The sequence below is a fragment of the Choloepus didactylus genome, chromosome 7, assembly GCF_015220235.1.
Source record: "Choloepus didactylus isolate mChoDid1 chromosome 7, mChoDid1.pri, whole genome shotgun sequence".
In the NCBI taxonomy this organism is placed as follows: Eukaryota; Metazoa; Chordata; class Mammalia; order Pilosa; family Megalonychidae; genus Choloepus; species Choloepus didactylus.
The window spans coordinates 10,334,052-10,478,230 of NC_051313.1; the positions used below are offsets into that span (position 1 = coordinate 10,334,052).

The 144,179-nt window shown below is 41.5% G+C and overlaps 1 protein-coding gene and 1 long non-coding RNA gene across 8 annotated transcripts; one reads left to right on the top strand and one right to left on the bottom strand.

Annotated features, from left to right (window-relative positions):
• Positions 1-35,048: 35,048 nt before the first annotated feature.
• On the top strand, positions 35,049-102,325 carry IL20RA (interleukin 20 receptor subunit alpha). Of its 7 annotated transcripts, none has more exons than XM_037843808.1 (7): positions 35,049-35,388; positions 85,528-85,663; positions 92,683-92,864; positions 94,608-94,783; positions 95,349-95,493; positions 98,743-98,882; positions 100,785-102,325. In XM_037843808.1, the coding sequence occupies exons 2-7, from the start codon at positions 85,587-85,589 to the stop codon at positions 101,562-101,564; spliced, it is 1,500 nt and encodes a 499-aa protein (XP_037699736.1). In that variant the 5' UTR covers positions 35,049-35,388; positions 85,528-85,586; the 3' UTR covers positions 101,565-102,325. The 7 variants fall into 7 exon arrangements, with proteins under 7 accessions (XP_037699736.1, XP_037699732.1, XP_037699734.1 ...); XM_037843804.1 differs by lacking the exon at positions 35,049-35,388 and adding an exon at positions 59,571-60,421; XM_037843806.1 differs by lacking the exon at positions 35,049-35,388 and adding an exon at positions 59,571-60,388.
• Positions 102,326-127,380: 25,055 nt separating this feature from the next.
• LOC119540148 lies at positions 127,381-142,736 on the bottom strand. The gene is made up of 3 exons (XR_005218043.1): positions 142,601-142,736; positions 129,737-129,816; positions 127,381-128,118 (listed from the first exon to the last, which is right to left on the bottom strand). It is a non-coding gene; the product is annotated as an uncharacterized LOC119540148 (long non-coding RNA).
• Between the last annotated feature and the right edge of the window lie 1,443 nt (positions 142,737-144,179).

The window sequence follows — 144,179 nt, forward strand, 5'->3', positions numbered from 1 at the left end:
CCTTCTTTTTGGATGGGGCTGCCCTGCTTGAGAATACATTTTTCTGAACTCCCTTGAAACTCGGTGGAGTCACGTGACAGAGCTCTCACCGATTGGGCACAGATGGAATTGATGCGCACAATCGCCAGTTCATCTTCTTGGAGATATTTACCTTCAAATCCGTCTTCTTTTCCCATTTCTGCAACAGCCTTGGAAGCCACATGCTGAAGGTGGTTCAGAGGGTTCCTGAATGATTTCATGAAACAGAACCCACTTACCAGCCTGGGTCTGTAAAGTTAGAGAGAAATAAACATCTATCATATTTAAGCCAGGGCATTTGGGGTCCCTGTACAGTGGTTTAGCGCTTGTCCCAACTCATATGGAAATTGGCAGTGTTACCTTCATAACTAAAATATTAAATCAGTGGCATTGGGATAAAGGAACGGGCAGGTGATGGGGATGCAGGTATTCCAGGCTAAAAGGTTGATGACCCTTGTTACATTGTCACAAAACCTCTGGTAAGACTGTTGTGTTGTCACAAAACCTCTGGTAGGACTGCCACCTCTGATAGAGTGGGAAGCAGATCCTTCTCTCTATTGCTCCAGGGAAGCTGGTGGAAATTCGGAATGTTCATCCACGTTGACTGTTCTTTTCTTTGCTGTTTGTAAAAAGATTTTTTTTTTTCCACAAACTAAGGCAAGGATTGGCAAGTTTGGAAGCAGATATGGAAGAAAATAGAGTATCCCGAAAGGGGAGGCCTTGAGAGCTGATGGATTCTACATCCTGAGCTGCAGGAGTTAAAACTACCCTCAGGGCTTCTCTCAAAGGCCTGTCAGGACTCCTCAGCAAGAGGAGGCTCAGGAAAGAGCAGATTAAGGGTGTTGCCTTCCTACCAAGCCTAGTTTTTTTTTTCAGGTAGCCTCAAGGTACCTGCCATTCAAATGAGGAAAACAGAGCTGTGTTAAACCCAGAAGACCAGAAATAGGTCAGTCTGAAGAGCAATGTCCTGAAAAGAACTTGGAGAGGGCTCCCCACCTCAAGAAACTGACAGAAAGCAGATAGACCCCAAACAGACCGTCAAACCCCGAACTGAGACTGAGTTCCCCTGCCAGAAGCTGTGTGGTGTGGTGAAGCATAGACGCTGGGCCTGACAGAAGCATGATGGGCTGGGAGAGCAAACCCAAATCCAGATGTGTCTGTCCCACTGGGGACAAGTCGCTGCCCCTCCAGGATACTCTGACCCACAGGGTTTCACGGCTCACTTGCTGCTGTTGGGTGATGGCGCATCAGAGTGGCGTGGCTGGGTCAGCCTCGGGGAGAGGAGGCCCTGCTGCTGAGCCACACGTCACCTCCATCCCCACTGCCATGGACACCGGTCATGACCCACCGAGGACACACTGGGTGTCCGAGAGGAGGCTGAGGCGGTCGCCCCTTCACAGATGGGTCATCATGTCCTTTTCTTCTCGAGGCCGTGCTGCAGCGTATTGTGCTGTAAGAACCCGGCTGGGTCCAGTCTGGGTTAGTCCACTCCTGCTCCAGGCTTGATGGTTCAGAACTCTGGGCATGATGGGAAATTCCAGCTGCAGGTAAATTCTTTGACTGTTGTCGATCTTGAGGGTTCAGCAGAGACAGAGATAGAAGGCCCTTGCTTAAGCCTTTGAATTTGCATATTGGGTGTCTGCCTCATAAGGGAGCTTGGGGAGTTCTTGTCCATCACTGGTGCTCAAAATTCACCATTAGAGATTCATTTTTCAGACAAAGCTGTTTGCTGTGCAAACACGCTTAAGGGCAGTAGAGCTTTGATCTTTCCCGGTCATAAACACTTCAAGGTAAACTCATTTATAGGATTCATTCCAATATGAAAGCAACCAAAGACCACAGTTCACTGTTGTCTATATGAGTTTTATAATATCTTTGACATTGGCTTTTATGTTCAGAAGAAATTATCTAGGGAATATTATGAATTTTCCAAATTAATACTTGATTTATGAAAATTACAAATTCAATTCCTTGGTAGTCCTTGAGCTTTTGAGTTCAACTCATTAACCTTATTACTCTGTTTATAAATCTGGCAACTTTTAACAATCACTTTTAAGAGGGCAATTACAACTTAATTGAATTATTTTGAATATTTTATGAATTTAATATATTCCATATGCTTTTGAATAGTTCATTTGTACCATAGACAAGTTGTTGAGAACTGAGAGCTCTGATATTTCACCATGCTTGGAAGCCAGCAAGTTGGCCTGTCAAGGTTTCTTGGATGCTGGCAGAAGACACGAGATACCCGGGTCAGAGACAGAGAACATTAATAATCTTGGCAGGAGAAGGGCCAGAGTGTCATCATTTTGCATCAGTTTGCTGTTCAATAGGTCTACAGCATGCCCAAATAAAAGGTGAAGACTAAAACGACATTGGGTAAAAACTGAGGAAATCTGAATCAGGTATGGGCTTTAGTTAATAATCATATATCAATATTGGGATAAATGTACCAAGCTAAGGTAGGATGTCAATGATGAGGAGAACTGGATGTAGGATGCATGGTAATTTCTGAACTGTCATCACAATTTTTTGGTAAATTTAAAACTATTTTAAAAGAAAAGGCTTATTTAAAAAAAAAAAAAAGTTGAGTAAATGAAAAATACCAAGTAAATAATGGTACATATTATACTCAAATCTTAAAAAAATTGTGAAACTTGAAGTCAGGTGACAAAACCCTGGTTTTGAGCACAAGCAGGAAGGCTGGCCATCTGCTGAGCCCTCGTTTTTTCCCACCAGATGTGAGACTGAGCCGCAGCAGTTTCTGCACCCGGGTCAGATCCTCAGACCGTCCTGCTGCAGCCCTAATTGGAAGACTTCCAGAAGTCACCCTGAGAGTGTGCAGGGACAAACCACCAAAAGCAGAGCTGAAACCTCTCCAAGAGCGAAACATGCCTTTCTCTTGAGGGAACTGGGGCTTCTTGGTGGCCAGGTTCTCAGGGGATTTTTTAGATGGGGGGCTGCTGGGAACACGCGGGCTCCAGTGTACCACAGGGTTTCACCCTTCAGAAGCCCAGTGACTTGAGCACAGGCCCGTTGGCAAGCAAGCAACCTTGTCTGCACAGACAGGACCCACGCTGGGAGTCGGAGGTGGGAGTAGGCCTCCGTACCTGCTGCTGCCCCATCTCCACAGCCCCTACCCTGTCTTCCCATCCACTTCTCAATCTCTCAGGCTTGAGAGCACACGTCCTTCCTGACCAGGATGGTCTTCACTTCCCGTTGGCTCAACTAAGCCTAAGAAAGCTTATCCCTGACTCCTGACCTCCTTCTCACCCCGGACCTTTTACTATCCACGTAGCACCTGAGAGGTGCCTTTCCTTATCCCCCTCTTACTCCCTCCTGGCCCCCACAGACTCCAGGTGACCTAATTACTGCAAAGGAAAACATTTCCAGCTTAGTTGTCCTAATTGCAACCTCAGTAAATCCCCTGCCCATCCCAGCGATCAACCACCCCCCCTTCTCTCTCCAACACTCCTCCACTAACCCACACCCAGCCCTTAAAAAGCTTGCTGCTTTTTGTTCCAATGGCATTGAGTTCTACTCTTTCTTCCCTACTGTGGTAGCTTTGAATAAAGTCATCCTTGTCTGTTTCACGCTGTCCTGTGCAGTTTTCCCTTTGACACCCTCTAATTTCAACACCCAAGGTCCCAAAGTGAGAGAAGAGAGTGATAACCTTCCTCCTCCACAAAACAGAGCCAACTGGGAGGGGCTGGTCTAAATCCGAGGTGCTGGAGCTGGAGCAAGCTCGAGGATCACCTGGGGGGCTTGTTAAAACACAGGTCGCTGGGCCCCGCCTTTGGAGTGCCTGTTCAGTGGGGCTGGGGTGGGGCCTCAATAATTTGCATTTCTAACAAGTCCCAGGTGATGCTAAGGTGCTTGGTTGGGAGCCACACTTAGACCCACTGGTTTAAGTGACCTTGGGGCAGTCTTTCTACTTTCATATTGATTAACCCCATGTCTCTCCAACTCAAATGATCATAAAAATTGCTTGGGAAATTGGTTAACTCTACAGATCTGCAGGCACCACCCCAAAGCTACTGGCTCAGAATTGCCAGGAGAGCAGCCCAGGTGATTCTCGCCATCAGAGGATTTGGGAGACCTTCATTAGATCAAAACTCAGGCACTGTGGTGGGAAAATCACCAGCCTGCACAGACAGCACCAGGCCCCCGGAGAGATGGTAAAGCTGGGGGAGAGGGAGAGAAGGGATCACGGAGCAGCAGCAGCTCATGGTTCTACCACCGCCTTGCCCCCATGTCAGCCACTTAGCATGCTTCTTGCTGCTCTCCCCTGCCCTTGGATAGAGAGGGTTGGAGGCTCCTGGGGCTACAAACAGGGGTCAAAGGGCAATACTGGGAGGCCAGCAGGTTTAACTTCCATTGAATGCTTTGCATGTGCTTGGTTTCCCCAAACACATATCAAGGTCCCAAGGAAAAGGCCTTTTATTTATTTATTTATTTTGGTGTTCTCTCTCACATGTTTGATGTCCAGAGAAAATTACTTGTAAGAGTAATTAGAGCTTGTGGCCTCTGAGCCTCTTAGGGCTGGAAAGCCCCTACATCCAGGTTTGCCCAGAACAATCAGTCCTTACCTCTTTCTCTCTCAAAAGTTTCCCAGTTTGGATGATAATTTATATGATCACCATTGTAATAGTTCCAATATCCCTCATGTCCATGGCTCTAATCATCATCACCCATGCATGTCTGATGTCTGCATTTTAAAGGGGATTTTTGTAAGATGAGTTGGAGTCATTATTATTCTGTTGTGAAGTTCTGGAAACACAGGCTCAAAAATACTGAGTGAGATGACCGACATCACAAGTCTATTCATGGCCGGACTAAAACGTCTTCTAAGTCTCTTCCCAAATTGTATGATTTGACAGTAGAGCAGTCCTTACATTTAAACTATTTTATCTGTGTCCCAGAAAAGGAAATTTTACAATTAAGATATTCATCCATTTGAGTCTTTTAATATCAGTGTTAGAAGTCCCTTTTAAAATAAAAATATTCTCACCTCCATCAACTAATACATCAGTGGGGTTAAACAGAGAAATAGGTAGAAAGCCAGGTCTTGTCTAGCAGTAAGAAAGGGTAGGCCTCTACCATCACCCCACCCTGCTCTGGCAGAAAGGAGGAAGAAAGTGGTAAGAGAAGGAAAGAAAGCTGAGGAGCGACACGGGCCCTCTCAAAGGGTTGGAGGTAGGACCGTGGGGCAAGAAGGTCACCAGAGCTCCTGCCTCGCCATTTTGCCTGTGCAGTTCCCACTAAATACTAGTTGATCGCAATGAAAAGAAACCAATTCTACCTCCAATTGAAACCATTGAGAGGCTTTAAGATGTCCTAAAGTCTCCTCTTGTAGACAAAGGGGCAGAGAGAAATTTGTCCTTATAAAGAGCTGTCTCAGCAACGGCTGCCCAAGATGCTCCACCTAAAAGGACACTTTTCAAGATGCCACCACCCAACCAGGAAGCCTCAGCCAGGAGTCAGAGAATGTTCCTGGAGGTGTTTATCCCTTTCTCTTCTGGAAGGCAGGGTCCTGGGACATGCCATTTGTTACTGGTGGGGCCCCTCCCTTCTTTCCTGCAGCATTGCGGGGCTTCTCCATTAAACGAGAGACTCAAGGATAAGGCTGTTAGAAAATTAGAAAGAGTGGCAGCCAGTGAGCAGATGCTCCTGCCTTATAAATTAGCGGAAGATTATGCACAGCCAGCTGCACCATATAAAAGCCCGGTTTTTATACCACAGCATGATCCTCTGTGTTTATCATATGGTCCAGCATCTGGTCAATTCTGTCCCCAGCTCCCATATATCAATTCAAATCAAGCATTGGCTGGGGATTTACTTGTGTGTATGCTTCAGTCTCAATCAGGGGCCCCTCCTGAGGCCTTAACTTGCAGTGAGGCAGGGAATTAACCAAGCAAATCCGTTCAAGTCCTTTGTGTTCCAGGGATAAGTTTCTCATTTGCCTAGAGGACTGGCTTATTCTCACAAGGTTTATGGTGTGAGTGGGTGGCCAACAGAGCAATATATATATATATATACCTGAAAGTCTTGCTATAACAAGGGAGCCAGGTATGGACACTCTGGAATAAGGTAAAAGTAGTTCTGTATGCCCTGAATAACTAAGAAAAAAAGAAAAGCGATTTCCCTGGGTTTTGTAACCCTGAGGTTACAAAAAATTTTCCTAAATTTCTTTCTTTGTTAAAGGCAGTGTTTCCTAGAGGAAAATCCATTAATTGATTCCTTGGTGCTAGGTGTTTTCCTTTAGGCTTCTTTATTTCTTTGTTTCTTTTCAGGGGACAAGGTATGTTTGTCTGTTGTTGTGGTACAGTCAAAAGAAAATCTTGTCCTCCTCTCATGCTACACATTGAAACACATTCTGGGTTGACCAAAGAATTAAATTGACAAAAAAAATCAAAACAAAAGTAAACTTAGAAGAAGGCACTTTATTTTTTTTCTGATCTTTGGCTGGCAAAGGGTTTGGAGGGTTTAAAAATAATGGAAGAAGTCATAATACAAAAAGATGTATAGATTTTACCACACAAAAATTTAAAGTTTCTGTCTCTTAAAATTTAGTATAAACAGAGTTAAAAGGCAAACAACAAGGTGGGAATTTTTCTTGCAGATAATGAACAAAGAGTTAAATTTCTTAATATATAAAGAGTTCTTATGAATCAACAAGAAAAATACCAAAACAATGGATGAATAGGAAAAAGATAAACACAGGACATTTCTCAAAAGAGGAAATGTAAATCTTCAGTACATTTTTAATTGCTCAATTTATTAGTAATTAAAGAATCTTCAAACAAAATACAATTGTACACCTATCAACTAGTAAAAGATTAAATTATAAAACTCATTTTGGCAAGAATAGTATGAGAGCAATAAGTTAAGACAACCAATTTGGAAAGCAAATTGACTTTAAAATGTTCATATCCCTTGACTCAGTAATTGTATTTCTGGATGTCTATACTAAGGGTGAGATTTTTCATAACTTGGACGGAAATTCATGCACAATGATATTCACTGCAGTTTAAGTTTTAGTAGCAAAACAACTCAAGAGTGGAAACAATCTCAATGTTCTTCAACTACTGGGAAATAGTAAAGTACATTAGGGTATATCCATTAGGCCGTGATGACCTCATTAAAAGTCATTCACACAAGAATTTGTAATAACATAGGAAGGGGGAATAAATTCGCATTTGTCTGGTCTAATTCATGTGCACGTTCTTCCATTTACACTTGATCTACATTAAGGGTCAAGTCTAGGTAAAGCTCTGAGCACAATATTATCATTTAACCCTTTAAATGATTCTGTGAAGCTGGAATTGTTTTACCAATTTTGTAAAAGCAAGGCTGGTGAGGTCAAACCCAAGTTTGGCTGCCGCTGGAACCCAGATCCATCAGGATTCACAGTCCAAGCTATTCCCAACACATTATGCTACCAATGGCTGGACAGTTCACCAGGAACCAGCATAAAATTCAACAATATTCCACATTAATAAGTTGTTTTCGATCTTTTTTTAGGGGGAGGGGGCTTATATTGTAGGATAGATTGGAAAGAGACTGCTGCTACGTGTGACCCTGATTGGTAAGAAGGAGGGTGGTTTAAGATCTTAAGATGATTCAAAATTAAAGCAATATGAGAAAGAACTTTCATACTAACAGTAACACTTTACCCACAAAAAGAGAGTTAAAGAGGACCAAAAAATATGCCTTAGAGTGATATGCCTCCTTCTCCATGATTTTATCCTATTTAAATGTCTCCAGATATCTGGAGGCAAGTATGCATATAAAATTGCAAATACGAAACTCTAAACCTTGACTCTGAAGCATGTTATTGAGTGGAATGCTATAAATGTGACCCAGCTGTTGACTTTGCATGCTACAAACAGAGGTGTCTCCAAATAGCTCATCAAGTGACTTATAAATATCAATGATGCAAGGAAAAGTAATGTGTTTTTTTCTACTACACCACAATGTTAAATGCATTCTCTTTATTAGATTTTGTTACCTAAATTTTCCTTGGTTTATTTTTGAAAGATAACAACCTTTTGCCATGTTCCAGACATATGTTAGTTCAGAGGTTTATACTTAAGAGACGGTAAGAGAAAGAGTTGCAAAGTATATCTCTGCTTGGTAGAGAGAAGGATCATTTACGACCTTAAAGTGACATTGAAAATATTCCAGAATTAGGGGAGGAAATTATTATGCAAAAAGTTATTATGTGAGGTGCAAAGAGAGGGTTTTAAAAAACAAAGCAGGCTGAGGGAAATGAGCGGCATTCTTTTGCCATGATTTTATCTCATTTTCATTTTTCTCAGGTAATCTGAGTGCAAACATGCTACAGACATTACAAATTTGAAGTTACACATCTTGAAGTTGAAGCATGCTATTTAGTGGAATACTACAAATGTGAACGCAGCTGTTTTCTCACAAGCTTCAAAACATAGGAGTCCCAACATAACCCACCGAGTGACTTTTAAATATTGATAATGCAAGAAAACTTAACTGTTTTAGATAATTGGGCACCATTGAGATTTTGCAAGGCTTCAGATTTTACTGGTAGTAAAAGCTATAGATTAAATCTTCCTTTAGTACCAATTTCTTGATCTTAGACCTCCCCTTGAACCTCCCTTTTCAACATAATAAAGAGCAGAACTCCAGCATAATTAACCAATTTTATGAGATATTTTTCTCACCAGCCTGAAATACAGACATTACAAATATATTCGCATAGCACAGGTGGCAAGCCCATTTTCATCAGACATTTATGTGGAGATCATTCTTCTTGACCACTTTATTCCCAAGGAGAGAGAGAGAGAGAGAGAGAGAGGAGAAAAAGAGAGAAATTCGCTTTTCCAAGTGCTCAGAAAACAAGCTTTTGCAAATTTTACAAAGAATGAAAAATGAAGAGAGCCTTAGTCCTAGGATCACTGGCAGGGTGCTTTTAAACCAAACATTATATATTCACCATGTAAAAAGAGAGAGAGAGAGAGAGGAAAATGGAGGCAACATTTCTCCCACTAAGAAAGCTGCCCAGGTGATAAGAACAGTTTGGAGAGGCAAACAGCAGTAATTTGTTCCATTTTGTTGATTTGATTTTAATTATGGGCTTTAAATCACAATGAAACATTTCAAAAATGGACAACACCACTTTATAAACTGAACAAATGACCCTTCTAAGATCACCTGAAGGGAGCACGTTTACCTCCTTGCACAGTGTTTAGTGGGCATACAATATAGTTCTATGATGTTTGCACAGGAATCTGCATTTTAATCCTGAAGCACGTCCATACACACACGCGTACACAGTGCTTCTGCAGCTCTCTTACCAGTGGATTTCAGAGGTATCTCCATTTACTCTCATGTGAGGTCCAGAGGCAGAAAGCATCACTACTTCTTCTATTTCAGGTGTTCCTGAACCCCCACGACGGTTATTCTGTAAAAATGAAAGAACCACAAAACAATGTCATCAGCCCAGTCTCCTTGATATCCAGAAGTAAGGAATCAAAGACGTAACTGAAATGATGTTGGAAGAGGTTCTAATTTGAGGAGAAGAATGACTAAAGCTAATCCCCAGAGCAGTGTCAGATGAAGAGGAAAGGATAGTGTATTTGCAGTTCACATAGTGGCTAGCCACAACATTTTTCCATGCCTATTTAACACTTAAAACCAGTTTATATAAATAATAACTTACACATGCATGCACACACTCACACACATACACTCACAGGTCAAAATTTAGCACCAAGGACACTGTTGAAAATTCAAGCACATTCAGAAATGTAACAAATTGGAGTGAGATGCAAAAGGAAAGGTGGTCAAAGAAACTGGGAGACATAAGGTAAACCTATGTGAATATCAATTGCATATAAAAAATGGAATTCTAAAAATGAAAATGAGGTGGAAAGGGGAAGCTCAGAGTCATATATGTCACCAGAAGGAAAGTTGGAGGTCAAAAGATGGGAATGTATAAAGCTGAATCCTATGGTGGGCAGTGTCCATGATCAACTGTACAAATACTAGAAATCGCTTCCATGAACCAGAACAAATGTATGACAATACAATTAGAAGTTAATAATAGAGGGGCATACAGGGAAGAACTATATACCTGTTGCAAACTATATACTACAGTTAGTAGTATTTCAACATTCTTTCATAAACAGTAACAAATGTACTATACCAACACTACGCGTCAACAATTGAGGGGGGTTGGTTAGGGATATGGGAGGATTCGAGTTCCCTTTTCTTTTTTTTTTTTTTTTTTTTCTTTTTTCATCTTTCACTTTATTTCTTGTCTGGAGTAATGAAAATGTTCTAAAAATTGAAAAAAAATTAAGTGTGGTGATGGATGCACAGCTGTATGAGGGTACCAGGGGCAACTGATTGTACACTTTAGAACTTTGGATAATTGTATGTTATCTGAACAATCCCAATAAAAATTAAAAAGAAAAAATAAATAAATGAAATAAAAATACTGGACAAAAAGAATATCTAAGATAACATACAAATATAGTGTTAAATAAATTTTGCAGGGTATCAATCATCTTCATGGAAAAAGACAAAACTCACACTCCTTCCAAAACATACAGAAAAATTAAATCAAGGTAGATTAAATACATAAATGTGGGGGATAACATCTTTAAAATTTTAGAAGAATATAGAGGAAAATACCTTAATGATTTCAGGGTAGGAAGGAACTTCTTACATAAGACTCATTAGATGTAAACTATAAAATAAAGTACTGATAAATTGACTGCATTGAAATTTAAAACTTCTATATGGCAGAGACAACATCAAAACATGAAAAAATAAGATAGACTAAAAGAAAATACTTTCAATGCATATAGACAATAAAGGAAGAATATCCAGAAAATACAAAATAAATTTTAAAAATCAATAGGAAAAATAACAGCCCAATTGAGAAGCAGATAAACAATAAGAACAGGAAATTTGTTGAAGAGAAAAAGAAATGAATAAACATATGAAAGAATCCTCAACCTAAACTACTAATAATGAAAATTAAACAAAAACAATGTTGAGAGAGCAAGTCACATCCATCAGATGGGGATTAATTTTAAGTTCAGCAATACAAAATGTTTGTGAGGCAATTGTCAAAAGATGGAAGCAACCTAAGTGCCCATCAACTGATGAATGCATAAACAAAATGTGGTATATATATGCAATGAAACAGTATTCAACCATAAAAAGGAACGATATCTTGATACATGTAACAACATGGGTGAACCTAGAAGACATGTTGAGTGAAATAAGCCAGACACAAAAGCAAAAATATTGCATGATTTCACTGTGTTTTGGTTTGCTAATGCTGACGAAATGCAGCATACCAAAAATGGGTTGGCTTTTACAATGGATTTATTAACTTACAAGCTTATAATTCTCAGACCATGAAAACATCCAACTCAAGACATCAACAGGTGATGCTTTCTCCATAAAGACTGGCTACCAGCGATCTTGGGCTCCTCTGCCTGATAGCAAGGCACATAGCAACGTCTGCTGGTCTTTCTCTCCCAGGTTTCATTTCTTTCAGCTTCTGGTGTCAGTGGCTTCCTCTCTCAGCTTTTCTGGGGCTTTTTTGTGTGTCTTCTCATTATCTTTTATCCTCCCATAAAGGACTCCAGTAAGAGGATTGAGATCCACCTTGAATGAGGTGAATCACATCTCAATTGAAATAATGTAATCAAAAGGTCCTGCCTACAATAGGTCTACACCCACAGGAATGGATTAAAAGAACATGATCTTTTCTGTGGTACATATAGCTTCAAACCATCACACACTGTTTTAAAACAATTAGAATAAGCAAACTCATAGCGTCAGAATCTGGAATATAGGTTACCCGGAGACAGGGTAGGGATAGGGGAATGGGAACTTAAGGCTTAAAATGTACTGAGTCCCTATTTGAAATGACGGAAATGTTTTGGTAACAGATGGTGGTGATGGTAGCACAACATTGTGAATGCAATTAACAGCAATGAAATTTATATTTGAATATGATTAAAAAGCGAAATCTTAGATTCTATGTATGGTGACAGAATAAAAATTAAAGAATGACACCACACAAACAGGAAACCCTAAGTTACATTCTGGACTTCAGTTAACAGTGTATATAAATATGAAAGCATAGAAGTAAATATAAAAATGTGCTATCATCAGTTGTAACAAATGTACCAAAACAATGGAAGGTTTTGGTGGTGGGGTGATACATGGGAATCCCGTATTTTATACATGATTGTTCTGTAAACCCACAACTTCTCTAATAAAAAAAAAAAAATTAATGTTTGTGAAGTTGTTGAATAACTAGAATTTTCTTTTGAACACAGATGATAGGTTCAGGGGAAAAATAAATATGAATTCAGGATAACAGCTACTTTTGGTAAGAGAGAAAAGGAACGGATGTGATTAAAATGGTACACAGATGTTGCCATTAGTGTATCATTATTTTTTAATATGATTAAATTTCTGAAATCTTAATAATCTGAAAAAAATATGATTAAATATTAATCTTCAAGCTGCATAGCAAGTGCACAATTGTTTTATTTTGTATGTTTATATATTTGAATAAATCATATAGAAGACAAGGACACAAATGCTGGTGGTTAAATCCAGGTGTTTTTGCTTAATAAGATGTGCTGGTTTGTATATATTATATCCCCCAGAAAAAGCCATATTCTTTAATGCATTCTTGTGGGGGCAGACATATTACTGTGGATTAGGTTGGAACCTATTGGTTCAGTGTTTCCATGGAGATGTGACCCACCCAACTGTAGGTGATAGCTCTGATTAGATCATTTCCATGGAGGCATGGCCCTGCCCATTCAGCATGGGCCTTGGTTAGTTTACTAGAGCACTGTATAAGCTCAGACATAAGGAGCTCACAGCTGGAGCTGAGACAGACATTGTGAAGATGGCCATTGGAAGCTGATGCAGACATTTCAGAGAACGCCATTTTGAAACGCAACCTGGGAGCAAGCAGAAGCCAGCCACGTGCCTTCCCGGCTAACAGTGGTTTTCTGGATGCCAGTGGCCTTTCTCCAGTGAAGATACCCTATTGTTGATGGGCATTTTATGGCCTTAAGACTGTAACTGTGTAACCAAATAAACCCCCTTTATAAAAGCCAGTGCATTTCTGGTGTTTTGCATTCCAGCAGCATTAGCAAACCAGAACATAGGATTTACCACCACTCGAGCACTTGGAAGGCCATGAAGCCTCACCAGGAATATTTGCTACTCTCATCTCTCATGTAGAAGGTGAAAGATATGCAAAATATTCAGAATTTGGGAAGGTGTAAAGGGCTCTTTCTTATTTCATTTGTGAGCTATTGACTCACAAATGAGTGTTGCTAAGCAGGCTTTTAACTTAATAAACCCTCTTAATGTTACTGGGTCACAAGTCTATTCTATTCAGGAATGCTTCTTGATTCAGACTGATAATGCAAATAATGGACCTTCATGGGATGTTCAAACGGAGTGAGATCTTCATTTTTGCAATATAATCAGGGCCTTCCAAGCGAAGGAGAACCAACAGGGAAAGCTCTGTAACATATCAACATCTGGGGAAGTGACTCCCCTAGGAGCTACCTCTTTGTTCAAGGAGTCAGGATGGACTCCACAGCATCACTCAGCAGGGATTAGGGAACAGACTTTAAGGGGAAAAGCCAAGGTCAGCAACAGAGAAAGACAAGTTGTCCCCCAGTCTCCCATCAACCCACGGAGAGGCACGAGAGGGCCAGGGTCACCTGGACACATGAGCTCTGATCCAGTGAAGGAATCTCTCCCCCATGGTTCTCTTTCTTTTATGCCAAGCGTGAGACTTTGGCCTCATCACTAGGGAAAACACAGGCTGCTTGGGACAGGGCAGTCTGGGTTTTGGGTACCAACTGCTTACAGGTGTTACTGGCAGCACCTGCCGTCCTGCATTTGGGGATCTGGGAACAGCCTGGAGATGTGACAGCCCCACGTGGGGGTGGGAGGTCAGCAAGAAGTCCCTCGTCCCACGGGAAACGGGTGGGGTACAGCTCCTCATGGTGGAAGGAGGGGGAGCCACCCAGGACCCAGCAGGCTCATCCAGCCACCCCATGGTGCTGAGCACCTACGGCCATTCCTGGACCCCTTTGGTCCAAATCCCACTCTCTGAGCCTACGAAGTATTATTTATTTACAATGCCGAAAAGGCAGCCTTGTTTTTAATTATCCAGATTTCCTTCCACCATCACTGGTTGTGTTGAAAAATAAAACCCAGGAGAAACTCTATTGTCCACCAGCCAGGATCCTGCTTTAGCTGTTAACTTTGAGCATTTACTATAAAATGAAAATTGATGTATTCTTCAAGGGCTTTGGTTGCAAACAACAGAAAAATTGTCTGGATAACTTAAAGAAAACATGAATTGGGTAGAAGGGTATAAATTAGCTCCCAAAATTGGGAGAACTGTGCTTTAGCCAGAAACTAAGGTTTCTGATGTTTCTGCAGGTCTCTGCTGGCCCCGGGTACTTGCTGCTCTGCCACTAGCCCCACAGCTGCCATCACAGATGACATCCAAGTGGTCCAAGCCCTTGAGAGTCCCAGACCCCGTGGGAACGACTGGCTGGATATGCTTTGGTTACTTGCCCGTCCCTGGCAGCCAGAGTCAGAAACTAGAGAAAATACTGCCTCCCTCTTTCCACTGAGGTTGGTTGGCAAGCCCTGTCTCCCACCACCTTTGGATTCTCCCCAAATAGGATCCTGAACATCCAAAACCACAGATGTCTTGGGAATCATGATATTGTCTCATATAATTATGACAATAGCCATATTAGCCCTTTAATGATGAGAACGTATTGCTTGAAAAAGAGAATTGTCCCTAATGACAAAATCCAAGATACTGAAGGGCCACACCAAATATCAAAGAAATCTCAAGTCATGCTTAATAGAATTGTTAATGTATTTTAGTGATTTTCCTCAAAATTTTGTGATCTAAATGCGATATATACAGTAACAGCTTTAACTAAAACACAGGTTTAATAAAAATCCCCATTTCTTCAAACATACCAGTATCATAGTACGTGAATATTCAGGAAGGGGCTAGTGCCTATTCCATTTTATAAGCTGCAAACGTACTTTCTTCAAGATAACCTATCAGTTTATCTGAAGGTAAAGAAAAGGATAGCATACTTCCAATTTAGAGTGAGGGATTTATGGATAAAGTTCCTTGGAGGGGCAGGAACGGTCACCCCTTTGTAGAACCGTGACACACTCCTGACCCCCTGTGGCCACACTTCCAGGTGCCACTTTAAACTTGAAACCAACTTCTTGGGAGAGCACAACAGCAAAACGGCAGGGAGGGAGGGGCCCTGGTGATCTGACTCCTCTGCCCCAGTCACCAGCTGGGAAACCAGTTGTCAGTGTACTCCATGTGGAATTACTGCTTGCGCTTTTGAGCCCAGCTTTGCTCTGCACAAAAGCCATAGCCTGCGTCCTAACAATTTGTCTGACTCTCTGCCTGCAGCACAACTTCTGTATTTCTCTTCTTAACACTCTTCGGGCCCCTGTTAAGTTTGAGGCTTCTGACAGACCCTTTACCTACACTGCCTTATCACATTGTGGCAATAGCTGTATTATCCCCATTTTTTTAAAATGAAAACTTGCAGCTTGAAGAAGATCAGAAATTTCCCCCAAAATCAGATGCATAAAAAGGAATGTTTTAAAAAGCATTCAAATTCCTATCCCCATCTCCAAGGACAACTGACAGCTCCTAAGAAGGCCTGACTACCTGGCACGCAGGAATCTCAGTTCTCAGGATTTGGGCACTTAGCATATACGGTTTAGTGTAAAGACCTTGAGTAGAGGTGGGAGTTCTGGGCGTATGAGCTTGGAATCCAGAACAGAGCATCTTTCCAGGATCTGAATCTGCAGCTGCAGAAGGAGACGACAGTGCCACTGGCAGATACTTCCCAAGCACTTGCTGTGTGCAGGGATTGCCCATGGGCATTTCATGTGCCCAATCACTGAATCTTTATATCAACCCCACGGTGTAGGTCTTATTGATATCCCTGGTTTACAGGTGAGGAAACTGAGGCACTGAGAAGATGAATGTGTCGTCTAAGGCCACACTGCTGCTGAGTGATGAGGCTGGAAGGTAAAGCCCAGGCTCTTGGGCCCCACACCTCCCCATGCTGGAGAGAAATGGGGAGGAGCAAGGCACTAAATGGAGGCAGAAAAAGTACCTCAAGGCCCTTTGGAAGCTGGCCAGTGCCGAGAACCAGGGGAAGAGGGACTTGAGAAGAACCCTCCACTGCAGATGCAAAACTCCATCCAGAACCTCTCATTTTGCACTTCCCAAGGCCCAGGGTTCTCAGGTGGTCAGGGAACTTTGCTTCAGCCCCTCAGCAATCAACAGTTATCATGTGTGTGTGTGTTTTTTTAGTTTAATAGCTTTATTGTTATATAATTGTGATACAATAAACTACATCTATTTAAAGTGTGCAATTTGATAAGTTATGGCATATGTTTACATCCATGAAACCATCACCAACATCAAAATAATGAACTTATTCATCATCCACAAAAGACTCATTGTGCCCTTTGTAATCTCCCTCCACCTTCCTCTCCTTCCTCTCCTACCTGTCCCCAGGAAATCAATAATTTGCTCTTTCACCATAGATTAGTTTTCATTTTATAGAATTTTGTACAAACAGAACCACACAGTCTAACTCTTTTTGTCTGGCTTCTTCCACTCAGCATAATTATTTTGAGATCCACCCATGGCATTGTGTGAATCAGAAGTTCACTCCTCTTGGTTACTGAGTAGAATTCCACTGCAAGAGCATACCACAATTTGGTTACCTATTTGCCCGTTGACAGATGTTGGGATTGTTAAGGCTATTAGAAATAAATCTGCCATGGACATCTGCATACAAGTCTTTGAGTGGACATCTGCTTTCATTTCTTTTTGGTAAATACCTAGAAGTACAATGGTGGGTCATAGCGTAGGGGTAAGTTGAACTCAGGAACTGCTGAGCTGCTTTCCACAGTGATTACACTCTTTCACATTCCTACCAACACAGTGGGGTTGGGGGGAGTCCCAGTTGCCCCACATCCTCTTCTCCAACACTTGGTTTTGTCAGTTTTCTTGAGTTGGCACATTCTAATAGGCAGGTAGTGCTAGCTCATTCAGGTTTTAATTTGCTTCCCCCAATGGTTAATGATGTTGAGTATCTTTCCACCTGCTCATTTACCATCTGTAAATCTCCCCTAGTATACCTAACTCTGCTTCTCTTCCATCTCATCCATTCAATTCTGGCAATTCTCTGAATATCCCTTCTGGAACATTTTTTGTAATTCTTCTCTTTTTCAGTGTGGATTTCAACTCTGCTTATTACCACGATGTATTCCATCCCTTGCCTACATGGTATCAAGAAGGAGGGCAGTGAGAGTAGAGAAAATCATTTCAAATTCTTCCCTTGCTCTCCCCACATTGTCCTAGGAGAACCCACCTGCTGACCTGTCACCGAGTAACTGCAACAGACTCAGCGTTGGAGTCCAAGGGGTTCTACCCAGGCAGCACAAAAGCACAGCTCAGGGGAAATGCTGATAAAACAGGGGCAGACTGCTTCCCGTGTGCAAACCTTCAAGGCTGATGGTGCTTCCTGAGGCTTGTGCCTCCTCCCAAGGTGGCTTCTCCCAGGGGGTTAAACTGGAGTCTGCTGCTGGCCTGTAACCACCTGTGAGCAGGTACTCTGTTTTGTCTGGGGCACCAGATCTTGGGTTTCATCCACTCCCCGGGGGTGCATGCACTGCACCTGGCTCTTAGCCCTTCCCCAGTTCACAACACCAACTGGAGTAGCTGAGCAATCTTCAGAAATGTGAACTTGTTTCTGGATTATTTCAGGATATTTGTTTTTCTTATTCCTTTTGCTATGCTTTCTTATTCCTTTGCTTTGTTTTATTTGGAAATGCTTTTTTTTTTTAATAAATAAAGTTAATTAAAAAAAAAAGAAATGTGAGCTCACAGGCCAAGGTGTCTAAACCCAAGAAGTTCAACTACCGTAAAAGAACCACAACAAACTGAAGAATATACACCATATGAAACAGTTATTCAAACAAATATATCAAGAATTTTAAAAAGCATGATAAATATAATTAAGAAGATAGAAAAAATATTTTAGCAATATGAAACAAGAATAAGAAATTATATTTAAAAAACCAAGTGGAAACATTAGGTATAAAAAGATTAAATAGTGGAAGTAAAGAGCACAATAGATGAGCTAAATAGTAGGATGGATTCTGCTAAAGAGTGAATTGGTAAGGTGGAAAGCCAACTAAGGAAAGCAACAGGAAAAGATAATAAGATGGAAAATGTAACAGTTAAGCTAAGATATTTGGAGAATAGAAGCAGAATTACCAATGGAAGTCCCAAAAAGAAGAAACGTTTTAAAGGATAGAGAAAAAATGTGAATAAATAGAGATACACTTCTCAGAATTAAGGAACTGTAAAATAATTCAGATTAAATAGGCTTATCCACTGAAAATCAGAAGAGATAAGGAAAAATCCACACCCAGACATAGCAAAATTTAGAAATATCACCTAAAAAAAAGAGAAAATTCCAAGAGTTTACAAAGAATAGATCACCTATAAAGGAATGAAAATTAGATTGATTTAACAAGTTACAACAGCAACACTGAATGCAAGAATCCAATCGAGTAATGTTTCTGAGGAATGAAGGAAATGATTTTGAACCTGAAATATTATTTCCATCTAGATTGTGTGAAAACATAATAAAAATATTACTGGGGCAGCCTCAGAATGTTAGCCACAAATAATCAAATTGAAAGCACTTTTGTATGAAGGTAAACAAATCCAGGAGGTAAGAATTTAAAATGATGAAAAATCCCAGTAATGTTTATTGTTTTCTAGGATAAAAAGAAGGGAGAGGAGGAAAAGAAAGACTAGCACAACAATTCAGAACCAACATTCTAGACAAGATCTGCAAGTGTTGGGGTAAGGAGACAGACCAAAGTTGCAGGAGAGAGGGTTAAAATACAAATCAGAAACAAAACAAAGAATAACCTTTGCTTCGTTAGGGGGCAAATATGGAGAGGGGTAACTTTCAGAATCAAGCAGTATAAATAAACATGGGTATGCTTTTTAAGATCATTCACCATGAGAAAAACAAAGACTGTGCACCATTTTCACTGAATCTGGGATGTATTGATTGTAGGAGGCCCTAGTATTCTTTTACTACTAAGAAAGAAAAAAAAAAAATACTGCTTGTTTATTATATCAATTGTGAGCACATCCCTATTACAGAGAAGTTGAAATTGGGGAAATATACTTCTTAGATTGAATAAAAATGGTAAACTTTAAGTCAGTCAAAGAAACTTGCAAAGGAGAGGATAAAAAAAGAAACAAAACAAAACAAAAAAATCCACAGTGTGTGGAAAATATGAAACACAGAAAACTGTCTCTATAACAAGAATTATAATAAACATAAATGGGTCAAATTTACTGACAAAAAAACAGATATTCAGGCATCATTAAAAATTAAAGATCCAAAAATATGTTACCTATAAAAAATACACTTAAATGGAAAGTGAAATATTGAAAATGAAAGGATGGAAAAAGGTTTAGGCAAACAGGAACAAAGGGAAGATGTAGATGATGTAAAAGAATTAAAGGCAAAAAGAAAATCATTAAAAGAATGTGATAATCAAGTAAAAGGAACAATAAAACAAGACACTTTAACTATCATAAACATGTATCCTAATAATGCAGCCATAAAAAATGGAAAACAACACCTTACAAAATTAGCAAGGAAAAGAGATAAATAACAAATTGATACTGGATATTTTACTACACATCTTTCAGAAACTAATTGGTCAAACAAACACCCTGCCCCCCAAATAAACAGAGCAATCAAAGCCTGAACAATGTAATTCATAAATTCAAGCTATCTGAGTGGATAGATAGTTAAGATAGATGATTAGATACATTTAGAGAGAGAGATGACACAGAGATGGACAGATAAGATAGAGAGACAATAGATAAATGCAGTTACCTCTACCCCAACTAATAGAGACTCTGCATCATTGCTGAATATACATGAAGCAGTTACAAAAATAGAACATTCATTAGGACATAGAGGAAGATTTGTGAAATTCCATGTGATCAATATCAATCATTATCTACCATAATGCACTAAGATTAGAAAACAACAAAATGGTAACTTTAAAATTTGATGTGTTTGGAAGCTGCATAATATATTATGAAATAAACATCTGAATAAAAGGGAAATTATAAAGGAAATTAAGAAAATTTAGAATAGTATGATATTGAAATCACTATATGTTAAAATTTGTGGGACACAGTTAAAGAAGTATTCAGAAGGAAATTTAAATACATGAATGAAGAAATAAAAAAGTTCTCTTTTTTTACTGAGCTTAATATCCAATTCCAGAAGTTGAAATTAAAAAGAGTAAACAAAGAAAGAAACAAGAAGGAAAATATAATAAATGTCAGGTCATGTGTCAATGAAATGGAGAACTAAAAATACAATTGAGACAAATAAACCAAACCCTGGCTCCTTGAAAAGATAAATAAAAGAGAACTCAGGTAAGAATGATCAAGAAAAAAAGAAGGAAGGTGAAAATAAATAACATACAAAGGAAAAAGAGAAATAACCACATGCTCCAGAAAGACTAAAAATAATGGCATTATGAATAGTTGGGTGCTAATTTTAAAACTTTACATAAAATAAATAATCTGAAAACTGTAAAATCCTGAAATTATCGCAAGATATAGTAGAGAAACTGAAAGAGCAATCACAGACTTCCCATACCCAAAATACCCCAGGTCTGATGGTTTTCCAAGAGAGTTCTAACAAACTCCCAAGGAATCAGATGTCCATGTAGCAGCTCGGACGGGTCTTAAAAGCAAAGATCTGAGAGGTTAAAGAAAGAAACAGAAGACACGGAACAAGATGCCACTTACAGATACTAAAATACAGAGCCCCAATCACATTTTGAAGGAAAAGGTACAAGTAAAAAGACATACACATCAAGTTGCCTAGAGGACGAAGAGAATGGTGATACGGTGAAATAAATTAAACAAATAAATAAACACACAAAAACGTGTAATAAAAGGGGGACGCCACATGCTGACCAGTGATAATGTGCTCCGGATGGAGGCATAGAATTAACTCAAACCTCAGTACCTGAGTTAAAAAAAAATAGACTAAATAAATAGTTCTAGACCCGGTCAAAGCCCAGCACAGACCAGGTTCTGGAGGTTGACTGGTGGGAGCTACATCAGGGATTTGGTATTTTGGCGTCAGTGTTTGTATCACTCTTCGGGCTGGCAGCTGGAGAAGCACATGTTATAGGTGTATATGAACTGTCCTCTCAAACTGAAAATGAATGACTACTGTAACACATCTGCTAATTGATTAATTAGACTCCTGGTCACAAAGATAACAGAAAAGGATTGTGCAGAAACGAATGCAAACCCATCATGACTACAGCAGAAAAACAAAGTGTATGTCCCACTGGTGGAGGTTTTGGACCACCTGTTATGTATACAAAAACAGCATTGTTTATGTCTGCAGGCTGCCCCAGGCCATCCAAAAGTATTTGTTTTTATGAGGGTATGCAGAAACACACTACCACATCATGATTTGTGGGAAACTGAAAATAATAAATGAGTGAGAGACTGAGTATACAAGTGTGCAATGACCAGGAAACTCGGACGCACTGTCAGCAGCAACCAGCCCGAGCCCGCCACTATCCTCAGCAACCGGTCCAGGACGCTAATCCACAACCTCTGTACCAACAATCGGCCCAAAATAATGAAGACGAGATCAGTAACTGACCACTTCCCTCATGTTTGCACCTGCTTCCCATGCAGCACCATCCAGAGAAAGCCAAATATGCTCCCCCCCCCCCAGCCCACCACTTAGCACGGCCACTTCCGTGAGCCCGGCCCCGGGTCCTCGGGCCGCAGCCTCGCTCCGCACACCGGAAGGCCCCCCTTTGGTCCACTAGAAAGTTTGTAGCTCCTCGGCCTGTCTTTGTGTCTCTGCAAGCACAAGTGGTGGTAGCTGACTCCCTTGCTGTATCACGCTCTGAATAAACAGACCTTGTTCTCATTTGGGTGTTCTTCATTCATTTCCTCACAGGTAATTTTTCTTTTTTCAAGAGAGAGGATTCAGTCACGGATGTTAATGGAAACTCACCCCTCTGGATATCCAGGCCGCTCTCCATCCCACTGTCTGCCGGTAACTGAGGAGTAACTGTGTTCTCATTTCCGCTCGGCCCTGGGAGTGAGCTGGGCTGGTCCACCATGGCAGGAGTCCCCCCTGCTCCTCCTGTGGGGGGCTCCCCCAGTCCAGCAGGCGTGCATGGCATGGACAAGTCGGGGTGGCTGTGGGGTGCACGAGCGGCCTCACCTGGCTCCCATGCTAAGCTACTTCTCCTCCCTACATTCCTGTTGGCAATAAGGTGCTACTTTTGCTTCAGTATTGACCTTTTTGCTTAACTTTTCAACTAGTTTAGAAGTGATGCTAAAAAGAGGGGCAGTGTTTCTCGAGTGCTTTCTCAGAGACCCCACAACTGGCAGCCAGAAGAGATTTTTATAATCAGCCCACAGCGGATCACGCTCTTTTCCACCCCAAAATGTGGCATAGCTTCCATTTGCTCCTCCGAGTGTGGTTTTTGGGGGTGCAGCCTGGGGATTCCGGGGTGCTGGGGGAAAGACTGACAGCGAGGGGATCTGCATTTAACAAGAGCCGAAGTCGTTCATAGGCAGGTCAAAGCTTGAACAGTGAGGCCCTAGAGAACCAGGAGCAAATGTTAGGAAGAAAAAGTATTGCTCTCCTGCAACTCTAACAATCTATGTTAAGCTTAATCTGTAACTATTTTTATTCATTTTTATTATTTTTGAATTTATTAATCATTTTTAGGATAATACATCCCAAAAATTGCTCCATAAACTTTTGTAATCATAATAAAATTGTGTCAATATAAAACCTATTTTGCAAGTATATGGCATGACTTATAATTCAAAAAGAGGATAAGATAAAAATATTTTTGATAAAAACTATATTTTACATACTAGAAAAATAAATGTCATTGAACAGATTACTGTTAATTTTCCCTAGTAGTAAAGGCTCTCGATGTCCAGTCAATAATTTCATTTTGCCCTGACAACAGGGCTATCAGAGCTCCCCGAATGTAAAACAAAAGCTTTCGTATGCGTTTTTATGACAGCCACACATGCATTTTTGGCCGGTGACTCACCACTTTTGACAGCAGAGGGTGAGAGGCAGAGGAAATGTGACTCATTTACTGCGTCTTTTCAACAGAATGTCAGCCTGTGTCGCACTGCACACATTTCAAGATCATATTGTTGTAAGATAATAATACCTCATGCTTGGGTGGCATGCAACCATTAGCAAAACGCCTTCCCATGCATTATCTTGTCTCATCCTCCCACTGAGTGCCAAGGTGGGTGACACCCAGCTTTCCCCACAGATGAGGACTGGCAGGCGTACTGAGATCAATTTCCTGAGATTACATGGTAGGAAAGGGCAGAAACAGAAGGGAGAGTCCATTTTTCTGACCCCAAGCCCAGAGTTATGTCCAGATGGGGTTGGTCTAAATGTGTCCTGATCCACAAAGCTGCAGTCCAGATGTGAAAATCATAAATGTTGTATCAGTCAGGTACTCCAAAGAAACAGAACCAACAAGATATATGTATGTACATTAAAGAGATTTATTATAAGGAATTGGCTCATACGATTGTGAAGCTGGCGAGTCTGAATTCTATAGGGCAGGCTGCAGGCTGGAAATTCTGGTAAAGGTGATGTTGAAGTCTTGAGGCAGAAATTCTTCTGACCTCTGGAACCCTCAATTCTCGCTCTTAAGACCACCAGTGGATTGGATGAGACCATCCACCTTATGGAGGGCGATTTCCTTTACTTAACGTCAACTGATTTAGGAGCCTAATCCCTTCTATGAGCTATCTCCACAGTAACAACGAGGGCAGTGTTTGACCAAACAACTGGACCCTATAGCCTGGCCAAATTGACACAAGAAGTTACCCATCACAAACAATAATGGAAAAAATTAGCATATGTCAGACACTGCTTTAAATGTTTGACCTTTGTATATTTACATGTATTAACATTTAATTTTCAGAACAACCCTATAATGTAGGCATTTCTGTTTTTCCCCTTATATAGAATATGGATTATATATATATATATATATAGGCACCCTTGGATTCCGTTCTAAGAAAATGAACCAATAACATCGAAAATTGGCTTCTATAAAATTACAAAACTCAAATCTCCTTATTACTAGAATAAATACATAGTTTGGATTATAACTGACATTGGACAATAAATGACATACATTCAGTGGTGACCTGGTAGATGTCACAAAACCAGCTCTCTGGGGGAAAAGGCCCTGATTTATAGATTTTGCCAGTCTTCCATCAGGGCTGATTTCAAGCTACCACCTAGAGTGGGGAAGAGATTCAAGCCTGGACCGATGCATTAAAGTTCCATGGCCATGCACAACCCATATTTAGGCTAGTATTCTTCACACACCTGAGTTGGCTCAATCTGCTTTGTTTTTACGAATATTTTACAAGAATTTTGGCAAGTCTTTGGAGTTACTGTTAATTTTTCCAAGTAACTTTCTGGAGTGAATTTTGCTAATATTCTCTATACAGCATGAAGACCTGTATTTAAGCCTCTAAGTCAAGAATTGGCAAACTTTTCTTGTAGAGGGCCAGATAGTAAACATTTTAGACTTTGCAGGCCATGCACTGTCTCCAACACATATTCTTCTTTGTTCTTACAACTCTTTAAAAACATAAAAATTATTCTTAATCAGATTTGGCTCCCAGGCTGTATTGGACCAATGGGCTATAGTTTGCTGGCACAGCCCTAGGCCTTGGGAAGGGGCTGGGGAGAGACGGAGTTATGGTCACAGCCCCAGGCTCTCCTGATGGTCACTGTCTGCTCGGGCCCAGACCAAGTTCATGCTGCCACGAGACCGAAAAACACACCAAGCACAGAAGTAGACGTTGACTTATTGGGACTTACGAACAGGAGAGATTCTCCGGTGGCAGCAGTGCAGAGAGATAGCGCTCCACAAAGGGATGGCGAGCACAAGGGGCAACATGTATATGATTTTAGAACAAAGACATTCCATATACAAGGACATCAGATCTCTTGTATAATCTTTAAAGAGGCCTAAGACCTAATGTTCTAAAATTAATGTTTAAGGCTAAGATATCATCAGCTCCATTTTACATCTGCAATTACTTTTCCCCTCTCTGGGGGGATTTTTACTTTCTTGACTTTTGTCCTCAGCTAAAGCAGGCCTGCTACATGCCGTTTAGGAGTGGGCCCAGGCCCTGGGCAACCACACTGTCTATGTGGCATTGGCAAGTCAGAGCCTCCTAATTTAACGGCTAAATAAATTCATTCCCATGAAAGCTCTTTCTAAAGTGTAATATTGCAACTATCATGAGGTATCATTATTAGCATTATACTGAATCACCCGTGAACTACTGCAACCACAGTCTCACTTTAATTAAAACCTCTCACCTGACTCCCAGGGCTGTAAATCTCCCTGGCAATGTGAGATATGACTTCCGGGAATGAATCTGAACCCAACATCATGGGATTGAGAATATCTTGACCAAAAGGGGGATGCAAATTGAAACAAAGTAAAGCTTCAGTGGCTAAGAGATTTCAAATGGAGTTGAGAGGTCACTCTGGTGGACATTCTTATGCACTATATAGATAACTCTTCTTGGGTTTTAATGTATTGGAATAGCATGAAGTAAAAACCTGAAACTATCAAACTCCAATCCAGTAGCCTTGACTCTTGAAGACAATTGTATAACAATGTAGATTACAAGGGGTGTATCCTAGTTTGCTGCGGAATGCAAAACACCAGAGATGGATTGGCTTTTATAAAAAGGGGGTTTATTTGGCTACACAGTTACAGTCTTAAGGCCATAAAGTGTCCAAGGCAACACATCAGTAATCGGGTACCTTCACTGGAGGATGGCCAATGGCGTCCAGAAAACCTCTGTTAGCTGGGAAGGCACGTGGCTGGCGTCTGCTCCAAAGTTCGTCCAGAAAACCTCTGTTAGCTGGGAAGGCACGTGGCTGGCATCTGCTCCAAAGTTCTGGTTTCAAAATAGCTTTCTCCCAGGACATTCCTCTCTAGCAAGCTTGCTTCTCTTCAAAACGTCACTCACAGCTGCACTCTCTTTCTTCCCCCCGAGTCAGCTCATTTATATAGCTCCACCGATAAGGGCCCACCCTGAATGGGCGGGACCACACCTCCATGAGAACATCTCATCAGAATCATTGCCCACAGCTGGGTGGGGCACATTCCAAGCAAATCCAACCATCACCAAAACGCCTGCCCCACACAAGACCACAAAGATAATGGCATTTGGGGGACACAATACACTCAAACCAGCACAGGGTGACAGTGTGATTGTGAAAACCTTGTGGATCGCACTCCCTTTGTCCAGTGGACGGATGGGTAGAAAATGTGGACAAAAACTAAATGACAAATGGGGTGGGATGGGGAGAATGATTTGGATTTTCTTTTTTACTTTTATTTTTTATTCTTATTCTTATTCTTTTTGGTGTAAGGAAAATGTTCAAAAAATAGATTGGGGTGATGAATGTACAACTATACGAATGTACTGTGAATAGCTGATTATACACCATGGATGATTGTATGGTATGTGAATATATCCCAATAAAACTGAATTTAATAATAATTGAAAAAAAAAAAACCTCTCTCCAGAACAGAAAGGGCCATTCCTTTAAATGCCAGGCAGTCCTGACAGCAGAGAGGATTTACACAGGTTCAGAACATTCTTATACAAACTTCCATAGGCTTGAGGCCAGTTCTCAGGCAACAACCAGGCCCTTTGGCCTTGGATAGCAATTTCAACATCAGAGCTACTGAGAGTTGGTCAAGCCTCTGACCTTGCCAATACATGGCCTGGCATGCAGTGGGCGCTCATTCCATAGTGAAGGAATGATCGCATCCAGTGACCTTCTGTGACCACAGCTCTCCCAAGCCACAGTCCTAAACCATGTACTTTGATCAGCCACCTGCCATCCCAGCTCCAAGAGGGTACCTCTCTACATAAAGAGATGTCCCCTGGCTCAGTGGATAGGAGAGAGGTAAAGAGAGCACTACCTATATAAGATATCCAAACATTCATAATTGTTAAACAAACATCTGATTTTATTTACATCTTAAAAGCCAACATATTTTAATCAGAATTATGTTCTAATGATAGATAATTATTAAAGGAAGGAAAGACATTGGAAGGAGGGAAGGAAGGAAGGAGGGAAGGAAGGAAGGAAGGAAACAGAAAAGGAGGGAGGGAGAGAAAAATGTACTGAAGAAGAACGAGAAAGAAAGAAAGCCTACCTTCTATCTGACTGAGAAATCCAATCTGACAATTAAAGTAGGCGTGCTCCATGAGCTGGGCACCCCAGAATGGAGGGGACCATAAGCTCCACTTCTCTTCCTTTATTATTTAATGCTTAGATAAGATCTTATTGTTTGCAGATGCTTTATAATAATTTATTAATCTGGTTCACTTTATTACCAAGGATTTTGGAGCACTTTAAAAACAAAGATTAATTATACTAAGGCTTAGCAAAAAGGTGGAGGCATGATAAACAGCTTATTAAACCCTATGGTGTTGAGGAGACTTGTATCCATTTTGCAGGTGGAGAACACAGCACAGTGTTCTCTAGGGACTCAGGAAAGGTCATGGAAGAATTCAGTGGCAGAACTAGATGGATTTTCATTTCTTTACAAAAATATCATAACTATGAAAAGTTCCTTATATCATAGCTTTTCTTAAAAATTGATTTCCATTTGAACACATTTTGATGTCTAATTCAAAACCCTTACCTCTCCTAAGTAACATTTCTTGCTAAGCAACCAATGATTTAAAGGCTAATAAAGGAAAATAGAGTTAAGAATCTAGTTTCACAAAAGAAGGCAAACTTTTTTTTCCCAGATGCCGTAGAGGAAAAAAATTCAACTGCACTTTTTACCTCTATCAGTGAATTAGGAAAAAGATGTTGGCATTGAATTATAGCATTTGTTAGACTCCAAAGAGACCTCATAAAGTCCCTCTGAGCTCGAGGCATTAGGAAAGCTGGTATTGAGATAAACAGAAAGAGATCTACATAGACCAATTCAAATCGGTCGATATGTTTTTACAGAGTTATGAAATCACACAGCATTCTGTTATAATTCACTTTTATTCCTCTCTAGTGAAACTATAGCCTAACTAGGACATTCATCTCCAATTATAAAAAAAAAAGGATGGAAACACTATACACCAGTGATATTTAAATCAAATGAGGGAGTAAAGATTTTTAAAAATCTACTCTGGTGGATTGAAAGAAATGAAAGCAAAATGATTCTAACTTTATATAATTGATCCAAACTAACTAGGGATGGATTGCTATTGCCAAGTCTCACAATACATATAAAGACTGCACAAGTAACAATGATATTAGCCCATCTTCTCATGACTTAGGATCATTCATTGTGAAATTAAGTAATAGAAACTGTCAACTCTCAATGAACTTGTCCATGTGAATGGGCCACTTTGTAGATTATCCATAGCAACACTTCAATCCTAAACTTACTTTCTTCTCTGCTACTCCATATATTTTGAAGCATCTTCCCTGCAGCCTGCTGGTATCCATAAGAAAATAAACTAATTTAGAACATCATCTAAGCCTGCATGTCCCAAATCTCACTCCAAGTAACACTAGTACTCTAAGGCATTCTATACAAAGAGGTTCACCATAAATAAATATGAGTATACCCTGTCCCTGCCCCTCCTCTTGGTGACTGTGCCTGTTTCTATATATTATGTCCCCCAGAAAAAGCCATATTCTTTGATGCAATCTTGTGGGGGCAAATTGATTAATCTTTTTGACTAGGGTGTGGTCTCTTGATTGGATGTTTCCATGGAGATGTGACCCACCCAACTGTGGGTAATACCTTTGATTAGATTATTTCCATGGAGATATGGACCCCATGCATTCAGGGTGAGTCTTAATTTAATCACTGGAGTCCTATAAAAGAGCTTGCAAACAGAAGGACCACAGAGCAGCTGAGAGTGACATTTTGGAAACGGCCATTGAAAGCAGACTTTTGCTAGTCTAGGGTTTGCCTGGAAGAAACTAAGAGAACACTCCCAGACACCTAGAGAGAAACATCCTGGGAGAAAACTTTTGAAAACAGAACTCCAGAGCAGATGCCAGCCATGTGCCTTCCCAGCTAACAAAGATTTTCCAGACACCATCAGCCATCCTTCAGTGAAGATACCCTATTGTTGATGCCTTACATTGGACACTTTATGGCCTTAAGACCGTAAATGTGTAACCAAATAAACCCCCATTATAAAAGCGAATCCTTTTCGGGTGTTTTGCAAAACGGCAGCATTAGCAAACCAGAACAGTGACCTATAATGCACTTTGGATCTCAAAACTTCTGAGAAGTCTTGCAGTAAAGAAACTTACTTGACCGTGGATAATTTTAGTTTTATTTTCTTGTGGTGTTCTGAGTTTTTGTTTGTTTGTTTGCTTTTTAATGTAACCAGTAAATATCCCATGGAATTAGTGTTCACAGACACACTTCGGACACTAAGTGTAAGTTTCTATAAGTAATCTAAGAGGGAGATAAACCAACTAATAAGAAACCCCATAGCTACATTTTATTTCAGAGCCCCGGAATCACACTCACGGGGCCAGCCTCCCCAGCCACTTGCCCAGGCACCACCGCAGCTCTCTGCTTCCCCAGTTCTCTCCTGCAGCCTGCTCTGCGTACCTGCTGAGCTCCGCATTGTGTTTAGAATGGAACTGTTTGAGGTTCTCTGAATCTAGGTGAAAATTAGATCCTGGTCTTTAATCAGCAGTTAGCAGTGCTTGAAAAAATATATGCATGCAGGCAGGACAATATTAGGAGTGTGTCTAACAAAATTAGAATAACAACATAAAAAGTGATAATTAAAAATATCATTTTGGGGGGGGTATACTGGTTTTTTAATTAAGTAAAGACATTATAACTATGATTATTTCCAAATAAAATTGCACTAGTTCAAAATCCCAACAGGCAACTATTGAGACTGGTCAAGAAACGGGAAGGAGAATAGAAGAGAAAGTGACAAGAGGTGACTGTTGAATTCCAGGATGTTTCTTCTTGACAGCAAAATAACAGTGATCATAATCTCATAAATACTAACAACAAGTTGTTCTTCCCCGTTTCCCCTCTCTGGTTCTCACAACACCCAGGAATTTTCTGACATAGCACTTGGCACGTTTGTAAGCCCAAGTTTCTTGGTGAAATTGTCTATTTAATGCCCATCTCAACCACTAGATTAGAAGCTGCTTCATAACAGGAAGAGCTGCATCTGCTTTTCATCTCTGTGTCCTCATCACTGAGTGCCAGCACAGAGCAGGTGTCAGTAAAATATTTGTGGAGGGAGGGAAGGGAGGAAGGAAGGAAGGAAGGAAGGAAGGAAGGAAAGAAGGAAGGAAGGAAGGAAGGAAGGGGGGAAGGGGGAAAGGGAAGGAGGGAGGGAGGAAGAGAGGAAGGGAGAGGGGCAGTAAAGAAGGAGGGACGAGAGAAAGGAATGAGAGAGGAAAGAGGGACTAAAGAGAGAGGAGCGAGGAAGAAGGAGGAAGAGAGGGAGGATCAAAGAGATGGAGGGGTGGAGGGAGAGAGGGAGGGATGAAGGAGAGGATTTTTGGAGGTTTGGTTGTTTTTCTAGAGTGATGTTGGATTTGCGCTCTCTTGCCTGATCTTCCAGTGGCCCCGTGGATGAAAGTTGTAATCTGAGGGCATCAAATAAGAGACAATTGACCCACATAGATATTAAATCATGGCCATTACCTCATGTGCACTGTTTTCTAATCAGTCTTTGCAATAGAATGCCAATATTTTCAGAGAGAAAAATGCAGTTGTTATGCAAAAATAGAGCTGTGGTCTTATAAGGAAAGGAATGGGATGAAAGGGTTGGAATTTTATATTTTTATTTTGTTTGCATGCAGCTAAGAAATGAGCATTTGATTAGTTGGGGAGGAGTAAAATAAAAAGAATCTGGTCATTCTGCCACACACTTTCCCTTTCTTCTCCATTAAAACCATGGCAGGTGGCCTAATAGGCCTGCTCTGTATTTTTCCATGTGATTTAGCTAAATCTGCAAACTGAAATTAAGTAGAAGCCATGGCAGGACACAAGGCAGCAAGCGTTTCACTATCATTAACTTACTGGCAAGCAGCATGAGATCACTGATGTATTCTCACAGAACAACAGGGGAAAAAAGAGACGACTTTAAATATTTTCCTCCTCTGATCAAGTTGAAGAAAGAAAAGTCACAAATTAACACTCTTTTCATGATTATGCTGAGCAGGGTGTAAAAAAATAGTGCTGCTTCAACCAAGCAGAAAAGGACTCAGGGATTCTCGTATTTCTTTCCTAAGCCTAGAATTGAGCGGGGCCATTCCCTCTGATTGTAATTCCTGTAGGTAAGCAGATGGTCAGGCAACACACCAAGAATTATAATAATCTATGTGGGATGTTTGTAAGACATGAGTTAATGCTTTCAAACCCATAAAGCTTGGGATTTTATGGAGATGAACCACATTAGAGACCCACGTGCAAGCACGTGCTCATCAAAATTACCCCAACTAAATCAAAAGCTCAGCTAATTTCCACCTCCTGACCTTCTGGAACTGACCTGTGAGATGCGTCCTCAAACCAGCTTCTTCCTGCAAAGGACTGAAATTAGATTTAGAAAAATACATGGAACAAGCAATGATAATGTGCATTTTACAGTTTGTATTCCTTTATCGAAAGCAAACACGGGAAATGAGGCAAATTGTGCTGCTTCGTGCAAGAGATTTTGCATTATAATCCATTTCAAGAGACATGGCTGGAGATGATTGTGAAAGAGATGGGAGGGGGACAAAACGGAAACACACAGTCAAGAGTTGATTCCCATCGATCATACCCAGTTGGTTGAGAGTCTCCTTGGGTGAAGGGTCAGGTGGGAATCTTGACTCAGACATTTCCTGACAGTGGCTTCAGGAGGTTACTTAACCTCTTTCGTTCCTTTTTCTCAATCTTCAATAAGCTGGGCAAATTACTTGGGACACAGTACACAACCAATGAACACCTTTGTCTTTTTGCTCATTTTTCCCTTTTTCAGTATTTTAGTTTCCTTGCCTGCTTAAGCAAATACCATGCAATGGGTTGGCTTAAATAATTGGGAATTATTGGCTTACGGTTTTGAGGCTGGGAAAATGTCTGAATCAAGGCATCTTCTAGGAGATGCTTGCTCCCCGATACTGTGGCTTTCTGGGGCTGGCTTCTGGCATCCCTTAGTCCTTAGCTTATCACATGGCAAACATCTCCTGGTCTCCTCCGGTTCTGTTTCAGCTTCTTGCTTCCTGTACCTTCTCTCTCTCTTTCTGTCTGAACTTCATTCGGTCCTGATTCAGGAAGGCCACACCCTAACTGAAGTAGCCCCATCAAAAGGTCCTACTGACAATAGGTTCACACCCACAGGAATGAATTACATTTAAGAACATGTTTTCTGGGGTACAAACAGCTTCAAACCACCACATTCAGTAATAATACTTTAATTTTTAAAACATTTTACTGATTTCAAAGCTCTTCTACATAGATTTTCTTAACTGATCTCATAGCAACAACTGACACAAACATTAATCCTGTTTTACATGGGGGAAAACTGAGGGTCAGTCTAGAAACCAAGCTATTACTTCTAGTCCTGCCTCTGCTAATCCCATCAGACTGAATATAGGAAGAGCTGAAATTATATGAGGAAATAGCTCAAAAGAGTGAGCAGATTCTAAGACCAAAAAATAATAATCTAAGGTCCTTAAAGAGTATAGTAGGTCAAAAAGACAAAAAAATATTGCGGCAATGCAGATGAAATCTATCTCATTTTTTACTATATAGTTAGGGCTATGGGAGACCAAAAATAAGTATCTTATTTAGAATTACAGAGTGCACGATGGAGAGCCAAGAAATGATTCATTTAAACTTCCATTCTTATTTGCTGAAATTTACAGACAATATACCTATATACAAATGGATATATATGTATATAAGACATTTATTATGCATTTAATGTGTATATAAGACATTGGCTAGCTGTTCTTGCCACTTTAAAGTTAAGCCTTCCTTAAATAGAAAGGATGCATCACATTTTATAGTTAAATACTACAGGAGATATGTCTTTTTTATGTGTGTTTTCATCTATTTTTCCATTTTATTGATGGAATTAGCATGAACACTATCACTAGGAGTCTTCACTTAAAAGTGAAATTTTAGAACGATTTTAATGAAAATCTTTTCATGAAATTTTGGGAGTAAAGGTTAGTATCTGAAAAGAGGGTGTCTTAGTTTGCCAGGGCTGCTATGACAAATACCACACAGTGGGTTGGCTTAAACAATAAGCATTTATTGTCCCATGGCTGAGGAGGCTGGAGCCCAAGATCAAGCATCAGCTGGGCTGGCTTTCTCCCAAAGTCTGTAGTTTCTGGCCATCCTGCATCACATGGCCAGCTCTCTATCCTCATGTCTGCTCCTCTGATTTTCCACCGACTTCTGGTTTCTACTGACTGACAAGAGTCCACACTTCCTTTGCTTAAAAGGACTTCAGCCATATGGAGTAAGACCCACCTGATTCAATCTGGCCTCATCTAAAAAGGCTCTTCAAAGATCCTAGTCACAAGTGACTAACTAATAATTAGTTACCTTAACTAACAATACCTTAACTAACAATATCTTCAAAGGTTGCGTTTACAAATGGGCTCACACCCACGAGATAGGGGTTAGGATTTGAGCATGCCATCCCCCAGCAGAAAGCATACACAAAGTGCCCAGCACTGTCTGGGAAACAGCCTTCCACTTGGTTCTCCTTTTCTGCGAGGAGAACATGTACTTTAGGTTCAGAAAACAAAAGGCAGAGATAATGAGTCAATAAAAATGTAAATCTGAGATCAGAGAGAGAAGCAAAGAAGGGTCAGGGTAACAGGTTCAGGTTTTATAGAGCTAAGAGCCCCCATCAAGAGTTTCTTGAAAATCCATCGTGTGGGAAACCTGCCTGGGCTGCTGCGGTGGATGCTACGTGGTCCCTCCCAGGTGGTCATCAGGATCAGGTGTTCCTTTCTGGGCTGCCAGAAGTGTGGACTGCTCACAGGTCTGTCCCTCTCAGGGAGCTGCCCTTGACCAGAAAGAGCTGCCTCACCCAGGGCTACACCCTTCCCCAAGGGCAGAATGCACCCAGTGGCTGACAGAAGGATGCAGGCTGGCGGGGTCCAGCCCCATGTCTGAATTGGGGCAACCCTGGTGGGCAGCCCCACCCCGGAGCGCCTTGTGGGACTGGCCAAGGCTTCTGCTGCAACTATTACAAAGTTCAGCCTCTCTCTATCAATCTGTTTCCTTTCCTCCCTTACCACTGTTGATCCTGCAGACACTTAGCAACCAACGACTGCCCATAAGTGTCCATTTCAGAGCTGCTGGGCACAGTTGGTTACAGAAGTGGTTTTTGGAAGCAAACTCTAAATTGGGATTGTGCCAATAGATTCCTTGTTGGCAGCTGGCAATGGGTCCCCCAAACTGTGGCAGGTGAAGAAGTGATATAGTGGTCAGCTGTTAAAATTCCAGTGATGGTGGACGGGGACAGAATGCAGATGGGCAGGAATGCGCTGCTCAGGCATTGGAGGGGTTCGGAGGAAGTCCCCATCTCAGGCTGCGGGATGGGGGACCCCATTAACCGGGGACGGCTTCAGGGCCAAGGCGACCGGCGCTCGAGCTGACTCTGGGAGGCGAGTGTGTGTCTGAAAAGGAGGAAGGGTGGTTACCAAAGAGCCTTCCGGTCAAAGGAAACAGCTTGTTTGCGCTGATGCTGAAAAGTGCCTGGTGGTGAGAGGAACTGAGAAGCAGCGGCTGAATCCCTAGAGAGTGGAAATCAAACCAGAGGAGGCGGGCAACAGGCAGCGGCCCCATCACAGAACAACCAAGATTTTAGTTGTGATCCTACATGCAACGATAAACCACTGAAGGGTTTGAAGCAGGGAAGCTGCAAGATCAGAGTCGCTTCTCCAAAACTCTCTTTGACTCTCAGTGAACTGACGGGAGAGACAAAAGTGGACTTGAGGAAAGCAGAGAAGAGGCCTTTGCCATGCTCCGAGCTGGGACATGCAGGCCCTGCTGACTGACGACACCGTCAAAGGCCGTCGTGGCCCTGGGAACTCGCTGAAGCAGGTGGGTAATTTTCCCTTAGCTTGAGATCTGACTTCCTATTTCAACACCAGGATGTGGGCTCGACAGCAGCAGGGGTGTCCTCGCTGGATCCCCAGCTTCAAAATAGTGGGTGGTCCTTTGAAGGTCCTCAGTAAATAGTTGTTCAATTAATTCCCTAAATGAACTGTAAAGCAAATACTCCTAATGGGAGCACAGCAAGTTCCCCACCTTGATACATATGAACTTGGTGAGCACAGCCCCTCCCTCCTTAATGGTGGAATCACATAACAGTTGGTGAGTGTGGGAGACAAACATGAAACAGCTGGGGGATGGAAACCACCTTAAAAGGACTAGCTGGAAACATACCGCTAGGTCAAACCCGATCCTTGTGCTCTAAGTCCCTCAAAGCGGGAGCCATGGCAGGTTTCGGCGTCAGCTGACAGTCAGCCGTGGTTCTCACTTTCTGGGTGCTTACGAAAGGATCTTGGGGTTATCTTTGAATGTGACCAGCTGTGAAGCTCGCATGGTTTCCAGTCCTCACTCCCAGACCCCAGCCCTGGAAAAGTCAGTCCCCTGACCAAAAGTTAAACGTGCTGGCAGCTAGTGCCTTTTCCTGCACCCCACCTTGGGGCCCAGGCCAAAGCTGAGAGCCGTACCTGAGATCACTCAGTCTCTCCTGAATCTTTCTGTGCTGCTGGGAACCAGAAATCTATTTTATGTCGAAGCCATAAGCGGTCCCCTGTTGAGGAGGCCTGACAGGTGTCCTGGCTAATCCAGGACGTTGCATAGTCATGCCCCAAGGCGGTTGGTGGGACACTGGGGGGACAGTGACCTCCAGTGGCTGATGCGCGGTGCGGGGAACTGAGCTCGGAGCTCACATTTCACTCTGGACGCTGCCTCGGCTTTCAAAGTCTGGGAACCCTGTGTAAGCCCAGGAGGGCTCTGATTTCAGACCAGTTCTGCCAATAACACTTATCCTTCCATATTCTCTCCTGGGGGTTTTAGCTTTGGAAGAAACTCTCCTCTCTCCCTACAGTTGTAATGTTTGAAATTGCATCATAACATTTAATACATTTTGAAGCTGAACATTGGAGAAAATATGAAATTCCAAAATTACCCTTTTTTCCTTGTTTTGAAAATAAGGTTTGATATTGAGTCAACACATTTTATTGTTTTATTGTTGCTACTACCAGGTGCCAAGCAGTGAGTAACAGAGAGGTCCTTAACCTCGTGGAGGTTACTTTCCAGTGGAGAAGAAGACAGTGGTATATACCCACATGTACACACACACACACACACACACACACACACGCAAAGATACCCCATAATGGCAGGTCATGGTAAATGCTAAGAAGAAAATGAATCAATGTTAAGGCATAAAATCTAACAAGGGCTTTGGGTGCTATTTTGGAGAGGCAATCACATAAGGTCAGTCTGAGGATATTTAAGCAGAAACCTAAATTTAGGGAGGGTTCATGTCACGTACATATCAGGAGAAGAGCTTTCCAAACAGACTGAAGGCAAAATGATGAAAGTAACATGCATGCAGAATCAAGATTCTAGAAAAATTAAAAATGAGATGGTCAGTTGAAATAAATGATTGTACCCAAAAGCAATTTTAACTCTTCTTTTAGTTGAAGAAGAAAAGAAGCTATGAGCCTAAGCTGAGCTTTCACATTTTAGGTAGGATACTGTAAGAGCTCATTACAGTCAATATTTGAATTAGGAAGTCAGACTCAAAGTAAAATAATGGCATATAATCACAAAGTGCCACCATTTACAAACAATCTACTTCAAGGATACAGCAATGAAAAGTCAGGAGTGTGGATAGTCAGAAGTTTCATTCAGTTCCCCACCCCAAACGCATGCAGCAGGGCACAAGACAACTGCAGGCATTCAAGAGAATGATTACACACACATGTGGACACACGTGGCACACATGCACACACACAGCATAGAAAGAGTTTTACATTCATCATGGTATTTGGTAATAGAAAAGGGAAAGCTGTAACCTTTTTCTCTTTATTTGTTTATTTCCTCTTTACTGAGGTGTAATTTGCAGGCAATTAAGCTCCAGTCTTAAGTGTACAACTTGTTTAATTTTTGCATATGTATGAGCTGGTTTAGCCACAACCCAGACCAAGATACAGAACATTCCCAGCTCTTCAGAAGACTGTGTTGTACCCTGTGGTAGGCTGAGTCATGTGTGCCAACAAAGACATGTCCTTCATCATAATCTTAATCTGACTTCCTGTGCATGCGAACCCATACGTAAGTAAGACTTTAGAGGATGGTACTTTTAGCTAGGATGGGGCCGACTGAATCAGGGTCGGCCTTGATCCATATTACTGGAGGCTTAGAAAGAGAAGAAAATGGAGGCCAGAGTCAGAGAAGGCCACACAGGAAGAAGCCAAAGTCAGCAGAAGCCGTAAGAGCAGATGCAAGGAGAGAGCTGGCCATGTGACAGGAAGCAGAGACACGAGCCAAGGAACCCTGAGGTCGGGCAGCCAGCTCCAGAACGCCATAGATTCTGGAGGGAATGTTGCCTTGCCAATGCCTCGACTTTGGATTCCTAGTCTCTGAAGTTGGGAGACAATAAATCCCTATTTTTAAGCCAATCAGTGTGTGGTATTTGTCATAGCAGTCCTGACAAGCTGAGATGTGCTCCCTCAGCTTTTCCCCCAAAGATAACCACTATTCTGGTTTCTATCACCACACATTTATTTCACCTGATAATAATAATAATTTAGACTTCTTATAAATGACACTACATAATATATACTCTTTTCTGTGCCTGGGTTCTTTTGCTCAATATCATATGTCTGTGCTGCATGTAGCAATAATTCATTTGTTTTCATTGCTATCTAATATTCCATTGCATATCTTGTGTATGTTCTACTATTGGTGAACTTTTGGGTTGTTTCTTGTTTGGGGTTATTATGAATAAATCTGCCCTTAACATTTTTTGTACATATGTTTTGGTGAACATTAGCATTCATTTACATTAAATATTCATCCAAAAGTAAAACTGATGATTCATAAAAGGTCAGCTACATAATTTATAGGGTCCTCTGCCAAATGAAAATGCAAGACCTCTTGTTCAAAATGCAGGAAAAAGAGTGCCATCAAAAGTATGAGAACATAAAACTTTTTCCTTTTTTCCATGGTCTCCCTCTCTTAACTTCTCATAGCATTCTTTAATGTGCTATCCAATGTGATTCTAAGTAAAGAAAAATTAAAATTTCTAATTATTAGCATGGATTTTACCATTGGTCTTTATATTGCGCAATGGCAATTTTAAATGTAATATAAGAGCATTGACATGTACACAGAATCACTGAAATTATACAATCAGTAGTTCCTGGCTGGTACATGATTATGTATTTCATTCTTGCCAAAACAATGAAAACACTGTGTTTAACTAACACAACTGTTTTTATTTCACTTCTCAATACATGTACATTCTACCAACACCCTCTACCTTGAGTTATGGTAAGTAAGAAAGAACTGAAAGGAAAAGAACCCATCATTTGCCCTATCTTTCCCTTTCCATGTCATGATTTCTAGAACATGTGTTTCACTAAGGTAGGGAAGTAATGTAAGAAATGATATGATAGTGTTCTTTGGTTTTTCAGTTTCTTAAAAGGACGTTGCTTTCTTTCTGTGTTCGAGATTAGGTTCAGGTTCAAATCAATGTGGAGCCTCTTGGGCCTGTCGGTGTCGCCCTCCCTCCTTACCGTGTACTCCTTTCAGTCTCCCTGGGCTCCCACACATCGTGGCCCCATCAGAATCCTGTGTTCGTGGGTATTGTGAATGTTGTATGCAAATAGCATGGCAAAAACAACAGCAGACATGCAAATTGCATGTATCTCCTCTGCTCAGGTGCACACTGTACTCTCTCATCAGACTCACTTAGAAAACACATTTAGAGGTCAAGTTACTATGAATTGCAAGATGGTGACAGCACGGCATTAAACCATGCATAGGGCCCTTCTGAGTGTGGGGCTTTGAGTAACTGCAAAGAGTTTTCCAAAGTAACTTTACCAATATAATACTCCCACCAGCAAAGTAAGAGTTCTAGTTGCTCCGTCTCACCAGCAGTAGATGTTGTCTAAACATTGAGGTGGGGCTGTACTAGTATCTCGTGTGGTTTTAATTTGCACTTACCTGGTGACCGAAGATGCTGAGAGATTTCTGTTCAGATATGTTCTTTTGCGAAGTACCTGTCAAATTTTTGCCCATTTTTACATGGGGTTGTCTCACTTTCTCTTGATTTCTAGAAGGGCTTGTATCTTCTGTGTTCCTTTGATGTACATATGGATTGCAAATAGCTTTTCCCAGTCTCTACTTAACTCTTACCACCTTAACAGTGTCTTAAACAACAATTTTGTTAATTTTAATGAAATCTGATTTATCAATCTGTAGCTTCATAGTAAGTCTTGGTATATCTTAGTGTAAGTTGTCAATTTTGTTTTTCTTCTTCAAGATTATTTTGACTATTCTAGGCCCTTTTGAAATAAAAATCTCCAAAATTACCTACATGCTAATCTAGCATTCTCAAAACTCTTCAGATCTTAGTTCCTTAAATTACCCAGCAGAGGGAACTATGGTACATCGGAGGTGAAACCAGGCTCCCTCTAGACTTTGAACAAAAGCAGATTTGTGAGGTCGTGCTTTTTCTCCCCATACCAGAAAAGAGGAATCGGGGAGTTTTTCACATACTCTGACTAATTAGCAAGTCTGGCAGGCCGACCACCAGCTGAGTTATTATATCAACAGTTGTTGCGTGGAGGATTTTTTTGGTGATCATGAATGCCAAGGTCATTCAACATTTGCAAGGATTTTCGTCTTCTTTATTACCACCATTCTTCAAGGTACTGACTAAAGTAACTTCTGTGGCTATTTATAAACTCTTCAAGAAGCATTGTTTCCATTATTAGGGGTAATGTTCCTATTTTCCACAGTAGTTCTCAACCTCAAAATGGAGAAGAAATGACTCAAACAGTATCTGAAATCCTAGTTTAAAACATCCTTTGAAATTGCCTAGTTAATATAAAATATATGTTTTTTTCAGAATATATGTGTCTATAACATATTCTGCATAATGGATGTTATAAATGCTGCATATATATTCATCCAGTTTTTCTTAACTCTTTTTTAATGTCTTTTGATGAGCAAAAGTTCCTAATTTTAATGTAGTCAAATATATCATGTTTTTATTTATGGTTAGTGCTTCTTATGCTAAAGAAATGCTTTCCTACCTTGGGATTATACAGCTATTCTATGATTTTGCCTTCTTAAAGTTTTCTAATTTTACCTTCATATTTAGCTCTTTAACCCACCCGAAATTATTTCTGTACGTAGCGTGAAATGGCATGAATGCCCAATTTTTCCAGAACCATTCATTTAGGAGCCCATGTTTTCCTCATTCATCTGAAATGTCCCCTTTGTGTCATTTTTCAAACATCCATACATGGGGCTCTAGAAACTAATTCATTGATCCTTAATTACCGTATTGTCTTACTGTAACTTTACAAGTCCTGATATGTAGGAGGGAAAGTCTCTCTATCTGAACTTTTTCAAAAATACGTTGGTTATTTTTGGACCTTCTCAATTCCACACAAATTTTATAATTACCTTATCAAGTTTCACAAAAATCTGGTGCAATTTTGATTAGAACTGCATTGAATCTATGAACTAACTTGGGGAGGTTTGAACTAACTTTAAGTCCTCAATCCATAGCTACAATATATCTCTCCATTTAAAACAATCTTCTTCAATGACTTTCAACAGAATTTCAGACATTTGCCCACAAATGCCTGGCACTTCCCAGGTATCTTTTATGCTATTATAAATTATACTTTTTAATTTTATTTTCTAGCAGTTTACTTTGGAATATGGATACACCATTATTTTTTGGATATTGAATTCATGTCCAGAAACCCTGATAAACTCTCTTACTAACTTTTAAAAATTATCCATAGATTCTTTTGGACTTCCTAGGCATGCAGTCATATAACACTTCTATGAATGATAAAACTTCTATCATCATATCTGCTGGTTTGAATGTATTATGTCCCCCAGAAAAAAGCCATATTCTTTGATGCAGTCTTGTGGGGCAGATATTTTAGTGCTGATTAGATTGGAATTCTTTGAGTGTTTCCATGGAATGTGTCCCAACCAACTGTAGGTGATAACTCTGATGAGATGTTCCCATGGAGGCGTGGCCCCACCCATTCAGGGTGGGCCTTGATCACTGGAGCCATATAAATGAGCTGACTGGCAGAGGGAACTCAGTGCAGCTGTGAGAGACGTTTTGAAGAGGAGCTACAGCCAAGAGGGACATTTTGAAGAAAGCACAGGAGCTGCAGATGAGAGACATTTTGAAGATGGCTGTTGAAAGCAGACTCTTGCTCCAGAGAAGCTAAGAGAGGACAGATACCCCAAGTGCAACCAAGAGTGACATTTTTGAGGAACTTCAGCCTAGAGAGGAACGTCCTGGGAGAAAGCCATTATGAACCCAGAACTTTGGAGCAGATGCCAGCCACGTGCCTTCCCAGCTAACAGAGGTTTTCCAGGCACCATTGGCCATCCTCCAGTGAAGGTACCTGATTGCTGATGTGTTATCTTGGATACTTTATAGCCTTAAGACTGTAACTGTGTAACCAAATAAAACTCCTTTATAAAAGCCAATCCATTTCTGGTGTTTTGCATTCCAGCAGCATTAGCAAACTAGAACAATATCTAATTATCTTAACTTTATTTCTTTTTTCTTGCCTTATCAAAGGCTAGGATATCCAGTATAATATCAAATAAAAAGAATGACAGGGGAAATACTTTGTTTCCATTTTTTTAAAGGGATATTTTTTTAAGGTACTCTTTACCAATTCAAAGAGGTTTCCCTTTATTCTGAATTTGCCAGATATTTTTCTCTGCATCTATTGAGATGGCTGTACAATTTTACTCCTTTAATCTGTGCTTATAGTGAGTTATGATTATTGTTCTTCTTATTTTAAAAAGAAATTTTTGGAATAAACCACACTTGGTCATGATGGATTATCTTTTTTTTTAAAGTGTGGGTTTTTTTGTTGTTGTTGCTGCTGGTAAGAGCTTTATTGAGATATAATTCACAGGTCATACAATTCACCCATTTAAAGTATATATTCAGTGGTTTTTTAAATATATTCACAGAATTATGCACCCATCATCACAATCTAAATTTAGAACATTTCATCATCCTAAAAAGACATCTCACACACATTAGCAATAAATATCTATTGTCCTCCTTCTACTCCAACACCTGGCGACCACTCATATACTTTCTGTCGATATAGATTTGCCTATTCTGAACATTTCATATAAATGGAAATCATACAGTATGTGGTTTTTTGTGACTGACTTCTTTTACATATAATAATGTTTTCAACCTTCATTTTGAAGTATGTAATAGCACTTGATTCCTATTTATTGTTGAAAAATATTCACTGTATGTGTATGCCACATTTTAGTTATTCACTTAGTTGATTGGCAGTTAGGTTGTTTCCACTTTTTGGCTACTTTGAATAATGCTGCTATGCTTTAATAATGTGGGCTTATGTTTTCATTTCTCTTGGCTATCTACCTAAGCGTGGAATTCTTGATTCATATGCTAACTTTATGTTTAACCCTCTGAGGACATGCCAATCTGTTTTTCATGGTAGCTGCTCCATTGACATTCCTACCGGCAGTGTATGAGGATTCCAATTTCTCCACATCCTCATCAACACTTATTATCTGTCTTTTTTGTTATAGCCATCCTAGTGGGTGTGAAGTGGTATCACATTGTACTTTTGATTTGCATTTCTCTAATGGTTGATGATGTTGAGCATTTTTTCATGTGTAATCTTCTTTGGAGAAATGTCTATTAAAGTCCTTTGCCCATAACATTCTTTGAAATTTGCTCTCTAACTACTTGTTAAATTGCACTTGGAAAGTTATCACTTCTATGTATATATGTTATATTCTACAATAAAAAAATATGATTTAAAAAATCCTTTGCCCATTTTAATTAGGTTGTTTGTCTTTTTGTTATTGAGTTATAGAAGTTTTTAAAAAATATGTTCTGTATATTAAACCCTTATAAATATATGGTTTCAAGTATTAAATATTTTTCTCTTATTCTGTGGGTTGTCTTTTCACTTTCTTGATAAATTGTTGTTTGAGGCATAGAAGTTTTTATTTTGATGCATTTGAAATTACTTATTGTTTCTTTTGTTGCTCATGCTTTGGGTGTAAAGTGTAGGACTCCACTGCTTAAAACAAAATCCTGAAGATTTTTTCCTATATTTTCTTGTAAACATTTTTATAGTATTCACTCTTATATTTAGGTGATTGGTCCATTTTGAATTAATTTTTGTATGTGGTGAGAGGTAGGAGTCCAAATTCATTCTTTGGTGAGTGGATTTCCAGATGTCCCACCACCATTGCTAAAGAGACTGTTCTGTCTCCATTCAATGGATTTGGCACCCTTGTCAAGAATCAGCTGGCCATGGATATGTAGATGTATTTCTGGACACTCAATTCTCTTCCATTTGTCTGTGTGACTATCCTTAAACTGTTGTAATTATCATGAGTCCTTCAAATTTGCTCTTCTTTCTCAAGATTGTTTTGGCTATCTGGGGGCCCTTGCAATTCTATATCAATTCTTCCATTTCTGCAAAAAAAGGATGCAAGAATTTTGATAGGATTGCATTGAATTTGTAGATTGTGTTAGGTAGTATTGATATCTAATCAATAGTAAGTGTCCCAATCCATGTATACAGGATGTCTTTCCATTTATTTAGGTCTTCTTTAATTTGTTTCAGCAGTGTTCTGTAGTTTTCAGTATACAAGTCTTTAACCTTCATGGTTAAATTTATTCCTAAGTATTTTATTCTGTTAGGTGCTGTGTAGATGGAATCGTTTTCCTGGTTTCCTTTTCAGATTATTCAATACTGGTGTATATAAACCCAATTTATTTTTGCATGTTTATCTTATACCCTGTAACTTTGCTGAATTTATTAGTTCTAATAGCTTTCTTGAAGATTATTTGGAACTTTCTATATACAGGATCATGCAGTCTGTGAATATGGATAGTTTTACTTCTTCCTTTCCAATTTGGATGTCTTTTAATTTATTTTTCTTTCCTAATTGCCCTGGCTAGCACTTCCAGTACAATGTTGAATAGTCAAAGTGATAGTGGGTATCCTTGTCTTGATCCTGATCTTAGTGGGAGAGCTTTCAGTCTTTCAACATCGAGTATGGTATGATGTCTGCTGTAAGTTTTTCATCATTGCCCGTTATCATGTTGAAAGAGCTCCCTTTCTAATCCTAGTTTTCTGAGTGTTTTTATCATGAGAGGATGTTGCATTTTCTCAAATGCCTTTCTTGACTCAGTTGAGATTATTATGTGGTTTTATTCCTTCATTCTGTTAGTGTGTTCTTTTACCTTGATTGATATTCTTATGTTGAACGATCATTGCATTCCTGGAATAAATCCCACTTGGTCATGGTGTATAATCCTTTTAATATACTGTTGGATTTGGTTTGCCAGGATTTTGTTGAGTATTTTGCATCTATATTCATAAGAGATATTGGTCTATAATTTTCTTTTCCTGTGCTTTCTTTATTTGGCTTTGGTGTCAGGGTAATTCAGCCACATAAATGAGTTGGGAAGTGTTCCCCCCTCTCCTAATTTTTGGAAGAGTTTGAGAAAGATTGGTGATCTTCTTTAAGTGTTTGGTAGAACTCAGCAGTGAAGCTATCTGGTCCTGGACTTTTCTTTTTTGGAAGGTTGAATTATTTATCTTATTATTAAGTTGTAAGAGTTCTTTTTTTATTTCACATACAAATTCCTTATCAGATATGTGATTTGTAAATATTTGGTCCTATTCAGTAAACTGTCTTTAAATTTTGTGATGGTATCCTTTGAAATATAAAAGTTTTTAATTTGTATGAAGTCCAATTTATCCAGTTTTTCTTTGGTTGCTTGTGTTTTGGGTGTCATATTTAAGAAACCATGCGTAATCCAAGTTCACACCCCCAGCCCATAGGGCTGGTGATCCCCATGGAAAATTGGTGTACTGATTGGATCTCCACATGGTTTGAACACCCACTCACTGCATAGATGAAGTTGGGGAGAACTGGCTTGAGGGTAAGAAGTGGCTCAGGATCACTGTCTGCAGGTAGGTCAACGAAAGTGCACTCCACCAAGCTGTAGCTCTGTCAAATTATAGATAATAGTTGAAATAAGTCTGCATATCCTAAAAAAACTCTATCAAATAAGCAAATGCCAAGACGCCAGAAACAACAGAAAAATTACAAAGCATATGAAGAAACCAGAAGATATGGATAACAGAAATGCCCAAATTAAAAAACCAGAGGAGACATAGAACTTGGAGCAATTAATCAAAGAAGTAATCACAAACACCAATATCATGGCCCAGCATATAAAGGATATCAAGAAGACCCTAGAAGAGCATAAAGAAGATTTTGCAGGATTAATTAAAAAAGAAAAATTGCAGATCTTATGGAAAGAAAAGAAATTGTTGATCAAATTAAAAAGATTCTTGAGTCACATAACACCAGATTTGATGAAACAGAGGAACAAATAAGTGAACTCAAAGATAGTGTGTTGGAAAGTGAAAGCACAAAAGAACCAACAGTGAAAAAAATTTGAAAAATTTGAAACGGATCTCAGGGAAATGATGGGCAACATGAAGTGCACAAATATAAGAATCATTGGTGTTGCAGAAGAGGAAGAAAAGGGTAAAGGTCTAGGAAGAGTTTTCAAAGACATTGTTGTGGAAATCTTCCCAACCCTTCTAAACTACATAAATATGCAAATCAGAGATCCCCCAATGAACTCCAAATAGAATAAATCCAAATAAATCCACTCTGAGACATATTCTGATCAGATTGTCAAATGCTGAAGAGAAGGAGAAAGTTCTGAAAGCAGCAAAAGAAAAGCAATTCACAAGATACAAGGGAAAAAAATATAAGATTAAGTAGTGACTACTCAGAAGTCACCATGGAGGCAAGTAGGCAGTAGTATGACATATTTAAAATTCTGAAAGTGAAAAATTACCAACTAAGAATCCTTTATCCAGCAAAGCTTTCCTTCAAATTTGAGGGAGAGCTTAAAATTTTCACAGACAAACAAATGCTGAGAGAATTTGATAACAAGACACCTGCCCTACAAGAAATACTAAAGGGAGGCCTACTGGCTGAGAAATAAAGAAAGGAGACAGAGGTCTGGAGAAGGGCACAGAACTAAAGAGTTTTAGTAAGGGTACATTAAAGGAAATAAAGAGAGAGCAGGAAAAAATACATCTGACAAATAAAAACCAAAGGATATGATGACTGTTCTGGTTTGCTAATGCTGCCAGAATGTAAAACACCAGAAATGGATTGGCTTTTATACAACAGGGTTTATTTGGTTACACAGTTATAGTCTAAGGCCATAAAGTGTCCAAGGTAAGGTATCAACAATTGGGTACCTTCACTGGAGGATGGCCAATGGTGTCCAGAAAACTTCTGTTAGGTGGGAAGGCATGTGGCTGGCATCTGCTCCAGACTTCTGGTTTCAAAATGGCTTTCTCCCAGGATGTTCCTCTCTAGGCTGCAGCTCTTCTTCAGAATGTCACCTCAGTTGCTCTTGGGACATTTTGTCCCCTCTTAGCTTCTCTGGAGCAAGACTCTGCTTTCAAAGGCCATCTCCAAAATGTCTCTGTAAGCGGCAGCTCCTCTCTCAGCTCCTGTGCATTCTTCAAAGTGTCCCTCTTGGCTGTAGCAAGCTCGCTCCTTCTGTCTGAGCTTATATAGTGCTCTAGTAAACTAACCAAGGCCCACACTGAATGGGCAGGGCCACACCTCCATGGAAATTATCTAATCAGAGTTATCACCTACAGTTGGGTGGGTCACATCTCCATGGAAACACTCAAAGAATTACAATCTAATCAATAATAATACATCTGCCCACACAAGACTGCATCAAAGATAATGGCATTTTGGGGACATAATACATTCAAACTGACACAATGACTGATTCAAGAACTGCCTTCACAGTAATAACATCGAATGTGAATGGATTAAACTCCAAAATTAAAAGATATAGATTGTCAGAATGCATTAAAAAATATAAGCCATCAATATGTTGCTTACAAGAGACTCATTTTAGACCCAGAGACACAAAGAAATTGAAAGTGAAAGGATGGAAAAAATATTCCATGCAACTACAGCCAAAAGAAAGAGGGGTAGCAATATTAATATCGGATAAAATAGACTTTAAATGCAAGGATGTCATATGAGACAAAGAAGGACACTATATACTAATAAAAAGGACAATTCAACAAGAAGAAATAACAATCATAAATGTCTATGCACCCAATCAAGATGCCCCAAAGTACATGAGACAAACATTGGCAAGACTGAAGGAAACAATAGATGATTCCACAATAATTGTGGGAGACTTCAATACATCACTCTCTCCTATAGATAGATCAACCAGACAGAGGACCAACAATGAAATTGAAAACCTAAACAATGTGGCAAATGGATTTGACTTAATAGACATATATAGAGCATTACATCCCAAATCACCTGGATACACATTCTTCTCTAGTGCTCATGAAACTTTCTCCAGGATAGATTATATGCTGAGGCATAAAATAAGCCTCAATAAATTTAAAAAGATTGAAACAGTTCAAAGCACACTCTCAGATCACAATGGAATACAGCTAGAAGTCAATAACGATCAAAGATCTAGAACATTCACAAATATCTGGAGGTTAAACAACACACTCCTAAACAATCAGTCAGTTAGAGATGAAATTGCAAGGGAGATTGCTAAATATCTAGAGACAAATAAAAACAAGAGCACAACATATCAAAACTTACAGGATGCAGCAGATGTGGTATTGAAGGGGAAATTTATAGCTCTAAATGCATACATTAATAAGGAAGAAAGAGCTACAATCAAAGAACTAATGGAACAACTGAAGAAGCTAGAAAATTAACAGCAAACTAATCCTAAACCAAGTAGAAGAAAAGAAGTAACAAGGATTAAAGCAGAAATAAATGGTATAGAGAACAAAAAACAAGAGAGAATAAAGAAAACAAAAAGTTGATTCTTTCAAAGATCAACAAGAGTAACAAGCCCTTAGCTAGGCTGACAAAATCAAAATGAGAGAAGACCCAAATAAACAAAATAATAAATGAGAGGGGACATTTCTGCACATCCTGAAGAAATTTAAAAAGCCATAAGAGAATACTATGAACAACTGTATTCCAATAAACTAGATAATGTAGAGAAAATGGACAATTTCCTGGAAACACATGAACAATCTAGACTGGCCAGAGAAGAAATAGAAGACCTCAACAAACCAATCACAAGCAAAGAGATCCGGTCATCAAAAAGCTTTGCACAAATAAATGCCCTGGGCCACATGGCTTCACAGGGGAATTCTACCAAACTTTCCGAAAAGAACTGACACCAATCTTATTTAAACTCTTTCAAAACATTGAAGAAAATGGAACACTACCTAACTCATTTTATGGAGCCAACAGCACTTTACTGTAGGTAAAGATGCTACAAGAAAGGAAAACTACAGGTCAGTCTCTTTCATGAATATATACACAAAATTTCTCAACAAAATACTTGCAAATCAAGTCCAAAGACACATTAAAAAAATCATACACCATGACCAAGTGGGGTTCTTTCCAGGCATGCAAGGATGTTTCAACATAAGAAAATCAATCAATGTAATACAACACACTAACAAATCTAAAGAGGAAAAAAAAACACAAATGATCATCTCAATAGAAGCTGAAAAAGCATTTGACAAAATCCAGCATCCTTTTTGGATAAAAACACTTCAACAGGTAAATATTGAAGAAAACATCCTTAATATGATAAAGGACATAAATGAAAAGCCCACAGCCAGCATAGTACTCAATGGTGAGAGACTGAAAGCCTTCCCTCTAAGATCAGGAATGAGACAAGGATGCCCGCTATCACCACTGTTATTCAACATTGTGCTAGAAGTGTTATCCAGGGCAATCCAGCAAGACCAAGAAATAAAAGACATCCAGATTGGAAAGGAAGAAGTAAAACTGTCATTATTTGCAGATGATATGATCTATATTTGGAAAACCCTGAGAAATCGACAGCACATCTACTTGAGCTAATAAACAAATTTAGCAAAGTAGTGGGATACAAGATTAATGCACGTAAGTCAGTAATGTTCCTATACACTAGAAATGACCTAACTGAAGAGACACTCAAGAAAAAGATTCCATTCTCAATAGCAAAAAAATCAAGTACCCAGGAATAAACTTAACCAAGGATGTAAAAGACCTATATGGAGAAAATTACATAAATTTACTTAAGGAAATAGAAGGGGATCTAAAAAGATGGAGAAATATTCCATATTCATGGATAAGAAGGCTAAATATCATTAAGATGTCAATTCAACCCAAACTCATCTAAAAATTCAATGAAATTCCAATCAAAATTCCAACAACCTACTTTGCAGACTTAGAAAAGCTAGTTATCAAATTTATTTGAAAGGGAAAGTTGCCTTGAATTGCTAAAAACATTCTAAAAAAGAAAGACAAAGCAGGTAGACTTACACTTCCTGACTTTGAAGCTTACTATAAAACCACAGTAGTCAAAACAGCGTGGTATTGGCACAGAGATAGACATATTGATCAATGGAGTTGAATTGAGAATTTGGAAGTAGACCCCCAGATCTACAGTCGACTGATCTTTGACAAGGCCCCCAAAACCACTGAACTGGGACATAACAGTCTCTTGAACAAATAGGGCCAGGAGAGCTGGATATCCATGTCCAAAAGAATGAAAGAGGACCCCTACCTCACATCCTACACAAAAATTAACTCAAAGTAGATCAAAGTCCTCAATGTAAGAGACAGGACGATAAAACTCCTAGAAGATAATGTGGGGAAACATCTTTGAGACCTTGTATTAGGAGTTTGCTTCTTAGACCTTATACCCAAAGCACAAGCAATGAAAGAAAAAAATAGATAAATGGGAACTCCTCAAAATAAAAAGCTTCCGTACCTCAAAGGAATTTCTCAAAAAGAGGCAGCCAACTCAATGGGAAAAAAATATTTGGAAACCATGTATGTGACAAAAGACTGATATTTTCCATATATAAAGATCCTACAACTCAACAACAATAGTACAAACTACCCTATTATAAAATGGGCAAAACATATGAAAAGACATTTCACTGAAGAGGAAATATAAATGATTAAAAAACACATTAAAAAATGATCATTTTCACTAGCTATTAGGGAGATGCAAATTACGACCACAATGAGTTATCATCTCACACCAATCAGAATGGCTGCCATTAAAGAAACAGGAAACTACAAATGCTGGAGAGGATGTGGAGAAATTGGAACTCTTATTCATTGCTGGTGGGACTGTATAATGGTACAGCCACTCTGGAGGACAGTCTGGCAGTTCCTGAGGAAAGTAGATATCACGTTACCCTTTGATCCAGCAATTTCACTTCTCGGTGTACACCCAGAAGATCTGAAAGCAGTGACATGAACAGATATTTGCATACCAATGTTCATAGTGGCATTATTCACAATTGCCAAGAGATGGAAACGATCCAGGTGTCCTTCAACAGATGAGTGGATGAATCAAATGTGGTATATACACATGATGGAATACTATTCAGCAGTAAGAAGGAACCATGTGACAACATGGATGAAACTTGAAGACATAATGCTGAGCAAAATAAGCCAGACGCAAAAAGAAAGCTGTTGTGTGTTACCACTAAGGTGAAATCTGTAAGAAATGCAAAATAAATGTTTTATGTTGTAGACTATAGGGGACCTAGAGATTGACAGCAACTATTGATGGGGGAATGATAATCTAATAAGAACATATAAGCTGTTGAGGGTAATCTTAATGTTATGAGAATGCTTAGGAATGATTGCGGTTTGGAAATTTTCTTGGGTATGGTATGAGCATGTTGGAAGCAATATAGTTATTTTAGGTTATTTGTTTTCCTTATCCTTTGTTTTGTTTGGTTTGATTTTTTTTTTTAATTTTTTGATAAATAAAGTTAAAGGGAAAAAAAAGAAACCAGAACCAGGAGAAAAGGACCAGTAGACAGCGCCATGTGTCTTCCCATGTGAGAGAGGAACCCCAGAGCCAGCAGCCTTCCTCAGAGAAGGTATCTTCCTCTTGATGCCTGAATTTGGACATTTTCATGGACTTAGAACTATAAATATGTAACCTAATAAAACCCCACTGGAACGGTTGCTGCAAAGGAGAGGCTAGGCCTCCCTGTATTTGTGCCTAAGAGTCTCCTCCTGAATGCCTCTTTGTTGCTCAGATGTGGCCCTCTCTCTCTGGCTAAGCCAACTTGAAAGGTGAAATCACTGCCCTCCCCCCTACGTGGGATCAGACACCCAGGGAAGTGAATCTCCCTGGCAACGTGGAATATGACTCCCGGGGAGGAATGTAGACCCGGCATCGTGGGATGGAGAACATCTTCTTGACCAAAAGGGGGATGTGAAAGGAAATGAAATAAGCTTCAGTGGCAGAGAGATTCCAAAAGGAGCCGAGAGGTCACTCTGGTGGGCACTCTTACGCACACTTTAGACAACCTTTTTTAGGTTCTAAAGAATTGGGGTAGCTGGTGGTGGATACCTGAAACTATTAAACTACAACCCAGAACCCATGAATCTCGAAGACAGTTGTATAAAAATGTAGCTTATGAGGGGTGACAGTGGGATTGGGAATGCCATAAGGACCAAACTCCACTTTGTCTAGTTTATGGATGGATGTGTAGAAAAGTAGGGGAAGCAAACAAACAGACAAAGGTACCTAGTGTTCTTTTTTACTTCAATTGCTCTTTTTCACTCTAATTATTATTCTTGTTATTTTTGTGTGTGTGCTAATGAAGGTGTCAGGGATTGATTTAGGTGATGAATGTACAACTATGTAATGGTACTGTAAACAATCGAAAGTACAATTTGTTTTGTATGACTGCGTGGTATGTGAATATATCTCAATAAAATGATGATTAAAAAAAAAAAAAAAAAAAAAAAAAAAAAAAAAAAAAAAAAACCACTGGAAATTCCTGAAGCTGCCAAACTGCAACTCAGTGACCTTGATTCTCAAAGACGATTGTATAACTAGCTTGCACAGTGTGACTGTGTGATTGCAAAAGCCTTGTGGCTTACATTCCCTTTATCCAGTGTATGGACAGATGAGTGGAAAAATGGAAACAAGATTAGATGAAGAATAGGGTGGGATGGAAGGGATGAAAAGTTTTCGGTGTTCTTTTTTGCTTTTGTTTTTATTTTGGAGTAAGGAAAAGGTTCAAAAATTGATTCTGGTGATGAACGCCCAACTGTGTGATGATGCTGTGAATAATCGTACACTGTGGGTGACTGTAGGGTGTGTGAATATATCTCAATAAAACTGTATTTAAAAAGTAAATGAACAATGGGGTGGGAGGGGAATGGGATGTTTTGGAAGTCCTTTTTTATTTTAAGTTTTATTTTATTTTTTGGAGTAATGAAAATGTTCAAATATTGATTGTGGTGATGAATGCACAACTATATGACAATACTGTGAACAACTGATTGTACACTTGGGAGGGTTGTATGTTATGTGAATATATCTCAATAAAATTGCATTTGAAAAAACTTCGAAAAAACCAACTCATTTCTGATATTCTGCATTCCAGCAGCTTTACCAAACTGAAACAGAAGTCAAAATTGTGATGTTCTGCATGAGATGGGTATTGAGTGGTAAGAAGCATGAGGGAAACTTCTGGGGTGCTGAAAGTATTCTATATTTTTATCTGCGGTTGGTAAGATGGTCATGTACAAATGAAAATTTTAGGTTTAGTGTGCTTTGTGCACTGTATTTTATGCATGTTTTACCTCAATGAAAAATTTTTGAAAAATCTCAGATTGTTTTTTGGAAATTGACAAGTGACTCTAAAAAAAATTTATAGAACAAGGTGGAAGGACTTGCTCTGCCAGCAAATACAAAGTAATTAAAATAGTGTGGCATTGGCATAAAAGACAGACAGACCAATAGAACAGAATATAGTCCACTCAATGAATGTCTGACATTTAATTTAGAATAGATATGGATCTGAAGAGCTCTAGGGAAAGGAAGATTTTTCAATGAACAGTGCTGGGTCATTTGAAACTCATGTACATGTACACCATACATGAAAGTCAATATCAGGTAGATCATATTCATTGCAACATGAAAAATAAAACAATAAAGCTTCCATGATACACAAAGAATATCTTCATGAACTTAGCATGGAGAAAGACTTTTGAAGAGGACACATCATGGTATACACACATGATGGAATACTATACAACAGTAAGAAGGACGAAGGTCATGAAACTTAGGACAATGTGGATGAAACTTGATGACATCATGCTGAGTGAAATAAGCCAGACACAAAATTGTAATTTATGTTACCATTGTAATTGTATGTTACCACTAATGTGAACTCTGAAAAATGAAAAATAAGTGTCTTATATTGTAGAATATAGGGGACCTAGAGATAGACAGCAGCTAGTGAAGGGGGGACAGTAATCTAATAACAGACAAGAAATTGAGGTTGATCTTAATGATATGGGAATGCTCAGGTGTGGCTATGGTTTGCTAATTTTCTTTTGGTATGGTAGAAGTATATTGGAAGGAATGTAGTTATTTCAGGATATTTGTTTTTCCCATTGCTTTGCTTTGTTTTGTTTGGAAATGTGTTTTTTTAATTTGATAAATAACGTTAAAAAAAAATAAAGAGGACACAAAAAGCAACAACCATGAAGGAAATAATTGTTACATCAGGCTATGTTACATTTAAGAACCTCTTCTATTAAAAGACTATTAAGAGAAGAAAGGCAAACCAGGATAAGAAAAAAATATTTGCAACAGATATAACTGCTAAAGGTCTCATTACCAGAGTATGTAATGAATTCCTTCAAACAGACATAAAAATAAAAAGACAGGTAAACCTGAAGAAAAAGTGGGGGAGAAATTTGAGCAGATCCAACACAAATGATGGATTTCCAAATGGCTAATCAACATGAAAAAGTTCTGAATGTCATTAATCATCAGGAAAATGCAAATGAAAACCACAAAGAGATACCACTACTGTCCTCTAAAGTACTAAAATTATGGAGCCTGAAAATACCAACTGTTGACAAGGATGTTGAAGAACTCTCATTCACAGCAGATGGGAGTGTGAATTGGTACAACCACTTCAGAAAACAGGTTTGGCATTATTTACTCAAGTTGAAAATATGTCCAGCCTATAAGCCAGCAATTGCATGCTTAGATATATATCTGGCAGAAATATGAGCACCTTTGCAAGAGACATGTACAGGAATGTGCAAAGCTGCATTATTGCTAATAGCTCCAAATTGGAAACAATCTAAATGTCATCAACAGTAGAGTGAATCAGTAATGTCATTATCATGCGATGGATAACTCACCAGGATGCACTGCAGCTCTAGGAAACAGCTTGGGTGACTCTCAAGCATAATGTTGACTGAAGGACGCCAGACATGGCTGAATACACTGTGGATTTGGGGAAGAAGAAGGGGAAAGAGGCAAGCTTCCATAGGACTAGCAAAGGTCTATTTCTTGGCTTTGGAGGTGCTCACCAATGCATTCACTCTGTGATAACTTATTGACGTGTGCCATCTATGTTTTGTGTATTTTTCTGAATGTGTATTATACTTCACAATTACAAATAAGTATTTTTTAAATGCATGAACCACTTTTCAAAAAGAAGTTAAAGAGTTGGAGGGAGGATTAATGAAATAGCATCCCATAGGATTTTAGTTATTAGACATCATTTGGATTTAAGCAGAAGGCCTAATGTAAAAATTGCTAGTGCACCCCAAGTATCCATAGAAAATGTCAGAACAGACCAAAAGGACTTTAGCAGTCTCCTAAGCACTGAACACTTATCACCACCCAGGACTCTCTCCTTTTTGGCGTTTCCCCCTCCCTCCCTCCACCCCTCCCCACACCTGCCCTTTGCAGGGAACTTTATCTTGCCTACTCTCCCCACTCTAACTGCCACCCTCTCCCTCATCCTTAGATTTACTTTCCGACTGGTCGTACCAGTACAGTCTGAGCCCACCCTGGCTGCACTTGAGTGCCCAGGTATAGGCATCTGTGTCCGTTCACAACGTAACTCACAGGATAGAAATCATGCCAACGCTGTATTTTTTCAGAAATTGTTATGTATATATTTTAGTATGTGTGTTATTTTACAGTTCACACCTCAGATGCATTTGCTTTATTTTCCTAAGTGTGAGAGGTATATAAGGAAGTCATTTCAAACAGAGACTTTGAGATTAGATTGGCCGGGGCTCAGCTCCCAGTTCTGTCGTTCACTGAGTGGACCATCTGCCCAGCCTGTGTCTTCGTTCTGTAACTCAGGGCAACATTTCCAGAACATAGTGCATGTAGGATGCTTAACATGGTACCTGGTTCACGAAGAGAGCTCAGAACCTGGTATCATCACTATTATGGATCATCCTTGGAGACCATTTAGAATGTCACCTAGAAGAGGATATTTTGTGCTTTTTGTTTGTGGTATTAGTGCTTTGGGCTGGGGGGTGGGTAGTGGTTTATGGCCTTTTTGATCAGAAAGTCCAGAACTCCACAAATTAAGATCTCAATATGGCAAATCATGTCAAGAAGAATCAAATACCTTATGAGTAGAAGAAAACATCAACTTGAAAGTGGTGAGTCATTTCAAAATCTTCCAAAGGCTATGCTAGGCTTTATTTTGACTGGGAAGGATTAGACTGGGTGGGACTAGGATTGCTACTTCCTGCAGTTAACAGGGCTGGGTAACAGGTTAGAATTTAAAGGTATTAAGGGAACTCCCTGAGGTGAATTGTGGGTGACAGGTAAAAAACAGAAGAAAAGCAATGACCGGATTTTCAAACGTAATGCACGGCAAACAACACTGGGATGCCTAGCAACTTCTCAGGCCATGCCTGTCCTGCTAAACCACAGGCATCCTGAAGCCAGAGGGGGGGTCTGTTAGCAGGTACTGGGCAGTGTTGTGGCTGAAATGGTGACGCACCCTCTCTGAGCACAAAGGGGGCAGAGGTGGGTTCTGCGGACACCCTTGACTCTCAAGCAAGGGCAGCCCCCTTAGGAGAGGAAAAGACTCTGCACCACAGTTACCCCACCATTCTTACTTCCAGTGGAGGGAGGGGCAATGAGATCTCTCTCTGTTCAAGTTCAGAAGGGCTAGGGGACAAGGGCTGTTTATATGTCTGCTTTAGCCCCATGAATGATTCATATTTGAACAGTGATGCATACATGTCCAAAAGTTTAGATCTTACAAAAAAAAAAAAAGATTGGTCCAAAATACTTTTTTGGCAAATATGCATCATATCCTCAACTACAATACTTAAAATGAAAATGATAATGATGGAACAACACTAATATAATTTATAAATCAAAATAAGAGCAACTCAAGCTAATACTGATGATGTACTGATAACATGAGGTCCTTCCTAAAATGTCCAGGAACTACAACTGAATCAGCGACAGGCCAGGCAGCAAAACAGCAACCATACTAGTTACTTTCACAGAAAGAATTTAACATAAGGAACTGGTTGAACAGATGTTGAGAACTAAAATCGTCGAAGGGGATGCAGAGACAGAGTCAGAGAGAATGACTGCAGGAAGTAGCTACCAGCCTAGGGCCAAAGCACAAAGGGAAGAGGAGGGGGTTGGAGAACCCAGAACCGAGAAGACGACCCCACAGAACTGGGACTCAGACCTCTGAGGACGGGCACGGCCTGCCAGGGCTGGTATTGCTGACAGGATCCAGTGAGGCTGGCTTTGGGAGTACAGGGAAAAACTGGAGCCAACTGCTCCTGGATCCATCTGCTTCTGCCAAGGTGAAGAGAAGCTGTGAGCCATTGCTGACCCCAACAAGCGCAAGCAAGTCCCTCTACTTCCCCTCCAGATGCAACATCCCTCTCGTGCCCCGACTGATGGAACCAGCTGGCAAAGGTAAGTTCTGTCCTTGTAAAGGGGTTGTGTGAGTCACAGAATAAAGGCCCCTCAAAGATTTCCGTGTCCTCACCCCTGAACCTACGAAAATATTCCCTTGCATGACAAAAGGGACTTTGCGGTGAGATTAAGTAAAGGCCCTAGAAATGGGAATTATCCTGGATTATCTGGGGGCCCAGTGTAATGGGTCCTTAGAAGTGAAAGTAGGTCAAAGAGAGATGTGAAGGTGCAGCACTGGTGGCTTTGAAGAGGAAGAGGCCATGAGCCAAGTGATGTGGGCAGCCTCTAGAATTGGGAAAAGACAAGAAAACAGAGCCTCCCCTTCAGCTTCTGGAATGAACGCAGCCCTGCCAACGCCTTGACTTGAAGGCCAGGGAGACCTGTTTCAGACTTCTGATCTCCAGGACTGTAAGATAAAAAGTTTATGTTCTTTTATGCCCCTACAATTTGGGGTGATTTGTTACAGCAGCCACAGGAACCAGTACAGATGGGTTCGGGAAGGAAAGACAAAAGCTAACCTTTGCAGGTATGCCTGCAAGGAGGAGCTCTGCCGGGCAGAGAGCAGCAGCTGCATGCCTGGAGAATACTGAATCAGGGTCTTGGAAAATTCCAGGACTGTGTGCTTTCAGTTCATATGTACCACAGTTTAGCAACTTTTAGTTCAAGGCCACCATTGTATTTCAGATGGCAACTGTCCCCACGGGTTCCAACCCTGGTATTTTCCCGTTTGCAAACCTGGGTGCACAATCTAGCAACTCATTTGAGGTCCCTTAAACCAGCATTTCCAAACTTTATGATGGCAATTCAATAGCAGCGTGTGCAATCTGTTTAGAAAGGCTCTACTATGTTTTTTTAAAACTAGATGGAATAGAAAATATTACTGCATCACACAAAGGTAAGGTATTGTTTCATTATTATTTTGGAGGGGTGTGTGTGTGTGTACTAGGTTGTGATATGAAATGTTTCTTAGTATTGGTTAGGGTCTAATAGGATTGAAAATCATTGCTTTAATTCAATCATACAGAAGCATAGTGAGTGATGCAGATTTTACCAAAGATTTTGTGTGTGGGAGGACATAGGGCAGACATTTAAAATACCTCTTTAAAAGGCTTTAAGCTCCGGACTCCCTCATTTGCCACCAGGAAGGGTCGTGTCCTATCTCTATCTCTATCTCTATCTCTATCTCTATCTCTATCTCTATCTCATCTCTCCCTCTATCTTTCTCTCCATCTTTCCCTTAAGGGCCCTGACTTGTTGGCTCCCTCCTCTCCCTCCAGGATTTTCTTCTGGAACTTCACAAGTGCTGCCCTCTATTACGCAGAGCCATCCAGGGTTTTCCAGGCTTCTACCCCACACACACATCCAAAGGCATCACAGCTCTGAGTAAAACAGGATCAAAACTGGCAGTTCAGTAACCAACTCTTGTTGGTCATTCCCCAGCTTTGTGACGTATAAGAGTATTTCTTCCAAACTCTTTTCCTCAAAGCAATCCTGTGAAAGGCCACATCTGGTTACTTACAATCTAAAAATTGAAATGTAAGCCTTGGCTGTTATTAGCCCACAATAATGGAAGAAAACTTCACTTTTTAGGCTCAGCTCTGGGCCCCCTGGGGGGCACCGACCAGGCACCTGTGGATTTAGGGTTCCTGTGCCTCAGTCCCGGGCGGTCTCTGGGGTAACCCAGAGGCCTCTTTCTTTGCAGATGAAGGAGTGGGGTGGGGTGAGGCCACCTGACCAGATCCTGGACTCCTCTTCAGGTTCTAGGTCTTCGAGGGACGGAGTAGTAGCATATTTAAGGGACTCTCAAAATCTTTCTCCATTCTCTCACTCCCCTCTCCCCAGATAAGACTGTATTTTTTTTAATTGTGGAAAATTCTTCAAGATAAGGACAGTTGATGTAATTTGGGGGTTGTTTCTCTTTATTTGTGTATTTGAAAATAGGCATTTTTCGGGGAAAGACATGGAACACAAGGCTGGGGTAAGTCTTTTATTTATTTTCAGGCTGTGCCCAGCACCGACAACCCCAAGCTCCCCAGCAAGGGCCCGGGCTGAGAAGCTCTTGGATTTTTTTCTCAAAGGATTTCAAAGCTCTTCTCAATCGCACCCCCTCTTCCCTCCCCCTTACTAAAGAGCCTGGGGCCTGGAATCAGGCCTTGTGTGGAAACCCCACTCCACCGCTCACAGTCTTGGGGGGCTTCAGGCACACGCTTGACTTTCTGAGTTTCCTTTCCCTGTCTGTAAAATGGGACAATAATGCATACTCCTAGGTTGTGAAGATTAAATGTGATCAAATACAGCTTATGGCAGATGCCCAACAGAGTATGTGAAAAAACAGACAAGCATTTCGTTGTTCGGGTCCCCTGGCATTTTACATGTCCTGGAGAAGCGGCCTTCAGGCAGGCCTGGATGCCGGTCACTCGCCACTGCGCCCGCCTCCTCGCTAACGGCGGGGAGGGAGGGCTTACCTGCAGCGGTGACTCCCTTGATTGGGGCAGTGAAATCGGGGGAGGAGGAAGACTCCGGGACGCTCCGAGCCGGAACCCCAAGCGGCGCGGGATACAGATCGCCGAGGCCCCTCCCGCGGCGCTGACACCCCGCTCGGGCAGCCGGGGCCCCTGACCCTCCGCTCCCCCGGCGCCGCGCCGGGCGCGGAGGGGTGGGTGGCTGGGCCCGCGGCGCCGCCTCCTGAGACCGGGTGCCGGGAGCGCCCCTCGCAGAGCCCAGGGCGCCGCGGGATGCCCGGGAGGCGGGGAACAGGGACCGCTGCCTCCGAGATGTGAGCCAACCCCCCGCCGCCCATGGGGGCGCCGCGACCATCCGAGGGGGCGCCCCGCCGCCCGACCCTGCTGCTGCCGCCGCCGCTGCTGCTGCTCCTGGCCGCGCCGTGGGGACGCGCAGGTACGGGGAGCGGGCCCGGCATCGGACCGACAGGTACGGGGAGCCGGCTCGCCGCAGGACCGACAGGTAGGGGGGTGGGCCCCGCACAGGACGGACAGGTAAGGGTTGCGGGCCCGGCATCGGACTCACACGTACGGGGAGCGGGCCGCGCGCAGGACTGACAGGTAGAGAGTGCGGGCCTGGCGCAGGACGAACATGTAGAGGGATGGGCCCCGTGCAGGACGGACAGGTACGGGGAGTGGGCCCCGCGCAGGACGGGCAGGTGGGGGAGCGGGCCCGGCTCAGGACGGGCAGGTAGAGAGAGCGGGCCCCGTGCAGGACGGACAGGTAGGGGGAGCGGGCCCCACGCAGGACCGACAGGTAGAGAGAATGGGACCCACGCAGGACGGACAGGTACGGGGAGCGGGCCGCGCGCAGGACGGACAGGTAGAGAGAGCGGGCCCCGTGCAGGACGGACAGGTAGGGGGAGCGGGCCCCACGCAGGACCGACAGGTAGAGAGAATGGGACCCACGCAGGACGGACAGGTAGGGGGCGGGCCTGGCACCGGACAGGCAGGTAGGGGAGCGGGCCCGGCGCTGCCTCTGCGGTTCGCGGCCTGACTCCCTCCGGCCGCCGGGTTTCGCTTTCCAGTGGCGGTGGGGCAGGTACCGGGCCCAGTGCGCCCAGCCCCGGGGCTGCGCTGACTCCCGACCCCGGGGGCCAACTCGCCGGCCCCGCCTCTGGTGCCCTGGTGCCGGGTGAAGTCCGCAGGGCTCGGCCGTTCACACTTGGCCTTGCGGGGATTGGGTCAGTTTGAAAGTGGCTGCTCCGCGTGTCGCCCACGGCTCGTGACTTCTGGCCGGTGGCCGTGACCGTGGGGGGTGTCCTCGCCGGCCGGCCCGGCTCTTGCCACCAGCGCGGCAGCCGCGGGACCCGTCGCCCTTCACCGGGGAACTCCCGTGGGCGCGAAGTCAAACAGCCTGAAAGGGGCTGCTCCGAAGGAAGGTCTCCGAAGAGGGAGCGTTTCTAAAGTAAGAGCCCGTTTCCTGGGGGCGTCATTTTCCCTTTACAGTTAGGACTTCTTGGTTTTTCAAAAATAATAGAACTTTTCAATGATTTTTGCAGGGCATAAGGCATTTGATTTGAGACGTTAGTGTGCTTTGAATTTTTCTTTGTTTTTTTTTTTTTAATTTCAACTCTACCAACTGGAATTCAGTAGAGCTGAGTGACTCATTAACCAATTTCCTTTAACTTCTGCATTTCTGGTATATGAGGAAAAAATGCAAAACAAACAAAGACAAAAATGAAAAGACATGCTATTGGGATCCACTTCTTCAAAGTAAAAGCTAAGCAAAACCAGACAATCTTCCAGAATATGGTAGTTTATACAGGCTTATATCTGGCTTCTAAGCCTTTTATCCCAGAAGTGAGCAATAACTGATGGCAGGAAGAAACTTGTCCATGAAACTGGAGAGCACGGATAAGAAAAGTGGGCCTACAGATCTCAGAGATTTTTTCTGAACAGTAAATTTAGACTCAAACACTTTCTCTTCTTAATCCTAAATTTACCAGAAGTTTTAGTGATTTTGTCCTTCAAGAGACGGCTCCTGACTTACGCAATCATTGAGCCTTTGGCTAACAGATAAGAATTGGTTTTGTTTTTGTGGTATATGCATGTGTTTAATTGAAGAGAGAAATACAACTTGGTCCTTCTTAATTGGGTTGGCAGGCTGGCATTAGAAGAGAGGAATGTTCTTGGCTTAAAAGCAAAAAAAAAAAGCAAAAGGAACTTTTTCTGATCCAGGGCACCTTGTGCAATCTTGGCTCCTCTTAGAGCATTTCCGTCCTCTCCTGGGTCTCCAGGCACCCCCCACACTGCTTGGAAAACCAGAGGAGAGGGTACGTCGCTACGTCTTCATAGAGAGGGATTTCTCTCTGAACGATGTTGGTTTTCTAAGAGTTATCTGATGTTGCCACCCTTGGGTAGATGAATGCACCAACGTTTTAATTGTCTGAACTTTTTACTAGGAAAATTCAAAGTCACACAATTCAGTTTTTGGATCAGGCAGTATAATACCAAAACACCCAACTAGAAAGAAAAAAATTCAACATGGCATCAACATTTTAGGAAATTCTTGGTGTTTCAGGTTGACTTTCAAAGGAATTGGAATGCCTAGGCTGGGCCCTCAAGCCACGTGGGACGTACCCACCCGCCTCCACTCTGAGGTCTCCAGGGACTGAGCTTTCACCAGGAAGTTTCTACCTGTGGCTTGTCGAACTCCACCTTGTTGGCCTGTTGCCAGGTCTTATTCCTCAGGGAAGATAAAGGACCATGGCCGGCATTACAGAGCCAAAAGGAGAGGGTAGAGGGAGGGGTTTGTGCCTCAGGAAGCTCTGCCCAGAGAAGTGCTTCCCCCTCATCTCTGCTGCCTCGTTCCCCTTCCTCCCCACCCCTCCCCAAAGATAACCATTCGCCTTGGTCTCTGGTTCACCCTTCCTGATAGCTTTTGCACAGCCGAGCAGATACGCGTGTGTTTTCTTACATCCCCTTCTTTCTTACAAGAAGAGTGGTATACTTTCTCTTTTGCACTTCGCTTTCTTTTTTTCACTTAACAGTATCTTCATTAATTTCTGAGTAGCTCTTTTCTGCTCCACAAACCAGTCTTGCCAAAGCGAAGGCCCTAACTGTACCAGCAGAGCTGATTTTCAAAGCTAGATTATTTCCAAGTTATGCTTCAACACTGCATGAAGATACCTTGTTCTAGACGTTGTATGTCTAATACTCGAGAACCAGGTCTGAATTTGGATTCTATACTGCAGCTATTGCACGATTTGGTTGCTCAGATGTTCTCACATCAAACAAACTCATTTCCTTTTCCACCTTCTCCCCTATCATCTTTGGAGGCAGAGGGGGCATTTCTGGAATACATGCATTTACGTGGCTCCCCACTGAATAGCACGAGGGTCTTCCCCAGTGTGTGCCTGCAGGTATCACCAGAAACACCACCCTTATTCTTCAGAGTGGGTGCTCCTACTGCTGCACTGCCTTTTGAGCTTCCTGTAGAACAAATTCAGGAAAGACAGGAAAAAGAGGTTACAGACCTACTGAATCACATACTAAAAATATCAGGAGGAAAGGGGGTTTGTCGTAACCTAACTGCGAGATGGTTAGCTAAGAGAAAAGAAGACAGAGGAGATGTGATCGTTCCACTGAAGCATAAACTTTGAACAAAGATAATGAGCAAATGGAATTATTAATGCTATAAAATTAATATTTTAGTGTAAACATTTCAACATAAAACATTAACTATTTTCAGAATATTTTAAATTAAACTACTTATTCTGTTTTGCCATTTGTAGGGCTTGGCATAACACTTTTCACAAAATAGTTACTCAGTAAGTTTGTATTTTTTGGTTAAAAGTGCTTTTCATTATATACATGATACTTTTAAAATGCTTTCTACCTGCATTTTTTCTTTAAAGTGCAATTTTATCAGGAATCATTGAAATGTTTACTTCTATGATTATGAAAAAGTGGCATCTAAGTGTTAATTGAGGCATAAGGTAGCACATATTTCATAAAGTGAAATCATTTTATCCATTTAATTATTACATTACGGTATAACGCTATCCTTGTGCTGTTCCTACATCATTGGTACTTTTTCTTGGTTCACCTTTATGATTACATGATACAAAAGGTACCAAAGAATAATTCAATCACCATAATTCCAAGATGTATCATTGACCTATAAAATTGGAGAACCAAAGAATGCTGGTTGAAGGCAATACAATTTTCCAACTAGTAAAAAGTTCTTCCATGTAATGAGCTAAGATTTTGACTCCCTGAATTTTCACCCATCCTTGATCTTCATTCTAAGCAGATAAAGCTACATAGAGCAAGCTATCCAGAAAACTGAATGCAATGATCACATTTCCTCTGTCTTCTTTTCTCTTAGCTAACTACCTTGAAGTTAAATCATGACAAGCCCCCCTTTTCTCCTGATATTTTCAGTATGTGATCCAGTTGGTCTGTAACCTCCAGGGTTGACTGCATGCAGCTGGTGATGAGATGGCTGGTCATTACATTTTAACCACTGAACCTGGAGGGTTTGTCCTTAAAAGTATTCAGTGTCAGGTTCTTAGTGAACACAGGGCCCCTGTTGCCTAAAAGGTGTCCTCCTATTTTTCTTTGTTGTCTTCTCCTATGAGACACACATCCTGACCCCTCATTTAAACTCAGAATTTTGTATTACTGCAATTTCACTTTGTGGAGCTGGTTTTCTAGAACTGGTGATATCTGCAAATGGTGTTCTTTAATGCAACTAAGGATGCTCTTTTCTGGAAAGAAAGTTTTTTATTGATTATAAACATGATCCATACAAAATTAGTTCTGTTTTTAGAGGGTGGTAGTCACTACATCGCACTTTGAATTACCAAAGTAGTCTCAGCACAGCTACTTTGGTCTTTTCATCCACTGCCTATTCAAATACCACCCAAGCTAGAATTCAGACTGTGCAGACTGGTGAGTAAAGTGGCCTTAAGCTTCTTGATTCTCACCTTGAATCCTTCTCATCCAGCCTCCTCTCAGTGGGATAACCCAAAGTTCCCTCCAAAACAGCTGCATTGGTTTTCGGGGGCATGGGATATTTTGGCAACTGCATTTGTTATTATTTCCTGCATTCTAAATTTCTTCCTTCCCAACTTTGCAGGAGAGATGTGTTTATTTTTCCCTAGACCAATCCCCTCCTCTTCACTTTCAGGTGACTTGGCAGCTCTGAGAGCATTCCTTTTTCTCTTCAATAAACATGGTGCTCATTTTTGATGAAAGATGCTGGCAAGCAACACACCCCCATGACACTCTCAAAGACTTAGAAGCTCTTGAGCAGGATCCATGAGCTTTTCCTCTAAAATGAGAAGCACTGCCTCTTGCAGCCTCCATGCAATAGTTCTTCCTCCTTGACCTATTTGGTGGTCTGCCTCCTCAGTTAAAGGGAACTTGGCGGAAGTGTCACACCGAAAGGATGCTGAGGACAGAGATAGTGTGGAAGTAGGCAAGAGCTATCAATAGCTGCTTAATAAAGACTGGTGACAATTAAATTTCTTCACCAGAGGGGCTCATCTCTCCTCAGACCTCAACCCCTCTCCTCTGCCCCTCTGAGGAGCACTTCCACTGCAAAATCCTTTCCCTTGATCCAGTAAGGACTATTTTCATACTTAAGGCAGAACCATCCATATAATTCCGGCCCAGTAGCCCCTTCCATTTTAGACTAAAATATATATGCTTCAAAATGTCAGAAATTATCCGCTAAATACTCTGTCATTTTAAATGTTGAGTCATGCATTAATGTGCAAAGTTGATTTTCTTGTGAAGCCCGGGAATAAATAATTTAGGGGAATGAGGAATTTGAGTTACTGAAAGTGACTAGATTTAACCAAAAATGGGATTACCTTAAGCTCCATTTATAGTGTTCAAAAAGTTAAATTATATCTTGACATGATGTGTTTTAAAATCATCTTTCATTCAGAACTCACTTATTCAATGTCATTCATTCATACACATCTAGAACTATTCTAGACATTTAGGTGAACCAGAAAACCAGGAGTTTTAAGTCTCCAGAGAGAGACAGACAATTAAGCCATTACATTAAAGTCTAAATGCCAAGTGTGCTGGTTTGAATGTATTATGTCCCCCAAAATGCCATTATCTTTGATGTAGTCTTGTGTGAACAGATGTATCAGTGTTGATTAGATTGTAATTCTTTGAGTGTTTCCCGTGGAGATGTGCCCCACCCAACTGTGGGTGATGAGTCTGATTGGATAATTTCCATGGAGGTGTTACCCCACTCATTCAGGGTGGGTCTAAATTAAATCACTGGAGCCATATAAATGAGCTGACAAACAGAAGGAACTCAGTGCAGCTGAGAGTGACATTTTGAAGAGCTACAGCCAAGAGGGACACTTTGAAGAACACACTGTAACTGAGAGAGGAGCTTCAGCTTACAGAGACATTTTGGAAATGACCTTTGAAAGCAGACTTTTGCTCTGGAGAAGCTTAGAAAGGACAAATGCCCCAAAAGCAACTAAGAGTGACATTTTTGAGGAGCTGAAGCCTAGAAAGGAACATCCTGGGAGAAAGCCATTTTGAAACCAGAACTTGGAGCAGATGCTAGCCACGTGCCCTCCCGGCTAACAGAGGTTTTCCGGACATCATTGGCCATCCTCCAGTGAAGGTACCCGATTGCTGATGTGTTACCTTGGACACTTTACGGCCTTAAGACTGTAACTGTGTAACCAAATAAACCCCCTTTATAAAAGCCCATCCATTTCTGTTGTTTCGCATTCTGGCAGCATTAGCAAACTAGAACACCAAGATTGAGGAAAACCAGTTGCTTTAGAAGCAAGGAACAGAGAAACAATCTTATCTAGTGGTCAGGCAGGGATAGCTACATAAAGGGTCCTTAAATTTGAGAGTTATAAGAGTTGCTGGATAATTAATATATATGTATGTATCGTATTCTATTCGCCTCACTTGGCTTCAGTTGACCAAGATGGTAGAACAAGATGCTCCACAGTGCCATTCCCCACAGATGCTTTGAACAACTAGAAAAAACTGGCAGACCACCTTCCCCCCAAATCCAGAAAACATTACAGGGTGACAGTAATAAGCAAATACTAAATCAGGAAAAAAACAGTAGGAAAAGTTCCCGGTGCCCTTGCTGGCCTCTCACTCAACCTCTTCCTAGTATAGTATGGAGCCAGTCTGTGCTCCCGTTGTGGGCTCCTGGCCCTGTTCTGGAGGAAGCAGAGTAGCCCCTGTGTGCATACTGGTGTGCCTGTATGTCAGTCTATTAGGTTACGGTAGCCTGAAATACTGAACCAGAAAACCTATCTCCAGCTCGCTCTCCCAGAAATTGCCCAGCAGGCAGAAGCAGCTTGCAGACAACTAAAGCAGTGTAAGAAATGATTAAGTCAAAGTGGCCTGGGGCAACACATACCTCCTTTAAATCATACAATATAGCACCTGCAAGGTGGAGAAAGTCTGTTTCATAGAGAGTAGAGGAAACAATCAAATTCCTGTAAACCAGAATTCCTAAGAGCAAACACAAGCCCAGGAAATGATTCAGTCTTAGAGCCAGTGAAGACCCTGCACTTCACATTTGCCTTGGGCTGATTTTCAATATAGGCAGGCTAAATTCTTAAAAAGAGCAACAGTCAATGCTGAGCAAATTTGCAAGACTGTGAAAGGTATTTTTTGCTTTTGTTTTTGTTTTTGTTTTTGTTTTTGTTAGCTCCTGACACTAAAGGAAATCTCCATCATGTCACCAGCTGGATGCAGACTTAAAGAACAGGCATCTTACAAACTGAATCTCAGAGTTGACACTTTAAGATATTAAAATGTACAGTGTAGTGTGCAACAAAAGATTTCAAGACAACAGAGAAAAAGTAAATAATGGCCCATCCAAAGGAACAAGATAAGAATCCAGAAACCATCAATGAAGAAGACCAGATTTTGGACACACCAAAGACTTTGAAACATGATCTTTGATATGCTCAGGTAGATAAAAGAAAACACAGAGAAAGAATTCAGGATATCAGGAGAACAACAAATGAACAATATGACAATCTCAATAAAGAGATATAATTTTAAAAAGGAACAAAACAGAAATACTGGAGTTGAAGACCACAATAACTTAAATGAAAAATCCCTAGAGGGTTTCAGCAGCAGATTGGAGCTGACAGAAGAATCAGTGAATTCAAAGACATGACAATTGAATTGACTAAGGCTGGGGAGCAGAAAGAAAATAGAATAAAAAAAGGTAAGCACAGCCCAAGTGACCTGTGAGACACCATCAAGCATACCAATATAGGCATTATGGGAGTCCCAGAGGGAAAAGAAAGAGAAAAGTGGCCAGAAGGAATATTTAAAGAAATAATGGAAGAAAATTTCCCCAGTTTAACAAAAGACATGAACGAGCATGCTTGTTCAAGAAGCCCAGTGAACTCCAAACAGGATAAACTTAAGAAGAATCAAGCTCAAACATACAATAGTCAAACTGTCAAATGCCAAGGACAAGGAAAGAGTTCTGAAAATTGCAAGAGAAAAGCAAGGTGTTAGGTACAAGACAGTCCCAAAAAAATTAAGTTCCAATTTCTAATTAGAAACCATGGAGGCAAGAAGACAGGGTGGCTAAATTCTTAAAGTGCTGAAAGGAAACAACTGCCAATCAACAACTGTATATCCAGTGAGACTATATTTCAGAAATGAGGAAGAGATTAAGACATTCTCAAATAAACAAAAGCTGAGGGACTTTGTCACCACTAGACCTACCCTACAAGCAATGCCAAAGGGAGTACTTCAGACTAACAGGAAGGGCCACTAGACAGTGGATCAAAGCAGCATGAAGAAATTAAAATCTCTGGTAAAGGTAACCATAATAATTATAAATGCCAGTACTATTGTATTGTATTTTTTGGTATGTATCTTCACTTTTTACTTCTTACATGTTGTAAAATGCAAAGGCATAAAAATCAATGGTTTGGGACATATGATGTATAAAGATACAGTTTGTAACATGTACAATGAAAAGGTGGGAGAACAGAGGGTTATAGGAACAGAGTAGTTGTATGCTATTGAAGTTGAGTTGTTATCAAATCAAAAGTGATTGTTAAGGATTTAGGATGGTAAATTTTAGCCCCACAGTAACCAAAAATAATATATATGAAAGAATACATGATGAAAGAAATGAGAAGGAACACAAAATAATACAAAACCAAAAAAGGAACAACAAATAAATATGAAAATAGGCAATAACAGAAGAATTTAAGGACAAAAAAAGGTATAACTTACAAACCCAAATAACAACATACTGGAGAAAATCTTGCATTATCAGTAGCCACTTTAAATGGCAATGGCTTAACTCTTCTATCAAAAGGTAGAGATTAGTGGAATGCTGTGTTGGTTTGAAGCTGTTATGTACCCCAGAAAAAATACCATGTTTTTTAATCCATTCCTGTGGGTGTAGATCTATTGCAGTGGGATCTTTTGATTAGGTTATTTCAATAGAGATGTGACCTACCTCATTCAAGGTGAGTGTTAATCCTCTTACTAGAGCCCTTTATAAGAGAATAAAGGGCATACAGAAAACCCAGAGAAGCTCATGTAAAAAGCCCCAGAGAAGCTGAGAGACAAGGACACATCCACAGAAGCTGAGAGAGAAAGTCACTGAAGCCAGAAGCTGGGAGCAATGAAACCTGGGAGAGAAGGACAAGCAGATGTCACCATGTGACTTGCCATGTGACAGAGGGGCCCAGGCTTGCCAGTAACTGATCTTCAGAGAGGGTATGGTCCTGTTTATACCTTAATTTGAACATTTTTGCAGACTTAGAGCTGTAAACTTGTAAGCTACTAAATCCCTATTGTTAAAAGCCAGTCCATTTCTGGTATGTTGCATTTCATCAGCTTCAGCAAACCAAAACAAATGCATAAGAAAGGATGATCCAACTCTCTAAAGAGATTCATCTTAAATTCAAAGATGCAAGTGGGTTGAAAGTGAAAGGATGGAAAAATTATAACCTGTAAATAGTAACCAAAAGTGCTGGAGTAGCTATACTAATATCAGATAAAATAAACTTTAAGTAAAAACTGTTACAAGGCACAAAGTTCAATGTATACTGACAAAGGGTACACACCTAACAACAGAGCCCCAAAATATAAGAAGCAAATGTGTACAATCTGAAGCAAGAAATAGACAGTTACACATTAACAGTAGGAGACTTCACACCACTTTCAATAATGGATAGAACTTCTAGACAAAAGATCAACAAGGAAATAGAAGACTACAGTGATATTATACACCAGCTATAGAACTCTTCACTCAGTATCAGTAGAATGCACATTCTTCTCTAGTACCTATGGAACATTCTCTCTAGTACCTGTGGAACATTCTCCAGGATAGACTATATTTTAGGTCACAAAACAAGACATAATATATTCAGATATACTGAATCCTGCAATTTATCTTCTCTGATAACAATGGAATGAGGTTAGCAACAGAGGGAGAACTGAAAAATTCACTAGCAAACCAAATCCAACAGCACATTAAAAGGATTGATCAAGTGAGATTTATCCCAGGTATGCAAGGGTGGTTCAACATAAGATAACTGATTAATGGTACTGGCATAAGGACAGACATATAGACCAATAGAATTGAATTGAGAGTTCAGAAATAAACCCTCACATCTATGACCAAATTGATTTTTGACAAGGGTTCCAAGGCCACTCAATGGGGAATGAGTAGTCTCTTCAACAAATGGTGCTTGGAAAACTGTGTATCTATAAGCAAAAGAAAAAAAGGTGGACCCCTACCTCACACCACATACAAAAATTAAGTCAAAATGGTTCTAAGACCTAAACATAAGAATGAAAACTATAAAACCCCTAGAAGAAAACATAGGAAGTATTCCCAGGATCTTAGGTTATGCAGTGGTTTCCTAGATTTTATACCAAAAGCATGAGCAACAAAAGAAAAAAATAGATAAATGGGACCTCATCAAAATTTAAAACTTTTGTGCATCGCAGGACTTCATTATTAAAATAAAAAGATTTGTAGATGTTATCTACAAATGGTAGACAATATTTGGAAACCACATATCTCATAAGGGCTTATTATCCAGAATATATAAAGAAATCCTACAACTCTATAACAAAAAGACAACCCAATTAAAAAATGGAGAAAAGATTTGATTAGAAATTTCTCCGAAGATCTACAGATTGCCGAAAAGCACATAAAAAAACGCTCAACATCATTAACCTTTAAGGAAATGCAAATTAAAACTAAAATGAGATACCATTTCATAACCACTGAAGCAGTTACTATTTTAAAAAAAATGGGAAGTAATCAGTGTTGGAGAGGATGTGGAGAAATAGGAACATTTGTTCATTGTTGGTGGGAAGGTAAAATGGTGCAGCACTGTGGAACACAGTTTGGTGGTTCCTCAGTAAGTTAAGTATAGAATTACCATGTGACCCAGCAATTCCACTTCTAGTTATATACCACAAAGAATTGAAAGCAGGGACTCAAACAGATATTTGTACACTGATATTCATAGCAGCATTATTCACAATTGCCATAAGATGGAAGTAATCAAGTATCCATCAACTGATGAATGGATAAACAAAATGTGGTATATACACACAATGGAATATTATTTAGCCACAAAAAAGGAAGTTCTTGTACATGTGACAACATGGAAGAACCTTGAAGACATCATGTTAAGTGAAATAAACCAGACAAAAAGGACAAATATTGTGTGATCTCACTGAAATGAAATAATTAGAATAAGCAAATTTATAGGGTCAGAAACTGGAATGCCAGTTACCAGGGGCTGCAATGGATATAGGCAATAGGAAGTTAATGCTTAATTGGTACAGAATTTCTGTTTGGGGTGTTGGATAAGTTTTGCAAATGGATGGTGGATGGTCACAGAATATTATGAATGCAGTTAGCACCACTTTATTATATATTTGTATATAGTTAAAAGGGGAAAATTGTTTGTATATATATATTACTAGAATAAATATTTTAAAACAACTATTGGACTATACAGCACAATGAACCCTAATGTAAATTATGGACTAATAAATATAGAACAATTACAGTATTCTTTTATCATTTGTAGCAGAGGTGCCACACTAATGTAAACTGTTAATAATAGGTGGGATGGTATATCTGTTTTTCTGTATGATTTTTCTGTAAATCTACTACTTCTCTAATAAAAATAGGTTCTTTTTTAAAAATGAAAGAAAATGGGCAGAAACAAGTTTAATCACACCATGTGGAACCAATGAGCCAAATCCAGAATGTGGGGCATTCTAAGGACAACTGGCCTGGTTTCTTCAAACAAGTTAATGACAAGCGAAAGGGGGAGGGGGCTGTTTTAGATTAAAGACTTAAGAGGCATAACAATGAAATAAAAACAATAGTCCTTGCTTGGATCCTGATTAAACAAAACAATTGTAAAAAGACACAGTATAGAAATTGGAGAAAGTTGAGTATTGTTCAGGTCATTAAAGGGTACTAAATAATTATTGTTTATTTTGTTTGGTGTGCTTTATGGTCACATAATGGAATATTTTCCTTCTTCTTCCTTTTTTTTTTTTTTTTTTTGGCTGCATTCTGAAGTATTTGGGGGATGGAATGACCTGCTCTTTGAGATTTGTTTCAAAATGATCCAGGAATAAAAGGGGGACATGTATTCTCTAGTTTTCTGTTTGTTTGGAAATTGTCATAATAAAATGTTAAACCATATAATTTCAATAAACATTCACACCCATATTATGTAAAATAATTAAAATTCCATATAAATTCAGGTGTTTTAAATTAAAAATAATAGCAATATTTAATAATATTAATAATATAATAATAGCAATATATAAGAGCAATAGAAAATAAAACTAAATATTGCTCTATGCATATTTTATTTATGAGTTGCCAGAGGCTAATATTTATTTTTACCTTTATATTTCATTCTTGTAAAACTAAAATTCAGCAAATCAGCAATACAACAACAACAGATTCCCATGAAATGGATAATTTTCCTGTGGGTGATAACTGCTGAGTGGTTGGGAGTTAGGAGCTTCATGGCTATGGGACAGCCCAACCTCAAGGTCACCGGCAGCCTCAACAAGCCACTGTGGTTGGTGGCTCTTTGCAGTACTGAGTCAAACCACAAATCTGTGGTTCTCTAATAATAGGTTGGAGTCCTGGGTGCTATATCCCACTTCCTGAGACAACGGGTCCTTTAAAGGCTCTGTTGACTTTAACTAACAAGACAAAGGGCACATCTCTGACTGAGCCATTGACCATGTTGCCCCTGGAGAGATTCCAGTGTTGTCCATGCAACAGTGCTGTAGTGGGGGGATAACAACCCCAAGATTCATGTCTACCAGAACCATGGAATGGGACCTTATTTGGGAAAAGGGTCTTCACAGATCTAATTAGTGAAGGATCTCAAGATGAACCCATCCCCTTTCAGGATGGGCCCTAAATGCACTGACTAGTATCCCTGTAAGAAGAGGGGAGGATATAGAGCCTCAGGGACAGAGGAGAAGGCCACGTGAAGATGGACGCAGAGACCAGTGCGATGCTGACACATGCCAGGGAACGCTTGGGCCTCCAGAAGGTGGAGGAGATATGGATGCACCCTTCCCCAGCCTTCAGAGGGAGCACAGCCCTGCCCACACCTTGCTTTCGGTCTTCAAGACAGTAAATGTGTGTTGTTTGAAGCCACCCAGTTTGTGTTATTTTGATACAAGGGCCCTTGACTCTTCTCCATGAGCGGTCTCTTCATTGTTGCTTCATTGTTGCTTTTATCCTGAGGACACTCTTTTTACATCTTCGTGGCACAGTGTTCAAAATACCTCAAAGAGCTGGTCTTCAGCAAGGCCTGCACAGCATTTGGAGCTCCTGTAGTTGCACAACTTTATCCTCAAGTTTCAGCCCTGAAGACTTCTGGTCCTCGCCCTGGTAGGCCTCAAAAGTATCCAAGCATCTGCTTGTCTTAGGAAGGAGAGTTTGCCTGTTGAAAAACATTTCACTTTTCTGGCAAGGCTTTGGGGGGATGCTACAGAAGTCTATCTTCATAGGTTCAATTGGAAAGTCTGAGCTCACAATTGAGATCCCTCAAAATCCCAGTCAATAATGAACTGAGTAAATACTGTTAAACACTTCCTTGGGAATTAAAATAAAACACCACACTGAGTAAGCTGCTCAAAAATGCTCCTAAGAAGATGGAAAGAAGGGACATAAAGCAAAGACCGTGGATAGAGAGCATAGAATATCAGCCAGGAAATCAGAAGACGACAGTTCCAGCCCCTCCTGGACCTCCTGACCATCTGTGGGATGGTGGGCTTGTCACTTCCCTGGAATGGGCTCCAGCTTCCTCATCCAGGAAAGGTGCCAGCAGGGAGTGGGGCTCGATGGTTTCTGAGGTCCAGAGTGGCCACCATCCAATTGAGGATGTGTCTCTGTGCCTAGACCCACCCCTCCCAGGGGAGCCCTGCCTGGGGGAACCTTCCTTCACCCCTGCCCTTGCATCTACTCTTGTGTCTCTGGCGCCAGCCCCTGCCCAGCACGCCACACGTGTGCTTCATCTGGCTCCCACATCTCTCCCTAGCAACAACACAGCAATCCCTTGGTTCCACAGAACTTGTTCTACTTCATACCAAGTGGGTGAGTGGTGTACAGGAATCATAGCCATTCTTTTCTGTTTCTTTGGTTACACCTGGTTTGGGATTGGATGAAGCATGTCTTGTGCTTGTATATTTCTGGCGTTCTCTGGAGAGAAGGTGATACATGCTCTAGGGGGTTGATCTTTTGGCTAACGGTGCACCGGGCACCCACCCCACGTGGTAACACAACAGCAGCACTGTTTCACTTATTAGCGCTGTGATGGGCTGGGAGGCAACTGGTATAGGAACATTAATCTGCATTGGCAATGAATTCAGTGCACCTGCAGGGAAAGCACGATATTCCAAGCCTTTTTCTATCCATCCTTCCCCTTCCATTTGCCAGATAGGGTCCCACAAAAAGTAAACCATGGCAATATGTATTACTAATAGTGATGCTTATTGTTTTTATTACTACTAATTATTACTAATGGTAACTAATGAACAGCAAGTATTGAGATGGATGGCTGGATGGACAGCTGAGAAGGTAAGAAGAGGTGGATGGGGGTAACAGATAACAGACGGCATGGGGAGATGGCTAGAGAACTGGGGAGTGTGTGAATCATTCCACTACAGCCCAGTGAGCAAATTGAAAAACTGCTACTTTTGAATATGAGGAATTTTTTTTTCATTTTCCTAAAAAGGAAAATGATTCCTTGGTGTTAATCAATAAACCAAATGTTATTTTTGCTGCTTTTCTCAAATGATTGAAGATTAAATTTTGTCCCATGCTTTCTTTTTCTTTGCTTCTTTCTATCCTTCAAAAAAATAAAAATAAAAAATCACATATGAAATGTAAATTACATATATAAATGTCACAAAATAAATTGTCCTTTCCCCAAATTTTACAATGTAAATGTCATGGCATCATTAATGTAAATTTAATTTTTCCATGTTTTGTACCTTGTTAGAAGCACATCTTATATGTCTAGTCTATACAAAGGGATTTCTTACTGAATTTATCATGAAGGTTTTATTCTTCCCCCAAGTCAAAGTAGATTTATTATTTAATTATTTACTTAGAGGACTGTATGGCATGAAAAGAAAAAATTTAAACTATTTAACATTTTTATACCAGCAAATATATCCTTGGCTTAAAGAATATCTATATTTACAAGATACCATGAAGGATTCATTTCGCTAAGTCGCTCACAAATAATTTCAGTTCAGCATCTTTATTTTCTAGACTACTTATTTTTCTGGATTTAATTTCCTCAGTGGTGTAGAGAATCTGATGCTCTTTATCATCAAGGGTGAAGGTCTCTGAGAACCTTCGTACCAACGGCTAGAATATGTTTGCCTTTTCTTAGTTTCTTAAATTTTAAAAGACTCCAGTAATCCAGAGTGAAGCCCGACCTGATCCAGTTGGCCACACCTTAACTGAAGGAACACCTTGAAGAGCTCTTATTTACAGTCGGTCCACACCCGCCAGAATGGTGACCAAAACAACCAAGAACATGTCCAAACTGGGGTACAGATTTCAATCAATTATCACCAGTTGACTCTGTAGATAATCAGGTCCCTGCCCTCAAAAATCTTATTTTCTAAAAGGGAAGGAAACAGAAGACACTCATTTGAGAGATGACAGCCAGTGGGGTTGGCATACACAAATTAATCATGACGACTTCAAAGTAGGTGTTGTGGAGGCCATGCACAAAAATCTTGCAATAATGTATTTTTTTCAAATTTCCAAATAGAGCCTCACATATATTGAATGGGAGTAGCCCATTAAATGACAAATCCTTGGGGAGTGGTTTTAATTTTCAAAAGCATTCAAAGCCACTTCCAACAAGCCTGGGTAATCGCACTGACAATTGCTATGTTGAGCAAAAACAAGGTGTGACTATAAAACCATGAGCTTGAATTTTTAGGGTGTTTATAAGCCAATTCTGAGGACAGTGGGAGCCAATAGGAAGCTTTCCCAAAATGCCACGAACTGTGGGTTAATGATAACGTCTCCCACGTGACTCACTTTAAAGATGCACACTCTCCTTGAGGAGTAAGCCCAATAGGTTTATTTTTTAAAGTAGCCTCTATTTTAAAGTTCTACTTGCAATCAAGCACCCACAGCAAAATGTTCACAAATATGTTTAAGCACATAGATTTATTTATTGAGGTTTGGCTATAAAGAAAGAACACCAATATTCCTGTGTGATTTATCATCAGTCATCCTTATCAATGTACACTAACTGGCCAGGAAAATATATTGAGGGGTCATGTCCCAGAGTCAGAAGATAACTTCTTCATGAGAGCAGGGACTTCTGTGGTTTCTGTCCTCGACTGTCCCCCAGTACCTGGCAGAATCTCCACTTCCACCTGAAAAGCTTCATGAAGAGGAAGTACTTGGGTTTACCTCACTGAATTTCTTATTTCTTTCCGTAGAAACAGTGATCTGTACCATGTCAAAATGTGTGAAGATCATATAACCTTTTCATTGCACAACACTGTTTTCTGTGCAGTTTCTGAACACTGTAGGTTAGTAGCTAGAGAAAGCCTTGTCACAGTCCAGACACTTGAGTTTAAGCCTCACCAGATGACCACAGAGAAGTCATCCAACCTCCCTGAGCTTCTGTGTACTCAGCTGTTAAATGAGCAATTAAGATGGAGGACAAGACTGAGCTAATGACTGCTAAGCTCTTTCTTTGTGCCAGACCCTGGTCTAGAAGCTTGGCATGAATAATCTTTAACTGTCCCAAGAAATCTACCAGATAATATTATTGTCCCATTTGACACATGAGAAAACTGAGGCACAGGGGTTAGGTAGCTTACTTAAGGGCAAAAAGCTTGTAAATGGTGGGACAGGAGGAGACCCCATTGTGGCTGCAGAACCTTTGCTTGTAGAAATTCCCCATGATCTGCTCACATAAACAAGTAGTAGAAGCCAATGGGGAGGAAATAATAATAATAAAATAAGCCAATGAGTTAGGGCAGGTGACAGTGCCCAGATTGCATGTGTGATACTATTACAAAGAAAACATGCAAATACAGGAATGAGTCATCAGGGAAATAATATAGGGATTGTGCTAGGGGAATGCAAACAAGGGCCAAGGAACAAAGGTAGAAGTTAACCACAGTCTCTTGTGTAACTTTTTTACCAGGTAAAATTTTCCTGAATTATATTTTAAGTGCTTTACTTTGGAAGACTTTTCAAGGATGCCTGCTATATCATTAGCAGAGAGAGGAAGAGAGAGCACTTATATTTTTCAAGAGAATCACTTAAAACTTTTGAGTTAGAACAAGGTGTAAGCTAAAATATTTGAAAGGAGCCTTACTGTTTTCCTCCTCTTCTCGGTGGCTGGGATGTGGTTATTTACAACTTCTGCTTCCTCTAATTGATTAATCACCCTCTCATGCTTTTTGTTCTCCAATCCTTTTTAACCTCACCCCCCACAAAAGAAAACGTACTCAGGTGGTGGAAAGTTTTTTCCTCTACAAACATATTAAAGTTTTTCCTATTTCAAAATAGACTGGCAGTATGTAGCGACCACTTGCTATGTGCTATTTTCCTTCACTAGAAAGCATTTGCTGAGTATATTTGGCCATGCTAATCGCCTGTGGTTAACCTAACCTTACCATGCTGATTTCAAGTGACAGGATTTGACAGTCCAGCCTGTTCCACTGAAATTCAGGTGCTTAATGAATCCCAGTCCTGCCTGTCGCCACGATTGGTGTCTGCTCCATGGGCCCCTGGCCGGTTCAGTTCACAAACATTTATTTGTCAGGCACTGGAACTTCAAAGACCACAAGCCAAGGGGCTGAGTCTGGGGGCCCTTTCTCTCAGCCCCAGCTTTACAAGGTCAAAGAGGGCTGGGGGCTGGAGACTTGGTCTGGGCAGGCTTCCCTGGTGAGTCACGGGCCTGAGAAAGGAGCCGTCTCCAGCCGCGGACGTGCTGGGCTCTTATGTTCTGGGCAGTCTGGGGGTCTTACTCACTGGTTGATGAAAGCACTGTCAATACTGAGGAAGTGGGAATGCCAAGTTCTCTGGCTCTCCGATTTCACTAAAAACCTCACCACTTTTTACTGCAGATCACCAGTCATTTATGCATTGGCTTTCCTCATAGTATAACAAGAGGGAAATACCTTTTACCGTTAGGTGTATAAATAAATCTGCTACACATGTAAATGTCCCTAGTTTTAGCTTTGAGGCCAGCAGGAAAATGTCACATGTCATTTTGCCACACCTGGAGACCTGTGTACAAGGTAACTGTTAGAACCAGTGATGCAGCCACATTTTATAAAACTTTGCTCACGAAGTTAGCATAGATTTACTCATTTTAAAAGTCTTTTATCTATTTTGTGTTACTGGAAGTCCCCAAGAGTAGGTTCAGGACTTTCTCCTTATGTTGCTATAACACAGACGAAGCTGGACGAGAAGACTTCCCCAAGACCAAGCTGCAACAAACAGAAAATAAACTCTGAGAGGGGACACATGACTAAACAAGATCTAGCAACGCAATCATGACTTTGGGGTTCAGTAAGCAGACACCTCTCACAACTTCCTTAGGCGGAGGCCATCCTGAATGCCTGCTACTCAGGGGCAGACCCTCCAGCCTCCCTCCTTTTCTCAAAGTCCGGTCACCAGACGGCAAAGCTCAGGGGAGCCTCGACGTTCCTCCCCTTCCCGAGTCCTTCCAAGCTCTGATTTCTCTCCAAGAACCAGCCCACCACCCCAATGACTGCCGCCAGGAATGACAACCCCTTTCTGGAGACCCTGCACACCCCACAAGACAGAACAGATAACCCCGTCATCCATTAAATGAGTGCACACCTGGAGAATCAAGGGGTCTTTTAGTCCCAGAAGATATCGTGGGTAGAGGGAGCCAAAATTGTAAAGGCACAAAGCAGCAGAGAGGTAGGAGATTGCAGGTCATCTGGTAGAACTGTGCACTTGGTACATTCAGCAGAATTGCAAAAAGGGGTGGATTAGACACGAAGAGCCCTGGGTGCTCACCAAAGTTGTGATGGTTCGGTGCTCCCAGAACATAAAGCCTTGTGCATAAGTCCAGCAACTTCATGATTTGGAATGTGAAAGCTATGGACTATCAGAAAATCTGAGCTGTCCTTCCAGGCCATAAATATATGTGAGCAAAAATGCTCTGGTACCTAGAAATTGGCACATACCTTTGATATTTGTGATTGTGACTTATTTTCACTTTGGTGTTGATGAAATTATTTTATCAGAACTGGCACGTTAGAAAAATGACTTATCTCAACTGGAATGTTTTTAAAGGAGTTTCTTTCTTTATGTTTTCCAAACTTGAGAAACCATGACTAGAAACTTTGAAAAGATGTAAAACCACAAGAGAATAATAGCTACCAAATGGCTTTTCTCTGTTGAAGATGCCATTTCTCCTAAAAATCAGTGCTAATTCTAATTTGGCATCACTTCTTCATAGCATCAGAACAGGGAAATGGAAATCCTCATTTGTTAGTTTATTTTCACAATACTGTGGCTCTCCTGCTACTGAGACTCTTCCGGCTCTGCTTTGTTGGGAGATCTTGTTCCTACTTTGAAAACAGCTCCAAGTTGCCCACTCCTCTGCAGATCCCCATCAGCCATCTCAGGGCAGGCCTATCCCTCACTGGAGCTACTGCAATTATGCTTTTACTGGTCTCCACACTTCTATAGTTGCCCTCACCCAATCTTTTCTTCCGTCAGCAGTGAAGTAATCCAAGAGAAATAGCAATCAGCCCATGGCTTCCCCTGCTGAAAAGGCTACAGTAATTTCCCTCTAAATTTCAAATACAATCCAGACTCTTTCCCAGGTTTATGAAGCCTTGGGTGGCCTGGGCCTGTGCCCCACTTCCATCTCATTTTGGCCACTGTTTTCTTCCTCACTTCTTTACAGCTGTGTTGATATTTTGACAGCTCCAAAGACACTGTCTTTTCAGATAGGCTCTGTCCCCTCTCTTGGCCTCAGCCTGGAGCACTGCTCTCCCCCCACCCCACCGCCAAGGTTGATTCCCAGGCCTCCATCTAAGTATGTTATGTCACCACGGCTCCAACCCTGGGCTCTCTCATGGCCTGACCACCCCATGTGCACAAACGCACTTGACTAAGTTTTTACTTTTTTACGGTGCCTCTCTTCTCACTAGTCTGGGGGCTCCCTAAGGGCAAGAGCGTATCTGGTTATTTACCATTAGATATCCACATACTTGCCACCCAGCAAATATTAGTTGAATGAAGAAATAGGATGAGTCCTGAAGTGATGTTTCTCATCAATAACAGGTGGGACTGACTGTAGTATATTCAATATGGGAGACAAAGAGCTCCAACCAGGGCCAAGGCAAAATGTATTTCCCACATCCATATGTTTTACTATAGTTTCAAATTAATAGAGGTCCTTTCCTCAGCAACTAAGACAAACTAGGATAGGCACAAACATGATCTTCTAGGAATTCCTACCTTTCCAGTTACCGTGATATTCCTTCTTGCATTCTTAGGATTGGATATGGGTAGAAGGAAAAGGAAAAAGAAAGAGCCTCTCACTACAAGATGTGGTAGGAACCAAAAAAATTTGCTAACAGGATCAATATCTGGTCTAATAATTTTATTAATGTTTAAATTATTTTATATACTAATATCTTAGAACAACACATGTTTCTCCATAAGCCTTACCTTATCTTTGTTTAAATTCAACTAAGGAATTCAATTAAGGAACCAATCCTGTTTGCTAGGGGGCTGGTGAGTGGGGAGCCACCCAGCTCCTCTCTTTACCAGCCATGTGATCCGGTTCAACCAACTTACCTACAAGCTCCATGGCTCAGTTTCCTCACCTGTAAAATGGGGATGATTGCCATAGTGCTAACACATAGGAGTGTTGCAGGGATTGAATGATTGGTAGTATAAAGCTCATAGAGAATATTGTCTACTGTGTAAGGACCCAACAAATGTAGGCCATTGTTGTTTTTGTTATGTGCTAGCAAATTTGCCCCACACTGACTAAATGCTGTAACATATATTTCAAAACATTTACCCTGGTTTTAAAGTATTGTGAAAATTGAGTTTTATTCACATACTACATCTACCATTTAAGCAGAACCTCACACCTTGTCATAAGGGAACCTGCTTTCAATGACACCTGAAGACCTGTCATGATCTGCTGAACCAGAGCTAATCCAAGGGAGCCAGCAGGACAACTGAGGGAATCCTTATAACTCTCCTTTGCAGAAAGATCAAACCTCACTGCTAGTAAGAACCATCTATATCCATTAATCTAAGACACAGCAGTAGAATTCCATAATTAACGAAGGGTATAACTGATGCAGATGAACAGATTACCCCCAACCCCCAGCAACAAACAAATATCCATTTCTGGAAGTAAGGTTTCTAAAGCAGAGAGGCAAGAGGTACTGTGTCTATTATCAAGAAAGATGACAAACATGGCTTAATTTGCTGATAGAAAAAGAATGGTTCGGAAATCAGCAGACCGTGTCATAACGAGCCAGTTTTTATCCTTGGAGAGTCTTAGAGATAGGCTGACATCTAGATCTGACCTACTTTTTTTGGGCTGCCCCTGGATCATTCTGCCATCAGAAAGATAATGTTGATCCAAATGAAGAATCTGCAGGCTCAGAAATTGGATTGGTGTATTCTTTCCCCAGAAATAGTGTACAAAACTATAACATGCACTGAAAGTATATATTAAAGGTGTTTGCTACTCTGAAACCTGTCAGTGTATTTAAAATTAGCTGAACTAAGCATTTATCTTAAAAAACAAATCTAAAAAATTGTTGCTGTGACCCACACTTGGTGCTAAAAACCTAGCAAGTTTAGGCCTTCTCATGGAGTTTTTAATTTTTTTCTTAAAATTGAAATTGAACTATTAAAAAGAACATCTTTCAAGATAGTTCGAGTAGGAGTTATTTGTAACATTTACTGGGGAAGAAAGGGAGCCATTTTTTTTTCTTTTTTAGTGCTTGGTCTTTCTTAGTCCCTCATTTTCAGATTCTTTATTGTATTAGTTGTCTATGCAGTATAACAAATCACCTCAAAACTTAGGAGCTGAAAACAAGCTTATTCCCTCACACAGCCTCTGAGGGGTCAGGAATCCAGGTGTAGCCTGGCTGAGTGGCTCTGGCTAAGGGTCTCCTATGAGGTTGTAGCCAAGACGGAGAGTGGTCTGCAGTCATCTGAAGGCTTGACTGGGGCTGGCAGATCCACGTCTAAGCTCACTAATGTGCCTCTTGGCGGGAAGCTTCAGTTCTTCTCCAGCTGTTGGCTGATCCCTCAGCACCTTGCCAAGTGGGCCTCTTCACAATGCTTCCACAACAAGGCAGCTGGTTTCCCCCAGGCAAATGATCCAAGAGGGAGAAAGCAAAATGGAAGACTCATGCCTTTGATAACCTAATCTTAGAAGTGGCATACCATCCCTTCTGTCATATTCTATTGGCCACACAAACTAACCTTGGTGCAGTGTGGGAGGAGACAGCACACGGCATGAATACCAGGATGTAGGGATCAGTGGGGGCCATCTTGGAGGCTGGCTACCATGATTGTGGTGATATATATGATTTACCTATAATGTAGACTTGCAGAGGAATTGTATATACTTTTCATAGCACTGATGATAAAATGTGTTTTCCTAAAAAAAAAAAAAAATGAATAGCATGATGAGAAAATTGTTTAATGTTTTAATATTGTCAGACTATTATTTTCCTTTATTTAATATATTATTATCAGAATCTGAAGAAGTTTTGATAACTGGTGTAGCATTTCTGGTAGACCATTTAAAAAATTACAAAGCATTAATCAAAATGTCTGTTGGGTCAATGAATGTTAAAGATTAACAGTATATTCCAGAGTACAGTTCATTTCAGAAGAGCAAAATTGATTTGTATCCTGACGGCAATCTAAAAATAAATAAATAAATAAATAAATAAATAAATAAATAAATAAATGGTTAAAAATGGGCTATCAACTTATTTTATTCCAAGTTATTTCTTAAAATCTTTTTTGGTATGTTTTAGGCATCTTGAGAGTTCTGTCAAGTGTTTACTTGTATTAAAAGTCAAATAGCAACCAGTGTTGGAGGAGAAAATGATGTGTATAGATTGAACATTGAGAAAATATCCCTGAAGTATAATATCTAAGATAACTTTGTTTTATATCTCCAAATTCATGTTGCCACAAATCAGAATATTCTAGTTCCTTATCAGTTGGCTCACTAGATCCATGTTTTGGTAACCTCTCCCATCAGTGGTATTATAATGCACAGTCTATTTTCATTTTAGTTCTTGGTGTCATCTAAAAATGTAGAACTACAACATTTTAGGCCTGATGATTATCCTGGAATTTTTTGATGTTAAAAGTTTTCCTCGCTTTTGAAGGTTGGGAATTGCTCCATGGTGCTACTTCCCCATGCTCTGTGTTTCATCTTTAAGAAGCTGATTAAAATCTAGAACCCAGTGATACCGCAGAGTGGTATTGAATCATTGATGATTATCCACTGGATATCACCCCCAGAAAAAGCCAATACCAATGGGTTCACAATGTCTCCAAAGCAGAATAGAAATCAAAGAAGGACAATGGGCAGGCTGGGTCCTTCTGAGATCCTCCCCACTGACACCACGTACTGACCAATTGATAGGACTGCTCTTTGGGTATTTAATGTTCTTCTTAAAAATAAAACAGAGATAATAAGAAAATGGTCAGTTAAAAGTAGAAATCATTACAAATACAGCACGTGAACACACATACACACGGTCTATGGTTTGGTTACTCTGCCACATGCTAAGGAGCTTATTTTGGCTTCAAAGCAGGGTCATAGTACAAAGGTTAATTCTAAAGTAAAGAATTTTTTCCTTCATTCTTTTTGTTTGGCTTGTGGAATTAGAATACATTGTATAGAGCTGGTTTTAGCCAAGGATAAACCCAAGCATAAGTTAGCCAAGATTGGATCAGCCTACGGTGACTTAATTTTATTTCCAAAGTTTGGTTTGCTATTATATTTTCCAAGTTCATTGACTAGAACATGCATACTTAGGATAGATAAGTTCTTCATAAACTCTGATTACCATGTTACTCCATACTTTGTGATCTTTCCAATATTTGAAATTAATGTTTTGCTTCTTACATGTTCCCATTGAACTCTTCTTATTTATTTTAATTCCATGATCATCCTTGTTTTCTTCTACAAGAAAGGGTCCTCCTACTCTCCTTTTGTTCCTTTTTCTCATTTTTTTGGTATTTTCTCAATTTTTTATCATTCCCCTACAGAAAGATTTTGACAAATTAATCTCGGTGATACTATTTTTAGAGAGCAGTTACTGAACATTTCAGTTTAAGTCTTTTTTCAGTGGTTCCTTTTCTAGTTGTGCTTTATTATACTTTAATTAAAGCCAACCCTGACTCCAACCACAGAACTTTGAGCTTTCAGAGGTATCCATTTTACATTTCTATATCAATAGGAATTGTTTTAATTATCTATTGGTGCCTAATAAAACCACCCCAAAATTAAGTGACTGGAAACAGTCATTTTATTTTTTCTCACAATTCTGGGAATTGACTTGGGCTCAGCTGGCTGGTTCTTCTCCCGGGCTCTCCCGGGGTCTCTCTTGCAAATGCGCTCAGTGCAGGTGGGACAAGAATATTCACCATGACTTCATTCTGGCCCCTGGACTGGATGGCTCGCTCAGCAGGGACATGGGGGCAGTTAAGCCTCTCCCTCACCACATGACATCTCCATGGGGTCTCTCCAGCAGGATGGCCCAAATTTTTCACATGGCAGCTCAGGGCTTCCCAAAGGGCACATGCAGAAGCTACCAGGCCTTCTAAAAGCTTAGTCCCGGAGTCATTTCTGCCACATTCTGCTGGATGAAGTGAGTCCCAGGGTCCACTCAGGTTCCATGTGGGAGGGATCCACAAGGACTTGAACCCTGGGAGGCAGGGATGGTTGGGGGACCACAGGGTTATGTTTTCCTTTCCTCCACTGAGGTCTCAATTCCTTTCTCCTCCTTTTTCAGTCCCCTGTGGCTTGGGTGTTCTGCCTAAACCTACAAACATCACTTTCTCATCCATAAACATGAAGAATGTCCTACAGTGGAATCCGCCGGAGGGCCTAAAAGGAGTTGAAGTTATTTACACCGTGCAGTATTTCATGTAAGTTGGCTCTTTTGCTTTGGGCTGATTTATGAGCACAAGAGTCAGACTCCTGTTCTTTGCATGAAGATAAGCAATTTATGGTATTAAGTGAGTATCTGAACTAAGAAAAATTTAGATATTTCATGTTGAATGTTCTTGTCATGTTTTGTTAGACTAAATTAGAAAGATGTTTTTTCATGGAGACAGAAGCTTTGGATCCTCAGGCAAGGGGAAGTTAGTTAAATAGAGAAAAGAGGTAATCAAGTACTATCCTATAGGAGAGAGAAAACAAGAGAATCCATAGTTCTGGAATTTCAGGCATTCTTAGTGAAACTGATACAGATTTCTGTGCAGCTAGTTATTCCTATTAAAGATGGCAGTAAATGGGCATCTTTACTTTTCTCCTCTCCCTCAAAACTCATTGCAAGCAAGAAGGAATGCAAAACAATGCCTATCTTCAAATAAAACAAGGAAATGGCTACAACCCCAAGCCATAACTATAAAGCATACAAGCAGATGCTCCAAATACCATGGAATTTGAAGGAAAACAACCGCAGAGCTGAAAGCAAACCTATAGCTTCTTGAACTCCAGCAGATGAAAATAATTTCACAAGAAGTGTCACATAGTAAGAGGCAGACCCAACAATTGTTAGATTAGAGATCTAAGGATATGGAAATCTAATCATTTCTGCCACCAGAAATTGAGGAAATGTCCCCCTAGAGCCCTACTTTGGTGCCTCAGAGTGTTGGAGAAGGAGGAGCTGAAAGAAAAATCAGGCTCAGGTGACAGAGGCCTTATAGGGCCAGTCATGGTGTGGGGAGAAGTCTGGAGGCAGACAGAGAAGGAGGAGGGCGAGGAGATGGCTGGGAGGAGGCCCAGAGAACCCGTGAACCCTGTCATCCCCCTGCAGCCCCTACCCTGTGGGCAGGCAGCTCCCAGGCAGAGGGAAATGGGTTTGAAACCCATGGGGAATAAATGCTCATTACCTGGCCCCACTTCTGTACCCATTCACCTAATATTCCACAAAGAGCTGTCCCCAAAATGTAACAATCCCAAGAAACCAGCACTGCATCTATCCATAATTACTGAAAGAGAAAAAGAGGAAAGAAAGAACACAAGTAAATAGTACCTGAAAAAATCACCAGTGGAAATTTAAGAATCCAGACAATAATTGTCCACAGTTTGAGAGTCCACAAACAACATACAAACTCTAAAGGTGAAGCTCTAAGAAGACAGAGTGGTCAAAGAAGAGAAACAAGAGAACAGAAAGAACATTTTCTTAAAAGCAAGTAGGCAGAGCTTAGAAAGAAGACGGAAAATAAAAATATTCTCTAGAGATTAAAACCTATTATAAGCTTCCCCAAAATAGAATAAACATAACGTAACATAACCAAGAGACAGGGTATATAGAATAGAAAAAAAAGACAAAGATAAAAGTATTCAAAATCTAAATCCAAGGGTTATACATTAGGAGAAAATAAATGGAAAAGGAAAAGATATTTTAAAATACAACTGAAGAAAAGTTTCCAGTGATGATGATAATAGCTTACATTTGTTGCATATCTACTATGTGTTGGATGCTGTTTTAAATACTTTATATAGGATATCTCAATTGATTTCATAACAAGCCTATGAGATAATTATTATTATTATCCCCATTTACCTTGAGAGATGGAAAGTTTAAGCCATTACCCAAAGATCACATAGTTAGTAATGGATGAGCAGGTAATAAAGAAAAACCAGAATTGCATGTCATAAATGCATGCTGTGTCTAGGAAAATTTAATGTAATCAACAGCAAGGCATATCTTAGCAAAGTTATTGAACTTTAAGAAAATGCAATGATTTTATGGCCGTTCTAGTAAAAGCAGAATTCAAAGTGGGGGGTCGGGGGAGGAGATGCCTGCCCAGCACCACTTGGTCGCGGAAGCCTGTGATGCAGCAATTTCCGCGGGAAGAGGAATTGTGGCCTCAACCTCTTATCAAGTTCAACAGATAGGTATTGTCAAGCAGGGGGAAACTCAAGGGATATCAATCCCCTAAAACCTTCTTGGGACAAAGGAGGCAGGGGGAGCACTAACTGAAGGTGATATCCAGCTGACAGATGCAGATGAACCCAAATGAAGAATTTAGAAATGGCAAAGTTGTGGCAAAAAGACTGGCAACACGCAATGAATCCACCCAAATGTAAAACTAAGAATAAACAGTGATGGGAACTACGGTTATGGGGCCTGATGTAATATATGTAACGAAATCAGAGAGTGGGGGAAACTACAGATGTGCTCATTTTCATAGCAGGAAGCCATCAGATGTGACCTAAAATGAAAATATTTCTTTATTTTAATAATTAAAACTCTCAATATTTTTCATAGACCATTTTGTTAAAAGGCCTTTTAGGAACTAATATCTTTTGTGAGGAAACATTTGAACTTAAGCAATTCCTGTAGATTCACTTCAACTCCTTTTTTTCTATTAAAGTTAAAATCAAGTTAAAGTTAACACTTTTATTAAAACCACATGGATGGTATAATCTCATTTTTGTGTATCTATTCAAATATCTGATCATTCTTCTGTTTGTATATAAGCACGACAAGATGCCCAGAGTCTTGTGCGCTAAACATTTCAGGGTGATGGGTTTCGGGATGATTTTTTTCTCTCGATTATATTTGTCTGAGTGTTTTGATTGTTTGAATTAAAAACCATGTACCAGGTTTATAAAAACAAGAAAGTTATATTCATCTTTGGGGATAAAAAAGAGTTCTGACCACTAAACCTGTTGAAAGATTTCAGCTGCTATTCACAAAGTCCTCTTTTATCTAGAACCTCTTTCTCTAGGCGAGTTTCTCAGGAGTTCGTTTTAGGAAAGAGGACATCCACCTGCAATGAGAAATGGCCCATGCATGTCTGCCTTAGCCTCCTTTTCCATTAGGTGGAGCAAAGAGCTTGCTCTGCCTCGGGTGTATTTATGTAATCCAGAAAGGGATAAACAACACATTGGCACAGTCATCACTGCTCTAGGCGCGCAGGCAATTTAGATTGTGCAAAGGAACATTTAAAGAGAAGCTTGCCAGGCAGAAGCTCTTGCATGTCCATGCAGGTGGCAGCTTGGGAGCTGGATGGCCCAGAAGGCGTGTACACCACCCCAGGGCTCCAAGCCCAGCTCTGGAGTCAGACCATCCTCAGTTCATGCCTCGGCTACCAGGCTGGCTGGAACCTGGGGCAGGTCACCAGTGAAGTTCATTTCCAGATAGACGATGTCAATTCAACTATAGTTTCAGTTCTATCAACCGAATGAATTTAGTGTAGAAAATATAGCGTAGCACCAAGAGCACAATCCAGTGTCAGGGGACATAGTTCAAATCCCGGATGTGTCTTTTCCTGGTCAGGTGAACTTGAATGGGTTCCTTAATCTTGCTGGGCCTCAGTTTCCTCATCTGGAAAGGGGATGAAAATACAATGCCTGCTTCCTGGGGTTGGTATGATAGCTAAATGAGATAAGGCACGCAAATCCTAAGCACTGTCCCAGCACATAAGAGCCACTCGATCTGTGTTTCCTGTTCTAACTAGGAAGTGGTCAGGGGACACTGAGGACCCATGTGACATTTTGGCTTGCATAAACATTATTGCTGGAGTATTTGCTGAGTGCTTCACATCTGTCAGCTTGTCAGACTTATAAAGCATTCCATACATGATCCAGCGAAGTCCTAGGAAACTGCCCCACCCCTTGCAGATTGAGAAAGTTTGAAGAGAGAAAGTCAAATGAGCTTTCAAACCACAAGTCAAGACCACTTATGGGTCATGAAATCAGTTCAGAGACACATCACTAGAGTTAATTTTAATGGAGAGGAATGGAAGGGTATAGAATGGAGTTTTGTGGAATGGAGTGGAAAATAACCGAATGATGTTTACTATTTATCTTGCAAATCCTGTAAAGCTTAAGTATTATCATGTAAAACTTTTGTTTAGTCTGTTAGATAGATGTATGTTTTGTGAGCTGAGTCACAGTGTAAAATGTATTCCTTTCTGTGGGTCACAGTTGAAAACGTTTGAAAGCCCTTTGGCCCTGGTGACCACTGGTTTGGATGGAGAAGTTGGTCGACAAGATTTGACTATATTCTGTATGTCTTGTGGTAGATATGGTGCTTGTGACACAGGAGACATTTACTTCCAGGGCCTAGTCGAGAAATCTGCTGCCCTTTCTGAAAAGAGAAGACCTCCTCATGCTTTGGCAACACTTGACCAAGTTGGCGTCTCCTCCTTCTCAACACTCTCTTTTCTTGCCTTTGTGATGCCTGTTTTCCATCCTTTCTCTTTAGCTCCTGCCTCTAAATTTACTTCACACCCAGCTTCTGAATCTTGATGCTCCTGAAGCTTTCTTGTAGGCTCTGCTTTTCTTCCATGGATAATTTCCTTCTCACCAATGCCTTCAATGACTGGGTTTTGCCATTGTCTCCAAAACCTCTACTTCCCCTCACACCTCTCTCCTGAGCTCCAGCTGCCTACTGGACATCTGCATTTGGGCATCTCTTACATACGTCAGGTTCGACATGTCAAAAACGGAGCTCATTCCCTTTCCTCCTCCTGAGACCACCCCCACTCCCCAAGCCCTCTCTTCTTCAGTCTTCCTTGTCTTGGGAAATGTGACCACACCCCACCCATTTGCCCCAGACAGAAACAGGCTTTATCCTGACACTTTCATGTCCCTCTTCACTAGCAGGCACTAAATTACCAAATCCTGTCTGCTAATAACTCTTGCTTTTATCCTGTCCTCATTAGGTCCCCTGATACCTTCCAAGTCCAAGCCACCTACAGCTTCCACCTGGACTCCTGCAGCCCCCCCAGACTGCCACTGCTAACCCCTGGCCATTACATTACATTCTCCTTGCTACCACCAGAGCTAGCTTTCCAAACCACGCTGCAATCTTGTCCCCCAACAATCTGCTTAAATTCCTTTAACCACACATCCTCCCCTCCCATTGCTCTTAGGGTAAAGCACAAACCCCTACAGGGCCTTCCTGCCCTGTAGCATCCAGTCCCCCCACCTCTCCAGACTCTTCTATTGCTACACTCCTCCTCCATAGTTTAGCCCCACCAACTCTCTTTCCATTTACTCCAAGTGTCCTGACCTTCACACCCGGGCTGTTCCTTCTTTCTGAAACACTAGATTCCCTTTGGGGATATTTCTCATTCCATCCTCACCCAGGCTTAAGTTGAGTACACGTGTTCTGCTTGCCTTATAATCCAGTGTTTCCCTTGTCCTAACCTTCATCTCATTTTATGGTAGCTGTTTGGTTTTCTGTCTTCTCTGTTTAACTGTGACTTCCATGACTGGTGTGTGTTCCACTATGTCTCTGGGACCAACGGAATGATGGGCACATAGTAGGTGCTCGATAAACGCTTGTTGAACTCATTCTTCTTTGTCCAGAACCAGTTTTGCTCAGTGCCTTGGTGTTGACTAGGTGTACCATTTATGTGCAGTGAATCTCCCACCTGACTGGCTAGCCTCATGTTGAGGCGGTGCTCTGATACAGTAGTTTCTTAAGTTATCAGTTTGATGAGAGGCACAGTGAAGCATTGTGATGGAGCATGGGCTTTAGAGTTTGAAAGACCCCACCACTCACTAGCCACATGGCCCTGAGCAGAAGCTAACTTTTACTCTAATTTTCCCTTATTTGTGAAGTGAGGATACTAGCAGCTACCTCCACGGGCTCCTTGTGAGGATTCTGACTGAATTCAAAACACCAGACACATGATCGACACTTGACAAATAGGAACTGCTACTGCTGCAGTTGTTATGTAACTCATCTCAATTCCCATCGTGTGGGAAGGAATTACAATTACTTGGAAGAGCCTTTTGGCCTAGGGGGACCCTAGGCCAAAAGCCATGGAGAACATTCTCTAACCCGATTTCCTACCAAATTTACATAGATGGAAAGGTTTGCACCGTCATAGGATAGTGGGGTAATTAGGAACTTAAATATCAGTCCAAACTAAGGGCATCTAATACTTTACATTCAAATAAAGTTTTCAAGTTCTCTACTGTAAAAACTAGCAAATTTAAATTCCAACCCTCTCTGTGTCACTTAAGCACTCTGTACCTGAGTTTCTCCATCTGAAAAGTGCTAAAAATATTCCCCCCTACCCATTTGTTGTGAATGTTCTGTTTTTAATTAAAGAAAGGAATAATAGATATAAACAATGTGGTCAATTTCATCATCATCATCACTATAATTATTGAAAATACAGATTTTGGTGTGTGTCCCAACCTAGCAAATTTCCCCAAAACTCTTCATGCCTAGTAGATTTTCAATTTTTAAAAGAATATCAAATGTGGCAGAAAGGGGAAATTTCAGGTCATATATATGTTATTAAAATAAAAATTTAAAAAAACAAAAACATAAGACTGTACAACACCAACAATGAATCCTATTGTAAATGATGGACTGTAATAAATAAAACAATTATAAAAATGTTCTCTCAGGAATTATAACAAATGTACCAACCACACTTATGCAAGGTATTAATAATAGGGTGGTATATGAGAACTCTGTATTTTGTGCCTGATTTTTTTGTAAACAAAAAACTGTAATAAAATTGTTTTTAAAAGCCAAGATAAATTTTCTTCCAAGATAAAAAAAAAAGGCTAACCTTTCTTAAAATTGCCAATCAAATTGGCCGCAGTATATAGGGTGGACTAAAACTTGACATAGACTATTGCTAGAAGAATTAATCACACAATACGTGAAATTTTTACTGTAGCCCGAGAACAAAAATAAAATCGATGCTTTCAAGATGTACTATCCACATTATAATTTGCAGAAAAGAAAGGTAATTACAGAAACTCTGACTCATGTTCCTGACAGCTAATGACAAAAATTGCCAGCAGCAAAAGTAGATTCTTTTTTATCTCAATGACAGGCACTTTTGTTTTTCTGAAGAGACAGTCTTAAGCTCCATTCAGTTTTATATAATGACTGGCTTTTTTTATTGTAAAGCATAGGGGACACCTCATCATTAATTCATAGTTTCCTTCGTAGCAGATATGGGCAAAAGAAATGGCTGAATAAATCTGAATGCAGAAATATCAGTAGGACCTCTTGTGATCTCTCTGCTGAAACCGCAGACTACGAGCACCAATATTATGCCAAAGTCAAGGCCATTTGGAAAACAAATTGTTCCAAGTGGGCAGAAACAGGACGATTCTATCCTTATTTAGAAAGTAAGTAAAACCACTGTTTTTTTTTTTCTAATTACTTTATTTATCAAACAAAAAAACATTTCCAAACAAAACTAAGCAAAGCAATGGAAAAAACAAACATCCTGAAACCACCTCATTCCTTCCAACACATTCCCACCAAATATAACTCCTCGGGCAGGTGAGTTGCTTCCCAGTGCAGCCTGACAGTCCATCTACTGAAGATGGCTCGCAGATATATCTCCCAGTCTGGAACTTGTTTCTAGGTTTCATATACTTACTATCCCTCATTTGTTTCCCATTTCTCAGAGAAAATCTATCCTTCATTGTCTGCTGTCCAATATCTTGAAAACCACTGTTTCATACATTTTGAACAGTTTTCTGTTTATTCCCAGCAAGAGGGTAAATCAAGTCTCTGTCACTGTAACTTGCAGGAGGATTTTTCCCAAACTAGCCAGTTGGGAAAAGAAGTCATGATCTGAGTGCCATTGTCTGTTAAACACGTGTATTATCAGGTAGTCCGGATTTAGCAACCCCATCCTCCCATCGAGCTCACCCAAAGACAAGTGCTATGCTGGTCTGCATCCTGCCCCCCTGGCCAAGTGACCGTGTCAAGTTGCGTCACTCGCTGTGGGGGGCACTGTTGGCCAACAGATCTCTAAGTTTTGCCCAGCTCCCAAATTGGCAGTAGACGCCAGGAAGATCAAGTTTTGATTTTATTTTACTATTTACCACAGGCTATGTCATTTGAAGAACAAACAGATTTTTTCATTGTTGTGAGTTTATAAATCATTGATATGTTTCCCCAAGACTGAGGAAAAGAGGGACGTGATGGTCGAGCCAAGTCTCTTCTTGTTTTAAACATGGTGGTGCATTGAAGGAATTTCTAGGTGCCACTCAGAAGTAAGGCAACGTCTTCCTGGTATGTGCTTTTCTAGGTTTGCCTTCCCCTGAACTGTGGCTGGTTCAGCCATGGAGGGCTCACTCAGGGCTGCCACAACGAGGCTTGCAGGCATCCTCAGGTCCCAGAGCCAGCCTTCCCCTGGTGTCTTCCAGATCAGAGGTTGGCAAATGATGGCCCTTGGGCTATATCCAGCCCCACCCTTCCTATTTTTCTACAGCCCAAGAGCTAAGAATGGTTTTTACCTTTTTACATGCTTTGAAAAAATCAAAAGAAGAACAATATCTTGATGTACATGAAAATTGTAAGAAATTCAGATTTCTGAGGCCATAAATAAAGTCTGGTCAGCACACAGTCATGCTCACTCATTGACACATTGACTGTGGCTGCTTTCCTGCTACAACCAGAGCTGAGTAGTTGTGACAGACATCAGATGGCCTTCAAAGCCTAAAACATTTACTGTGTGGTAAAAGTTTGCTGACATCTGTTCTAGAACATTCCAATCACCTCTTTGAAGGTCTTTACGGTGCTTCATTTTTCCATTTTTATACCTGTAAAATCATATTAATGTTATTTATCATCAGCTTCTGAAGTCCTGGGAGTACCATGTATTTACCACCATCAGTTACTATTTGTTCATGTGACTAGAAACTAAGGAAATCCAATACTTGAATTTTCTGTTTTAACATTCCAAGTTCCAGGCACATGTGAAGTGGTTGTTTCAAGCTTTGCCATAACCTGGATGTCCCTAGAGCATTCTGAGGTGGATTTGGGGGCTTTGGTTCCAGTAGGATTATAGTGTAGTTTTATCTAAGGCAATTTTTATATCTGAACATGAAGATATCCTCTCCCCTCTCCCCTTCAAGCACAAATTGGCCCACCAGCAGTTGCTTTGACTACTGATGAGAAATCCATTACAATTGTTCTGAAGGCACCAGAGAAGTGGAAGAGAAATCCAGAAGACAGTTCTGTTTCCATGCAACAAATATACTCCGATTTGAAGTATAAGGTGTCCGTGTACAATACCAAATCCAACCGAACGGTAAGCCTGAAACAGAATGGGGTGTTTATTCTATGTACCACTTTTTGTAGCTAATGCTGCAGCAAAAGGTCGTGATACTTTGATTCTTTGCATGTGAATCTGGGAAGATAGGATATTCAAAGAGATGCCGTGCAAGATACAGCTGGAGCTGATGTGTAGAAAATTTGAAGACCTGCCTTCAGGTTTTCTTTACAGAATCTCTCTTGTAGATAATGTGGCTATCTGAGTGTAGTGTTTGCTGGCCTCACCTTGATGGAGAGCTTTCGTTTGCAGAACATCTGTCAGCCACTCTCAGAAAGGGAAAAAACATTAGCAAGGACAAGGGACAAAGTTTCCTCAGAACATCCATTGAGACATGATTATTTAGAATTGTTGCCCTCAGTTTCTGACCATGCTCCGTTGAGCTACAGGAAAAGGACACGTTAAAGCCGTTCTGAAAAGAAAGCATGTAGCTAGGGTCAATGATTTAGTGTGTCTTGGTCTTTAATTTTCTCCTTTGTTGTTTGTTGGAGGGTGGCCCCGAAAATCCGAGGCTCTAAATACTGTTTGCAATTCTCCGTCCCAGTGGTCGCAGTGTGTGAGCAACCACACGCTGGTGCTCAGCTGGCTGGAGGCGGACACGCTGTACTGCGTGCACGTCGAGTCCTTCCTGCCTGGGCCTCCCCGCCGTGCCCGGCCCTCGGAGAAGCAGTGCGTCCACACGCTGAAAGGTAGGTTTAATCTAAGAAAGTGATACAGGTAGAAGGAAGGATGGCAGTTTAGATGAGGTTCTGACCCATCCATTTGTGGTCGGGGTTGGACTGCGTCCCCCAAAAAGGCATGTTGACGTCTTAACCCCGGTACCTGTGAACGTGGTCTCCTTTGGAAATAGGGCCTTTGCAGGTGGGATCAGGTTAAGTCGAGGTCCTCCTGGAATAGGGTGCTGGTGACTGAGTAAAAAGGGGGGCACAGCAGCCCTGAGGGAGGAAGGCCACGTGGAGATGGAGGTGGAGATTAGAGTGATGCATCTGTAAGCCCGGGAACGCCAAGGAGCGCGGCCACCAGCAGGGGCCAGAGAGGCATGGACAGACGTCAGAGGACACACGGCCTGCCGACACCTGGAATTTGGGCTTCCAGACTCCAGACTGCGAGGGAATTCCTATTGCTTTAAGCCTGCGCATTCGTGGTGCTCTCTCATGCAGCCACAGGACACTAATGCAATGTCTAACAGAGGCAGGTGGCGGGAGAGGAAGAGACGGACGTTGGGAAATGCGTTGAGCAGCCGGGACCTGGCTGTGTTCATGGGGAACGTCAGGAGTGTTTTCACCCCCTCGGGGAAGGCTCAGGACCTGTCCTGGGGTCTGTGCCAACAAGCCTCCCTCCCCCTCACAGCTTCCTGCTGAGGGAAATGACGATTAAGAACTTTAGGTCCTTTTTCTTCTTTAAAACCGCAGTCACTCCGGTTAGCACACATTCTTGTGGTCTTCAAGAATATTGGACAATTTTATTGCTGGAAACAAAAGCGTTATCATGAAAACAAGCTCTCTTGCTCCCCCACAGAAATACAGAGGGGTGCATTATAGGAAAGGCAAAGGGGTGCATAATAGGAAATTCAAAGGGGTGCATTATAGGAAAGGCAAAGGGGTGCATTATAGGAAAAGCAAAGGGGTATGTTACAGGCAACGCACATCTCCCAGAGAGAACTCTGACTGTGAGAGGCTCTGGGCTCTGAATCAGTAGTTACTCCCTTACTCTTCCAGTGGCTTCTCTCTCCTTCCTTGTATTCGTCGTCTCCATTTTCTCAGCAAACTGCCTGGGAACATGGTTGGACATAGCTTCCTTCCTGTTAGGAGACAGAGAGCTGCGGTCATGGGCTCTGTTTAATCTTTCTTTCCCAAGTCTGAAAAAAGTTAAAACTCAAAACCCGAAGCTTGAAAGGAAAAGAAGCCCTAAGGTTGACTTCACTGAGCTACTCTTTGCCCACCCCTCTTCTCTTTCTCTCTTTCAAACACCTGGTGTGAAGACAAGTGCCCCAACCCTCGGCCCCAGGGCTTGGTTTGCCTCAGCTCCTGCTCCTGGGGGGTTGGAAAGGAGGCGGAACTCCTGCCGACCTCGCCTCTCCCCTCCCACATCCCAAGACGAAGCTACCCCAAGGAATAGAACGGGAATTTTGTGAGTACTTATGAAAAGTCAAAAGCTTTATTTATGCACCTCTGTCCTTATCATACCTTTTCCTTTAGAATTAAGGGTTCGCTGCCATTTGTCAAATAAATCTAAAATACCAAGCAAGCAAAAGGCAGCACAAGGCAGACTGAAAAGAACATTTTTGTGTTTGGAAGAAACTCTGCTTACTAACAAATTGATCAGTGGCCAAATGGTAGGCACGACGTTCCAGAGGAAATCACTGAAGCAGCCAGAGGAAATCACTGAAGCAGTTGGCAGAGCTCAAGTGCAGATTGAATTAAGTTCTTCCCGACGAGCAGAGGCAGCTGAGCTTCTCGCTAGTGCAGGCAAGGTAACAAAACCACCAGGTGCCGCTTCTGGTTTCACCCTTGCCCTCACTGGACCACCAGAGGTAACTTTCCAAGTTGCTGCTATAAGGCCCACATTTCTAAATCCAATATTGCCTCTTTAGGGACTGTTCTTTCTGCTTTCTATTTCTGCTCTCCATGGCTCCCCCAACCCCTAAAACACAGGTCTAGTATTAGGTTTATTGGTTATTGTGGCAAACATGCTGGTGTCCAGTAAAGGCTACCAGTCATCACTGTCCTGGCTCTTTCTAACTCCTGCAAGTGCAGTCCAGGGACCAGGGACTGTGTTAAGGAGGATTGGATGGAGCCGCAGCCTAATGTGGAAGTAGGTCGAGCTCAGACACCCACAGCACCCGCTTTGCAGCACTGACACATTCTGTGTGGAACCCGATGATGGGTGGACCCTTTGGAGATGGTTGGGGGAGAAGAGCCTGACCTTGGACCCTGTACCCAGACTTTCCCACCAGCCCTTGCTGATTGCCCTCACCAACCAGGACACATCTGCTTCCCATCTTTAACACTCTCACAACCATGGTGCTTTCTCTCCAGCCCAGGTATCAAGAGCACTCAAAATCGGCATGGATGAGAAAGCTCCCACAGTACTCCTGCAGATTTTACTAGGGCTTAAGGAAACCACCAGGACTCTCATCATTTGTGCTAAAGCTGCTCCTTTTTCTGCAGCCAAGAGCACCACAGCTCAGCAAATATAAGTCACAATGAGCCCGAGGCATCAACCCCTGGCTGCTCGATGGCCAGCCAGGGCTGCTTTCTTGAAATTACCCATCTTCTCATTCCCCTGTGGACTCTTACTGACAGCACAGAAAGACCTGGGGAGACTTCACTGCTGAGCTCAGCACATGCAGCTCAGCCCCCTCCCTCCACTCACTCCAGCCTCCCACCCTACCCAGAAACTCTGGCCGACCAGTACCAGGATGGTTCTGTTGTCACAGAGAACGCATCTGAAAGGTGATTCCATTCGTTCCCATCCCCTCCTGGATATCTGGGAAAGTGGAGTCCCACGAGCAGTGTGGAAAGGAGGGGAAACTCAATTTGCTCTCCAAAAGAGAGTTTTGCTTTGTTCTGTTTGAAGTGCTGTGAGTTGTCTGAATACTGTTGCACTTATCCTCCAATACGAAAGCGAGCCTGACTCTCATGGCCAGACCTAAGGACTGGATTACCTGCTGACTCATAGTATTAGTTAGTGTATCCTTTACTGTGAAGCTTTGAGGTGAGTCCAGATGCTTCCTTAAGGCAACCTGCTGTCAGGGAGAACAAGAATTGTGAGACCCCCTCTAACATCCAGCTCAAGCTCCTCAGTGTATAGGGGAGAATACAGAATTCCCAAATGTGAGCCATCTGCCCAAAGCCTCTCATCATTGCTAATGTTTTCCCACCACACCAAATCACAAGTATCTCCCCTCCCTTCTTCTTTTTTTTTTTTTTTAACAGATCAGGCATCAGCGTGGAAGATTAAAATCATCTTCTTGTATGTTTTGCCGATATCCATTAGCATGTTTATTTTTTCTGTGATGGGCTACTTGATGTACAGATATACCCATGTTGGCAAAGAGAAACACCCGGCAAATTTGGTGAGTGCTCATGGTGGCAGGGTCATTGTTAAACAGCACAGCTCCCAGAGGATGTGAAAGGAGGCTCTAGAATAGATACAGCTCCATTTGTGGGTGGAATGAGTTTAAAGTTAAATAGTGGATGAATTTTAAAAACCATTTTCTGCACTACATTAGTTCACTTAAATATCCAAAGATAAAGGGCCCTCTACTTTGACAGAGATTCTGCATGTAATGACCACCTCACGCAGGCTCCTGGGGGTCCTGACATAATGATGGCATTGACCCCCGGCCTTCTAGAGGCTCAAGTCTGGTTGGGGACTCGGATTTCAGAGCAAACCATGGAGGCCCAGGGGGAAACCCATCCTGGGGACTCGGAATCCCACCTGGGCCTCAGGAAACGTTCTAGACCAAGGCCCAGTTGGGAAAGGGGTGTGGGACTTGGGGCACCTGGTGCAGGCAGAGGACACAGCAGGAGAAGGGGGGTCTGCATGTGGGGAGCCACGTCACGTTGCTGGACAGCAAGGTTCCTGACAAGGAGCTATGAAAAGAGGAGACCATGGGGTGGGTGATAGGGGTGGGTGATGGGAGGACAGAGGAGCAGTCCAAGGAGCTTGGCCTCTACTCTGTTGACAAAGGGAAATCACTGTAGGATTTTAAGTTGGGAGTGTCATCGTCAGTATTGTGTTTTAGATCCAACTGTCTGGAACTGTAGGGAACTAAGACTAGAGACAAGGGACGTAATTGGAGATGGTGGCAGTTGTACAGGGGAGAGATGAGGAGAGTCTGAAAGAGGATGTGGGACTAGAGAGAGAGACAGGAGGCAGAAGATGGCCAGGACACAACCACTCATGACACGGAGATGTAGGAAAGCGGAAGACACAGTAAGTCCCGTGCTTCCAGGTCACCCAGAGGCTCAGGAGAGCTGAGCATATCCTAACAATAAAGATAATTTCTTGGGGAATTATTAAAATAAGTGTTCACATCACACAACATGTACATTCATAGCTGTTAGTTCAATTTTTTTCAACTCTTCTATTACTCTGCCTGGTATCCGCATTTCAGTTAGCCACTTAACGACTTAGAGATCTTTCCTTGGAGAAAAATCTACAGGAGACGTGCCCATGTGTGCTTTTTTGAAACAAGAAGATTTGTAAAATAATGAGGCCGAGGTTCTATTTTGTGATGTTAAATGAATTTGCATCATAGAATGGACAAGGAGGATGGCAGTTGAGCTCATAATTGACCCTCGCTTGGATAATCAGCAACTCCATGTCATCCCAGCAAAATTTTAATCTCAAGTCAACTTTTCTGACATGTTGTAGAGTTTCTCTGTCTGCAGATGACTTTCCCTTTTCAGCCTAATTATACGGTGTCTAGAATGGTGTCTGGGGACATAAGCAAAGCCATTCCCACCCTTTCCCATCAGTGTCTCTGCTCTTCCACCGCAAATGCTGGCTCAAAGAAGAGCTGGTGGCCCAGGTGACCACAGCTTCCTCGCTGGTACCTGGTAAACTGTAAATAACAAAGCAGTTGCACCAGCTGCATTTCACTCAGACTTCACTCCTCTTCACATGGCATAGATTATGATTTTACAGAAAACCCAACTCCCAGAGAAATAGAGTTGCCTGTGGTGATTCAGCCAGTAGGAGGGGAGGGCACTTGTCCTACCCTGCCCCTCGGGCTGAATAAACACTCACCCAGTGACCCGCCTTCCCTTCCGGGTGCATTTTAAATATCTTGGGTCCCTTGACTCCCAGCGAGTGAGGTTTTCTGTACATTCCAAGCAACACTTTCACTTTCATGAATTGGTAAGAATAGTTCTTTAGAACACTCTGGTGACAGTATAAATTCTACTTAACAGCTGTTTTAAATGCCACTCTAATGTGAAAAGGTGAAAACTATTCTCTTCTCTCTTTGCAGATTTTGATTTATGGAAATGGATTGGACAACAGATTCTTTGTAACCGCTGAAAAAGTCATGTTTAACTTTGTCACACTCAATATTGTGGATGATTCTAAAGTTTCCGAAACGGGTATCAGTTTAACGGAAGAGAGTGGGGCCGTGGCCGGCCGGGAGGAGGCTGGGCCCAGTGGCGGCCAGGACCCCCGCCTGGAGGAGGTGGAGGTGAAGCACTTGGGCTACGCTTCACACGAGATGGAAGTTCTCTTGGAAGACATTTCCGCAACTCAGCAAGAATCGCTCAGTGGAAACAGCCCCGTGGATAACACAGTCATAGGATACGAATACGATATGAGAACTTCCATATGTGTGGGGCCCGAAGACCAAGAGCTTCATCGGCCGGATGAGGTGTCCATACAAGGAAAGTTATTTGAGCGACGGGCAGCTGCGGCAGCTGCGGGGCCACAGGCTTTCCTGTCCTCATACACCCCCCAGCTTGGACACCTGGAGCCCCTGGCCCAGGATCACACAGACACCGAGGAGGGGCCACAGGAAGACGCTCTGACCACGCTGGTGGACTGGGATCCCCGGACTGGCAGGCTGTGCATGCCTTCGTTATCTAGCTGTGAGCATGATGTGGAGGGACTGGAACCTTCCGAGGAGTGGTGTGGGCTCCCAGCCGGCGGCCTCCTGTCCAGACTCTACGAGGAGCCGGCTCCAGACGAGCCGCCGGAGGAAAATGAAAGCTATCTCCTGCAATTTATGGAGGAATGGGGATTGTACGTGCAAATGGGAGATTAATGCCAAACCTTCCCTAGGCCAGACCCCTACTGTTACCGGGCAGGGACGGGCTGACGATGAGTTACAGGACAATAAAGGACCTGGTGAAAACTCAGCTTTCTCAGGGTCAGTGGGAATCACTGACCTCTCCCCTCCACACACGGCACTGGTTTTCTTTGCCCTCACGTAGAGGAGTGGGTCAAGTCCGGGGGTCTCTGACATTGATGACCACCACCTGGAGTAGCAGGCAGTAAGTGACTGCCAAGTTAAAGGGAGAATGTACCCAGGTGGGTTCTCTAGGGCTCCTGTATTATTTCTAATAAGCACCCAGTTGTTTTCTGGGCACTTACCCTGTAGATAGCATTGTAAAAATATTTCAAAAAGATCATTCATTTTATAAAGGCTACTTCTTTAGAATTTGGTCTCTTGGCAGAATGATGAAATAATTGAAACATACACATACCACTAGCTAAGTGGTAAACTCAAGGTGAAGGGTTGCAACTCACTATCACATCATAGTAATCCAGGTCTAGTGTGCATAAACCAGGCACAGACCTTCGTGATGACACGGGCTTTGGGCTATTTTATGTGGCCATTTTTCTTTAAATGCAATTTTACTGAGATATAGTCACACACCATATAATTCATCCAATGTATGCAATCATTGGCTCACTGTATCATCATGTAGTTGTGCATTCATCACCACAATCAATTTTCATTATTCCAAAATAAAGAAAAAAAGAAAGAAGAACACCCAAAACATCCAATATCCCTTATTCCACCCCCCCATTATTTATATATTTTATGTCTTTATTTTATTACTCATCTGCCCACACACCGGATAAAGGGAGTGTCAGTCACAAGGTTTTCACAATCGCATGGTCACATGATAAAAGCTATATAGTTATGCAATCATCATCAAGAATCAAGTCTACTGGATTACAGTTCAAAAGATTCAGATGTTACCTTCTAGCTATTCTAATACACTACAAAGTAAAAAGGAATATCTATATAAGGCATAAGAATAACCTCCAGAGTGACCTCTCAACTCCATTTGAAATCTCTCGGCCACTGAAACTTTATTTTGTTCCATTTTTTTTCCCCCTTTTGGTCAAGAAGATGTTCTCAATCCCATGATGCTGGGTCCAGATTCATCCCCAGGAGTCATATCCTGCATTGCTAGGGAGATTTACATCCCCACAAGTCATGTCCCACGGAGGAGGGAGGGCAGTGAGTTTATTTGCAGAGTTGGCTGAGAGAGAGAGGCTTATGTGGCCATTTTAAATAATTTATGAGAAGTTCTAAAGTAGAAGCATAAATTGTTATTAATCTTTTGTAATCAGAAAATGTTCTCTCAGTAATTTAGTAAGGGTTTTTTGTTGTCCTTCAAACTTCCTAAAAGAAAATGCCATATTTTGTAATAAAATATTATACATTATTTCTGGAAATAAGTTTTTAAAAAGATATTTACACCCTCTGTTGATTAGAAAGTCATTAGCAGTGGGAGCACTCTGTTGCTGTTATAATATTAAGTATTCCATTAGAATGGGCAGTGCCTCATAGACTCTTTGGAATATGCATGAACGTATATCCCTTGTCCACCTAATCTTAGGATCAGTAAATAAACACAGGACGTGCAGAATACACATGGCAAAGGAACATTTAAGGGAGGGTTTATTAAAATTTGGCATAATTTACTGTGGGAAATAAAGTGTGCCATAAAATGAATTTCATTCCATTCCTATTTACCATTAGCTTAAAAATTAAATTCTACACTTAAAGATGTACATCTACATTGAGAGACAGAAGAATCTATTGGATTGAACCATATGGAAGAGTAGATATTCTATCATTTTTGATCTTCAAGTGCAGCAATTTTGTATGGTTTACCTTAATACATATTTGTTTTAATCATGAACTCATAATCCATTGATGCTTTTCTTTGGAAAACAGATGTCATCCATATTTCCTAATTTATATTTTTGGCAGGAGCAGACAGTCCTAGAAGAAGAGATCGACTCAGAAGTCAAGGTCTTCTGTGACCATCCACAAATCCAAATAGGTTCTGATCTAATGGGTTAATTTAGAGCATAATTCTATTAATCAGAATGTTCTGTTCTCAATATTTGTAGAAATGGTTCTGCCGGTTTTGAAGAACTGTAATTTAGGATTTTTTTAGTTTGTAATACTAACTAAAAAAAGTCCAGGAGTGGGAAAGAAGGAGTGGTTAAGAGCAAAAAGAAAATAAAGAGACTGATGGTAGTTCACCACATTCATTCATTCCCATCACTAAACACTGACTGAGCACCTACTGTGTCCATCAGTGTCTTTATCCATGAAACGGGGATAGCAACATCCTCGGGGGTGATATGAGGACTAAAAGAGTTAGAATACATAAAGACCTTAGAATGGTGCCTGGCCCAAAGTGGGTGCTATAAAAATGTTTGTTGTCATCATCAACTGCCAGATCATGAGCATGGCATCAAGAAGAGACATCACTTAAACACGTGACTGCAGCCCTTGATAGGCAGACCTTGCCCAACTTGGTTTTCTTCCCTTCTTTTATACCTTCAGATGAAATCCTTCAGTGGTTGAGGCATATTTCCTGGCTTTGGAAAAAGAAATCTAATTCCGAGTTACTTTTATAACTTGTTTTTCCAAGCACGTCAGAAATATAGAGTATTTCTCTAATTTTGTTGTGACACACGCACCCCCCCACACACACACACACAAGTCCATCCAGTGCTGGCAGGTGTCTCTGAGTGGGGGCAGCCGTCACCTCTGCAGCCAGGGCCCCACCAGCTCAGGAGCTGTCGTGTGGGTCGTTCCCTCGTCAGCCTGTGGCCCAGAGGAACTCGGATGTTGAGTTTTCAAAGACTTTGGCAAGTCTAGTCACCCTCTCACTGGCTGTTCCTCAACTCTGGGATTTAGATAAATCTTCCTAGTGAAAACAGCCACTCGTGGTTCTATTTCCACACCCACAAGCCCTAAACAACTGCATGAGTGAAAATGCCACCACTGTAAAGTGAGTGAGCCTGGTGCCACGTGTGAACCTGTGAAGAGGGACACTCGTCTCCTCAGCCCCCAAGATGGAGAGGTCTGCGCCCCAGGCAGCGCTCAGGACGGTGAGGCAGTGCAGACAAAATCTACTTCTACTGCCCAGGGCACCATCTGCCGAGCACGGTAGATCTGAGAACGTTAAACAGAGGGCTTCATTGCCACGAAGGGTGCACCTGGGCATAAATCCAATTCTTTCTGGTCCTTGCATCTCCACCCCCATTTCTTGCAGATGAATGTTTGCTAAATAATCTTAGAAGACTTGTTTTTCTCTGTTTCCTTTGTGGTTCCCCATGATATCTTCCATAAAACTTCTAGCAACGGTGTTTTCAAAGACTTTGCTCAAAAGCACACGACTATCATTTTTTAATAAATAGTGCTATCATTGTGGGTCTTTAAATAGTAGCTTTTATTTTTTAATACAGAAGATTAGATACATAGATACATTAAGATTTATACACATATTCATTGTAGAGTACCTAGAAATAAATGGAAAAAATAAAAATTACCTGTAATTATCCCCACCCAGAATTAACCACTGTAAACATATTAAGGTAGAGAAATGATTCCCAGTTGGGGTCAATTCTGTCCCCTAGGGGACATTTGGCAATGTCTGGAGACATTTTTATTGTCACGATTGGGAAGGGAGTTCCACTGGCATCTAGTGGGTAGAGGCCAGGGATGCTGCTAAGCACCCCACAATGCAAAGGAGAGCCCCCAAAACAGGGAGCTATAAACATCCATAGCGTCCAGGTTAAAACACTTTGCTATAGAACTTCCCAGAAACTTTCAATGTATACATGTATACATGTTTCCCAAAAGGGAGGATCATTTTTAACTTTTTTAACTTTCTACTTTCTCTTTTCACTCAAAAAATATATAAAGAACTATAAATACTTACTTCTATACTTAGATTAGCCTTAGCACTAATCTTTTGAAATCAGATTAGAAATTATATTTTCTAAACATAATGCTTTAGAATTTTTTGAGCCAAACAGCAACCAAAAGCCGGACTTATTAAAAGCGCTTTTTGAAGGTGCGGGGAGTCCTTTAAAGATCATAAACTTCTCAGAAACATTATTTCGTGGAAATCACTACCGCTCCACCTTGCCCAGACAGCGACCTTCCTTTTAGCTGTCGGCCCTCCCTGGGACTTAGCTCCTACCCCCACACCTTAAAATTAGTTTTCTGGATTTCTGGTGACAAGGGTCTTTGAAGGCAACTTTGCTTTTTTTTTTTTCCCCTATAATTTGTATTTTTTATTATCCTATGGTTTATCATTTATTTTTTGTTTGGTTTTTTAATTCAGTTTATTGAGATATATTCACATACCATATAATTGTCCACAGTGTACAATTAGCTGTTCACAGCACCATCATACAGTTGTGCATTCATCACCACAATCAATTTTTGAACATTTTCATTACTGCAAAAAAAAAAAAAGAATAAAAATTAAGGTAAAAAAGAACACCCAAAACATCCCTTCACCCCATTCCCCACTATTATTCATTAAATTTTTGTCCCCATTTTTCTCCTCATCTGTCCATACACTGGATAAAGGGAGTACAAGCCACAAGGTTTTCACAATCACACAGTCACACCGTGTATGATTATACAGTCACCTTCCAGAATCAAGGATATTGGGTTGTGGTTCAACAGTTTCAGGTATTTCCTTCTAGCTATTCCAACACACTAAAAACTAAAAAGGGATATCTATATATACCACATAAAAATAACCTCTAGAATGACCTCTTGACTCCATTTGAAATCTCTCAGCCACTGAAACTTTACTTTGTTTCATTTCACTTCCCCCTTTTGGTCCGGAAGGCTTTCTCAATCCCACGATGCCGGGTCCAATCTCATCCCCGAGACTCACATCCCACATTGCCAGGGAGATTTATACCCCTGGGAGTCATGTCCGCATGGGGGAGGGCAGTGGTTTTTACCTGCCAAGTGGATTTAGAGAGAGAGGCTACATCTGAGCAACAAAAGAGGTTCCCTGGGGGTGACTCTTAGGCACACTTATAATTAGGCTTAGCCTCTCCTTTGCAGTAACAAGCTTCATTAGGGCTAGTCCCAAGATTGAGGACTTGGCTTTCTAAATTGGTAGTCACCAATGCTTGTGAGAATATGAATAATTCCCCAGGTGGGTAAGTTTAATGTTTCCACATTTTTCCCCAGTCCCTCAAGAAGGCTTTGCAAATACTTTTTCACTCTCTGCCTAAATTACTCTGCGATGTTTTGGGGCTTCACGCTAACCTATACAAACCAACAATAACTCACTCCCTATTCGACGTTCCAGGTAATTACGGTGTTTGAATAAACTGACCATACAAGTTAAATTATATAGTGTGCTACAGAAAATACAGATTTTGCACCAAATAAACATCTCTTAAATTGTGACCTTGCTTTTTTAGGCCACCATGTTGACCATTTCAGTAGCCCTGATGTTCCCCTAGTCTCCTCCACATCTGGCCGCTGCAAGAGCACTGCCCTACTTTGCTGGTTTTTGTCTTTAACAAAATTTCCAGTAGGTCTTCCTTTCTAAATGCCCGTGAAGATGCTGAGTGCAGGTTATGAAAGCAGCTCTGCATCCAGGCTCCTTCAGGAAGGGGTGGGGGCTGGTGTGTTACATCGTGCGGTGGCGTTTTCTGTGGCATTTGTCTTGGTTTGGGGAAAGTTCTTCTGCCCTCAGGAAAGGCTGCCTGTTCTGGTGTGTCCTGAAACTAGATGTCTCACCCACTGTTAAACCTGGGAGCAAGTGAGGTATTTTCTCCCTCCCCACTCTCAGCAGATTTCTCAATCTGATATTCCCTGGATTAGGGGTACTTGGAGTCTTCCCACAAACCCGGGGAAGCGGACATACAGCTTATGCGTATGTTTTCATGCCCAGGCATCTGAGAAGGATGCACCCTGGTGGCGATAAATATCATCTGCCATTTGCCTGTCCCTGGAACTGGCTTCTCTGGGACTCATGAATTAGGCACTGCTCACTTAAAGGTCTAATTTAGGTGGAGGGGGAAGGAATAATGGGGATTTTAACACCCTCCCCCCAAAAAAAAATGGGATGGAGGGGTGTCTTTAAAGAGAAAGAAACCTTTATTAAATGTTTTACTTTTTGTTTTCAAGAGAATTTGTCAGCATTTGCTAATAAAAGGGTCTATGAACAAATGGAGAGAAACCTTAGAATTTTTCAAACTGACTGATTGATTGGGTATTGATTGAAAGGGTGGGCTCGGAAACCAAGCTGCTTGACCACAACTTCTCAGGGCCACTTTAGCGATTCCCTTACCCATGTCTGGACCATGATCCCTCACCTGTGAAAGGGATAATCAGTGTACCCTCCTCCTGGGGCTGGGAGAGGTTTAAAGAATTAATATACATTTAAAGTCTCTAGAATAGTGCCTGGCATGAAATAAGTGCTCAGTGCATATCATCAAGGAAAAGAAAGAAAAAAAAAAAAAAAAAAAAAAACGCACCAGGAGGCACAGATAAAAATCTTTGCGGAAGCATTGTTCATCAAAAAATCTAGAAACAACACAAATGTATATCAGCAGGAGAAAGCTGTGAAAATGAATCAACAGCAGCTGCACAGGCCAACATGGATGAATGGACAGAGGATTCTATGTAAAGTCCACAAACATGCCAAAGTAAACACTATGTTTAGGGATACAGCGGCACATGGTGAAACTGTCAAGAAAGGCAGGAAAATGACCAAGACAAAGTTCAAGGGCATAGACCCCCCGGGAACTGAAGGAGAGGGGAAAGGGCTGCCTCCTGAGGGGCTTTGGTGAAATTGGTGATGGTTTCCTTAAACAATGTGGAAACAAGTGTTTCCTTTTATTCTTCTTTAAACCAAACATATATTATTACCCACCCAGCCTAGTGTATGTATATTTAATTAAGAACTCCCAACCCCTGAATTTTCCTGTCATTCTTACAGGTCTCCATAATCAAGTGTGAGCTTTGTGACATCGGTCAATGCACTGGAAACTCCAAAGGCCAGCAGACATTTTCCCTTGAAAGTGAGGAAAAAGTACGTCTATGGTCATATTCTGTTTACAGAGTTTCTCAGTTCCCAAAGTTTTGACCAAGTCTGAGATTCTGAATAGGAAAGAGCTGCCAACCAAGTGGTTCACTGAATTTCTATGGTAAAGGGCATGAGCTTAAAACTATAGCTTTGCTGAGAACTGTCATCATTCAGATAGGGAACGCTGAGGAGGACAGGGGACTCACACAAGCTTCTGAAATGCAAGCATCTTTCTCTCCCTCCCAGGTATTAATGAGTTAAGGAATAAAAAGACCTCAGTCAAGGCACACGGTCCCCACTGTCGGAAATTAGCGAAAGCAAATCCCTTCTTTATGAACCAGTGAATAGCTGGACTCTCTGATTTTAGGTAGCGTGGAAGGAAGGAAAGGTGTTTGAAACGTCCTGCCTTGGCACTTCAGCCAGCTATTCCTTCTGTAATAACCTTGCCTTGGCTCCAGATGCTCCATGACCATCAGCAAATACATCATGTTGGCTTTTCCTAAGTCTCAGGTTTCCTGCCAGCTTCCAAAACGAAAGATTTGTGAAATTACAGATTTAAACAAGGCTTTCAAGTAAAAACGCCCCTAATCCAGGCATAATGAAGAAGCATAAACATTTAACCTCTGCAAAAAAGAAAAAAAAGTAGAAATAGAAGTATCATTAAGACGTGCTCACATTCCTTGATGCAGCCCAATCACCTAAACGCTAGTCTCCAAAGCCTAGAGTGTTGGATTCATTCTGAGCATCTCATTTTAACGAGGGCTTTCAGCCAACAGGAAAACGTCTTCAAGAGGGCCCGGAAGCTCAGACACACAGGGGTGTTGAGAAAGCGTGCGTGCTTTCCCGGGAAGTAGTGAGGCTCCAATGGCTACCACATGCAAAGGACTTTCTCTTGTTGCTTTAGAGAATGGAATTGGGACACATATTTGGGAGTTGCTGAAGGGCAGAGTTCAAGTCCAGTAAGGAAGGGCTTTCCACAATTAAGTGGCAGCTCTTCATTTTTACCCTCATGAGATTCTGCGCTCCCAGTTACTGGGAGAGTTCAAGTGGAGGCTGGTTTCTGCTGAGGCTTTTGCAGAAGGATTCCTCCATGGGGCTGGGTATTGGAATAAAAGTTCTCTAAGGTCTCTTCTACTTCTAGATGTCTAATATGGAAAATTTAAAAACAGTATTTGGATTCTTTATTTCCTCTTTTTGTCCTCCTTTTTCTTTCGGGCAATTTACTAGCTTGTACTAAATCTCTGTTTTCCACAACTGTCCATAGACCTGCCCTTTCTGTATGGGTAAAGGGGGGCCATCGGTGGCTCTCTTTGAACACGACGTGCAGGACTGCAGAGGTTGTCACCTGGGATCTGGCACTAGGCTGGCTGTTTGAAGCGCTCACCCTTACAAGAAATGACAGTTTGAGCTACAAATGTCATCTTTTTCTTTTCCTTTTACATTGCTATTATGCTTAAGCAATTCCCTTTTATTGTTTTTTCCCTAATGAGATTTCCATGAGATCTTTGGATTGAGGAAAAGGAATGCTGCACAATACAGCTCAGATGCCATCTAGTTCCCATCAATCTCTTTCTCACTCCTTAGACCAGGTCTAGAAATTCTAGAACAACTATACGTCAGAGAAGCACAAATAAATGATAGATTCAGAGCAGTTTATATTATGAAATCATTGTTCATATCACCCTTCAATCTAAATAAATATTATCTACTCTCATCCAATTATCCAGAAAACCCCGACATCAGTGAATATTAGAATAGCAGTGTCTTGCTGGAAGTTTCAGAGTATGAGGTTAAATAGGACACAGCAGATATCTCCTTTCTTACTGCATTCAAGGTCTCAGATATGCCTAAATCTAAATGTTGCATTATTTTGCTTTTTCAACAGGTAGAACAAGTAAAAGTGGGATGACAGGGGGTGAGAGGGAAGGGGATGTCATCATGCCCCCAGCACCCCACTCAGGGTACAGCAGCAGCTCAAAGCTGTGGTGAGCAAACAGATGTATGGAAAAGTGTGAGCAATGACATTGAAGCCTGAAAGTGTATATATACACTGCTTAGTTGGGAGAGGGCTAAGAATAACTCTAACAATGCTCTAATATGTACTAGATCTAATATGTAATATTGTAGAATGTAAGCTCCATGGAGACAGGGGTTTTTATCCATTCTTTTCACTGATATGGTCCCAGCATCTAGCATACAGTAGTTGCTCAATAAATATTTGTTGATGGGACATGTGAATAAATGAATCTTTAAAAGTGGGTGCTCAGAAATAGTCCCACGCAATTATAGTCAACTGATCTATGAAAAGGGTGCTAAGGTAAGTCAATGGAGAAAGGATCATATTTTCAACAAATGGTGCCTGGACAACTGGACATCCATATGCAAAAAAAAAAAAAGTTTTAAAAAGTCTGGACACAGACCTTATACCTCTCATAAAAATTAACTCAAAAGGGATCACAGGCCTAAATGTAAGACATGAAACTATAAAACTTCTAGAAGAAAACAGGAGAACATCTAGGCAGCCTTGGGTTTGGCAATGAGTTTTAGGCACCACACCAAATGCACAAACCAGAAAGTGGCTCTTGGCTGGGAAGGGCTGGTGCTAAGTCTCAGAGGTGTACATTCATTTGCACGGTGAAGAGAAGGTGGGGCAGCAACAGCTGGAGCCCAGAGGAGACTGGGGAGGGGAGGGTGCAGATGAGGCCAGATCACAGAGCCTACCGGCCACTGCAAGGAGTCTGGGTGACCAATGAAACAAGGAGCCAATAGAGAGTTTTAAGCAGGAGACAGATTTGAATTGAGGGTGTCAATGAATGTCCACTCAATCTGAATCTGGATGACTGTGTGACAGAGGATAGTGGGCACCTTCCACTTTAAAAGAGAACGCAGGACAAAAATAGGTTGTTTTGTTTATGTTGCAGGTGGGAGCTGAGTTGCTTTTATTTATTATTTTTGCATTTGTTCCTGTTTTGCGGAGAGTTTCAGGTAAAGCATCATATTAGTCTGAGGGCCACCACCTTTGAGATTGTTGCATTGTTGTCATGTGGAGATGTCAAGGAGCCGGGGTGGGGGGGAGTATGAGTCTAGGAATCAGGGGAACAGACAGCAAACTAATGCTTCTCTTAAATTAGAATCAGAGTGTGCAGTAGCTAGGAAGTGTACAGACAACACAGGAGGAAAGCCAAGGGGAAGCCAGAATCATGGGGGCTGCAGGCATTTGAAGAGAGGCCACCAATGCCGAGATTTAGGAGGAAATTATAAAGGTACTTTTGGCCCCACACCCCCATAGCCTGTAGCAAAGGGCTAGAGATCCCAAAGCCAGGAACTGCCAGAGCTATTGCAACTAAAATGCAGATTTGAGGTCAGAGGAACAATTGCAAAGAATCCAGCGGCAGGATATTGTATTCTGTGTTGGCAAAACCAGCTCCCATGGAAGAGGCTGGTTGATGTCGCAAACAGAACAATGGTCAATAGGAAAGTGGGTTCCAGAAAATTTATCTCACAAATGTAATTGGGCAAAATGAACAGAAATATAACTATAGGATGTTCATCACTGCATTTATACAGTACCAGATATTTGTAAGTACATGACCAATGACAAAAGATTAATTGAATTAGTTCTATGACATCCATACTATGCAACAGTATACAGCCATTTGAATAACGTAGATGTATGTGAATTGGCAAGGAACATGTTTATGCTATATTGAGAAGAGAATGTCAAAAAGCAATGGGATGTATCATGTTTTTATAAATATCTGTGCACATTTTTGTAAATATATATTTATATATACATATAAATGCATATTTTTTTTCTTTCTGTGCATCTGATTTGCCGTTTTTCATCATGGATTATTGCTTGTGACTTTTTTGTCTTTTTATCCATTTTTTTCAGTGTAAATTCAGTGGCATTAATGACAGTCACAACGTTGGGCAACCATCACCACCATCCATTGCCAAATTGTTTTCATCCCCCAAACAGAAACTGTGCCCATTCAGCAATAACTCCCCATTCCCCCTCCCACAGCCCCTGGTAACCTGTAATCTACCTTCTGTCTCTATGAATTCACCTATTCTAGACATTTCATATCAAGTGGAATATACAATATTTGTCCTTTTGTGTCTGGCTTATTTCACTTAGCATAACGTTTCCAAGTTCATCATGTTGTTGCAGGGATCAGAACGTCAATCCTTTTCACGGCTGAATAATATTTCACTGTGTGCACAGACCCCACTGTGCTTATCCATCTGTTGATGGACACTTGGTGTTTCCACCTTTTGGCTATTGTGAATAATGTTCTATGAACATTGTGTCTATTAGAGTCTCTGCTTTCAATTCTTTTGAGTTTACACTTAGAAGTAGGATTGTCAGGTCATATAGTAGTTCTATGTTTGACTTTTTGAGGAACTGCCAACATTTTCCCCAGCGGTTGCACCATTTTACATTCCCACCAGCAACACGAGGTTTCTACCTTCTCCACATCCTTGCTAACATTTGTTATTGCATGTTTTTCTAATTACTCATGATGTTTTAAATGTATTTTAAAAAGAAAAGTGTAGGGAAAAAAGTGTGGAAATTCATGCATGAGCCCATTTATTCTTGTAATTATTAGCACCATCCTCAAGAGCAAAGGGGCCTCTATCCTACTGCATTTTTAAATGCCAAGGCATCAAATAAAATGTAACTAGGCTATCACAATAGCCAAAAGCTGGAAGCAACTCAAGTGTGCATCAACAGATGAATGGATAAATAAAATGTAGTAGATCCATTCATTGGAATACTATTCCACCATCAAAAGGCACGAAGTTCTGATACTTACTCCAATGTGGATGAACCTTGAAAACCATATGCCAAGACATAAGCCAAGCACCAAAGGACAAATATTGTATGATTCCACTTGTGCGAATACCTAGAGTAAGCAAATTCATAGAGACTGGAAGTAGATTACAGGTCACCAGGGAGTTGGGGTAAGGGAGTGTGCAGTTATTGCTTCACGGATACAGAATTTCTGTTTGGGGGTGTTCCGGTTTGCTAATGCTGCCATCACGCAAAATACCACAAATGGATTGGCTTTTATAAAGGGGGTTTATTTGGTTACAATGTTACAGTCTGAAGGCCATGAAAATGTCCAAATTAAGGCATCAACACGAGTACACCTTCACCAAAGGAAGGCCAATAGTGTCCAGAAAATCTCTGTTAGCTGGAAGGCATGTGGCTGGCATCTGCTGATCCCAGGTTGTGTTCCAGCTCCTCTCTCAGCTCCTGCGCATCCTTCAAAATGTTGCTCTTGGGGTGTTTTGTCCTCTCTTAGCTTCTCTAGCTCCTGTGCATCTAAGCATCTGGGTGCCTCTCTTAGCTTTGCCAGGAGACATTTTTTCTCCAAAATGTCCTTCTCAGATGCTCTGCAGTCCTTCCCTTTGTGAGCTCTTTTGTAGGACTCCAGTGATTAAATCAAAGGATTCCAACCTAATCATCACTAATATGTTTGCCTTCACAAGACTGCATTAAAGAATATGGCTTTTGGTGGGACATAATATATCCAAACTAGCATAGGAGGGGATGAAAAGTTTTGGTAATGGATGGAGATAATGGTGGCACAATATTGTAAATATAATTAATACCACTGAATTGTACATACATCAGTGGTCAAAATGGGAAATTTTATGTTATATATAAATATGTTATCACAATAAAGTTTTTTTAGAAATACTACAGAAGAAAATTAAAGAACCTTTAAAAAAAGTAATTAAGATAAAATGGTGAATTGAGATTTACATGAATGGTAGCTCCTCGGCAGTGTTAAAGAGGACGGGGACAGTCTATGAGGTCAGACAGGGACACTCAAAAGCGTGCTTGAAGTGAGGAAGTAAAGTCAGACGAGTGCAGCTGGAGAAGACTCGGGACACAAGCTGCAGCCCAGCTGCAATCAGGCAACAGCGGGGTCCAGCGACTGTAAGAAAAATCATGGCCCTTCAACTCAATCACAGAAAAAGCACTCATGCAGTCCTTGTGAATTTACACTGTAAATGTTTAAAAGAACCAAGGTAAACTCTCTCTTTATAAGGGGGGAGAATTTTCTGACTATTTCAATACTGTTAGATACAGAACATATGCTCGCTTATGGAAGCCATTTGGTTCGTACAGAATCTGAAGTACAAATAGTTGCTGGTATAAACCAATGTTCTGACCTTCTGTAAGTCTGCTTTGAGATACCATTTGAGGCCAGGCGATAGGCATGTTTAAAAAAACAATTAACATTTCAAACTAGACAAGGATTTTGACAACTACTTATCTAACGCGGGTGGTTGGTAAACATAAGTATCTCTGTGTCATATCTGTATTTCCATTAGGCAGTGCCCCACAATTAAGTCTGGGATGCTCAGTGAAATTGCAGAAAAGTGCAGAATTTATCTCAGAATGTGCAGACACAGCCTGTCTCTGGCAGACAGGACTCTCAGGTTTAGGTGCAACCATTGGTCAATTCTGAGCTCCTGCTCACGGCCTGCATCTGTGGCAAATGGGTGCCCCTCGCCATCTCGCGTTCCCCTAGGCTCTCGGCCATGAACTCTGAAAAAGCTCCGAGATCTAGGGCTGCCCTTGAAGGGCATGGGAAGGACCCGGGTGTCCCACACAGTCAGGCTAAACATCACCTCCAGGGAGGTGGGGATGTGTGGGGGAGGAGGGGATGGGGGCACCCCGCAATTACCATGGCAGATGGAGCCACAGAGGTCTGTTTTCAAAAATGGCCCCTTCTGCTCTCACAGCCTCTCTGTGATTGCTTCAGCACCTTCAGCTAAGGACAGGAGCCCCTCCTGGTTTCCTATAACAGGGAGATGGCATAAGCAGGGCCACCTTGAGGTCAGAAGTAGCTGTGGTCATTTGCCTCCTTTACCCCTCAGTGTGGTCTCCTAGGAGGGGGTTGTAACAAAGAACCACAAACTGGGTGGCTTGAAATGTATTGTCTTAGAGGCTGGAAGTCTGAAATCAAGGTGTCGCCAGGCCGTGCTCCCTCTGAAACCTGAAGGGGAGGACTCCCCCGCGCCTCTTCCAGCTTCTAGTGGTGGCAGCCTTGGCTTTCCTTGGCTTGTAGGTGCATCACTCCCACCTTGGCTCCGTCTTCTCATGGCCTTCTCCTCTCTGTCCGTCCTCTTCTTACAAGGTCACCAGTCATTGGATTAGGGCCCCCTGACTATATTTTGGCCTCATTTTTTAAAAGTCAGTTTTATTGAGATATATTGACATACCATACAGTTGTCCATGGTGTACAATCAACTGTTCACAGTACCATCACATAGTTGTGCATTCATCACCCCAATCAATTTTTGAACATTTTCCTTACACCAGAAAGATTAAGAATAAGAATAAAAAATAAAAGTAAAAAAGAACACTCAAATCATTCCATCCCCTATTTTTCATTTAGTTTTTATCCCCATTTTTCTACTCATCCATCCATACACTGGATAAAGGGAGTATGATCCACAAGGTTTTCACGATCACACTGTCACCCCTTGTAAGCTATATAGTTACACAATCGTCTTCAAGAATCAAGGCTACTGGATCGCAGTTCTACAGTTTCAGGTATTTCCTTCTAGCCATTCCAATACACTAAACCCTAAAAAGGGATATCTATACAGTACATAAGAATGCTCTCCAGAGTGACCTCTCAAGTCCATTTGAAATCTCTCAGCCACTGAAACTATTTTGTTTCATTTCTCTTCCCTTTTGGTCAAGAAGATTTTCTCAATCTCACAGTGCCGGGTCTAGGCTCATCCCCAGGAATCATGTCCCACATTGTCAGGGAGATTTACCCCCCTGGGAGTCAGGTCCCATGTAGGGGGAAGGGCAGTGAATTCACTTGCCAAGTTGGCTTGGGTGAGTGGGGGAATTTGGCTTCATTTTAACTTAACTAATTCCATGTGCAGTGACTCTATTTCCAAATAAGGTCACATGCTGAGATCCTGGGGGTGAGACCTCAACACATCTATTTTGGAGGCCACAGTTCAACCCTTAACACCACCCCAGCTCCAGGCCACTGCTGCTCCCAGGGTCGGCTTTGAGCTGACCACATCCTCCCACATATGCCATGGCCCCTGGGCAGGGATGGCCTGTCCAGAGGGTGGTGACGGGTGCCCCGTCCCTCCACCCTGGGTGCTGGGCTGCACGCCCCTTCCCTGGCTGCTGCCCTCCCAGCCGGGTGCTGCCCGTGTCATCTGCCCACGGAGGAGAGGCCTCAGGGTCAGCTCCCTGGGCAATCAGCCAATGACACTTGCTAAACAACCTGCAGGTTTGCAGAAAATCACAGCTGCTTGAGGAGGATTCCAAAGAAATAAAAAACATGACCTCTCCAGGCAAGGAACGTGAACTTGGACCCGGAAGGCCCCAGCGCCTGCTTCATTTTGTGTTCCAGCCCTCCTACCCTGGCAGCACTGACTACAAAATGACAAAACCTGTTCTTGGAACTCATAAATTTATTTGGCAATCTGATATAATAAATTATGTTTCATACACAAGGGTATACATTCTTGGGAGCTTTTTTGGAGCTGATTTTCCTTGTATGATTTGATTTCTGTTTTGTTTTTGTTCCTAATTCAAAGGCCACTGAGGTTTTACAGCTGATTTTTTTTTTCATACCTATCACCCATGACTCATGGCTCTTTGATAAAGGATAAAACACTTCTATTTTTAAAGCTTAGCTTTAAAAACGAAACATTCAAACAAAAAGGGAACATGGTTTCAGTAGATCTCAGCCATTAAAATCATGAAAATAATTCTTTTCAGATAAGCTCAATAATGCATCGAGACGGCTTTCTCCCTCAACCCACCCTGCCTTAATTAAGAGCTTTTCCTTTAAGTGCATCTTGGTGTTTTAATTGTTCATAAGTTGCCTCCAATAAATGAGCTTCTTTTCCAAGTAGAAGCCCCTGAGGAAACTTCTAGGGGTCTGGAAGGCTTCAAGGGACATTTTGTGCCCTAAGATCCACCTAATGAGGCCTCTGTCTTTTTGCTCAGGGAACGACAGGCCTTTACCCTGTCCACATTGGGGTGCCCGCGGTCACCTCCTTCCAGCCCCACCTTGAGTCAAGGGGTGAAGTGGCGTCCGCCACCGCAGAAGCAGATGGAAGCCTGAGACGATGGAAAGGCCACTGTCTGGGCTTTAGAAGACAACAGGGACTTTTCCATTCTCTTAAGAAAAGAAAAATTCTGCTTGAAAGAGAAGTATCTCTGGAGTAGCTCCTATCAGCTCAAAGACAAAAAAACATCTAAAAATTTCCTCCGTCTTATCTTATTACCTAAAGGGAGATGACTGAAAAAGGTCAAGATGATTCTAATCGGATTCTATAAATCAACTAAGTAAATTATTATTAAGCATCCAGCGCATTTAGGCACGAGGGACATAAGGATAAATGATATGATCCTGGCCCTCAAGGACCTTACCGTAGCTTCTCTACGTACCGTTCATTTAGAATGAGGTGGTTTCTTCCCCAACAGAGAAAATCACTACTAAATGGATTTCACACTTCTCTGAACTTTGTCGAAGATTCTGGTGATTTCGGGTCATTTGAATGTCAGCTGGGATACAGCCCCCGGGGAGACTGACATCTTTAACTCGCTCTTCCCACCAACTAGAAATCTGAGACTCGTCCTAGTCTTGTCCTTCTCCCGCACCCTTCATACCCCATTCGCCATACTGAAACTCTACCTCCTTGGCTTTTAGACTCTCACCGCATCTCCGTTTCCTCTGGCACCAACCTAATTGGGGCCTTCATGACATCTCTTTTAGTTTCTTAAGCTGCTTAAGCAAATATAATGAAATGTGTTAGCTTAACCAATGGGGATTATTTGCTCATGGTTTTGAGGTTGGGAAAATGTCCAAATCAAGGCTTCCTCAAGGCGATGCTTTCTCCCAAAAGACTGTGGCATCCTGTGCTGGCAATCCTTGGCTCCTCTGTCACATGGCAAGGCACATGGTGGTGTCTCTTAGTCTCTTCCTTCTCTTCAGGGTTTTGTTGATTTTAGCTTCTTACTTCCCTCGGCTTTCTCTCCTCTGAATTTCATTCTCTTATAAAGGTCTCCAGTAATAGGATTAAGACCCATCCTGAGTGAGGTGGGCCACACCTTAGCTGAAGTAGCCTCATGAAAAGGTCCCATTTCCAATGGGTTCACACCCACAGGAATGGATAGGATATATGTTCTACTTTGCTAATGCTGCCGGAATGCAAAACACCAGAGATGGATTGGCTTTTATAAAAGGGGGTTTATTTGGTTACACAGTTACAGTCTTAGGGCCATAAAGTGTACAAGGTAACACATCAGCAATCGGGTACCTTCACTGGAGGATGGCCAATGGTGTCCGGAAAACCTCTGTTAGCTGGGAAGGCACATGGCTGGCATCTGCTCCAAGTTCTGGTTTCAAAATGGCTTTCTCCCAGGATGTTCCTCTCTAGGCTTCAGTTCCTCAAAAATGTCACTCTAAGTTGCTCTTGGGGCATTTTTGCTCTCACAGCTCCTCCAGAGCAAAAGTCTGCTTTCAACGGCTGTCCTCAAACTCTCTCTCATCTGCAGCATCTCTCTCAGATCCTGTGCATTCTTCAAAGTGTCCCTCTTGGCTGTAGCTCCTCTTCAAAATGTCACTCACAGCTGCACTGAGTTTGCTCTGCCCATCAGCTCATTTATATGGCCCCACTGATCAAGGCCCACCCAATGGGCGGGTCAACACTCCATGGAAATTATCCAATCAGAGTCATCACCCAAAGCTGGGTGGGGCGCATTCCAAAGAAACACTCAAAGAAATCTAATCAACACTGATAACATCTGCCCACACAAGATTGCATCAAAGATAATGGTGTTTGGGGGACACAATATATTCAAACTGGCACAATGTAAGAACATGTTTTCCTGGGGTATATCCAACTTCAAACCTCCCCCAACATCTCACGTTGAAAACTTGAAATGCACTTTTGCTTCAGTCTTGTCTAGCACTTAGCCATTCTCCACACTATATTGTTTTGTTTTTATTGATGTGAAATTCACATACTATTCGATTAACCTTGGTAAAGTGTACAGTTCCCTCGCATTTCAGTTTATTCCCAGTGTTGTGCAACCAACACCATGTTCTCTGGTTTAAAAACTTTTTCATCGCCCCACAACACTCCTTACACGTCCATGCTAGCTTATAAATGCCTTTTTTGTCAATTTGTATGCTAGATTATCAGTCCCAGATAACAGAGGGCTTTTTATCTCTCCATCCTGGGTGCCAAGCCCAGGGCTGGGCCAGTGGCAGGTCCTCAGTGCAGGCTTATTAAATGGGGCGTGTGTGGTGGCCGGACACACAGGAATACTTTGATTACAGTTCCTGCTCTTGAGTACCACTCCCCCTGAGGTCAAGAATGATTCCCTGTATTTTAATAGCACTCGGGTTTCCTCATAAATTCTTGGTTCTAATCTGCTGTGGGCTGGCAAACCAGATAAAGTTATTTAGACTGTGTGTACAGTAGGGGTGACGAGGCTGTGGCTGGGCCCTTCCTCTACAGTTAAAGCAAGTGGCCTTCAGTGCTGATTTTGTGCCTCTGCGAACTCCGTTCCATTGCCATGTTCCAGATTGTGGAAATTGTCAAGAAGTCTGACTTCTCAGTAACTCAGGTGTTATGATATTACATGTTTTTGGTAATCAAGTGATTTTAATTTGTACTTTTCTTTCAACAGAAATCTTTAAGATTTGCTTCTGGAAATGTCTATCAAGAGTCTTGATTTTGCTATATTTTTAATGATAAATATGAATCTTACCAAAAATGCATTCTTAAATTTTGTCTACTGGAAAATAATCGTTTCTAGTTTTATTTGTATTTTTGCTGTTTAACTTTTCAAACATAGCTTAATGTTAAATGACACAGAATATCAAAAAAAAAACAGTTAAAATGAACTTAGAGTATCTGAAACTAAAAATGTATGGCCATTGCATTACTCTGTTGAAAACCTCCCCCAAATCCTATTCTTCATGGATTGTTGACGGAGAGCTGAGCCAGAGAGCCCTGAAATCCTTCTCGGCCTTTCCAAACTGTGGTTGGTTATATTTACTGATTGGCATGAAGATGGGCTGGGAATTGAAGCCAGGATACTCTCCAGCGAGACGCTGCAGTCAGCTCGGCTGGGAGAACAAGCCCGGCGCACGTCCCCTCCTTTGAAGGTGCCTTCCTCCCAGGCCAAACCTGAGACCCAGACAGCCCTGTGATGGGAGCAGGTGCACGCTGGCCCAGAGCCCCTGGAATCCAGAGTTGGGCTCAGCCACGGGGTCAGTGGGCTGACAGGGAGCACTTGACCTGAAAGGTCATGTGGGGTCAGGATGGAATCAGGCATGTTGGACAAGATGCAAGCACCAAATAAGAACAACCGTGAGAGAGACAGGAAGCTGAGTGGAGCAGAGAGGTTCCACTTGAAGGCTCTCGGGGAGGCACAGGTGTCACCTCGATTCCAAGTGTGAGTGGCAGGGCCCAGTGCAAAACGAAAATGCAGAGCCTCTTATTCAAAAGCAAAGGGAAAATATCGTTAAAGGAACTAAAATATAAAGCCTCTTCCTTGAAAATATTTTGTTATTGATAAAATGTAATGGAGTACTAGTGGCACATGAGTAGCAATGAAAACTCACACATTAAAAACATAATACTTCTGGCATCATCATTTTATGATATACTAAGTAATACTTTATTGGTGTGTTGGTGATAACATTTTATTGGTGATATTCTGATTTAGCATAAGATTTTTCTGGCTCGCTCTTCTGCAAATTCATTTGTTAGGCCATCAAAATTTATACTTTCAGCAACTTCATTTTCAATCTATATAATTGAAAACAATATCAATCACTCCCGGAAAAGGCAAATCGCAAACAATTTTTGATGATTTTTAATTTTAAGGAGGATAGTTTTGCTGCCGCCTCGGTTACTGGAGCTATTATGAATATTTTACAGGCTATGACACATTGGAATAAATTTCTGATAAATTATTTTGAAATATGAATTTTAGTACATCTAGAACTGATTTTCTTGTGGAGCAATTTTTCTAAAAACATAACTCTTCATACAAATCAGTGTCATCTAAGTATGAATTTAATTTTAAGTGTAAATTTATACAATGGCATTTTAATATTTCCTGTGACGTTTGTGATAAAGGTCATACAAGAAGCTGAAAGTGATTTAATGACTTGTACGTGGTTCAAACACCTTTTTATGTATTCTATCAGTCATATCTTCAATTACAAGGCAAAATTAATTTTAAAAATTGTCCTCATTAATAATGGTTCATCCGATGTTTCCTATGAAAATAGTGTTCTTTTCTGTCAAATGCAAAAAATCTTTAAATTTAATTTCTATTTCTAAGTCTGTGAATATTTACTTTGCCATGTTGCGGCAGTTTCCGCAACCAAAGATTCTAAACTCTGAAGAATTCTAGTAACTCCCTGATAGTTTCATTGCAATATCCATGCGTACACTTTTATCTTGTAATAACTACTGACAACGTTTTACTGCTGGAGTGCCAGCATTTCCTGCCTGGGTGCCCACACCAAAGAATTAATATTTGTGCAGATACCCCAGGTGTTCTAGTTTGCTAATGCTGCTGGAATGCAAAACACCAGAAACGGATTGGCTTTTATAAAAGGGGGTTTATTTCATTACACAGTTACAGTCTTAAGGCCATAAAGTGTCCAAGGTAATGCACCAACAATCAGGTACCTTCACTGGAGGATGGCCAATGGTGTCCGGAAAACCCCTGTTAGCTGGGAAGGCACGTGCCTGGCGTCTGCTCCGGAGTTCTGGGTTCAAAATGGCTTTCTCCCAGGACATTCCTCTCTAGGCTTCAGCTTCTTTCCAAAATGTCACTCTCAGTTGCCCTTGGGGAGTTTGTCCTCTCTTAGCTTCTCCAGAGCAAAAGTCTGCTTTCAAAGGCCGTCTCCAAAATGTCTCTGTAAACTGCAGTTCCTCTCTCAGCTCCTGTGCATTCTTCAAAGTGTCCCTCTTGGCTGTAGCAAGCTCGCTTCTTCCATCTGAGCCTATATAGTGCTCCAGTAAAACTAATCAAGGCCCACATTGAATAGGCAGGGCCACATGTCCACGGAAACTATCCAATCAGAGTCATCACCCACGGTTGCGTGGGTCACATCTCCATAGAACCATTCAAAGAATTACAATCTAATCAACACTGATAAGTCTGCCCACACAAGATTACATCAAAAATAATGGCATTTTGGGGGACATAATATATTCAAACCAGCACACCAAGGATGGGTTCTGGGGACAGAGAAAGAGCAAGGCACCCTCCTCCCTCCACCACAGGCGCTGCCCCGGTGTGGTGCACCCCTCTCTCCTGAGGCTGGGGCTGTGCCTGCCGCCGTTGCTGCTTCTGCCCCAGCCATCACCACTGTCACCACCATTCAGGGCCCTGTACCCTGTTGTGTGCAGCTGGGCCAGCCGCTCACCCAATCCCAGTTCTGTGCGAGCTGTCACCCGGATATCTCTGCTCACGGGGCTGCTCCTTTGTCCCACTGGCCTTAACTTACACAGTCCAAGTTCAAAGAGACAGCTGAACAGGACTCCCACCCACGAACCAGCCCTGCTTCCATTCCTGATGGGCCAGATCCGGCACCGTCCCCCAGGAATCCCAGCTGTACTTGAATCTTGTTCTGGGCAGAGCACCAGATGGCCTATTAAGCTTTGGCAATAAAGCCCCTTTTGGGGTAGACACTTCCAGATGCACACTTATTAGCCATTCTCTCTTTGCCACCCTCCCAGAATTCCTTACACCTAAAAGTCATTATGTCATCCAGTTACGGCCTAAAAAATAAGCAGGAGTCTGCTAGAGATATCTAGGCAAATCTTTTCTTTCTTGAAAGGCACACGGCCCTCTCCTTTCTGTCCCTCTTCTTCCCACAGGGAAGGCAGACATGAGGCTGGAGACAGACAAGCCACGTTGTGACCAAGAAGCCACAGCAAGTAGATGAAGGCCATGGGGTCAGGACAGTACAGCAGAAAGAGTCGGGACTTGTTCACTGATAACATCAGGAAGCAGCTACACTGATCCCAGCCGCCCACCTCTGAGCTTCTTGTTATGTTAGAAATACTAACTCTTTTGGGGTTCGGGACTGACTCAGGTCCTTGCCACATGCTGCCAGATGCATCCTTAATCGAGATACTCCTTTATTAAGTTGGCAAGCTTAGGTTTTGTTTCCTCCAGGTTGCTGTTTGGTGGTCCACCCGGATCCTCTGGGAACTCTTTATAGCACAAGGACCCCTCAGTGTGATTTCACGCCTACTGGCCGGCCTTGAAGCTCTCAGGTGCAGAGCCTGTTGGCACTAGAAATACAGGTGCGTGGGAATTCACATGCCCAGGGGCTGTTCTTGTCCCGGATGGGGATGGTCCTACTACAGGATTGAGTCAGACTTTGCTTGTCCTGTCCCACTTCCCTGCTCCCCTACCAGTTTCTCCCTGGGAAATTTCCTAATAAACTACTTTCACGTGAATCCCCGTCTCCGGGTCCACCTCTAGGAAACCCAACCTAAGAGAATAGATAATACCAGGGACTTAAAAGTAATTTAAAAGCCAATCAGTTTTGATGTCTGCTGTAGAGTTGAGATTTCAATAAGAATAAAATCATCCTCCCTGACACCATGTCCCTATAATCTGCAAGATAAATGTCTGTGTCCCTTCATAGCCCAACTGATAGCAACCCAGAAATTTTTTGATAGTTCATATGTAATTTGATTGTCCAAATAAACATATGTTTATTAGTCCACAAACAAACAAAATCACCATGAGAAGACCATGTATGCAGAGGGTTACCACTAAATTGATACCAACCAGATGACCAAAACACACACAACACACACACAGAGTACAAAATATACATAAGTCCCAGTGATGATCAACAACTCACTGTTGCACCTTGAACACCTCTAGGGGAGCCATTCTCTGGCTCAGGGCTGCTGCTCCAGCTTGACGCTGACCACACCTAGTCTCCTCCTTACCTCCCATCGCAGTGTTTCATAATCTACAAGTTTCAGTCCTGAGGTCCTAATTATCCTGCTGATCTTCTCCGTTAGCCATTTAAGACACGCGTTACCCGGGAAGGGAAATTGACCAGCTTTGTTCACAGTGGGATCTTCTTTTATCTTGATGCCGTGTGTTAGTCTCCTTGATGTCAGCCTGCCTGGGGATTGTTTTGAGAGACCCAGATCAATACTTTCATCGAGAAATTGGCCCACGCTGGCTTGTCAGCTAAGGATGAAAAGCTGAAACCCTTCCCACCAGCTCACTTCCGAGGGCCAGCTCAGAGCAGCTGGCTGGTGTCCCTGCTGGGGTGCATGAAGACAAGCACAGCCAGCTGGGGGTATGCTGTGTAGGAAGCAGAAGATACTTCATGACAGACAAGCAACATGTGCCTTCAGGTTTTAAGGAAACACTTTTTGGAAAAATGGAAAATTTCTTCCTGTCTCTCTCAATAACACCTTCTCTTCCGACTCCTAATTTTCACCGAATCTTCGTCACTCTAGAGTTCAATAGAGTGGGCTTCAGAAAATGCACCAGTAAAAAGCTCCTTGGAGTTCCTAGACTCCTAGAGTCGGAAAGGAATCTTTGGAATCCTTTAATGTTGAGTAAAAACCCTTTTGTTTTTGAAGGTTGTCAGGGACCTCCTGGCTTTCCTGTTGTACTTTACCCAGCAAGATGGTGGACAGGGAGGTGTGTGGGCATACAGGGATGGCTTCTGGTTGCACAAATAAGAAACCTGCCCCAACCACTTTACAAAAAGGCGAGGAAGGGGGACAATGGAAAGCACCCCGTGGCGCTCTCAGAGTCCCAAGGCAGAGAGTGCAGCTGAGGCTGATGGGGAATGGAGAAGCCCTCAGGGAGCCACCTCTCGGGAACCACGGGGTTTCCTGCAGAGCTGCTTGCACATCTGCCATGTGGCTTGCACACCTGCAGCCCTGCACACCACAGCCCAGCTCTTTGCAATGGCCTCCCAGCTCGGGTGCCCCCCACTGACTGACTCAGTCTCCCAGATTCCAGGAGGGAACCTCCTGGGCCCCACTCGCCTGCAGACCAGCCTGGTCATTGCCAGTCTCCCTAGGGAACCCTCGGGTCATGTGTCCACCCCTAGTCAGTCAGCTGACGCTCGGGGTAGACAGGGTCACGTCTCCAGCTGCAGAAGATTCTACAAGGCAGGAAGCAATCGGTGCCCTAATAAAATGAAATGGTTTGTTATCCTGCAGAGAACCACCAAATTCAAGCAAAAATCTCTCAACTAGCTAGTTTATGGAATACGAGAATAGTCTAACATGTCATCATCTGTTACTGAATATACCTCATCTATAGGTTAAAAAATAAGGAAAATTATCAATAGATACCAATTAAGCATTTGACAAAATTCACCAACCATTCATAATTTTAAAATATAAAAACATTATCTAAACACCATTTAGAAGACAAATGGCAATCTAATTATAATATGTAATAGACAAGAGGCTAACATATTTAGCATAGAAAGAATTCTTTCAAGTTAGTAAATTTTAAAATATTAGCTCCTCAATAGAAAAAAAAAATGAGCAAAGAATTGAAGAGGCAATTCACACACAAAAATTTCAGCCACATGAGAGCGTAATATACAAGGTAGAAATAATATTAAAGCATTATTTTTACTCTTCAAGTAGGCAAAAATTGAAATTGTGATTAAACCTAAGGTTGTTTTGAGTGTAGCAAAATGTATAGACTCATACAATGATGTTTTTGGAAGTGTATATATATATATATATATATATTTAAATATTTTTTATGGAAGCATATATTAGTACAACTTTCTTGATAACTTTTTGGCATTATTCATCAGAAATAAATGATTATGCAATTTTACTAGAAATTTATCAGATGTATTCTGAGATTTTTGTATGTTCATGTTTGACAGAATACTTTAAAATACAGGAAAATTATAAACAGTAAAAATGTACAACAATTAGGAATACTAATTTATGATACCATATACATAGAGATGATATGAGAAGCTGGAAAGGAACGTATACAAGATAGTTAACAGGTTTATTTCTAAGTGGAATTTTAAATATTATCCTTGATTTTTATTTTTTCATTGCACTTTTCTTGGTTTTACCAAAATTTTTATGATGCATAGTTATTTTATCATTAAAAAAGAAACATTTCAACATTCACAAAGATATAAAAGGAACATAAAATTTTAAAATAGGAAAAATAGGGAAACAATAGGGGCAGTCTTTTTAAAATCAGAACCAAGAAAGTGTCACATGTAACAACAATTATTATTTGTTATTTTTATTGTTGATCAATCCAAGGGGGAAAAGAAGGAATAAAACAAAAGTTAATCCAAGGTAAACAGTTTAGTAAAACTAACCAGATACAGAGAGATAAACTTCGTCACAGCAATTACAGGCCAGAAAATATTAAATAGTAACAAAGAAAACACACAAGCTTATGGTTCACAAAAGATAACCATACCTAACTTGCCTCCCTAAAAATTGTTGTGAGGTTTAAGTAAAATAATAGATTTGAAAGCCCTGCCATTCTTTCAAAAACAGTGCTGTAATATAGTATGAATTTGTTGTTTTAAAGAAAAAATTATAAAATTAACTGATCCATTCCAAGCAATAGTCAGTCTTTTCCCGCTTGCCAAGAACACATTTTATAACATTAGTGTTTGTTGCCGATGTCCAGGAGAATAATGTGAAAACAGTGGCTCATAGCAGAAGGGGGTGTATGGCCCTTGCCCTCCCCACCCACCACCCTCTGACCTTGGCACACACAGAAGCCAAGAAATGAGCAGGGAACATTCAGGAAGGCAGTTCTCAGGGAACGTGAGACCCACAGAGAAGCCCAAGGGCTGAGCATGGTCTGATTGTCTTGCAGATGTCACACAGGCAAGATCCAAAGTCATTCCCACTCCAGCCCCATCCGGAATGGGTGAATGTGTGACACTCTGCTCTAGAGTTGAGAAGGGGAAGAAGAAGTAATAGGGAGGAGGCAGGTGGTTTGGGAGAAATCTGAGCATCTGAATAGAAAGGGGTAGAGCCCTGGCCCTAAGAGCCAAGACTGAAGGGCCTCTGACCACTAACCCCCATCTTCACCCCTGCTTCTTCCTTGGATTCTGAACTGGTTGGAAGATAAAACTCAAACCTGAAGTCAAGGCCTGCTGCTTTGTGACTGGCTAGCTCACATCCAGAGAAAAGCCACAGCTAGCGTCTTGGGTTCCAGGCTGCTGTGACGTACACAACACAACAGGTTGGCTTAAACAGCAGGGATTCATTGGCTTGCTTCCCTTGACTTCCTCCTGGGTCAGTAGTGTTCTGGTGGACTGGCCGTCCTTGGGTTCCTTGGCTTTTGTGTCACATGCAATGTCCTCTCCTTTATCTTCTGGATTCTGATGACTTCTGGCTTCCTGCTGCTGCCCATGGCTTTCTCCGACTATGTCTGCATTTCTTCTGCTTATAAAGATCTCTGGCAATTAGATTAGGACCCACCCTCACTCTGCTGAGACCCACCCACAGGAACACAGACTAAGACCTAGAACATGTGTTTGGGGGTTACATAATCCACCCTACCACACCTAAGATAGGGAAAGACTAATACTTTAATAAAGCAGTTTCTGAGTGCCTAATTCCAAACATTTTTTACTTATCTAGTAACTTCTGCTTCTCCATCAAATCTGGCTCAAGACTTACTGTCCTTCATACCTCCTTAGATGTAGGCATATGTCAGGGAAAAACCAAGGCAACTGGATTCAAATCCCAGCTTTACCACCTACTAGAGGTGTGAATTTCAACAGATTGCTTAGTCTTTCTGTGATGCATTTTCTTCATCTGAATAATAGGGAGTAAAACATTTACTTTGTAGGGTTGCCTTAAGGATTAGTAAGAAAATTCATGGAAACCACTTGGACAATGCTTAGTGCATAACGATTGTTCTATATGGTGGTTTTTAAAAAGTAATGTTCTGTTTCTAACATACTTTACAAGTTCTTCTAATATCATTGTTATAAATGTAATGACATAGAGGAACTCTTGCTCCCTGGAATTCCTCTGAGGAAGTGGTCTATATTAATTGAGAAGAAATATTTTGATAAGCTGATTAAGAGGATAAGACCTCAAGGTCATGTTTAAGGTGAGAAAAATGCTAAATTGACATTCAAAAGGCGAGCTGAGGAATTTGTTTTGCTTCTGAGAAGGAAGGAAGAGTAGAGAAGAAAACCAAGATGAGAAGGAAGGAAAGAGAGAGAATGGAGGAAAAGAGAGACAGACTGAAAGACCCCAGAATTTCATTCTCAGGTTATCTAACCAGGCAGACACAGAGGAGAGGGTATCAATAGCTAGGGTGACTAAAATCCCTTTTGGGGATTTTAGAAAGGTTTCTTTATATAGTTGTGTGCAGTTCATTAATTTTCCAGGTAGAAAAACACTGGAGCTGGATGAGCAGTTTCTTCTATTCTAAATCCTGACTATCAAGGTTATGTTTCCAAAAATACTGGAATGTCAACATGAGCTGTATATGTATCGGAATAGGAAGGGATACTGGCTTGAAATACCCACTTCCAAGTAGAGATGGCCAATACATTTTGATGCAAACTTCTCTAAATTTTTTTTGTTCTCAGTTTCCCAACGATATATCACACCAAGGAATTGAAGATAATTTAACGTGTCCCACAATCAGTCTGGGGTAAGTCTTGCTTTCTCCTGCATCCCCCGTGTCAGCGTCTCCATTCCAAAATATTTACTTGATTCAAGACCACTGGCTTGGCTTTCAGCAATTGGGAAGAATGAGCCCATGTTTACCAATTTGCACCTAGCAATTTGCAGACTGTCAACTAGACTAGTAGTGCCATTTGACTATATTGATCATGCCACATCAAGGCAAGAGCTATGAATCTCCTGAGACAAATATTAAATTGACAATTTGCAAGTAAAATGAAGGTCCAACTCAGTCACAAATCCTAGACTGCTGGTTAAAGATAATGAAGCCCAAAGTATGTCTTATTTCACCTGCCAGAAGGTAAGGTGGTAAAGTTACTCCAACTTTATAATGTACAAGGCATAGTCTACTCACCACCTTGGTCACTCTCCAGGTGTTGGGCACTGTAAATTGGGACAGCTTCACTCCAGGGGTCATTTACCTTCTATTGAGAACTGAAGAGAAATTAGAACAATGGCAATGAGGATTACTGGAAAATGTTCCCCCCTCCCAAAATATAAATCCCCACACTACCACCCCCTCTCTAAACCCTACACACCACATCTTCACACAGCCAGAAGGTCCTTTAGGCATTCATTTAAGATGCTATTAGATGACTAATTGATTTGCTTTTATTCTTCAGCGAGATGCACTGGGGAAGCAAGGATTGGAATTTGGGAGGAGAGAAGAGGAGACCCTTAGGCATCTAAAGAGGACATGGAGGTCTGGTTGGCCCAGTTCCCAATTTTGCCTAGTGCCCCTGTCTGCTTATTCCACCCCCACGTCCACGGTCTGAGAGTCTAAAAGAGGACAAACCACTCTGGGAAAGCTGAGCCATTTACAGTGCTCATGTTCAAGGCATTGAAACAAATGCTAGGTTTATACTATTTGTTTTAAACAGGAAATTCAGAGCATTCCAATATGCAATAAAGCCAAATTGTATTACATACACATCTCCAACATGTAAACAGTCTCTTGAGCTAATTTTGTGCATTTTGCACATCAGTTTTGAAAATTGATTTAGAACACTAGAAGTACAATTCTATGTTAAGCAAATCAAATTTTAAAAATCCGTATTTGCACAAAAAATGAATTCAAATGACTAGGCTCTTTTTAAAGAACTGTTTTCCTATTTATAAAAATAATACATTTGTATTGGGTAAATACAGAGAAGTATACGGAAAAAATAAAATCAACAGTAATCTCAGAACCAAGGGAAAACTCCCTAACATTTCAAGGCATTTTTCCCTCAAGTCTTTTATATTCACATCTTTAGACATATTTGTTATTGTTAGCTTATTGTAGATGCAGATTTTAAATGTAAACTTACTTTTGAATAGGAATGAAATTCAAAAAGCCATTCAATTAAAATAAGACTCAAAACTGCCAGTTTATTTTCAATTCTTCCAGAGAATAATACATATAAAAATATATATGTACCTAATTTTAGTTCAAATTATAGCCCACTGTTATACACACTGCTCTGCACATTGCTTTATTTGCTTGATATCAATACATTAATATACTTTAGAAATTCTTCTGTGGCACTACATAAAGATCCTTCATCATTATTAAAGGCTGTGAAATAGCCCATTGCCTGAATGTAGCATAAGTTGTTTAATCAGTCCCCTACTGATGGACATTTATGTTTTGTCTAAACTTTTTGTATGTCTTTAAAATTCTTTTTTTACCTAGTTTTATTACATGTTGATTTTTCGCATGTCACTAAATATTCATTGTAAGCTTTTAATAAATTGCATAATGTTCAATTTATGTATTCATAATGATTTTTAAACAATCTTTGCAGACAATGATCATTTTTATGTACAGTTTCTGTTCCCATCTCATTTCTCATTCAAAATATATCTTTGTGATAGATTCCTGGACATGTTCCCAAAGGATACCTACATACTAATGTTCTTTTCTTTAATGCAATTTTATTGTGATATATTCACATACCAGATAATCATCCAAAGTGTACAATCAATGGTTCATGGTATGATCATATAGCTGTGCATTCATCACCACAATGAAGTTTTAAACATTTTCATTACTTCAAAAAAAATAAGAATAAAAATTAAAAGGGACACCCAAAACATCTCCTCCCCTCTATCCCCCCCCCATTATTTATTTATTTATTTGTCTTTATTTTCTTATTCATCTTTCCATACACTGGATAAAGGGAGGGTCAGTCAGATATTTCCTTCTAGCTATTCTAAACACTAAAAACTAAAAAAGGATATCTACATAATGCATAAGAATAACCTCCAGAATGACCTCTTGACTCCATTTGAAATCTCTCAGCCACTGAAGCTTTATTTTGTTTCATTTCTCTTCCCCATCTTGGTCAAGAAGGCTTTCTCAATCCCATGATGCCAGGTCCAGGCTCACCTCTGGGAGTCATGTTCCACATTGCCAGAGAGATTTATACCCCCGGGAGTCATGTTCCATGTAAGGGGAAGGCAGTGAGTTTACCTGCAGTGTTGGCTTAGAGAGAGAGACCACCTCTGAGCAACAAAATATTTTCTGGAGCCAATTCTTAGACATAATTATAAGTAGGCTTAGCTTCTCCTTTGCAGGAATAAGTTTCATAAGGGAAAGCCCAAAGATCGAATCCCTGATGTTTATGAGTATATTCAGGGAGTCCCCAGGTGGGGAACTTTAATATTTCCACATTTTCCCCCAGTCCCTCAAGGGGACTTTGCAAATACTTTTTTATTTTCTGCCCAAATACCTTTGGGATGTATCGGAGCATCACACTGACCTGTACAAACCAACAAGATCTTACTCCCTAGTCAAGATTACATGTAATTATGAGGTTCAAATAAACTCACCATACAGATTAAATTATATACTAATGTTTTTAATACATATTTTCAAATTGTTTTCCAAGAAAAAAAATGGTACAATTTGTAATCCTATGAGTAGCCCCTATCAGTGCTGAGTATTACCAATTTTCCAATTTTATAGGCAAATAAATCTTGTTTCCATTTTTTGTTTCCATTGTCCATTTATTCACCTACTATATATGGAGTGCCACCATAACCCAGGCAGTGTCAGCCCTGGACGTACAACAGTGAGCAAAGTACCCACCTCATGGAGCTCACATTCTAGTGGGGGAGAGAAAAACAAACAAGTGAACAAGTATATACATATTATAATCTCAAAAAAAAATAAGAGCTATGGAGAAAAATAAAGCCAGTTAATGGTGAGGGGCATCTTAGGGTAAAGGTGAGGGTGCTTTTTGAGATAGGGGATCAGGGATGGCCACTCTGACAGCCTCACATCTGAACAGAAAACTCAATGACATCAGAGGGAGAAAAATGGGGTAGAGCATTCCAAATGCAGGGAACAGTGTGTGCAAAGGCCCGGAGGAGAGAATAAGACTGCTGAGGTTTAGGAGCACCAAGGAGCACCAAGGGGACTCAGTCTTAGGAGAGGAGGTGGACCAGGGCTTTGCAGACCAGCTGGGTTTTATTCTCCATATCATGGGAAGCTGGGAGAGGGTTTTAAGGAGTAGGGTAACCACACCTGATTTAGTGTTTAGAAGGTCACTCCAGAGAAGCAAGATGGATGGGTACAGTGGTCTGGACTCTGCGTGAAAAGGGATGAAAATGTGGGTAAGTTCATAGAATAATACTGGAAGGAAATGCAAAAACTGGTTGCCTCTGGGGAGGGGAATTGGGTGGACTGAGGGACAGGTGAGGGAGAGACTCCATTTTTCACATTATTTTCTTTTATGCATTTAAATTGTGTACCTTGTGTATTGTATCACCTATGGAGAGAAACAATTTCTAGCTGCTGTGAGAAGTCTCAGCAGCTGTATGGAACAAGGCTGGAGGTGGGGAGCCCAGGTGACATCAGCCTGTGGCATCAGCCGAGGAGAGATGGCAGAGGCTTGACCTGAGCTCACAGTGGTGCAGGTAGAGAGACGGTATCAGAATCTGGATACATCTTGAAGGTAGAGAACTTGCTAATGGACCAGATGTGGACTTCCCAAAAGCAGAAGAATCAGCAATGACCCTAGGCTTTTGGCCAGAGCAAACCATGTGGATGGTGGGGCCCACTCATGGAGAAGGATCAGATGCAGGAGTGAGGGATGGTGGGGCCCAGATAAAACCCAAGAGGGGATGGCGTCCCGGAAGCCAAGTGAAGAAAGTACTTAAAAAGGAGCATGGAATCCACAATGCCAAGGCTGGTGATGCGTCAAGTCAGGAGAGGCCTGAGAATGAAGTTAGCAAGATGGAGGTCACTGGTCTCCACCAGGGCACTTCCAGTGCAGTGGCAGAGCTGGTTGCACTGCATTAGCTGTTCATAATTTTGTCCCTGTATTTCAATTGAAGTTCTGGTGTTTTTCTTACTGAGTTAGAATAATTATGCTTATGTTTGTCCTATTTGTTGCAGATGGTTTTCCGAGTTTATCGCTTATTCTTTCATTTAATTTTTATGGGTTTTTGACAAATTTAGATGTTTCCAAAATCTTCTACTTCTTTTATGGTGAGAAGTCTTTGAGCTCTTAAGACCTAATAAATATATGCCTATAGTTTCCTTCTTTTTATTTTTTCCTTTTGCATCTTTCATGTTTAACTTTAATCCATTTGAATTTTATTTTAGGCTAAGGTATAAGGCATCCTTCTAATTTCATATTTTTTCCTCAAAGAATTAAACAATTGTCTAGTCTCCCCTACTTAGGGAGCAATAATTTCCTTCTCCACTATTTCATGATACCATCTTTATCATATATTAATTTTTTTCATAGACTAGATCCATTTCTTGGTTCCACTGATATATATGTTTATTATTATACCCATATAATACTATTTCATTAGAGTTTTTGAGTTTATGTTAATATTTAATAATTTTCTCTTATTACTCATCTTTTCTGTATTTTCTTAGCTAATCTCACAGAATATTCTTTAAAATAAACTTTAGAATGAATTTGTCAAAATTCATTTCCCCCAAAACACAAATCTAGTAATTTCTATATACACAATAATTCATTATTTAACAATTCACAGTGTGATTATGTTAAAAACAAAATTCCCAGTTCATTTAAATTATGACTTTGATTTCATTTATTTGCATTTAACAATTTACAAGTATTCCAGAAAATTTGACTGATGAGTGTTTTTAAAACTTTCGCAGTTCTTAAGAAATAATACTTTTACAAATTTACAGCCTAAAGTTGAAGGAAATGATATTTTTAAATAATGTTACTATTGTTGATCATGCATGTCACTATGATCTTCATATTATTTAAAGTTTTTAAAAATTCTTTCTCATGATTTATTTCAAGTAAATGGTATAACACTCTGTCGCAACGATGTTTCCCCACTCATTACCCACCCAGGCCAATGCCCCAGAATGGTTTTCTAAAATCTTTCCCTTCTATCCCCAAATCATCCCTTCCCTGTATCATGAATGTGTGAGTTCCCCATTCCATCCTGTAAGGTCCCCACAAGAGTCACTTACACCTTGAGGCCTTTCTTGTCTGCCCCATTAGAAGTAATTTCTTCCCCTGATGAACTTCCAACTTTCTGACTATATTAAGTCTTATACTTACCATGTATTGTGCAATAACGATAATTGTCTTTTACCTGAGTTATGTTTAGGATTTGAACTGTGATATCAGTTCAAACTGAAACTGTGAGTTTAAGCAATATATTTTAATACAGTGTGCCCTAAAAGTTTTTTAAAATGAGATTGTCTGACTCCACCCACTCCTCCTAAATTTGTGCTCCCAGTTACCTGAACTGGCCTTCGATCGCCCAGCATCAAAAATGTGTCTTTACGTAATTCAGGGTTGGCCCCAGAGCTGCTTCTCCGAGGACGGGATAGAGACATGGATACTGGGGTGATGCTTTCCAGTGTGCTTCAGCCCTAACTTTCCAGGGGTGACGAAATAAGCCCTGGGCAGAGTTGGAAAGACCAGATTCATGCTCTTGCTGCTTTGAACTTTCCCTTCTCTGGGCCCCAGTTTCTTCCTCTGTATAAGGAGGTTATCATGCTAGCTCAGTGGGGGGCAGGGGGTTGCTTTGCTTTGTTTTGTTTTGTTCAACTGCAGCAGCAGTAGAGCACCTTAAAAAAGTTAAAGGAAATGAGGGGAGGGTTGGTAGATAAAAAGGGAGCAATCTGGGGCAGCCTGAGCTGGGAGCTGGAAGCCTGGGAACCATTAAACTAGGTCAGGGCTTCCTAGGCTCGGGCATTCACATACCACCCTTGTGATCGCTGCCGTAGTCAGCCTATAGCAGGTGTTGTTTATTCACGGACTCATTCACCCATTCCACAAAGATTGTTGAGGTTCTACTCTGTGCTGGGGACTGAGCAAAAACAAACAGGGTTCCACTCAGGAGGGGAATGTCTGGGTGAGAAGTCCAGACTCTGAATTCACATGGACTTGGGTTCGACAAGATTCAGGCAGCTCTATCTTTATAACTGGGGGAAAGTGGGTAAGTTAGGCAGCTTCTCTTTGCTTCCACTCAGTCTCCTTTAAAATGTGATTCAACTCACAGGGCAAGTGTTCTGGTTTGCTAATGCTGCCATTATGCAAAACACCAGAAATGGATTGGCTTTTATAAAGGGGGTTTATTTGGTTACAAAGTTACAGTCATTAAGTGTCCAAGGTAAGGCATCAACAATAGGGTACCTTCACTGAAGGATGGCCGATGGCATTTGGAAAACCTCTGCTAGCTGGGAAGGCATGTGGCTGGCATATGCTTGCTCCCAGGTTGCATTTCAAAATAGTGTTCTCCAAAATGTCAGTGTCAGCTTCCACTGGCCATCTTCAAAGTGTCTGTCTCAGCTACAGCTCCAAAATGTCACTCTTAGCTGCTCTCCAAAATGTCACTCACAGCTGCTCTGAGTTCCTTCTATTTGTCAGCTTTTTATATGGCTCCAGTGATTTAATTCAGACCCACCCTGAATGGGTGGGGTAACACCTCCATGGAAATTATCCAATCAAAAGGCTTGCCCATATGTTGGACATCCTCACCTGGACTGGTGTTGATGACACAAACATTGGGACTGGCGGTTTTGTGTGCTGAGACTTTAATCATGGGACTTGCCCTTGTGGAACTCATTACCACAAAGGAGAGTCTAAACTTGCACGTAATGGTGCCTAAGAGTCTCCCCCTGAGTACCTCTTTGTTGCTCAGATGTGGCCCTCTCTCTCTCTAACTGAGCCATCTCGACAGGTGAACTCGCTGCCCTCCCCCCATGTGAGACCTGACTCCCAGGGGTGTAAATCTCCCTGGCAATGCAGAATATGACTCCCGGGGATGAATGTGGACCCGGCATCATGGGACTGAGAGCATCTTCTTGACCAAAAGGGGGATGCAAAATGAGACGAAATAGTTTCAGTGGCTGAGAGATTTCAAATGGAGTCAAGAGGTCACTCTGGTGGACATTCTTATTCACTATATAGATAACACCTCTTAGGTTTTAATGTATTGGAATAGCTAGAAGTAAATACCTGAAACTACCAAACTCCAACCCAGCAGTCTGGACTCCTGAAGACAATTATATAATAATGTAGATTACAAGGGGTGACAGTGTGATTGTGAAGACTTTGTGGCTCACACCCCCCTTTATCTAGTGTATGGATGAGTGGAGGAATGGGGATAAAAACTAAAGGACAAATGGGGTGGGATGGGGGGATGATTTGGGTGTTCTTTTTTCACTTTTATTTTTTATTCTTGTTCTGGTTCTTTCTGATGTAAGGAAAATGTTCAGAGATAGATTGTGGTGATGAATGCATAACTGTGTTATCGTACTGTGGACAGTGGATTGTATACCATGGATGATTGTATGGTGTGTGAATGTATTTCAATAAAACTGAATTTAATAAAAAAAAATTTTTAAAAATAAAAAAAATAAAAGACTTGCCCATAGTTGATTGAGTCACGTCTCCATGGAAACACTCAATCAGTAGGTTTCAACGTAATCAACACTAATATGTCTGCCCCCACAAGACTGCATCAAAGAACATGGCATTTTGGGGGCCATAATACATCCAAACCAGCATAGCAAGTATGAATAAGAAATGAGGACCTACATACAAAGCATTCAGTACAAGGCATGATGCACGGAGATAGTTCATTTTTGTATTTTTTTTTAACCTCCTTAGTTTGTACATAAGTAATTTCTTTAGCCTCCTTCTAAGCAAATAAGCTCAATACAGTAACCATCGGAAGACACCTACACAGCTGTCCCATGTTAAACGTTCTTCCACATCCTCCCGCCGGCCACCTCGGTCCACCCACAGTCTGCGTGACACCTTGGGGAGCAGAATTGCCATCGTTTCTTCTAGTATCACTGGCCCATGCTCAAGCTGAACAAAAGCAAAGACCCTCATTTTCCTGTCATCCCTTTCTGTCTTGAGAAAACAGTCAGTGCCCAATTGCTGCAGTGTTTTGTATTGAGGGTACAGCCAGCATCCATGTCTTCACCATCCAGATGGCACTCAAATTCACTCAGGTGTGATGAAACCACCTCAACAATAACAGTAAACCACTACAAGCAAAGGTGATAAAATAGTTAGAGCATACACTGCCGGGGAAGGGGCTTTAGGATGAAGACAAGCATGAAGCCTACAAAGCTGGCCGGGGGGCTCCTGTTCATCCCACCAGCTCACCCATCTCCCCAGGGACCTCACTCCATCCCCAAGTGGCCTGGCTGCTGCCAAGAGAAGCCACAACACCCCCTCTCCACGGCCTGGCCCACGAAGACAGAGGCTGGGGACTCTTTGGTGGGGGGCGGGGAGGCAGGGAGGGCATGAGGGAGCCCTGTGCCAGAGGCCAGCAGCCTCCTCTTTCCCATCCTAGAGAGTAGCCTTTTCTCAAAGCCAGCCCTTCCTAGGCCCTGCCTTTCCAACCCCCCTCCATCAAAGACGCACAACTTCTTACCACCATGAATCATTGAAGGAGCTGAATGGCTCCCTCCCAGAGACATGAAATCTTTGAAGTAAACATGGAGGTTTTCAAATGATGAGCCTGCATCAACCTCTGGGCAATGCAGGACCCTCTAGATGGACACTCAACGGGGGCCACCCCCTCACGCCAGTGCAGCTTATCTCTAGGTGTGGGCAAAAGACCTCCGTTTCAGTCCCAGCTCTGCCCACAGCACAATGTCCTTATCTTCCTCTTTTATAAAATGAGGAGTTCGTTTGATGGGATTTCTGAGGTCCCTTCCAGAGCTCGCGTTCAACCAGTCTGATCCTAACAATCTGTTTCTTCTCCATGACAGCCCTGCAAATATTAACACCAGAGTCCATGTCATCTCCTCCCAGGCAAACATCCCACTTCCCTTCCATGCATCCCTACCGTGCCTGGTTTCCAGATCCCGTCACCGTGCTCTGGAAATGTGCCAGCTCATCAGTGGTTCAGATAAGGGGCACAGCAGGGCTGCCTGGGGCTCCTTCCAGGGCCCTGCTCACTGCCAGACCCCAGGCTGACCCAGTTAGAACATCTGGTCACCCCCTGGCCCCTCCTCCTACTGGAAAACCACTGGATTTAGATCTAGAATACTGGCTGTTGGGAAAAGACAAAAACGCCCACAAAAGCATAACCTCATAATTTCCAAGACATTAGTTTAAGAAAAGAGAAACATTAAGAAAACTCCTTGTAGTAAGCCCTGTGAGGCTCCTCAGCTCCTCAGAGAGCAACTTGTTTCTGCAACCACAAGTGGAGAGAAACCCAGGACTTCCGCAGTTCAAGAGAAAGCACCACCGGCCCGAGAAGGGACTGCTGCCATCTTGAGGCCATCAGGAGAAGGACTTACTGAGGAATTGCCGAGGAAAAAACAGTATTAGTTGATTTTCATCTTGGGAGTCTAACACAGAGACAACTAACGGCGACAGCATCCTCGATGGAAACTTCACCCAGACCTTTGCCCTCCATCCTTTCCTCCCCGTCTCTCGGCCCCTCAGCTTCCTCCAGCCCCTTGGACACCAAGAGCCAAACGTGCCCAGGGCATCCCCTCAGAGAGGCGTCCACCCCGGCTGCCTCTAGGACACCCCCTCTCAGCCCAGCCTCGTGGGTGGCGGTTTCTGCAGCACAATAGTGCCCTCCCTGGGTCCCCGGCTTCTGTCTCCACCCCTGAGGGTCTCAGAGCCTGCCTGGGAGAAACGACACACCGGCACCCTCTCCTCTCCTCTCCGCACCCGGGAGGGGTGTGAGCGGGGGCGGCAGTTTGCTCGGCCCTTGTGGATGCCCCCCGGTTCTTCAAGCTAGTTGAACCCCCCGCTCTGGAGCACCAAATAACACCAACCAGGAGAGAACGGCCGGGTCTACAGACTGCCAAGAACTTCAAGGGGACCCCCGAGGTCTGATAGCCATCTCTGCGGGGAAGATGAGCTGCCTTCCCCCTTTGATGGCTTTGGGGCCCTGTGGTGGGTGCCATGGGGGTCTCCACACAGTGTGTCACCCAAGGAGCCCGGAGGGTGACAGCCACGGCCTCCGATGGCTGGTCCTTCCGATCCCACACCCCACACACCTGTCTACATGCAGGTCTCCAGACTCATCCTCGCAACACCGGCCTCTCCCCGCACAGACATGTCCCCACCTTCCGAAGTGTCCCACTGTAGGGCTGGCGCCCAGGGAGCACGGATGACTGTGTACATCTGGACCAGGGATACTCAACTGGGGCTGACTTCAGGAAGTCTGTCAACCTGAGAATAACTGATTTTCCCCCATCACTAGTTTACGAGTTCTGTTAACCGAAGAAACAGTGAAAAAAAGAACGGGGTATCCTAGCAGCATTATTCACAACAGCCAAAAGGTGGAGGCAACTCATGCCCATCGACAGATGAATAGAAACAAAATGTGCGGTATACGTGCGATGGGATACTTTTCAGCCGTAACTCAGAACGAAGTTCTGATACATGCGACGACATGGTTGAAGCTTGAAGACATCATGTTGCATGAAATAAGCCAAACACCAAAGGAAAAAATACAAAATTATTTCACTTACATGAAAGAATTAGAATATGCAAATTCATAGAGACAGACAGTAGATTAGAGGTTAGCAGGAGCTGAGGGAAGAGAGAATGGGAATTACGGATTAATTGGCACAGAGTTTCTGTTTGGGTTGATGAAAGTGATTTAGTGGTAGATGGTGGGGATGGTAGCACAACATTGTGAATGTAATTAATACCACTGAACTGTAAACTTAAAAATCGTGAAAATGGGAAATTTTGTATCATATATGTTACCACAATGAAAATTATTAGACAAATCTCACAGGAGCATGAGCAGAGATTAGAAAACTGGGTCTAGCAGCCAGCTCTGCATCTTACTAGTGTGTACCTTTGCACAAGTCACTAAACTCTTGAGCCTGTTTCCCCATCTGTAAAATGGAGGCAGCAATACCTAGCTATGGGTGCTTGTGCAGGCTGAGACTATACATGGGAGCACACAGACCACAGCTGTCCTTCCAAAAATGGTTAAGAAGAGAAATTATTGCCCAGACCAGAAGTACTGCAGGCTTTGGGGAAGGCAGCCGGGGGGATGAAAAAGAGAAGTTTAGGAGAGGCATTTCAGATATAAGATACAAAATAAAATGATTGCCAAATTGTTAAAACACACACACACACACACACACACAAACAAAGAAAAACCCTGAGGCTTCCCACCCAAGGTCTCCTTCCTTGCAACCCTGACCATCCATCACCACCCTGTCTTTTGGGGCTTCTTTTCTCCTTCACAGCTGACAGATGGTACTGTTGTATGAGAAGATGAAGGGAGAAGAGGGAAAATAATGGAACAGGATAATTCCAGACCAAGCAGAGTTCACAGTGATACGTTTAAATGTTGATGTGCTTCAGTGCCCAGTTTGTAAAAGAACTTGACATGCCCCCGACTTCTGCAAATGAGCACGTGCACATCCTGTGTATTCCCTTATCATAATTCCTGCCATCACCAAAGCCTGTTTCCGTCCCTCCCACTAAACCGTGTGTTTTCAAGGGAGGCAATAGAGATCCCCAGGAGTGAAATATTGGTGCTTGGAAGACCAAAAAAACACAATTACTCAAATAGTACATAGACAGATATACAATGTATCTGTGGTCTTAAAATTTCATGTGGGGGGGGGGGGGGGAGTAGAAATAAAGAGTCTAATAAAGCTCCTTAGGGGGCAATAAGGAAAAAAAGTTGGGAAATGTGCTCCCCACTGTCAGCACCTTTCAGGCAGGGTTTATGAATTCACATTTGCTGCGGTATCAGCCATGTTTGCCATGGTAGCAGCTTGCCACATGATGGGAATTAATAACAACAGTATATTGTATATTACTGTATACAGTTTTAAATAATCACATTCATTCTTTTGGCATGATGGTGGATAAAGAATAGGCAACTGAGTGAATGAGCGGGCTTGCCATCCCTTATTAGGTATAATGCGCAGGTGACCCGGGGCAGAGACGTGGCAGGTGTGTGTCTTTCAGCAATTAAGGGCGCTGGCCATGACCGACGAGGTTCTAGTAACAGGCCTGTCCGTGGGGCTGCAGCTTGAACCCTAAAGGCTTCCTGGAATTTTCCCTAGACTCCTCCTTCTTTCTGGGAACGCATCTGAACCAACTCGTGCCCTTTGCTGGCAGAGGCAGGGGCAGCTTTCAAATCTGAAAAGTTGGAGGAAAATCGCAGGTGGCGGATACAGTCCCCAGTCCCTTTTCTCTTAGGGGTTATGAGATTTGTAGGTTGCTACTAAACAGTCAGTGTTTGTTTTCCTGTTGCACGAGCCCGTATAAATATGAATAAACATACACACGCACCCTGAGCCATTCACAAAGGCAGTAAAATTTTTAGATTAAGAAAAGCAACGAATTATGTTTCTCAGAGGACATTCTAATCTAGAAGGAAAACCTTTCAGAAAGCAGTTTTCTCTTTGGCTCCATAAAGCAATGTAACCAAATAGGCGTCGTTTTCCTATTTCACTGTTTCCGGACTCGCATCTAAAGCCCAACCCAGTCGAGCGCTTTCTAAGGGCCGGGCTCGCGGGGCGCGCCGCAGCTACGGCGCATGCGCCTCCTGCCGGCCCTTTCACGCCGGGTGGGCCGGGCAGGCCTGCTGGGGGGATCGCGGCTTCCCCGCCACTTCCGACAGCTGCCATCTGGCTGGGGAGAGGGGGAAATGCCTACGGAGATAAACCCCGAGGGCACTGCTCCAACCCATTCGGAAACAGAAGGAAAAGCGCGGGGCCCTAATTAGAGACCCAGGAACTGCTGAGAACTGGGCCCATGCTGCTCACCTCTGTTAGTGCCCTCCTTCCATTCCAGAGGGGTCTGCATGCAGAGCCGGGGTCCATCGCGCGTCCGCTATTAGGAAGCCAGGACCTGCCGCCCTGCACGGGGCCTGGGAGCCTCTCCAGCCGTCATCTATGAGCGTTATGCCTGGTGTGGGGCCAAGGGGTGGCGTTAGGAAAACCTAAGAGATTAGATCTGACCTTGAAAGTGCTTAAAATAAGTCGCCCCACAACCCTTCCCCATGTCTGTCTGGCTGGCTGGCTGTTTTCTTCCATTTGTTTATTTTCTGTCAACACAGTCCAGGGCTCTGGTGCTAGACTGGATTTGAATCCGGGCTCTACCTTTTATTAGTTGTGACTTCGGCAAGTTACTTAACATTTCTGGGCCTCCGCTTCCTATCTGCAAGTGGGGAAAATGACAGCGCCTACTTTGTAGAGTTGTGCTGAGAGTCAAAGAAGTTATTATGTATAAAGTGCTAACAGGTTGTCAAATGAATAGGACATATTAACTATTGCCATTAGCACATAATTTTCTCTTGCTGTGTTGTCAAGAATGGCATGGTCTTGTATTCATCTCCATTAAAAAATCATAACTAAGATCAGAAAGGCAACATTAGAGCAGTCATAGGATGTCAAAAAGGAGCTGAGACATCTTAATTGGAATTCTAATTGTTGATTTAATTAATAGAGAAGCTGAATGTTTCTTCACACATTTATTAGCCCTGTGTCATGGAAAGGTTTTCCAAGTCCTGGTGTTTCTTACGTACTTGGGGACATCCAGGCACGTTCTTTTTGTCTGGTTAAGAGAAGACAGAGTGTGTGCATTTTTTAAAAAGTGGAATTAACTTTATTGTTCCCTCTGCTAAGACTAAGGCAGGCTCATAAAATTTCCATAAAATACAGCAAAGTATAGCAAAGCAAAGAAAATTACTCAAAGCCCTAAATGAAATAATTCCAGGGAACATTTTTAAAATTATAAATTAAAGTTTTAATACACAATACCACATAAGTATTGATTTGACTACTTAGTGTCTGTGTGGCAATTTGTAGAGCAAAATTATTTCTTAACATTCTGTGCCTTTTTGTTGAACATGTTTCAACTAAGGCTTTTCATTAGTTCATTTTCATTGATGCATAACAAACTGAGTAAAACATGCAAATCTAAAGAGTACAACTAGCTGAACATCCACACACATACATACTACCCCTGCTTCCAGCTCCCCAGTCCACAAAGAGACTCTTTCCAGTCCCCGATGGCTCTCTATGCCACTTCAAGTCAACAACTCACTTGTGTAACCACATTTTCTTCTGTCCACACAGAGTAGATTGCCAGCTTTTGTTATTCATAAGAGTGAAATCCAGCATTGCATAGGCTTTTGTATTTGGTTTATTTCTTTTCAATATTATGCTTTCCAGTTTGATCCATGTTCATACATGTATCCATAATTGATTTTTGTTTTGGTTATTCTTTTTGCTTTTAAAATAAAATTCCATGTGTAAATATACCTACCTTCTCCCACTTTCTCTCTCTCTCTCTTCCCCCCCCCTCTCTCTCTCTCTATTATATTTTTTTATTGCAGAAGTT

Coding starts and splice junctions, on each gene's coding strand:
- IL20RA (XM_037843804.1), top strand. CDS start 60,256: ATGGGGGCGCCGCGACCATCCGAGGGGGCGCCCCGCCGCCCGACCCTG. Junction 60,422..85,527: donor GCTCGCCGCAGGACCGACAG/GTAGGGGGGTGG, acceptor CTCCTTTTTCAG/TCCCCTGTGGCTTGGGTGTT. Junction 92,865..94,607: donor ATTCTATCCTTATTTAGAAA/GTAAGTAAAACC, acceptor CTCCCCTTCAAG/CACAAATTGGCCCACCAGCA.